The sequence below is a fragment of the Rattus norvegicus genome, chromosome 2, assembly GCF_021556685.1.
Source record: "Rattus norvegicus strain SHRSP/BbbUtx chromosome 2, alternate assembly SHRSP_T2T, whole genome shotgun sequence".
Taxonomy (NCBI): Eukaryota; Metazoa; Chordata; class Mammalia; order Rodentia; family Muridae; genus Rattus; species Rattus norvegicus.
Genome location: NC_141535.1, coordinates 153,430,725 through 153,574,903, shown reverse-complemented (window position 1 = coordinate 153,574,903; position 144,179 = coordinate 153,430,725). Strand labels below are relative to the sequence as shown.

Sequence of the window (144,179 nt, the reverse complement as noted above, 5' to 3'; positions counted from 1 at the left end):
GAGTCATTAATGGGTCCATGGTGGATGGAAGCCCCCTGACCAGGACTGCTTAGTTGTACACAGCAGCCTTTTATTTAAACCTAAAGGTAAATAAGGGAGGAGTTTACTGAACCTCTTTGCCCTCTTCCCAATGTGACCACACAAAATAAATCTCTCTGCTTTGCACCATTCTTTGTCTCTTTAACTGGCTCATTGAAGAAGGTAGGTGAGTTTAGCTTGTTGGGGCTTCCAGGGCCCCAGATCTGACTCTAACAACATTGACAACAGCACAAAGGATAAAGAATAAACATTCATTTGATGTTGTACCCTTCAAAGTTCCAGGTCAAGACAGGCTTAGCGGACAAAACAGCATCCATCCTTCTAGAACGTCCTTTCACCCCCACCTTAAAAACACATAAGAGACTTGAAAAAGCAATGTGTCCTCTAAAAATTCCCCATCCCAAAGTAATAGCCCCCAATAAGAGTGAGTAGATGAAATTTAAGACAAAGAATTCAATAATTATCTTAAATGTGCTCAAAAAAAATCACAGAGGACTCAAACTCTTATTGAATTCCAAGAGAAGGAAAAAAATAAAATAAAGGGAATATAGAATGTGAAAATGGAATTCTATAAAGATATAGAAATACTGAAAAATCTGAAATTCTATAAATGAAGTTTTCAGTAAGTTAAATAAAAAGTTTAGTGGGAAGCCTCATCCATAGAATGGATGATGGAGAGAACAGAATATCGGGGCTGGAGGACAAGATGTGGCAATTAGAACACACAGTCAAGGACAGAGGCAAAGCAATAAAATTGTGCACAGACTCAGGACAGACATTTCCACATGTCTGAGGAGAGAGATGCCCATCCAGATAAAAAGGCATTTAGAACACCCAATATGTAAAACTAGAAAACAAAGTCTCTACATGATTTTGTAAAGACACCGACAAGAGGGTGCTGGAAAAATGCCTCGGCAGACAAAGTGCTAGCAAGAATGAAGATCGGAGTCCTTAGCATCCACACCAAGCTCTGCATCCATAGTCCCAGTGCTGGGGAGGTGAGGACAGGTAGATCAGTAGAGCTCACTCAACGCCAGGCCTCACGGAGACTGTGAGCCCTAGCAATAGAAAGCATTGTGCTGGCACAGACTTATCATGGAGTAGATCAGAGGGCCCCGGAAGAAAACCGCTCTGCCGCAGGCACGGATATGCACCATCTCTGCCACCGCGGCTGGAGAATGTAATCAGATTTATATCTTTCACATACACACACACACACACACACACACACACACACACACACACACTCAAACCTCAAAGTGGATTAAAGTTCTTAAGAACAAGACCTGAAACTTTGTGACTGACAAGACTGGGGAACATTTCAAGGTCCCCACAGAGGCAAGTACTTCCGGTAAAGGTCTGCAGTGGTCCATGAGATCACCCTCAAGAGTTGACAAATGGGACAACATTCATTGAAAAGGCACTAGAAAGAATCACAGGTAAGAGACAGACTACAGATTAGGGGGGAAATCCTTGTCAACTCTGCATCAGGCAGGACAGAACTATATAAAGAACTACAAGAACCCAATCAGCACCCTCACGAACTTTCCAGTTACAAAAAGGGCTGCTGAAATGAACCGATTGCGAAAGAAGCAAAAATTTATTTCAAATAAATATTTGAAAAAGGTTTCAACCCCTTTAGCCATTATGAAAAGACGAATTAAAACTACTTTGAATCTCTCTCTCTCTCTCTCTCTCTCTCTCTCTCTCTCTCTCTCTCTCTCTCTCTCTCGTTAATATCAAAAAAAAAAAAACAAACAAAAAACAAAAACACTCTTCCCCTAGGAGTGGCTGGTGTGTGTGTCCATGTCAGTAGGTGGCAGAGAGAAGAGAGGCTACGTCTCTGTTCTGACCTGTCAACATCTGAGTGATCAGTAGGTAACCTGACATCCCCTGAGAAAAAGCAAGCCTGAGGTGGCCCAGCACCAGGGGTCCTGGACAGGGAGCTACCTTAAGAAGACCACTAATCCAGTGCCTTGGTACTGTGCAGGCAGGGATTGGCTCCCAGGGTGAGGAGTGAGCTGGAGTCTATAAGAAGCCGGGCTGGGACCGTTGGCTCTGGATGAGAAGCAAGCCTGAGACGACCACCAGTCTGGTGCCATGGGGCCTGACAGGGAGTTAGCCTGAGATGACCACCAGTCTGGCACCACGCAGACCTGGGTGTGGTGGTGTAGACCATGCCCAAACTGATCCCTACCATAATGCACAAGCACTCATGAAACCATTTCTGAGACAACCTCAGACACTCAAAGACCCCGGTGCCACTAAGAGGAGCAAGTAAGTGGTGGGAAAGTGGAAGAGAAAGAGAAACAGAAGGACGTAGGCACAATGTGGAGTGAGGCACAGCCTGATGTGAGTGGCTAGTGATGCCATCTGGGACCATGATGGGGTCCTCCTGGTCTATGCTGCCACGGGGGACGGGGCAGGAGGAGGGTGAGGGAGGGAATGGGTGGCCCTACAGTAGCAGGGGTCTGTAACCAAAGGCCTAGGAGATGCCCCTGGTCTGAGGGCTGCGCCCTACCCCTCACCTGAGCACTGTGGAAGAGCTGGCCCTAAGGGCATAAGAGCAGGAGAGCTGACCCTGCCCCTAGCCAGCTGCAATCCTCAAGAGAGCCCCCCCCCCCCGCCACTTCCCCATTGCTGGAGTTTCGGGTGAGCCGGGCCTAGGGATATGAGCGTGGGAGAGTGGGCCCTGCCATGTCCTCTGTGGTGTGGACAAGGAAGAGCTACCCTTCTCCCCTGTGGTGGAATTTTTCCCGAATTAATTAAATAAAGACGATAAGAAGCCAATCACTGGGCAAGAAGGAGGCAGGCCTTTCAGATCAGAGGAAGAGGGAAGGCAGGAGGAGGGGACTTCCTTTTGGAAGGCAATCAAGATGTGGGCTGGGGGTTATTAGTTTGGGTGGAGGAATCCATCCAGATCTGCCACTGGAAGGTTTCTAACATAGAATAGTTGGTGGATTTGGGATGCCAGATTCCGAGCCCAGCGATTGTGTTATCTGTTGATTCTAAACTAAGGTTGTCTGATGTTTTCCATTTTGCAGCAACTCAACCGAGCCCAAAGGAAAGGTAACCGCCACAAACCGCGTGGGTTTGTGAGAGTGCGCCCCAGCTAGCCACGGAAATTTGGGATTACGGAGTGGGTTTGACAGTACCAGCCTCGGGGGTTAGATGACTGGGAATGTGAGCGGGTTCCAAGGCAAGAGAACCTTAAGAAGTTGGGCTGATCATCTGGAACACATGGGCACTGGAAAAAATTTCCTGAACAAAACACCAATGGCTTATGCTCTAAGATCAAGAATTGACAAATGGGATCTCATAAAACTGCAAAGCTTCTGTAAGGCAAAGGACACTGTGGTTAGGACAAAACGGCAACCAACAGATTGGGAAAAGATCTTTACCAATCCTACAACAGATAGAGGCCTTATATCCAAAATATACAAAGAACTCAAGAAGTTAGACTGCAGGGAGACAAATAACCCTATTAAAAAATGGGGTTCAGAGCTAAACAAAGAATTCACAGCTGAGGAATGCCGAATGGCTGAGAAACACCTAAAGAAATGTTCAACATCTTTAGTCATAAGGGAAATGCAAATCAAAACAACCCTGAGATTTCACCTCACACCAGTGAGAATGGCTAAGATCAAAAACTCAGGTGACAGCAGATGCTGGCGAGGATGTGGAGAAAGAGGAACACTCCTCCATTGTTGGTGGGGTTGCAGACTGGTACAACCATTCTGGAAATCAGTCTGGAGGTTCCTCAGAAAATTGGACATTGAACTGCCTGAGGATCCAGCTATACCTCTCTTGGGCATATACCCAAAAGATGCCTCAACATATAAAAAAGACACGTGCTCCACTATGTTCATCGCAGCCTTATTTATAATAGCCAGAAGCTGGAAAGAACCCAGATGCCCTTCAACAGAGGAATGGATACAGAAAATGTGGTACATCTACACAATGGAATATTACTCAGCTATCAAAAACAATGACTTTAGGAAATTCGTGGGCAAATAGTTGGAACTGGAAAATATCATCCTGAGTGAGCTAACCCAATCACAGAAAGACATACATGGTATGCACTCATTGATAAGTGGCTATTAGCCAAAATGCTGGAATTAACCTAGATGCCTAGAACAAATGAAACTCAAGACGGATGATCAAAATGTGGATGCTTCACTCCTTCTTTAAAAGGGGAACAAGAATACCCTTAGCAGGGAATAGAGAGGCAAAGATTAAAACAGAGACTGAAGGAACACCCATTCAGAGCCTGCCCCACATGTGGCCCATACATATACAGCCATCCAATTAGACAAGATGGATGAAGCAAAGAAGTGCAGGCCGACAGGAGCCGGATGTAGATCCCTCCTGAGAGACACAGCCAGAATACAGCAAATACAGAGGCGAATGCCAGCAGCAAACCACTGAACTGAGAATAGGACCCCTGTTGAAGGAATCAGAGAAAGAACTGGAAGAGCTTGAAGGGGCTCGAGACCCCATATGTACAACAATGCCAAGCAACCAGAGCTTCCAGGGACTAAGCCACTACCTAAAGACTATACATGGACTGACCCTGGACTCTGACCTCATAGGTAGCAATGAATATCCTAGTAAGAGCACCAGTGGAAGGGGAAGCCCTGGGTCCTGCTAAGACTGAACCCCCAGTGAACTAGACTGTTGGGGGAGAGCGGCAATGGGGGGAGGGTGGGGAGGGAAACACCCATAAGGAAGGGGAGGGGGGAGGGGGATGTTTGCCCGGAAACCGGGAAAGGGAATAACACTTGAAATGTATATAAGAAATACTCAAGTTAATAAAAAAAAAAAAAAAAGAAGTTGGGCTGACGCCGCATGGCGTTAGCCATGGAGTTGGCGAGACCACCGGTAACCAGCAATAGCGTGAGTTGTGTTTTAGTATTACGGGCTACATCGCCCTTTCCCCTCGCTGCCTGTGGTAGGAGAGTATACTGGTGATGCCGGTGAGGAATAGAACAGTCCTCTGAGGGGAGAGTGAGATGGTTATAGGAAAGACAGAAAAGATTGGATATCTGTACTAATCCAGAGGCCTCCCTATCCCTCCCTGTTCCTCCAAGATTAACAGAACATCCAGCCCTTCACCTTGAGCTTCGAGTATATACCTTATCATTCCATTCATCAGTAGGCCAGGAATCTGCCAGCAGACCCTGGTCTGCCTTGATTCTACTTGACAGAACCAGGTAAAATGGTTCCTGACAGGAGAGCATACCCAGTCAGGAGAGCAGGCCTAGTCACAAGAGCAGGAGAACTGGTCCTGCTCTGCACCAGCTCCAACACTCAGGTCTGGGGGCCCTGCATTTTCCCTGAATGGCACAATAGAACTGACCCTAGTGTCAGGATTATGGGTAAACTGGTCTGAGGGCGTGAGCATGGGAGGGCTCTTCCTGCCTCTTGTCTACTGTGTGGTATCGAAGTTGAAGGAGAGACCCCTTCCCTTCCCTTTTGCCCTTACCACCTATGGCAGGCAGGAGAGCTACCCCAGGATCTTGAGAGTGGAAGAACCAGCCATGTCCCTTCCTGGCTTCAGCAGTCGAGAGAGCTAGTCCTGCATCTTGCCTGGACAGCAGGATAGAACTGGTTTTGGTTGTGGGGGTTACTCCTGAGCCAACCCCAAAGGCTTGAGAGTGAGAGAGCCAGCCTGCTGACCAGCTCAGATGCCTCTCAGACCCAGGCTCAGGGCTTTGAATCTTCCACCCGCAACATCTACCCCATTGATGAACTGCTGGAGTGCATCGATATGGAGACCAATATGGAAATCTTTAAAATAAAACTAGAACTACTCTCTGGTCCAACTACAGCACTCTTAGACACATGTCCAAAGGAATCTAACTCAGCACACCTCAGAGATGCTTGTACATCCGTGTTTTCTGCCGAACTATTCACAATGGCTGCAACATAGGGAAACCCTAGACATCTATCAAAGAGCGAGTGAATGAATAAAATGTGCGCACATCAAATGGCTAAGTATTCAGTCTTAAAGATGAATGGAACTGTGACATTTGCAGGGAAACAGCATGGACATAATTGAGGGAGTGTATACCTGCCCTTGGGAAGTACAGCGAGCCCCAGGCCCCTTTGCTCTCTGCCTGTATCTCCCCTCTTTCTCCCCTTCTCCTCTCCTTCCCTTCCCCACATCCTTCCCCCTCCCATGACTCTTGGCCACCATAAGATGAGCTGCTCTCCTCTACCCCAGCCTCCTACCATGGTGTTCCAGACTCATTACAAATTGCAATGTGACAGCAAATCGGCCATGAAAGACGTCCCAAAGCAAACCGTCCCTCTGTCCAACTGATTCTCTTGCAGCCACAGAGACATGTGTACCACACGTGGGATTAACATGCATGGTGGAATGTGTATTAATAGTGCAGAGACCTCCAGACTGGCAGCACAGCACGGTCCTATTATCTAGTTTGAAATGCTGGGAAGGGGAGGGGGGCTGAGGAGGTGGACCAGTGGTTAAGATCACTTGCTGCTCTTGAACAGGACCTAGGTTCAGTTCCCAGCATGCACATCATGGCTCACAACCATCTGTAACTTCAGTTCTGGGAATTCAGTGCCTTCTTCAGTCCTACCAGCACCAGGCATGCACATGGTACAACACATACATGTAGGCAAAACATTTATGCATAATTAAAAAAAACTCCTTAAGAGGAAGAGAGAGAGAAATTATCTACCCTTGAAGATACGAAAATGGTATGTCCCAAAGAACCTTCATGAAGGGCTGGCATGTTGGAAATAAAACAGGTACCGTGTTTGTTACTTTTTGTGTGACCAAATGTCTGACAAAAAAAAACAGGCTAAGGGAGGATACATTTATTTTGGCTCACAGTTTGAAGGGACACAGTCTGTCACAGCAAGGAAGGCATTGTGTCTGCAATGGGTTAGCCAGGCACTGACAGCTTCTCATAATAAGAACAAAGGAACCCCAAACAGCCACCACCTTCAAAGTTTTCCCCCAGTCACTAACTTCTGCTACGAGGTCCCAAAACCCAAAAATTCTACGAAATGTCACAGAACCAAAACAATGTCAACATCTGAGGATGAAGTCTTCAAACACATGAGCCTGCGGGGGTGGGGGGTGGGAGGGATTTCCCTTTCCCAGTTAACCGTGCTGAGAATAACATAGCACCCTAAATGTCTAACATCAATGGCTAAATTTATATTCTACAGAAATCAGTATTAATAAATCTACCTTTTAAATGTCTTTTATGAGTGTTCTGTGTCCACAGTCCCCTTCCCATCCCCCATCCGCTTGTATTTGTTTTCTCTCCTGTTTTACATGTATCCATCTGTCTACTCATCTTTATGACTATCTGCTGGTCTCCCTACCCAGATTCATGGAAGTCTGTATTAAAGTCAATTGCAAAAACAAACACAGTGTATTTTTCCTCCCCAATAAGGATTGAGAGAATCAGAAAAAAACACAGGTGATCATGAATGACTTTAATTTGAATTTTTACAGTAACTTATGCACTTGTTTATAAACGAGTGTGTGGTAGGGTGACAGCTTGCAGAAGTCGGTTCTCTTCTTCCAGCGTCTATGTTCTGGCGAGGAAACCCAGGTTATCATGCTTTGGCAAGGAAACCCAGGTCATCATGCTTGACAGCAAGTCGCTCTACTCATTAAGCCGTTTTGCCAAACCCTAATTGGAAAGTTTCAAAAGAAACCTTTAGCTTAGTAAAGGAAATGCATCATTATAAGTTAAGCAATAAAAACGGTGCACGTTTATTTGTGAGTTACAAAACTGAAGAGAAAGGCAAAGCTGATTCAGTAACAGCTCTGGGGAGTATCAGTAATCACGCTCTGCTCCACTTGAGTTTTGGATTTACTGTCTGCTCCCAACAACACCCTTTCCCAAGCTGCCTCAAGTGTTTTCCTTTGCCAACGGTACAATGTTCGCCTCTGCCAGTAGATGGCGCAGGAAAGACATCCAGAGGGAGGGGCTCCACCTTCATCGCTGACCAAAAGTTTAGCTTCAACAACACAGGCTTTCAAACCCACACTGTGTCCTCTTCTAAGCAAAGGGTAGGAATCAAGCCATGGAACATGCGAACATACGCGCGCGCGCATACACACACACACACACACACACACACACACACACACACAGAGAGAGAGAGAGAGAGAGAGAGAGAGAGAGAGGGAGAGAGAGAGAGAGAGAGAGAGAGACCTCTGCTCTGGGGATGAGAAGGTTATTTTTAATGCCACTGGGATATCAGCATGAGGAGATAGGTATATTCCTCTACAGAGCAGATTTTAAAACTGGGACTTCCCCCAGGTGGTGCCAACACTCAGCTTGTCCGACCAGAAGGGGACTATTCAGAAATGATGCCCGACTTTCCATTCAACACACCCCCAGCAGCAGATGAGCACAAGGAACTCGCTGGCCCCTGGTGCACTGCTGCCACCCGCTCCAGCAGGACTTGTCTGTAAGAACTGCAACAGGGCGGGGTTGCCTGTGGTTCCACTCCTCCTCCTAACCCCACACACGTGATTATCATGCTCTGACCTGTATTTCAGCATACGTACACATTAAGTGACCTGCTTTGGTGAGCATGTCAGAGAGGCTGGTGACCTCCCGGGCTCGAAAGGCCATCGGTTCAGTACTCAACTCCACCGTTCCTCACTCCGAGCTTCAAATCATGATTGACTCCTGCTTTAGGCATTTTTAAAAAGGGAGGGGGATGGGGACCATCAATTTAAAGCCAGGCAGGGCTGTATATCAGCCCTGTCCGAAAAGCAGCAGTATCAGTTGTCTACTTATTGAGAAATGTTCTATAAGATCTCACATCGATTTCCCTCACTCTTGTCAGTTTATATAATCTTCCTCATTCTCCCACCCCATCATATATCATGAAACACATTTGTCCTGAATTGCAGTGCATCAAGCCCATCTCCAGTATTCTGTTATTACAAAATATGTTTTGCAATAATCTTGGGTACAATAACTTCTGTTATTTGAAGGAATTGTGACTTAGGCTAAGGAGGGAGTCATGCATTAAAGTAAAGATGAACTTTGCTAAGTGTTGCCAAATTTTCTTGATGGAAGTTTTGCAGCATTCTATGTTATAAAAAATATCACCACTTTTGCATGCTACTGGAACAAAAACAGAGAGGTAGACCAATAAGCCAGAAAACCCATAAATCAGCCCACTCTGCTGCAGTCTCCTGAGTCTAAACAAACAGGCCCAGAGCATGCTGGGGAAGAGAGAGTCCAGAAGTAAAGAGAATGTCTGTAATGACTGATATAGATTATGTGCACACATGTAAATGTTTGGGTGTGTGGATACATTTGTGTGCACATGAACATAAAGGCCAGAGACCACTCTGTGTGTCACATTCCTCACAATTTTCCTTTTATTAAAGGAATTCTTTTTTTTAAAGTCTCCTTTTTTAAAAGTAGAGTCTTATTTGTTTGTTTGTTTGTTTGTTTGTTTTATTGGTTGGTTTTGTTTTATTTTGTTTTATTTTGTTTAAGACAGGGTTTCTCTGTGTTTAGCCTTCCTTGGCTGTCCTAGAACTTACTCTGTAGACTAGGCTAGCTTCAAACTCACATAGATTCTCTGCCTCTGCCCCTGCCCTTCCCTCCTCCTCTCCCTCTTTCCCTTCCCCCTCTTTTTCTCCCTCTCCCTAGCCCTCTGCTAGGATCAAGGGCAAGCGACACCGCTACCTGACTTAAATAGAGTCTTTTACTGGTTGGAAATATGCCAAGTAAGCAAGGTTAGCTAACCAGAGAGCCTCAGGGAGCCATCAGCCTCTTCCCAGGGACAATAATAGCTGTGAGTTTTTTGTTCTGTTTTGTTTTAAGTGGAAATCATTCAACTTGGGATGGACGTGCCCATATCTTTGGAGCGGTCCTGGGATGCTCACTGGAGTCCTGACACTGTCACCCAGTCACTAAGGTCCTGTGGCCAGTGGATGTCACTCTAGGACTATTTTCACAGCTACAATCTTCTCAGTTGGCTTATTTTAGGATAACCATTGTCTTTGAAAATCCACGTGTTCAACAAGGGATGGGTGACAAAGGGGAAAGTGTGTAATTATATTCTAGTCTAAAATTCTTTAAATAAGATGCACATTTTCAGTAGACAAATAAGGCAGGACTTCCCGAGGCTTGAGTTTATCTTGAGGAGCCCGGGGCTCCCATGCTTCAGGAGGTCCAGCAAGGTCTCACAAGTTGTATGGTAGCCTTGCCTTGATAAGTCTAATTGTCTAAATCAAGAACAAATTCTGTGGTGGTGTGACTAAAACCATAATCATGGGATTACGATATCATGATTGCTATATCATGATATATAATTGTGATTAGTCTGTAATCCTAACAGCTTGGCATTGCTGGCCTTTGGTGAAAGCTCTATATAGGCACAGAGAGAGATCTCTCTGGGGTCTACCTCCAGAGCACTCCCCACCATCTTAGAGAAGAGTTGTCAGTGATAACAGGCAAACATCTTGGGCCTTGCAATCCTTCTCCTACTGAAAACCTCTAAAAGACAAAAACAAACTAAACTGGTCTTTGACCAAATTTCTAAAGCATTGATTGATTTAAAGGAGAAAAGTTAAAGATGGGGCCCACAGGATGATCAGGGAGAGGGCACTTGCCACCAAACCTGAGTTCCATCCCCAGAAGAAAACCAACTCACACAAATTACACCCCCCTCCCCAATGCACAGCCATAGCTGTCCTGGAACTCACTTTATAAACTAAGCTTACCTCAAACTCACAGAGATCTGCCTGCCTTTGCCTCCTTGGAAATATTAAGGGAACAAGCCACCATACCCAGCCTAAATCATTAATGTGTGTAGGAAGAGAATTTAAACTTAATATTGTGGTACTGTGTGTTCAGTTTACCCATAACAATTGTTCAAAAGGCTATCTTCTCCCACTGGTGTTGTCAAGGTTCCCTTGTCAAAAGCCAGGAAACTATAAATATCACAGTTTATTTCTCATCTGTCAATCATATCTCATCAATAGGTATTTCTACCATTTTAACAATGTTACAGTGTTTTGTAATGAATTTTTGAATAAAGTATTGTGATCCCCCAAGTGTTTTATTTTTGATTTTTGTTTTTATTTACCCAACAGTATCCGGCTATTACAGGGCCCTTGCATTGTCATTCAATTTTTATGATCTAATTGCCAAATTCTGTTTTTTAAAGAAAATTCAACTGGAATTTTTGATAATGACTGACTTGTCTGTTATTTTGGGAGTAATGCCATCTTAACATTCAGCCTTCTGATCTGTGTGCATAGAATACATTTTCATTTATTTGCATTTTATTACATTTAAAAAATTTTTGCTATTAATTGTATAATTGTTAGACTTATTTAATTTTATTTCCAAATATTCTTGTCTTCCATTCAATTTATGAACCAACTATTTTTTAAATTTAATTTTCTGATAGTTCCTTACTATATGTGAAAATACACTTTTTTAAAACAAAAAGTTGATATCATATCCTTCAAAGCTACAGAACTTATTTGTGTATCCTAATAATTTTTCAGTGAATTGCCTAGAATGTTCTACACACAAGATCATACAACTTGAAAACAATTACTGCTTTCTCCTGTTTCTAACTTTGATTTCGAGAGATGTATTTGCTTTCTGTTATATATGAGCACTTTGCTCCCTGTATATATGTGCGCCGTGTGTGTGGACAGAGCCCCAGAGGCAGCAGATCCCCATAACCGGAGTTAGACGGGTGCGAGTCACCATGTGAGGGTGGGGAGCTGACCCCTATTTCTGTACAAGCACAGAGCTGCTCTTTATCGCTGAGCTATCTCTCCGGCTCTGTTTTCTCTCTGACTCTGAGTATCTTTATCCTTTTTGCATGCCTAACTTCTCTGGCTGGAACCCACCCCCACCCCACCCCACCCCACCCCACCCCCCACCCCCGCATAAAGGGACGTCGCTGCATAAAGGGACGTCGCTGTCTCACGTCACCGTACTATGGGATGTCAGCCATGGGGTCTTTGTGACACATGCTTTTTATTGTACTTAGAACTTTTTTTTCTTTTCCTAGTTACTTGGTAGTGGTTTTATTTTGAAAGTACGTCTTGTTGTCGGTAGAGCACATGATTTTCCCCATTATTTTATTCCTTGCAGAGTAGCCTGCTACTTAATTTCATAGGCTAAGCCAATCCCACACTGCTGGGACAAGGCCTACTTGTACACGCTATGCAATTATCGCTCTGCCTTTCTGGGTTTGCCTTGCCGGTGATCCGTTAGCTCTCCCCTCTGTGTTCATGAGAGATACTGGTCCACTGTCTGCTTTTTTGCCAAGTCTTTGTGTGACTCTGCTATTAGATTAATACTGGTGTTTGAGAATGAATATATTCTATATTTGAAAATGGAAGTCTTTGTGCAGTGTTTGATTTCGTATCCCTAAAACATGTATTTATTTAGTTTCAAAATGTACTCTGGAACCTATGTAACTAATCCCTATCATAATGGTGAAGCGCACACACAGAGAAGACAATTTTGTAATTTTAAGCTAAATAAACAACATTTTATATGTCTCGTTGGGGCTCAGCAGTTAAGAGCACAGACTCCTCTTCTGGAGGACCCAGGTTCAATTCCAGGCACCCACATATGACACCCTCACACAGACATACACGCAAGCAAAACACCAATGCACATAAAATAAATTATTAAAAAGTTAAATGTCTTGTCATTATCGATGTCCCATAGCCACAACACAGATCTAGTCAGTAAGTACAGCGGGGGTTTTGGTGTTGGGATTGTGTTTACACACACATGCACACACGCGCACACACGCGCACACACACGCGCACACACACTTGCCTAGCAGCTCTTTCTGTTCACTTATCTCTGTCATATAATTCAGCTGCGGATATCCTCCTGAATCTAAGGCAGAGAGAAAAGCAAAGTGACAGGCTGAATGGCTGTGTGAGAAAGCTTTACACTACAAGCCTGGGTTGCTACTCTGAGTGCTGGTCCTTGCATGGCCTCTGTGAATGCAGACTTTAGGAGAGGTACCACTGCTGACTGGTGAGTCTGACCCCATGTGGCTACACTCTTTGTGAAGTATGGGTTCATACTGAACACCCGTTTTCCTTCTGTCTGGGATCAGGCATATTCAAGGCAGGGGGTGCTATGTGACAGTAAGGACCCTGGGCAGGGGTCTCCAATGAGTGTGGTTGGAGCCATTTTGCACATGTTGTGGGAGTTGGGGGTGTCCTGTGTCCTTCACTAAACAGAACCCCAGGGGATTCTGCCTGCTTCCCTCCAGAAGCCTGTGCTCCTATCTCTGTAACCGACGACCACAATCCTAAGACTGATTTATGCTGGGCCCCACGGGGAATGGATGGCCTTAGGGACCTGTGACACCACCTGCCAGCCCTCCCCAGAAACATATGCCAAACTTCAGACCTTCCTCCCCTGAGGTTTTTTGAAAGAAAGTCTCTTTGTCAACTTTCATTTTATTGAGGAGGAAAAAATTAATCTCATATGCAATATATCAAGAGCAGTAGCACGAAAATCATTCCTATACAACAAAAGGCTACTTAAACGCATGCGCCAGGTCCACGCAGGTTTGTTTCCTCCGTTAGCTTTGGAATTCCTGTGTACGCATGGAGGACGTCAGTAAATGATTATAATATGGAATGTATAGATTTTTCAAATGCAAATGAGAACCATCTTTTTCTAAACCTTTGTCCAATAATTGACCAAAGTATCTCTTAAATCAGTATTAGGAAAATTGCTGTTCTTTAAGCACGCTGCCTACTAGCTCTCAAGCTGGACTAGCTATATACCTGGGAAAACTTGCTGTAATGTTGCTTAAAAATAAATCCTCCTTACTCAACAGAGCGGACTTATGGTTGTAAATAGCATTCTCCTGTTATGAAACCACCTTGACTTGAGGTGCTCTGGGTTGCGTTGAAGTAATTTTAAGTTAGTTCAATTATTCTGTCCTGTTTGTGACTATGATACTGAAACAGGTTATGAGACCAAGCCACAAAAACTAAGCAGACCTCCAGGGAATTAAACTGAGTTCAAAATAATAAGGAGGCCAAGCTCAAAGGCTGCAACCTATATGATTCCATTTTATATATCACTCTGGAAAAAACAAAATTCTAGACATGGAAAACAGATTAGCGGTTTGCCGAGCTTAAAGATTTGGGGGTCAAGGGTGGAGGTAAAGGGAATAAACAGAATATTATTATTAATCGAGGCTTTACAGAGATGAAATCATATATATATCACTTTTTACATATTTTTCATTATACATTAGATCTTTTTCATTTCCAACTACATATGGTTTTCACCTTGGCTGTGACCTTGCTGAGTGGGAAGCATAATATCTTTAATACATGAGTTAAACCTAAGATGGTGTTCAAATGAACTACAGGTAACTGTTTATGTCAATAATAAATACAGTAGATTACTTTTTAAGCCCATTTTTATTACAGATGCAATTGCTGACTTCCCATACATCAATGTGCTTAAAGTGCCATATGATGTCAGATGTTTAGCCTAACAGCATAAAATTGAGCAGAAACTGTAAAAGGTGTTTTATGGGTACCATAAAAGCCTAGGGCTGGAGGTCCTGTCTTTTGCATTACTCTGATCCATCAAGTCCCCCAGAATTTCTAGATAGCCAATGCACTTGAGAATCAAAGTTGGCCTTCAGAATTTTATTGATTTATCTGTGACCTCCAAGACAGAACCTACCAGAAGTACACAGGACAGAGGGCAGGCTCCTGCAGGACCAGACAAGGAAAAGCATTAAGCCTTATATAGTCTTCCTCTGCACCTAGGTCTTCCCAAACCAAATTAGTTCTCCTTTATCGAGTACACTGACTGTCTCCAGTACTGCTCTGCAGTTCTGCAGTGGACAAGACAGGGGAGGGTAGGTTGTGAGGAAGGCGGGTGAGAGCTCTATAGGAGACAGAGGGGCAGAAGGTCGAAAACTGAATAGGAGAGCTGAATTCCTGGGGTCTGTGTGAATGGTGGTGCTTCGTCCTAAGATAAAGAACAGAAAAAAGCCAGGGACAGCACGAAGCAAGAAAGGACACCAACCTTTGTTTGGAAGTCTACATGTCATCCAAGCAAACAGTTCAATGGATCCTAGCGCAAGATGAAAAGACAAAAAGGAGTTAACACACGGACTTTCTCCACAGACCACAATATCCCCAAATACTATTTTCTTGGTGACTGAACCATCTTTCTATGAAGGATCAAAAAAACACATTTATTCCCAAAGCTCCCTTGCAGTTAAGACATGTGACCCACTTCTGGGCAATGGCTCCATAGATAATCAAAAAAGAAGTTTCTAAAATGCTTTCCTTAATCAAAGGAATTACCCTCCCCCAGCCCCCGCTGGCTTTCGATACAATTGGGTAACATGGTTAATGTCTGGTGTTATGCAGCCATCTTGCAATCACAAGAATTGAAGATGTTGGATAAATTGAATACATTGAGAATGAATGGCAGAGCTGAGAGGTGATAAACCCTGAATCATAAACACTGTTGCTGAATACTTCGCCATGCTTAGAGAAACTCTGGGTGTGGACTCTTGGGATGTAGCATTACTTAAACCACTTTAAGTTGGATTTCCTTTTATTTGTAGTTGAAAATCTCATAGCTAGTGCATCAACACGTAAGTGAGGGGAGCTGAGCAAGTCCCTCACCAGTCGAATGTGTGCCTGAGATGTTCAAGGACTTGGACTGAACCTTCAGCATTGAAGGGAAAGGATAAGGGGAAGACATAATAATTTTTAAGCATTCCTTTCCATTTTGAAGTATGTGTGTATGTCCATGTATGTGCATGTGTGTGGGTGTGTGCACATTCACACACATGTGGGTGACAGTGGTTAGACAGGGGTGTTGGAGCCCCAGAACTACATAGTTGTCAGTGGTTATGAGCCGTCTGACAAGGGTGCTGGAAGCCAAACTCTTCTGTAAGAACAGTATACATTCTTAACCACCGAGTCACCTCTCTAGCCTGAGTAATTATATTTTAATTAAGGAAATGGTTAGTCATTTTGCGCTTATGTTCACCAATTCTTGAAATAACCTAGTGAAATTAAACTTATTAAGGAATTTTCCTTTCAAAGGTGTACTGCCTGGTTTTGTGTGTCAACTTGACACAAGCTGGAGTTGTCACAGAGAAAGGAGCCTCCTTTGAGGAAATGCCTCCATGAGATCCAGCTATAAGATATTTTCTCAGTTAGTGATCAATAGGGGAGGACCCAGCCCATTGTGGGTGGTGCTGTCCCTGGGCTGGTAGTCCTGGGTTCTATAAGAGAGCAAGCTGGGCAAGGCAGGGGATGCAAACCAGTAACATCCCTCCATGGCCTCTGCATCAGCTCCTGCTTCCTGCCCTGTATGAGTTCCTGTCCTGACTTCCTTTTGTGATGAGCAGAAATGTGGAAGTATAAGCTGAATAAACCCTTTCCTCCCCAACTTGCTTTTCGGTCTTGATGTTTTGTGCCGGGACGAAAACCCTGACTAAGACAAAAGGATTGACTGAGAATTGAAAGAAGGTACAATGGTCTTTGAAACACAAACCAAGACATCGAACTTAGCTCAAAGGAGTGTGGAGAGCAAGAGTGATCACTCTGAGAAGCCAAAGGGTGAGAGAGATGATGTTAGACTACCTGGAAGTGGTGTGCCAGAGGCACTGGGCAGACTGGGAGCTGTGGGATGGGAATTTGAAGCCTAGTGCTGTACTCTTGGTCAAAAGCCCATGGCTTGGGAGGTCATAGACCCTAGAGTAGAGGCTGAGGCTGTTACTTTTCTAAACTGCCGTCCCGTTCATCTGTGTCTATATCCACATACCCAGGCTGTTCTCAACCATGATCAGAGAAGCCTCTCTTTGCTATGGTCAATGGTCAGTGTGAGATGCTGAACTGTCCAGGTTGCCAAGAGTAAGTGGCTGGGTGCCCAGCTCTTAGTGGGACATCTCTCTCAACCCCTGTGTCCTGCCACCACCACCAGGGCTCTAGGAACATTCATGAAGAGAAAAGACTGTAAAAGACAGACAGACAGCAAGGAGGGCTGTGGGATGCAGACTCCTGGACCTGGCCGTCGTCACACTTATAACTCCCAGCAGCTGTGCTGACCTGTACACGATCAACCCAGCCAAAATTCCAGCACTCGTGGGGTAGATGAGCTCTAAGATCCATCCCTTATTAAAAAGCTATTAGCAGTGGACAGTTGTGGGGGAAGAGCAAATCTTACTTTTATTTTTATTGTGTGGTCACTAGTAGATCTCTCACGCTTCAGAGGATGGCCCTACTCCCATACGTATATAGGCAACAATAATTGGACTTAAATTTAAAAAAAGACATGAAGTTGGGAGGCAGGCATGTAGGGAAGAATTTGGGGGAGGGGGAGCAGACAGTGACGGCTATGGTATTTCCTTGTATAAATGCATGAAATTCTCAAGAATAAAAAAAAAAGTCTTTTTTTTTTTTTAGAATAAACATTTTGCTACTTACCACTCAGGCACCCTCACCAGACAGAACTGTGAAGACCCCAGAATTGAGTGAAAAGGTTCATAAATATGGATAAGATTTTTATAAATACTGCCTTCCTTCCAGCAAGACCATCACTCAGTTCCACGGTGTCATTGGCAATTTGTGCCTTAACAGCTGCTGACTCTGGAGGCTCCTTTAGCACGCCAGTCATGTACGGTGTGAGCCCGTGCCCGCTCCCTAACGCTCACTACCCTCTGTGCCTTACCCTGCAGCACAATCCCCTTCTCCAGGGATGGGAAGTGACTCGTTACACTCACCCAGCTTTCACCTTCCATGACAAGTTCTGGCCTTCCCCTGGCACCACAGTCTGTACAGCCTAATTGGTAGCCCAAGAGGAAATCACCCCTGGGTGAGATTTCTTCATTTGCAATCCATTTGCAATTTCACTTCCTCATTACGGCCAAGAAGGCTGCATGAGGCTGAAGGACGCTGGCATGTAGTGGGATGTTAGCTTACAGTCAGTCACGCACTAGTCGTGAAATGTATATCTGCTTATTTTCCTTTTCTTGAACTATATAAAAAGGGGCGCAAAGTTCGTCAGGTAAGGAAGAGGGTGGATCTGAAACTAATGCAAAAAAAAAAAAAAGACCACATTTAAATGTTTTCTATTGAGTTATAGAGTCAACAAACAACACTTTGTGAGTCTACCCTTTGTGTGTGTGTGTGTGTGTGATATGCACGTATGCATCACGTATGTCCACATGCATGTAAAGACTAGAAGACAACACTGGATGCTGTTCTTTGTACGCAGTCCCCTCTTATTTTATTTACTGAAAATGAAGTTATTTTCATGCAACATACTCTGACTCCAGCTCCCCTTCCACTTCTCCCAGACCCTCCCAACTCAACACCTTGTTTCTTTCTCTCTGAAGAAAACAAAGAGACAAATAAAAAAAAACAGACAAGAATAAAACAAAATTAGCCAGCAAACCAAGAAAGAAACAGACAAAGAACATGAAAAATGCACACGCAGACACACACAGAGATATGCCATAAAAATACAAATTCGGAAACCATAACCTACAAGCAAAGACCAATAAGTTTAAAAAAAAAAAAGACTAGTCAAGGCAATATGAGACAAAAAAAATCTATAAAACACCATTGAGTTCCTTTGGTGCTGGCTGTTTACTGTTGGGCATGGGGCCTGTTCTCAAGTGTGGCTTATATACCCAGTGAGACTCTATTGGATTTTCCTTTGGAGCAGTTGTTAATTGGAGATAGCGTCTTGGTCAGGGATGTGAGACCACTTCTTCTCAGTGCTGGGACCTGGTTTAGAGCTGTGCAGGCCCTGTGCACGATGTCAAGTCTCTGCGAGTTCCTGTGTCGGTCAAGTCTCTGTGAGTTCCTGTGTCGGTCCTGTTGTGTCTGGAAGGCCTTGTTTCCTCGGTGTCCTCCATCCTCTCTAGCTCTTACTCTTTCCACTTCTTCCCTGAGCCCCAAAGGAAGGAGTTTAATGGAGCCCACCAGTTAGGGCTGAATGTCTCAAGGCTCTTTACTCTTTGCACACTGCCCAGTTGTATTTGCTGCCATCCATTACAGAAGGAAGCTTCTCTGATGATGGCTGACTGAGACGTTGACCTATGAGTGCAGCTGAATGTTAAGAGTCATGTTCTTGCTGTGTTCTCTTGACAGAACAATAGTATTTGGTTTTCTCCTAGGTCTGTGGCCTCTCTAATTTTAGGTTCTTGGTCACTAGAGCAGTGTCAACATGGATCCATTTCGTGGTGTGGGCCTTGAAACCAATCAGCTAGTGGTTGGTTTTTCCTTCAACATCTGTGCCTCATACCCGTTTATCCTGCAGGCAGGTCACCATTGTAGACTGTAGGGTTCATAGCAGGGTTAGTGCTTACTGTTCTCTAGTAGTATGCAGAGTACTTTCCAGTACCATGAACGCTAATCCCTAAGGGTGAAGGATCTAGTTAGGGACTAGCTTCTCTGTATTCAATGAGATATTTTCATTTGGCGTTTACCAAGAGAGACTTACCGTCAGTTTGTGGGAGACAACCAGAAGCCCCAGCAATCACTTGAGTTGTTTTCAGGTTTCCACTGGGACCCTTTGGCCAAAAACTTAATCAGACTCAGACGTAACCCATTCCTAACTGGAGGTTTCATTTGGTGTCCAGAGATGTCTAGTTGAGGTTTTTGCCTCCCCCATCTTTTGGCAACTCTATTTGTTTGGAGTAGAGATCCCAAAACCATTCGGCATGACCAAAGTTTACATTGAAAGTCTGTATTGAGCCAGCCAGTGACTGCCTGGAGAGAAAAACAAAAAACCACTTCTCCCAGAGCAGCCCCAAATGCATATTACAGGGAATTACTTTTTTTTTTAAGTCAAAGAGCAGAGAAAAAGAGAAAAATGCCTGGTTGGCATTTGCAAGGGGGAGCAAGCTAGCAGTTTAACAAGAGCTGAGAACACGCAGTCAGCTGGGGCACTTTAACCCGGAGTTTCTAGAACAGGGTTGGGTGCTGTCCTCAGGGACTTTTCATGGAGTGAGAAAGGGGAAGGAGTCAGTTCCAGTTTAAACAAGAGACGGCTCCAGCCACGGCAAGATGAAGAAACCTTTGCCCTGCTACAGATTTAGATTTCTTCCATCTATGTATATATTTAAAGAACCTTCTACTGTAGCAGGTTTCCATATGAGCTCTCAGAGATGGCTTCTAGTGTTGCCTGTCCCTCCCAAAGTTCCTCCCTTACACCTCCCTTCTCCCCCATGGAGATCTGATACTCCTATTCCAGTCTCCATTGACCCCCATTTCTCCAGCTATATATATTCTATTTCCTCTTCCTCGCATGGTCCTTCCCTCCTACCGTGTTCCTTATCCTAACCTCTCTAGTATTCAGGTAGCACCATGCCTTCCGAGACTAAAAGCTAACATCCACACATCAGGGAATGCATATACCACATTTGTCTTTCCCGGTCTGGGTTGTCTCGCTTGGGAGGATTGTGTTCCTAGCTCCATCTATATTCCTGTAAAGTATCCGATTCAACTTTTAATGACTAAATAATATTCCACTGTGTAAATGTACCACACGTTCCTGATTAATAGTCCTCTGTTGATGGGCATCGAGGATGTTTGCGAGTTCCGACTGTTTTGAGTAGAAGAGCATTGAGCACAGTTGAGCGAGTGTCTCTGTAGTAGGCCATAGACTCCTTTGGATATACGTCCAAGAGTGACATAGTTTGATCTTGAGATAGATCCATTCCCGGCTTCCTGGGAACCACCACACTGATTTTCATCGTGGTTGTACAAGTTTGCAGTCCCATCAGCAATGGATGACTGATCCCCTTACCCCACATCCTCAACTGCCCGAACTGCCTTTTTTTGTTTGTTTGTCTGAATCATTCTGCCTGTCTACAAGCTAGGTTGGCTTGCCAGTGAGCTTCACAAACTGACCTGGCCCCACCTCCCCAGCTCTGGATCACAAGGGCAACTCGATGCACTTGGCTTTTGAACTTCATATTTAATGTGATTAGCCAGGTACCTTCAGAAGCAGGTCTAAAAGTAAAATGAGCATCTGAGGGGAACAGCGGGCCTAGACGTGCAATATCTTTCCATTCTTGAATATTAGAAATGAAAGAGATTTAGCCACTGAGTGACTTCTGCAGAATAAACACACACACACACACACACACACACACACACACACACACACACACACACACACACACACACACGGTTTATCTATCAAAGCTTCTGACTCCCAATCAGGTTCCACATCAGCCTGTGTCCCACAGCGTTAATCCAGGATGTCCCATCTTAGTGCCAAAGACTTCGTCTTTTATTAAGTTACTTCTCCAAACGTCTCGGAAATCATGGGTCTCTCACATGATCCACCCTTTCCCAGCTGCCAAAACTGCCCCTCTTGCCTGAATTCTGTAAGTTCTTCCTCTCCTTCCTTCTCCTGCCTCTCTGACTTCCTTCAATGCCCTAGGCCTTTCCTAGTCAGCATTTCTCGGATCAGGCACAGGCTCCACTTACTTACCAGAGAAGATAGCAGAGCTTTCCCAGTCCAGTCACGGAGCAGCCTGGGGCAAGAATGAGCAATAGTGCCCTATATTCCTGCCATATCCTCCCTTATCCTAGTTAGTTTCCTAATAAAAGACTACACTTCCCAGCATCCTTTGCAGCCAGAAGGGCGAGACTATGGAAGGCAGACATCTTTTTCTTAAAGAGGTGGAAAGGAGGGGAAAGAGGCGAGTCTGACCTTAGGCACACACCCAGCGAAAGGCAAAATATTGGCTGTGTAGTTGGTTAAGCCTTGCATCCTACACCATGACAGAGTGTAAGGGAGATCTGGTATAAAGGGTGTTTACTGGGCGAAGGGAGAGGAGTGAGGACCTTGAAATGGGGTAGAGGCCGAGGAGTGGACATGTAGACAGGCAGACAGACAGAAGCAGAGCCATGAGGGCAGAGAAAGAGAGTGCAGCACAGAGTACAGAAAGGGGGGGAAGGGGAAAAAAGAGAGACCGGCTGCGAACCCGTGGGAACATGTGGAGAGAGGGACGGGGAGAAAGTGGGAGAGAGAGAGCCGGAGCAACTGGCAGTCCTTTTTATACGCAGTCCACACCTAGCGCACTTGGCAGCACGGATGGTGACGATGATGTAAACTGTTGCTAGATCCCTGGGAGGAGCCTAATGCAATCGCTTGTAAACTAGCACCCTGTGTTAAACGTATCCCCAAATCTTCCTCTGTAAATTCACCAGATAGGGCAGTCTCTCCATGTAGGTTCTGGGGTAATATGGAGAGGAAAGAAGAAAGCCCAGAAACCTGACACTGAAAACTGGTAGCCATTGTTCTTAATACCTCCTAGGCTGACCCTGCCTTGGGGTCTTCTTGCTGGCAGTCCTGATCTCTGTCCTCTTATAGCACCTACCCCCAAAACCCCATCCCTCACCTGCCTTTCCTACCCTGTCTCAGCTCCCTCCAAATGCTCCAAATGAATCGTTTTTCATTGTGCAGTGACTGGGCTCACTGTGTAGCACTGTTCACCACTTGGCCATATCTTTCCCATTTGAAAACAGAAAACAAAGCTAAACAAAACAAAATACACTTCGTTTGTATGTTTCTTATGTTTGTATGTGGTGTGTACATTATTTGCAAATGTGAGACCCCATTTTGGTGTCTTTGACTCATGTGTCCCACAGGTGTGTTGGAAACGTTTTCAAATGCTCACAGGTTAGCCCCAGCGGGCCCTGACAAGTATAGGAAGGCATTGTGTATTAAAGTCCTGTACTGAACACAGGCGGGTGCTTGTGCTGGGTTTAAACCCCAGCAGCTCCTGGGTGGGGTGTGGTAGAATAGGCCTAAAACCCAAGCACTTGGAAAATAGAGGTAAAAATGTCTGAAAGCCAAAGCCATCCTTGGATTCATAGTGACTTTGAGGCCTGCCTAGGATATGTGGTACTCTATCTCTCAATCTCTGGGTGGGCGGGTGGGTGGATGGATGGATGAATGGATGGACGTATGGACAGACGAACAGATAGATGCATATCAAAAGAAAAAACAAACAAAAAACAACCCTATAGAACACAAGTGCATTTTATGTTGGAAGAAATAGAAGATACATCTCACCAAAATGAGTGGGCCCAAAGCAGAGAATGCTAACACAGGATTCAGCAAAGATAATTCAAGTAAGGAGCCACAGGCCCATGGGTCTCTAAGGAAATATGTTAAACAGTAAAACGCCAGTGGGTTTCCTGATGTGTTTGAACTATGAGGAGAAGAACAAGGGTTGTGTGTAAATTAAATCATAGCCTTAATTTTTAGCTCCAGTGAGAAAAAGAAAATGTTAGATGACAAAGAAACTATCAGCTTTCACTTCAGGACTTGGCTAGGGAAATATTTATAGTAACCCCAATCGTGTCAATTTGGAAGGTTCATTTAAGAAACAAAGGACAAATACTGGAAGAAAGGAGAGAACCAAAGTGTTAAATCTCACCTTTCAGATGAGGAAGCAAAGAGTTCATACTAAATCTGAAGAATCAACACGAGGGTTGGGGAGTTGGGTGGAAGGAGGGGTGAACCCATGGAGCTGCCAAAAGCCAGAGCTGTTGAAACTGGGTTTTGTTTCTCTGAAGTCGATGAAAAGTGGTCATCTTTCAGCCCAGGGGAGTTGTGTTTTTTGTTTTGTTTTGTTTTGTTTTTTGTTCAACAAACCCCACACATCTGATTCTTTCCCTCAGATTCACCTTCATCAGTCAAAGTCCTCCCTTAAGGATCTCCATGTGCAAACTCTGGGGATTTCACAACACAGCACAGTAAACTCCAGATGAACTCTGGTGATCCTTTTTTCCTAATCCAACAGTCAAGACAGACAGGAAGGAGACACTGCAGTGGGGAAGGAGTACAAAGTTCTCTTCCATGAGGCCTTTGTTACCAATCTGATGAACTGTGAGCAGCTTCCCTGCTGACAGAGGACTCCCTAAATTGGAGTAAGTGTAATGAGGATGGATGGACAACCACCTGATCATCTTCCCCGCTCTATGAGTGCTTAGCTGCTGGGAAGCACCACACTCTGGCTCCAGCCATTCTTTCGGAATCTCTCTGAAAAGCTCTAACCAATTGACGGCTCTAGTAGGCCAAGCACAGCAAACATTGTTCTGACAGGCCCCACCCTTCCCCCTTCCCTTTGTCCTGCTAAACTGTTAGATTACATTCCAATAGCCACCAGGATCTATTCCCTCCTTTGGCCACTTCCTCTGTCTGAGGCTGGCCACCAAGGTCCAGCTCTCAAAGTATGAAGCCCAGTCAGAAGCCCCCTATTGGCTCACCTATTTACCATACCCAATCAAAACAAACCAACTTGTCCTTACACAGGGGTTTCCTTTCTCCCTTTATAAACCACAACTCTCTTCTCTTTATCCAGAACAGTCCTTTGTCCCTACAGGGCAAATATCCCTCCCCTACCCTGTCTCCCTTTTTCCTCCCTTATCTTCTAACTCCTGTCTTTGTCTCTTGTTCTCTGCCCTTAGATCTTCTGGGGCAAATGAATCTCCTTGGTGCTGAGAACTTGGTCTTGGTGTCTTGTGCCAATGTAGGGCCTTTTGCCTATTATACAACATGAGATATATATATCATCCCTAATGCTCACTCCTGCTTTCAAAGATGTGAAAACCCAATGACATGTACTGTATAAAATATAAATGAAGTACAATATAAACTTATGACCAAGCAGTTGTGGGTCAACTGTGGGCCTTGACCTTACCCCCTCAGTGAGGATTGGAAAAGGTGTGGATTTCCCACAACCAGCTTCAGAAATCTGTCATCTTTCTCCTGGGTTATGTTCATGCTGAGGGTGGGAACATGGTGTTCCACTAAGGGACACTGTTGTTGACAAGTCAACAAAGCACAAATTTAGTTGGCATCCCGGAAGTTTTCTCATGTTTACTTTTGTGCTTGGATTAAGGCAGAGAAATGACTGTTCTTTCCTTCCCAGCATAAGGACAGCAGGGGAAGCCCCTGCTTGGTACCTGTGTCCTGTCTACTCCTTATTGGCTGCTGATGTTGATTATTTTTGTCCCCACGAAGATAATGCCTACACTCAACTTTCATTTTGTATAGCTCCATTTGGTGATTTCTAGCTTTGGAATGTTGTACATCCATTCTCCCAATCCCTACACACACCCAAGTACCCCACCACCAACAACCCACAAACACCGACATCCCTTTCCCCTGTCTCCAGAAATCTCCAAGACTCCGTACTGGGCCCATCAGGTCATGTTTGTCCAGCTCTTCAGGAGAACTCTTGGTCTTGAAGGCCACTTGTTTGGCCTCTCACGTGTGGACCCTTCACCTCACCCATTTCTTTGCTCTGGTACTTTGCTTTTCGTTTACATTTGTAAGAAGTCAGGAGCAATGACATTCTCACTGTTCTATAAATATTTCTCTTTAGCAAGTATGACCCCAGTAATGAACTCTGGGAAATAATACAATTGCAAGAACAGCACAGTCTCTCCAATGCTCTTAAAGTCTAGAACATGATTCCTTAGGAGTGCGTGTGTGTGTGTGTGTGTGTGTGTGTGTGTGTGTGCTGGCACTTGCACAAGTATATTCTGAAATGCATTGTTCTTTACTACATGCATTCTAAACAAAGATCTTGGCATGCATCAGACTCACCAGTAGACTCACCAGAGGCAATTTAGAATGAAGAAACTTTTTAAAATTTCCCTCTGGTCATCAATAGTTTATCCTATCCCAGTCAGAGAGTGTAGGAATCTTCACATCGAGTTCTGTTCTAAGTGGGTTTGTCCTTTGCTTGCACCTGCCCTGAGAACTGCTAGTGTAGTGTCTCTGAGTCTCAGGTCTGGGGGGTTGTGAAGCTTGTTCTTTCTGATCTCCTTTAGGAGATACCCAACAAGAGGGTGAGGCTCCAGCTTCGATTTTTCACAGTTCTCCCACACTCTATAGTATGATTTGATGTGTAGAAATGTTTTTACGTGGTCTCAACTCACAGCAAAATGGTCTCCATTACCCCTGCTCCAATCAGCCTCCGTATTGAAGCAACTGACATACAGAATTCCTGCATTCAGGAAGAATAGTCCTGTGGAGAAGCTGGGCGTTGCAGGGTTCTATAGAGACACAAAGAGAGGCCAATGGTCCAGACTGCCACAAAGTAACCCATGAGAGCTGAAACCTTAGAGGAGGAGTGTGGTGGTTTGTATATGCTTGGCCTAGGGAGTGGCATTATTAAGAGGTGTGGCCTTGTTGTAGTAGGTATGGCCTTGGAGGAAGTTGTGTCACTAAGGGGGTGGGCTTTGAGACCCTCCTTCTAGCTGTCTGGAAGACAATCTGCTCCTGGTTTCCTTTGGATGAAGACACAGAACTTTCAGCTCCCCCAGCCCCAGGCCTTCCTGGACACTGCCATGCTTCCACCTTGATGATAATGGACTGAACCTCTGAACCTGTAAACCAGTCGCAATTAAATGTTGTCCTTATAAGAGTTGCCTTGGTCATGGCGTCTGGTCATGGCTGTTAGAGTTCTAACTAAGACAAGGAGTCATAGAGCCACAGTGAGCAGAATGCAGCAGGCATCAAGGACCCTCACGGACATAACTGAAGTGAAACTGGAAGAGAGAGCACAAGGGGAGGAAGCTGCTGCCGATAGTGTAAGGCACAAAGACTGAGGGCAGATCACTGCAGGTCGTGTTAAGAGGCTTTGCATCATGCGAGGCAATAAAGCAATCTAAACATAGGAAGCAAGCAAAACAGATTCTCTGAACCCCCTGAGCTGTGCCGACTCAGTGTGGCAGTGCTGAAGAGAAGCATCAGCAGAAGGAGCATTTTTCAGGAGATGGTGGGAAAGGCTATGGGAGGTGACAGCAGGCTCCAGTCGAACCAGACACTTGGAGAAGGAGCAGTCGGAGCACGTGGGTGCTGTTCCCTGAGCAAGAGCTCCCAGAAGAGCAGCTCCAGAGAAAGCTGTGAAGAGGGCTGTAGACTGATCCTGTTGTCTTCACGTTACCTGAGGAGACCCAGTTCTGTTAATGATTATTGAAAACAAAATGAATAAACAAAAAACACCAACTGGGCATTCACTTCACTGCCATGGCCTCAAGCAGCTAGTGACTTAGCATTTTCACCTGATAAATTTCCATTCTGAAGATGGGTCTCACCTCTTCTAGAACCATCGGCTTAAAGAGATCTGATGAAGGACCACTTAGATCAAAGAAGCTCATAGGCGACCCACTGGGGAGGCGAGCAGGTGACCTGGGGACAGACCGTTCCCAGGATCTGAAGAACAGACCAGAAGGAGGAGCTTAGTGTCACGCCCTGACCTTACAGGTCCACTGTCCCTGTTTGTTCTTTTCAACACAGATATCGGATACCTTCCTAGGAAAACAGGGAGTTTACACGTTTGTTTGTTTTTACCATGAATTTGAGACCTCCATGTGTACAGGACGCATGGGTTCTGTGCCCAGTGGCCTTGGCAGGAAGGCAGCGTAGGGGTTTAGCATGAGTCTGTTGTTCTTTCCATCTGTACTCAGAATCTTCTCCACTCACTCTGGTTCAGTTGCCACTGGGAGTCCATGGGTTTTTTTTTTGTTGTTGTTGTTGTTGTTTTTTTTGTTTTTTTTTTGTTTTGTTTTTTGTGACTACACATTTATGTTTTCCCAAGACAGAATTTACTTTCATCTCCATCCCAAAAAGAGACACTTGCTCATGTTTTCCCTCTATTCCCTGCCCTCTCTGTTTCCAGAGCCCCCACTAAAAGCAGAAATAGCCTCAGACTATGGCCTTCAAGATATATTTGCCGTTTCCAAGTCCTACTCCAGGAAGTCTCCATTAGTTGCAAGATGGTGGAAAGAGTAAAAGAGACGTACGTCTTCAATTAGCGAGCAGCAAAGTGCTTTTCAGTATAATTTGTCTCCATGTAAGATGCTTGGTCGCTGAATCCAACACATAGTCATCATAATTTCTTTACATTTAAAAACAAGTTCCTGGGGCTGGAGTAGAGAGATGGCTCCGTGGTTGAGAGCACTGACTGATCTTCCAGAGGTCCTGAGTTCAAATCCCAGCAACCACATGGTGGCTCACAACCATCTGTAATGGGATACGATGCCCTCTTCTGGTGTGTCTGAAGACAGCTACAGTGTACTTATATATAATAAATATTAAATCTTAAAAAAAACAAAACAATTTCCAAGAACAAGCTTTACCGTTGTAGAAGGTTGATACCATACCAATAGTGATTAAAAGATAACACTACAAAAATAATAACTCGACCACTCCATTAGGTAAAATAACTGCATTTTCCACCATTAAAATGTCAAAGACAGATAGAAGTTTTCTTGGAAGTCTCCAGAAAATTCATAATTAATTTCCAAAGATGTAAGAAGTCCTGGAGGTCAACGAGAGAGACATAGGAATGGACTTCATGGGAAGCACTAAGGTTTTTGGACATGTGGTCTTAGGTCAGGCACCTTTAGGCTATAGGTGGAATTCAAGCAAAGTAGAATTAGAGATGCAGAAATCTCAAACAAGCCCCTTCCACAAAAGCACTTGGGCTCTAGCACTTGGTTTTGGAAGGCTCATTTCCACATGTCATTAACAATACTTAGGACTTCTTGGAGCTTTTGAAACCTTGGAAGACCCTCAAAACCTTTCTACAAACCCACAACAAGTTGCTGAGGAAGATGACTTCTCCAAACATCCCGTAGCTTGATGCCATCTACACTGGTGAGCATACGAAGGAGGAAGCCCCCTAGCCCCCCACCCTCCCACCCATGCAACTGAGTGTCCTAAGTGTCACATTCTCACTGAGCCTCAAGCAGCCTCTGCCTTTGGGAGCGTGCTCACTGCAGGCCAACCCACGTGATGCCTTCAAGATATGGGTTGATCTTAGCCCATGTCACATCCTAACAGGATCCTCCAAGCTTCATGTCTGGCCATCCATTCATTCTGCTCTAACAGCATTAGATCACTTACCCATACCGGGCACTTTTACATGCAGCTGTGGATGCTAGAAAGCCCAGTATGGACTGCCAGCAGAACCGCTGTCTGATGAAGGCTTCCTTCTAGATAGAAGCATCTTCATTAATCTCATACAGGCAAATAAGCTCCCTTAGGTCTCTTTCATAGACCACTAATTGCATTCATGAAAGTCCCAGCCTAATCACCCAACTCTATGGAGCAGAGGGAAAAGAGATGTGGTTGACGAACATTCAGCCTGCAGTCAGATGTGACTCTTTTTTTTTTTTTTTTGGTTCTTTTTTTCGGAGCTGGGGACCGAACCCAGGGCCTTGCGCTTCCTAGGTAAGTGCTCTACCACTGAGCTAAATCCCCAGCCCCCAGATGTGACTCTTACTCATTCAATTTACTGGGTCCTTCCATGTCCGGTCCCTGCTACATCAGCCTTCTGTGAGCTCTTCTAGTATTCCAATGGCCACTTGATGTGAAGCCAGACTGCTCCTCTACCTGTAACACTCTCCCTTCCCCACCCCCTTGGCCTAGTCTCAGAAGCACACTTCACTTCTCTTCAGTAAACTCCTTGCCCTAGGTTAGTTTGTCTTTCCTAGAACCAATGGCCTTTCCTTCATGGATTTATCATAGCATAGAATTGTATGTGACTGTTAACATCATCCTCCCCAACTAAGCTGTGATTTCTACCTTATCTGTTTTGACTACTGTCTTATTTCCTAATGCCTGGCCCAAGTACATCAGAATCTCTCAGTAAATGCTTGTTGTGTGGATAAATATTTCTGTGATGAACCACCCTTTATAAATAGAATATCTGAGTTCACTCTCTACCACTCCAGACACGATAGAATCATACAAATCTCTGTCCTAAATACAGTTGGGCTTTTCTCTTGCATCATATTCTCTAAAATATATTAATAAATTTTAATCATCTTAACCCATGCAGACTTACATACAAAAGGGTTATCTCATCTATATAGTTTGCGTATTGGCTAAATGTTAAGCGATCCAGTTAGTGTGGCTGAGCTTTCTCAAGTTTTCTCCTGTTAGAGCCTTGATCGTTGTCTTTACTCAGAGGATGAAATGTCCATCGCCGTCTAGCTGGGAGTAAAAGACAAAAAGGAAGCTTGCTTGAGCTGTGAGCTAGACAGATTTATATCAACGTGACACAAGCTAGTGTCCCTGGAGAGAATGAAGCCTCAATTGAGAAAATGACTCATTAAGATCGGGCTGTAGCAAGCTTGTAGAGAATTTTCTTAACTAGTGATTGATGTGGGAGGGCTCAGACCATTGTAGGTGAGGTCACCCCTGAGCATAGGTCCTGGGTTCTATAAGGGCGCAGGCTAAGCAATCCACGGAAAGCAAGCCGGTAAGCAGCACTCCCCATGGTCTTTGCATCAACTCCTGCCTCCAGGTTTCTGCCCTGTCTGAGTTCCTATCCTGATCTCCTTCAGTGATGAAAAGTGATGTGAAAGTGTAAGCCAAATAAACCTTTTCCTCCCCAACCTGCTTTTTGGTCATGGTGTTTCATCTCGGCGATAGAAAATGGGTTGTCTCTATGTCAGACCAGCATTGATTTAGAGGGAACAGAAGTCTATGGTTTCCCTGTGATAGAGGGTGGGAGTTCACCATGTTCACATCTGATGAGATGCTGTGGTGGGTATTCTTTGTTGTCGACTACATATGGAATTAACTAAAATCCTAGGGGTCTGCTTGCCCTCACGCTTGCTGGCAAGTCCATTCCTTCACTAGCATTAGAGTGTACTTCTTCAGAATTCTGACATTACTGAACAAGGGCTGGCTGCATCATGGACTGAACAACTACTAGATTCTTGGATTTCTGTTGGTAGACAGCCATTGTTGGGATATAAGCCATATATATATATGTATGTATATGTATGTATATATATATGTATATATATATGTATATATATATATGAATGATAGCAGAATACCGGCTTTCAGGAAGCTAGGATGAGAGTCTTAAAGCCCCCACCCACAGTGACACACCTACTCCAACAAGGCCACACCTACTCCAACAAGGCCACACCTACTCCAACAAGGCCACACCTACTCCAACAAGGCCACACCTACTCCAACAAGGCCACACCTACTCCAACAAGGCCACACCTACTCCAACAAGGCCACACCTACTCCAACAGGACCACACCTTCTGATAGTGCCACTCCCTGGGCTGAGCACATACAAACCATAACAAGAACCCTGTCTAATATAGGGTTTTATTTATTTGGTCCTGTTGTTGCTGCTGCTGCTGCTGCTGCTGAAGGCGCCATATGGATGAGAGAGAACAAGAGTGGAGAAGACCGAATACTCAACTGTATACCAAATTCACTTCCTAGTTTATTCATGAAGAGAGTCTTCAGGATGTAACATCTCCCACTAGAATCAACTTTTAACACTGTTGCATTTGAGAATTAAATAATTCTCAATGAGTCTCCCAAACTACAAAACATTCTCAGGTCAAGGTTGTGGAACAGAGCATGATGAGTATGTGAGGAAACTGTTTGTATTGGGTGAACAAGCAAAACAGTTCACAGGATCTTGGGCCTTGCCAAGCTCCAAATGTAGGCTAAAATGCCCTGCTCCCAGCTCACAGAGAAGGCACGAGGAGAACATAGACTCTAGCTGAAAGTTCTTAGTCTGGTGTCTGGCGCAGATGCTTGGAAAATGTTAGCTCTCTCTGGTGAGGTGTCTTCTCTCTGTTCCAGCTGTTGGGGTACTCGCCTCGTGAAGAATATTGTCTGAAGCTACAGGTCAGGATAAGCAAACAATCTTGCCAATCAAGCAGAAAAATTCATTCATTTAAGGATTAATTTGATTGACGGGAATAATGTTGACAAAAATAACAAGGTGCAGTTGCAAGTTAGGGGGAGGAGGAAGAGCTGGCAGCAATAGGAGTGAGGCAGATTAGAGACGGAACACCCTTGACCTACCTTGGGGAGAGCTTCCACCCATCTTTAGAAGGATAAGTGAGTCAACAGGCAAGTGGAGTTCAGGGCTATGGTAGATTTAACTAAAGCAAGTGTAAGGATGAATCAAATGCTTTCGGCTCTCAAAACGATTGTTTTCATCAAGAAGTCAAAGGGAAATCCTGTGTTTCTGTGTTTTCAAAAGAATCACCTAGCTCATCTCCTCTTCCCCCAAATGCAGCACATCATGGCTACTTTGTTTCTTTGTTCAAAGTGATTAGAATCCTGAACTGGGACCTGCGACTGTTCCCATCCACCTAGGAGGATGCCAGGAGGTCAACTAAACTGCGATCTGCTCAGTAGGTTGTAATGTGTAATGGCACCGTAGAGAAAATTGTACAACCCTGTTTCATAGATTATATTGTTTGTGTTGTTTTGTTTGTTTGTTTGTTTGAATCAGGAGGAAAACCTTCAGTCTGCCTAATTCACAACCAGTCTGTCTTAATTAAAGCCGGTATCTGTTTCTGTGACTACAAATCAATGATAAACAGTTCCTTTCAGTTCCTCAAGGACAGAATAAGTTTTCCAGGATAGGGTAGCTCTGGGTGAGTAAGTTAATGACAGAAGCCAATTGGGAGAAGTTTTAAAATATATCATGAATGATTCTGTCAAGTTCAAAAGGAGAAATTGAAATGGACTAGTCGTGCGCTACAGAGAGAACTGAAGCCTGTGGTTGGGTGGAGCGTGATTCTTAGGTCTCCATGACCCAACCAGGTATCCACGGGACATCGGCCAGTCTGATCATCTAATAAATGCAGCATAAGCCCTAGGAACGATACACACGTCTCACACGTCCCTGATGGTGTCAGGGAGTTTGTCACATGTCTGTGGGTCTTGAATAAAGCAGAGTAAATCCTGTGCTTCTTGGCGTTTGTTTTGCAGCACTGGAAAAGGAAGATGGTTTTCTAGGGTTTGATGGTGAACTCAAACCCCAAGCCTATCCTGCTTATGAGGACAGAGCTCACGCTTACAATTTTGCTGGAGCATAGGAATCTTGATCCAAAAATATAAAAGAAGTGCTGGTTTGGGAAAATGGGAGGATATCATGAAGGAATTAAGACTTTTAGACAAGCGAACCATGTAACTAACATTATAGATTATTTTCTGTCACACCTAAAACTTTTAAAAAATGTGCTTCCCAAATCAACCATGAACTAAGCAACAAAAGTTACCTCCTAAACACCTAAATACAAGGCCAGATGCAGTGGAGTACAGCTAAAATTAGAGCACCTAGGAGGGCAGCAGGAAAGTCATGAGTTCAAGACTGTCCTCAGCTACATGAGAGGTTTAAAGCCATCTGAGTTATATGAGACCCAGTCTCACAAAAAAAACAAATTTCAGTATTATTCAGGCCACGGTCTCTAACTGTAACAAAATAAAAAATAAACAAGAAGATCCAATGTACTTGACAATTTTCTAAATATTCATGAGTTAGGGAATAAATAAATTAAAGTTTATAAATATACAAAAAAAACACTGTCATGATTGTGGCTAACGACGATCACAGATGAAAACGGACATTCTCAAAGGGGAAAAAAAACAATTAATGACAGCTTTCAGTTCAAGAAATTATAATGCTAATAAAAAAATCAGAATGAACTAATAAATGGAAAAATGGAGTAAAGGAAGCAAGACAAAACCAAAGAACTAAAAAGAGACTTAATGAAACCCAAGGCTAATAAACCCAAGTTTCTTTTCTGATTGCTGAGATAAAATAGTAGGGCAAAGGCAACCTAGAGGAGAAAGGGTTTGTTCTGGATTCAAGTTCCAGCAAACAGCCCATCTGTGGGCGAGTCACAGAGGCAGGAGCTCCAGACAGACGCTGGTCACAATGCACCGTGAGCAAGAAGCATACAGCAACAAAAGCCTGTGGTCAGCTAGTGTTCTCCTTTTCATTCAGTCCAGGACCCAACCCGTGAAAGAGTCTCACCACAATTAAGGTGTTTCATCCCACTGGGGTTGAGGGATGGCTCAGCAGTGAAGAGTAGCCCGCTACCCTGTCAGAGGATCCAGGTTCCATTCCAAGCACCACCTCACAACCTGACTGCAACTCCAATTTCATGGGATCCATTGCCCTCTTCTGGCTGCTACAGGAACTGCAGGAATGTGTTGCACAGACATACACACTGGCAAAACACCCATACGCACGAAATAAAAATAAAATAAATTTGGTTAAATTCATTTCCAATCCTCTGATGCACATATGTTACCAATGAGCCCGACCTCTGGTTCACTTGGTCCAATCAGGTCTATGTTGTCAATATAGTGAACAAATGTGATGTTTCAGGAAAGAGATAGACTCTCAAAATCCCTTTGAACTAGATTATGACACAGGGCTGGGTAATTAATATATCTTTGAGGTAAAACTGTAAAGGTATACTTCTGGCCTTGCCAACTGAACGCAAATTCCTTACAGACAGGTACCAAGAAAAAGGCATTTGTCAGATCAAGAGTTGTCAGAGGTTGTGAGAGATGCGTGACTTTGCTCAAGTAACGTCACTCCATCTGTCACAGCACCTGCAATTGGAGCTGCTACCTGGTTTAGTTTTCGATAGTCAACTGTCGTTCTCCAGGGTCCACATGGCTTCTGCACTGTCCAGATGGGAGGGTTAAATGGAGATGTGGTGGAAGCACAGTCCCTGCGTCTTCCAAGCCCTCGATGGTGGAACTAATTCCTGCGGTCCCTCCGGGGTGTGGCACTGCTAGTGAGTCACTGTCCTTCTTGGCAGAGACAACTCCAAGGGCTTCCAATTAGCCTTTCCAACCATAATAGCCTTCACTCCACAGTTCGAGAATCCTGACAACTTCCAAGTATAACTATCCCAATTATACATTCTGGGACTGGGGGAAACCAAGGATGTGTTTGGGGAGCTACTGGACCTCCTGTGAGTTTGACCTCAGCTAGAACTCCATTAAGCACCCTGCCTCTATAAGCCCCTACTTTAAGTGGAGAACCACAATGGTTCCTGCAACTTCCTCAGTGTCTCCCATCCTAAGGTTTGGCAAAAGGAGCACAAAGCTCTTCAAAAGTGCTGGTGCCCATCTCACCATTTTGTGTCTTGTAGCATTAGTGAAAGTAAGTGTTCTGGGCCTTCTTACTGTGCAGGATTAGGTCTTCCACAGGGGAGCCACTCTAGCAATTTCCATTAGCCTTAAAATCCCTTCACCGACACTAAGCCAAGGGATATCAGGCATCTCTGATTCTTTTCCAATAGGCCACCCTTTGACAAATGTTTCAACTAAGCATTTAAGCAAAAATGTAATGCCGTTAGCTTTCATATTAAATCAAGAGCCTCTATTCAGTGGCCCATATCCATAAACTCAGCCTGATCCTTTTCGTGTTTCTTACACCGTGACCCCACAACCGTGAAATTCATCCCCACACATACTCCCCAGACCTGTGCTTGAATGAATTAGCAAACTCAGTATGCTCTTGGGTATGCACCTCTGCATGGACTACACTTTGTATCTCCCCTCTGGAAGTGTCTTGGACTTAAATCTAATTATAGGTTTAGAGGCAACTGTTACTGGGCCTGGAGGGACATCCTGGCCTTCAGAAAACGTCAGTTCTGGTTTAGCAGACAATGAAGGATTGTGGAAAAGTCAGTATTTCAGGGGTTGGGGTGGGAGTACACCTTCTGCTGAGGGTAGAGCGATGACTTCCTCAGGTGAGAGAAAGCCTTGAAAATCTGTGGGTTCTCAACTCCTCCCACACATCTCCATCTCAAGATACAGGATCCCATTCTTTACCAACTCATGCCCTTACTTTAAGCACCAACATCTTTGGAGGCTGGGACTTGAATTTTTTATATAATCCTGCCATATAAAATGAGTACTTTAGTTTGATTTTCTGAAACTTGAGTTCTGTGGAGAGCACTCTTAGGAACCTTGAGACTGTCCATGCATATCTGAAGCAGGTCGGTGCTACCACTGAGCTCACCGTCCTTCACTGTGCTCTGGGGTTCTAGAAGCTCTTAATTTTGTCAAGGCCCTCATTCTTCTCCTTTGTCAATTTATCCAGAGATGCTAAAGGCAACCAATTTATACCATCATTTTCCTTATTTTTCAACAAATTTTTAAAAATGTTATTATATACAGTCACCAAATCTTGCCTTCTTTCACATATTTTATTCGTGAATTAGAGTTTTCAATGCATTTATGTAGGTTGATGTCTTTATGCAGGAAGGACAGAATGAGGTCTGTTACTGGACAGAAAGGAAGGATGGGCGGGACAAAAGTTTTAAAAAGAGAAGGCCAGAGCAAGAGGAAGAGGAGCTTGGAGAACACAGCAGCAGAAGATTCTTCTCTGCACATAGACACAGGTCGTTATGACTATTCTTAAGGGATGGGTGTGTACAGGATTTTGTGGTGTCTAGATGGGCAAATTATATCTTACCAGTTGGGTCAGAAGTTATTGTGTGCTGTGTTGTTTCATGTGGCGACTTAACTGAGTCCACAGTAAGAGAGCCTCGAGATAGGGGGTCTCTGTATGAAACTGGCGTGGCAGCAGCCCGCCTTGGGAGCTAGATGGGTAGAGAGATGGCTGCCAGGCTCAGAGAGTAGCTGTCAGCAGTGTGAGATAGGATGGAGCTCAGCGGGTGAAACGCTTTGCTGACTGAGATGAAAATATCCCACAGATGCCACGTGGCTCTACAGTGCTGGCATTAGCGCAGGATAAAAGAAACTGTTATTTTTATATTTACCACAACACATATATCTCACATTTGTAAAATAGCTCACACCATGAGCTCTCTCCAGGCTTCCAGTAGAGGCATCAGTCACTACAGAGGCTTCAGTACCTACAGTTTTTGGCAAATGGAAAACCTACTCTGGATACTTAAAAATTCATCCTTACACTCCTGTTGCTCTAGGCTTACTCCTGGTACCAAATCTGTATTAGTCAAAGACCTTATAGAATCAATCTATGTACACATAGGATATTTATTAGAATTCCTTATAGGCTGTTGTCTAGCTAGTCCAACAATGGTTGACTACCAACAAAATGTTCAAGAATGCAGTAGTTGTTAAGTCCACAAGGTTAGATCTCTCAGCTGGTCTTTAGTATATGCCAGAATCCTGAAGAAATAGGCTCTAATGCCCATGGAGGGGGGGGGGAGAAGATGGGAGAGAGAGAATATAGGGGGGGAAGGGGGAGAGAGAGAGAGAGAGAGAGAGAGAGAGAGAGAGGGAGGGAGAGGGAGAGGGAGAGGGAGAGGGAGAGGGAGAGGGAGAGGGAGAGAGAGAGAGAGATCTTTCTCACTTCTCTTCCTGGGGCTGGAGAGATGGCTCAGTGGTTAAGGGCACTGACTGCTCTTCCAGAGGTCCTGAGTTCAATTCCCAGCAACCACATGGTGGCTCACAACCATCTGTAATGAGATCCAATAGCCTCTTCTGATGTGTCTGAAGACAGCTACAGAGTTCTCATATTTCATTTTATAAATAAATAGTTTAAAAATTATATGATCTTATTTAAAAATGGGTCTTCCTGCTTCATGTGACTAATTAAGCAAAACTTCCTCACAGGCATACTCAGTCATTTGTGTTTTAGTTCATTCCAGATGTGGCAAAGTGACATCCGAGAATAGCCATCGCAGAAAGGAATATTATCTCCAGATCAGCAGTCTCTATTGCAAATATTAACCCTGCTAGAGTTCTTGCTTTTTCGCAGGTGAGAGGATCCAATAAGGCTTGGGCGAGCAGCTGCTTTTCTTGCTCATTCCCCAAATTTGCCTGTCTTCCTATCTTGTCTCATTCCCAGAGTTTTCTTCGCATTACCAGCAGAGTGGTAAACATGGAATGGACATGGAATGGTCCTTACAAGGTGACAGTATGTAGCCTTGTCTTCTGCACACCTGAATGGGCCTGTCCATTTCATTCCCCTCCCCAAGAGCAGCCACACCTATCTGCAAGGCCAGGCCTCAGCAATTTCTCTTATTCCACAAACACAACAGGTGTAGCAGCTATGGCATAGTCAGAGATGTGCTAGCAATGTGGTCTCCCTTAACCGTGGCCAGGACAACCAATCCAACAGGAGGACTCCACAATGTGGTCTCCACGAACTGTGGCCAACACAGCCAATTCAACAGGCGGACTCCACAATGTGGTCTCCACAATCCGTGGACAAGACAGCCAATTCAACAGGCGGACTCCACTCTCGAATCTCTGAAGGCTTCTGTGGCTGGAGGCCTCGTGGAACAAGTTTGCCAGCCCAAGGTTGTGAGCATTGGTTCTACCCACCCAATGGCATCCATGTCCAGGCAGAATGGTCCATTGCAGGCCTATGTTAGTTTTACGATAGTACATGTACAGAATGAGTGTTTCTTCGTGTATGACTGAATAATTCATAGTATCTGCCTTGGGAAGTGTGGGGAAACCAGGTAGTAGTACCGGGTCACCTGTGCCATGTACAAAAGCAGGACAGTTACAATTTTTATTTATTTTTATCTTATGTGTTTTTGCCTGCACACATACCTGTGCACCATGTGCACACCAGCTGTTCACAGAGGTTGTAAGAGGGTATTGCATCCTTTGGAACTGAAGCTACATATGACTGTGCCAGGCCACGTGGGTGCTGGGAACTAAACTCAGGTCCTCTGCAAATGCAGGAAGTGCTGCTCATAACTGCTGAGCCATCTGGCCAACCCCTCAGTGTTGTTCCTGAAATAGCACCAGAGGCCAGTGAAGGACACACAGCTACAGCCAACAGTGTGTGAACACACGTGATAATTTGAATAGTCACAAAAGTTCTGTGTAATGCCATTCTGGGTTTTCCCTTTAGTTGCAGATGATACATGCTAAGAATAACTGACAATACAGACCCTGAGAGGGGCATCCAAATGGTAGATGCAGACACCTTGACTATCTACAAACATTCAGGAGGTCGCATTATTTAGCATGAAAACAAAACGAAAACAAACTGTGATGGTTCATCTATACTTGGCCCAGGGAGTGGCACTATTTGGAGGTGTGGCCTTTATGGAGTATGCTTGGCTTTGTTGGAGTAGGTGTGTCACTGTGGGTGTGGGCTTTAAGACTCTACTCCTAGCTGCCTGGAAGCCAGTCTTCTGTTAGCAGCCTTCAGATGAAGACGTAGAACTCTCAGCATCTCCAGTGCCATGCCTGCCTTGTTCCCGCCTTGATGACAATGGACTGAACCTCTGAACCTGTAGGCTAGCCTCAATTAAATGTCCTTTATAAGACCTGCATTGGTCATGGTGTCTGTTCACAGCAGTAAAACCCTAACTAGGACACAAACCAAAGCAACCAACCAAACAAACAAACAAAAAACTAAACCAGAAAAACAGGTCTCTAACCAATCTTCCTGGTTTGGACTGAGTTTCTGGACTCACTCAGAACTTTCCGTTTAAAACCTAGCCTAGACTCTGGCAAGCCAAGGTGAGCTGCTGTCTGAGGTCAGAGTGAAAGCAGGGTACCGGCTAGCAGGGTCCAAGGCTCCAGGGGCTTTCCTGATCAAGGTGCAGGAAAATGTCTGTGTGAGCATGAGCTCCGGACTCCCTCCATGAGACCTGTAAATACATTCACCTACTAGAAAACTCAATGTGGTCAAAACCTACAAGTTCATTAATGCCTTATAAAAAAAGCCACATGATACTGATCATGGTGTTACAGTCCAGAGGTCTCTTCTTTTCTCTGCCAACTAAAGGATTGGAATGTGGGAAGAATCTAGAGTTCAACAGGCATCAGCAGAGAAATCTCAAACATGGCTAACAGAAGCACGCAGAATCATCAGTTGAAGAAAGGGTTTTATTGCGCATGAGGAAACATAGACACGCAGCAGGCACATAGAACGACCCTCCACAAAGCAGAGGGAACACTTGGGAAGGCAAACATCCTGTCTCTTCTCAAGAGATGTTTGTTTATTTGTTTATTTGTTTAAGTCTCTGAAGGATCTTCTTCCCCTAACTTAGTTTGAAGTTAGTTAGCTGGTCAGTTTGAAGAAACAGGGTGGTTGATCAGCCCACAACTGTTCCATAAATGTGCCCTGATTCCACCTGGCCTTGAACTTGTACAGTCCCTCAGAAGAGGACCTACTGGCAGGGCTTCGTGTCTCTGGCCAGGAGGATGAGGAAGCTCCCCACCTTTGTTACCTAGCTATGGCCCCTTTCCCTATCTTTTTACCTACTGAGAATCTAACTCCTAGTCCCTCAGTGGTTGTGTCTTGATACATTGATGCATTCGGAACATACCTGAGCATGTATGTGTAAGGCATGATTTAGTGCAGGCCCCTTCCCTCACAGCCCTCCTTTAATGCGCAGTTATCAGGGCACAGAGTGACCCTGAGTGTTGTCCAATACCTTTCAACTCCATGGATCTATACTTTATAGATGACACACCTATCTTCCTTTGTAACACACACAGCCTCCATTTGCTGCTTCATTTGACATAACACTCTTGAGAGTTCTGGAAGGTGACATTAAACAGAACAGGGACGGAACGAGTTAAAGATCAAGCATGCTGGTAACACCAAAGAATTACAATTCTAAGGGACTCAGATCTTACCAGGCACTCAGGTCCACAGTACAACGGTCATTTCCCTGAATCCCCAAAGCTACAAGGAAACAGAAATTGGTAAAGAAAGCAGATTTATTTACACTTTAGCCAAACAGAGAGAAAAATCTATTTCCTCTCCAATGTGCAGGTGCCTGTTTTAAAATTGATGGAAAACCATGAGACAAAAGCCAGAAAACTAGTAGCTTTAACTGTGAGGTGGTTGAACCCATCCTGTCCTCTCAGAAGGAGACGGGTCTCCATTGTCTCCTGTCCGGAGCAACCCGGCCTGCTTACGCCTTTCTTTCCCTGAGCTGGGTGCTTTCCACTGCATGGGCCCTTGTTTCCAAGTAGCATACGTGGGGGTTACCACCAGCAAGAATACTGGAGACTTCCTGGTAGCTTGCTTCTATACAAGAATGAGTTTCACTCTATTGTTAGGTAGAGACCAGGAAATTGAAACTTATTGTAGGTAAGAAGTTTTTGGGAAATCAAAACTTATGCCATTGGTTTCTGATGTGACGTATGTTTATTGTTACCCTGACAACCAGTTTATGTTGTGTGATTTTTCTGCTTATAAGCAAGTACTTTTTGCTTGATTAAATGAGACTTGATCAGAATACTGTTTTCTTTTTTTTTTTTTAAGATTTATTTTATATACCCGAGTACACTGTAGCTATCCTCAGACACACCAGAAGAGGGCATCGGATCCCATTACAGATGATTGTGGGTCACCATGTGGTTGCTGGGAATTGAACTCAGGACCTCTGGAAGAGCAGTCAGGACTCTTAACTGCTGCGCCATCTCTCCAGCCCCCCAGAATACTGTCTTGTCTTCATTTCTCGTGCCTCTTGTCCCATCCATCCCACTCCCCTCTTCAGGGTCTCCGTTGATGTTCCCGAGGGCCGGGACAGTCTCCCTTTTGAGGGGACTACTTCCGGTCTCTGAAGCACAGCATCTCCTTTTAGAATTTAGAATATCTTGGTGTCTTGGCTGGGTTCCATGACGTTCTCAGCATGGGAGCTTGGTCCTGAGCTTTACTTGTTCTCGGTCCTAATGGGGAGGTAGGGAAGCAGACAAGGGAAGAGATGGTGAATAGGATCCTCCAGGAATACTCGAAGCGAAAGGGGGACATCATGGACAGACAAACAGATCGCAGGAGCATGGTGGGGCTCTAAGGAGAGTTCAGGCCCCAGAACCTGAGGCAAACAGCATATCCAGGGCTCTGAAGAGAGAAAATCAGGGCCCATGGGGCAGAAGTGGGAGTCTCCTCTCATAGGTTCTGAGATGAGATGGAGATGAGATGGAGATGGTTCTACAGCAAGCCTCTCGGGTACTCAGGAGACAAGCAGGGAAGGAGTGGGTAATGGGATTGCATGGTCACCAATACCCACTTGGGTGTAAATTCACTTCCTCAGTTAAGAACCCTGGCCCCTGGAAGTCTACCAGCTTGAGATTCACAGACAATGTCTTGGAAGACTGCTTGTCAGTACCTGTGAGAGAGAACAGCTGATGCTTGTTGATACTGTGGCTTGAACAGAGCTGGATTCTAACATTACATTCTCAAAGAGAGTATACCCCAGCCCAGCCCTGGAGGAGAGCTGTTATGCTAATGAAGGGGATCAGGAGAGTGTACTGTTATCTGGATGGGGTACACACAATGTGAAAGGCACAGCTGGGCGTCTATGACATAATAGACACCAAAGACAGAGCCCAGGGATTGAACCTGCAAAGTCTGGAGTGCTGATGTATGGGTTAGAGGGATGTCAGAGGGATGCCTACCTTAGCAGCTGTGAGACTCAGAGATCAAAACTCTCAGCCTTAGAATCCCTCTTTGGAGGCTGGCCTGTCAAGGGCTGGGCATCCAGCTCGACCAGAAAGTGTTGGTTAGCATTGCTGTGGCTCTGGTGTTTATCATAGTCATCAGAGGTAGGGACACTTACCTGATACTCCAACCCCTTCTCTTCCTTCTCAGACGTCATGCTGCCAACAGAGCCTGCAAGCAACTTTCTGTGGCCCCTGTAGGAAAGACATTCTAGAGAGAAGTGCTTGGGCTCTTCTCTCTCACTCGCTCACTATTAGAAAAACAATGGACCCTAAAGACTTAAAATCCCCTCTAGGATTCCATGCTGGATTAAAAGAAAGGCTGAGGCCTTCATGCTGAAAAGAGGGGAGACTTATCTCCCAGGGAGGGGTTTCACATTTATGATAAACTAATGTATGAATATTTCCTAGCTTTGGTTCGTTTTTAGTCTACAAAATTAAGCTATAACTAACACACAAGAAGACAGAAAGAACCTAGGGTCCCTCCCTCTGCTTTGGGAAAACTACAAATAAATCTATTTTCCCTTATTAATTCTCCTCCTAGTTCCTTTTAAGATGTGCAGGATTTGTGGCTCTTGAGAACATTTTTGTAATACCACAGTGTTGTGCTTCACAAAAAACTCCAAAACTTCCAAAGAAGGGAGGCCAGCTAACCCTTACCCTGAGGCCCAATTATGAGAAGCTCTGGAACTTCTCATAAAAAAAGAATTAAGTCTTTTTTTTCCCTCAAGACTTTGGTGGAATCTGCATAATGTTTAAAAAGAATGTTCTACCAAAACCCTCTGTCCTGTGTGAAGAACAAAGCAACTGGAGGGAGAGCCGAGAGGAAGCGGCCTTGTGAGGAGGGGTATCACCTGGTCTGTGAAGAGACCAGGGCCCTTTCTAGCTCACAGCTCTGACTCCCTGCTTGCTTTTGTCCCTTTGCCTGTGACATCTCCCATGCACCGAAACACCCAGAGTTGGGGAAACATAGGAAGATGGCTTTCCAGAATTTCCTGCATGTCACTCCTGTAATACTTGTGGCCAGATGGGGACCAACAGCACTACTATGTCCTGACGCCTCACCAGAAATGCAGTATTTTAGCCCATTAGAGACCCACTGACCTGGAGGGCCCAGGAACAGGTCCACCAATTCATATTTTGCTCAACAGAGGATTCTGGTACACACTCACAGAAATTATAATATATTTAATTATAAATATTTAACGAAAATAACCAGACTATGATTTTCTAATATACAACACAAAATAAATATTAAATTCAGTTAAAAAAAAAACTATTGTTGGGTATCCACCCAGTGTAAAATCACCCTGCCACCGGCCTACCCGGTGCGCCAAGACTTGAACATCCCTGTCCCTGTATCTCAGTGTTAAAGGCCAGACACTGTTCCAATTGCCAACCAAGCAATATTTCAGTCCTGCTTTACTTTTCCACAAGTTCACTGCACATGCTCAATAAAAGACAAGAGTACAGCTCCTGACAGGTCTCCTAGAGCATTAGAAAGAGCTCAATGCCTCTGGCCACTGGATCGTTGACAGTCCAGTATGGAATTGGACTTTCTTAACTCCCTTCTCCTTCTCTTCCTAATCCTATGAATTGCACCCTGTCTCCTAAACTTCTTGTCTCTTCAACAGCTGAGCCAAGAGACTTCTAACCAGACATTTAATCTATTGTTATTACAAGATTATCAGCCCCGAACTATAGGACCAGCGGCCTTCAACCCCTGACTGTACCCTGAGGGTGAAGATCAAACATGCCCCAAGGACTTCATTGTCCCATATAACAGAAGTAATCTGACGATGACATTGCCCTCTTTTCTGACCTGATGAGTTATCGACAGTAAACAAAAAGGGAAGGACCATAAGGGAACTCACCAGTGTAAAACCCCCTGTCCCTGGCCTGCCCCCAAGTGTCTTAATGACCAAACTGTTTGAGTTAATGGCCAAGCAATACTTCTGCCCACACTGTACTTTTCTACTATCTCACTGCACATGTTCCAAAAGCCCTATAAAGCCTGCCCCTCTGCCCAGCCCACTGCCATCTCTGTTCCTGGTCAGAAGCAGCTACCATTCTGGTCTTCTCTCAATAAATCTCTTGTGTGAGGTTTGTTGCATGGTGTAACCTAGTGGTATTCCTAGGTTCCCAGCAGCCAGGATGCTCTTGCACTGGAAAAACCTTTATTAGCATACAAGCAATTCCACACCTGCCCCCAGAGACCTAGCTATTGTTTACGTCATCACTAACCGCCATTTGGGCGTGTCAAGTACTTTCAGCTGGACAAAAGGACCCACTGAGCACTCAGAAGCTCTTTCTGTCCTGCCCCCCGCCCCCTCTGCCCCCTTTTCTGGTCCTTCATGGCTCTCCTGTCTGTCTGCCTCTACCCCTTCTCCAGGTCCTCACTCTTCTCCCTGCCCCCAATAAATCTCTTTCACACCAGGTCTGCTGCATGGCATCATTACTAGGGGCACACCTTGGCATGGGCTCGCCAAAAGTATTCACTCTCACAACGTTATATTTAATAATAATTACAGCAATCTTTTGAATTTCTTTTGTGTCTGCTATATTTAGAGATAGTTTCGGGTGTGAGACAATTAGAGAAATCTTCATACCTGCAATTAGATTATGTTTTTTCATTTCAATCATAGCATGTCTTCACAACCACCATGAAGGATGTTGTGGAAAATTGTACAACTCCACCTTACTGTGTTCTGCTCCGTAGATAGCACTGCACACGTGAGAGCCAGGCAGAGGCCCCTGGAGAGTCTGCAGAGCCCCCATGGGGTACGCGGTGTGTCCACATGTATGTGTAACTTGTGCGAGAGGAATCTAAGACTATTTCTGTTCCGTTCTCACAGTTTCTGAAATCTCTGTAAAGAAAAGAAGTGCTCAGAAAGAAGAAAGGCCACGCCAAGTAGAGAAAAGGAAGTTTGAAGACATCATAAGGAGATGTGAAAACCAGTATCTCTTCTAAAGGGTTCCTGGAAGTCAACAATCCCTGTGTACCCAGCAGGCCTCTGTTGACCCCCTTCTTGCTCTATTCTCTTTAGGATTTCTTCCAGGATGCTTATGACAATGTCTAAGTTCTCCCAGAAACCGTTATGTTTTCCAGAGATGAAAAACTAATAGTATTTCAAATAACACAAATGTTTACCTGTGGTGACTGGAGGTGTGGCCAGCCATCTCAAGAGCTGAGCTTTTCCTCACATCAGCCATAGCAACCTATATCTTTGGCATGGGACTATTGATTCAACTGTGTCTGAGAAATCAGAAAGCCCCTTGGAATCTTATGCTGGAGAAGGAAAGGCCAAAGTCTGCTGCCTGCCAGAAAAAAAAAGGTTGTGTCTGGGAAGAGATTTCCCATAGTCTGACAAGTTGTTGGACCCCTCACGGGAGAGACTGGGTATGATATGATGTTAGGTCAGTGATGGGCAGGAGATATATATATATATCTTACCCCTATCTTATGTCTGGACTCCCACAACTGGACATAGGTCGTCATTAGATGTCCTTGTTTGTTCCTCTTCCCAATGTATCTACATTTACTGATTGATTCTGCTTTCCAATATTACTTCTCTATTTAATTGGCTCACTGGAGGCAGGTGACTGTTAGGACTGTGTAAGCCCAGGATCTGACTCCAACAACTTCTGTAACGTGACATGCTTTAAAAAGAAAACTTATTTTTTGTGTTCATGTTGGCAACATGTATACTAAAACATGAGCGATACAGAGGACAGCATGGGGCCTGTGAGAGTGACGTGAAGATTCTTATTCCCTTTTTTCTTTAGAAAGGTCTCAGTAATTAAGATCACTTTCTGCTTTTCCAGAGGACTTGGGTTCAGTTTCCAGCTCCACAATTCCAGTTCCAGGGGATCTAACACCCTCTTCTGGCCTCCTTGGGCACTACATGAATGTCACACACTTCACATATGTGTAGGCAAAGCTCATACATGTAAAATAAAGATAACTTTTAAAATCTTAAACATTTTGCATTATCTGCCAGTCATTTTTTTAAACCTGGTTTTGTACTGTATTTATATTTATTTCGATGTGTTTATGTGCACACATTCATGTGACACAGGACACAGGTGGAAGTCAGAAGACAAGGGAGTTGATTCTCTGCTTCCACCTTGTCGGTCTTGTGGAGTGAACTCAGACTATCACGCTTGGCCGCAAGCACCTTTGCCCACTGAGCCTTATTGCTGACCCTGTGTAATAAAAGGTGAGCTGGAGCGACATTGTCACTACTAGTCAGGAGCACTACGAACCTAACCACGCTTTACTCTGCTTTCCTTGGCATTTGTCAGCGATGCTTGATGCTGCTCCACCAGCCTGGCTCATAAAATTAAAACAATGAAGTCACAGCGAGCCTTAGTAACTAAGCCTTCACATAAGGTGCCATGTTACCGAGGCATAGCCTAGCTTGTCTGGACTGCATGGTCACCATTCCCACAACTTAAAATGAGTTGTATAATTTATCAAATTTCCAACAGTCAATAGCTGTATTTGATTTAAACAACAGATGTTTCAAAACGATTCATCTTTTGGGGTTTGAATTTCTAAAACCTTAAAATGTCTTACACTAAGGCACTTGCATGGTGGACAGAGGATTCTTGCAGAAGGTAGGACATGTTACTTAGTCCAAAGACAAGACAATTTAACTAAGTTCTCTCTCTCTCTCTTTTTTTTTTTTTTTTTTTGGAGCTGGGGACCGAACCCAGGGCCTTGTGCTTCCTAGTTAAGCGCTCTACCACTGAGCTAAATCCCCAGCCCCTAACTAAGTTCTCTTTAGAGAGTAGGTGCAGTTCAACAAAGATGCTTACAGTAGACATTCGCTCCGAATTCACTTAATCCACTCTGCCTCCCTTTTGCACAGGAGAGGCCGAGCAGCCGCTCGGGTCAACTGTGTTGGAGCCCAGACCTCACTCTGCTGTGCTATGCTTCTCAGTACTTTCTTTTCCAAAGAACGTGTTGTCTTGTTGTTCATGTAGGGTAGGTGAGGTGCACATGAGTGCAAGGGGCCTTAGAGACAAAAAGAGGACATCAGATGCCCTGGAACTGGAGGTCACAGTACCCAGAATCAGGCTCACTTTGTGTAAGCCCTTTGCAGCCCAGAAGGTTCTAAGATGTGTGCCAGACAGGCGCTCTCCGTTTCCTCTCCCTCAGGAAGTTACTGGCCCTGTTCCAGCCGAGCTCACTGTTACCCTTCCCGATGTCCCTACAACTAGTTCTCTCGGGCACCTCCCTCATGTCTGGAACAGCTGCCCTGAGCAATTCTGAAAACCTACAAATCCAGATTTTCTCGATTAGCTTCTTAACATGAAGATCCACCCACGGTATCATTGCATTCAAAGGAACTCAGGCAACTGGAGTCTTTGCATCCTAAGTCACCAAGGTGATTGTGTCACATCCCCATTAGCCAGATGGTTTCCTTATCAATTCACACGTGTTCATCTTCACCGTCACCAGCATGCCCTGCAATGCACGCTGTGGAAAGAATGCCAGGGAGGAGAAACACTCACCACACACACTCACCCACTGCTGTTATCTAGGCCATGGCGCGTGCGCAGTTCACGTCCTCAGTGCTATGAAGGACTGGCTCTGGTTTGCCTTAATAACATACTCCATGCAAACTTAGCTTATAAGCATTAATGTCTTGCATACAAATACTCATCAAAGGGAACAAAGGGAAGGGTCCTTTGTATTTATGTGTTTCTCTCTGTGATGAATACATCAGCTTCTTAACCAGGAAATAGTACAATTTACTATTTCAAACTTTATTTCAATGTTCTTTGCTTGGAAAAAAAAAAGTAGTTCCAATGTGTACCATATTTGATATCTCAGTTTATAGATGACAGATATGGTGTCAATTCATTCTTAAAGTGGCAAAATGTCCCTGCCTTAAGTGACTGATGGAAAATAAAACCATGCCAAATTCAGCAGAACCATAGGACTTAGCTTTACAGACACCATCTTCTTAACTAGCACGACACGCCAAAATTGATGGCTCGCTTTGGAAAATTGCAAAATCTAACAGAGGTTAGTAATTGTTTCCATTTCGTTATATTAAAAAACAAAACAAAACCATCTGTTGGCAATTTCATGTCAGAATGGATCTATAAAGTCTCTGCGAGAGAAGCAATTTTCCCGAAATCCGTCTAAATTACCCTTAGCTTCTAACATGAATGCATGAGGCTTTTAAAAGAATTGTCTCCTGACCAGTTAAGTGGAGTTCAACACTGAATAGCAAGTCTATTTATTAATGACCAGAGCAGAGACACATACAGTTTCTTCCACTATAAACTTCCATGGACAGGCAATAGCGAGATCACCAAATAATTTGAGGACAGGAAACTTGATACTTAACCTTCAATAGGAACTGTACGAGTTTCTATAAAGTTTCTGGTTAGCCTAGCTGCTACTCATGGGTCCTAAGCTAGGCTGTGAGCTTCTCCTAGACTGTGTATTAGACTTAAGAAGACCTGATTCCAGGCAGACTTCTTACGAGACACCTGGGTGCATAAACCACCACCTCGGTTTCCCTGTATTTTAAGCAAAACCAGGAAAGATTTTTTTTTAAGTCAAAATAAAGTAAGAAATGGGAATTGGTAAAATGAAATTAATTTATTCATGGTTTTGCCAGAACTGGGGGAGCTCTTCACTTGCACCTCTGCTATAGCAGTGTATAAGTGTGTGTGTGTGTGTGTGTGTGTGTGTGTGTGTGTGTCTGTCTGTCTGTCTGTCTGTGTGTCTGTCTATCTGTCTGCCTGCCTATCTGCCTTTATATATCTTTATATATGCATATTTATATATATATATGTATATCTACAAAACAAATATATATGTGAAACATATATATGAAACACACACACAGGACATGTGCATTTATGAGACCTGCCAGGACTCTAGGGCTCTCCCCAGCCTGCCACACTAGATAGATGAGATTCTTGGGGAAACTTAATTTATGTCCCTTGTAGGACACTTCTTATACCATGTCAAGTGACCCCACATAATGCTTTTCAGCAGTTGGAGACAGGCAGAAAGACATTCTCTTAAAAAACAAAAAACAAAGCCCTGCCTTTCAGTTGAAGGTCTCCACGAGAATTCTTCTTTTGAAATAATATTATCCCAACTTGCCTCAGTTCATTTTGCTTCCACAGTCCAAACACTCCAGCCCTCCCTTGGTCTCCTTCCTGTTTGGGCAAGAGTAAGATGCTCTAAGGAGAGACGCTGTGCCCTACTTTTGTTTTTGAAGGAAAGGCTGGCACCTGGTACCAACTCAAGGAGTTTACCTCTTGAAAATATATGTCACCCAGTTGTGACACTCCAAGACCACCCTTCAGGACAGACTGAGCAGATGGCCTGATGGGAAGTCATGGGCATCGGCATGAAGACAGCTTGGTTGCACACATCTCTTGCCCTCCCTCTCTCAAGCCTAACTCTTGCATCAGGACCGTGAAAGCTCTCTGTCCTCTGCCCAGTGAAACTCTCTGCTTTTCACTATTAACTCTCTGTCAGTGGCCACATCAGCTCAGCAGGACTGTCAGAGCCCAAATTTTGACCCAAACAACCCTGGTAACACTTGAGGCCGTGGAAGAGACAAGAAGCACCTGGAGTGAACCTGGCCTCACTCCCTGTCTTTAGGATGATGGAACCTGAGAGAGCAACTTAACCTCTTTAGTTCCCAGTGCCCTCCACTAGATTGTGGAGACTCAGAAGCTCATCCCGTGAGAAGAAACATCTAGCACCACGTCTAAAGTATGGCTTCCCAAAATATCACCTGCCGTTTCATAAAATGAGTGTCACAGACAAGAGTCAGTCCAAGTATGCTCTCAAATATGTCCCCAGCCACAAATAGCTAAGATAAAGTTAGTTTAAATTAGGCTTTCAGGTCTTCATCTACATGTGGCCTATCTGATGAATACCTGCAGTTACATATGCCTAGGGCAGATAAGACATTTTCATCAGAAAGTTCTACTGGACAGCCCTGTCCACTTGGGTTCTGAAGTGCAAACATCAAGTATTAGTTTCTTTGAAATCTGTCCTTGGCGGCAGAAGAAAAACGAGGACCCTGTTTCCTACAGCATCTCTTTGGGAAGGATTTGCTTCTTCAGGGAAGCCTCAGCTCTTAACCTCCTGGATTTAGAAAATTCTAGCTAGTGGCTCGATAGCAGCCATTCTCCCTTTGCCCTGCAGCCTTTGACTGCCTTGTAGCGTGTGAGATAATGTGGTTAGGTGCTGGAGTCCCTAAACTCGGGGTCTTGCTCCTAAGCAAGGACCCCTAGGGTCTTACTACAGCCACCATGAGCCTCAGGTGGGACAGTGACACCATGAAGTCTCCTGTGAACCCGAAGCAAGTCCCTGGCAGAAACCAGAGAGGCCGTGTCTACTAGGAAAGCAGTTGGCACTATCAAGTGGGGCTCCTGCTTTTCTGTAGACAGCCAAGAGCCCTGCTCCAGGGGTTTTGAGAGATATTACAGGTTAGGGGCACAATATAGCGAATGTGTAAGTTCACAAGGTCCAACCTTAACAAAAGCCAAGGCCTCCCAGAACATAAAATGAAGGCCGAAGGGATCAGATGAGCTACATTTTCTCCCCTAGTGTCACTGATTCCATGGCTCAGGATTAAACATCTTTCCCAGCCTGTCTGGACTTCACTGGACCTCAGCAATATGCCATCAAGGTGGAGTTAGCCCTGTCCATCGGCCAAACCCGTGTAACTTTATCTTTGCCAGGGAGAAGAAATGAACAAAGGAATGTAGATTTATAGACAGCCTGACTGTAATAGTACTTATGAAAATGAGGTTGCAGTGGTTGGAGGAGATATCTAAGCCTTTATTGAAAAGCCCAGCAGGTTGTTGTTTTTTAAGATTTATTATTTATTTATGTATGTGAGTACACTGTCGCTGTCTTCAGACACACCAGAAAAGGGCATTGGATCCCATTACACATGGCTGTGAGCCACCATGTGGTTGCTGGGGATTGAACTCAGAACCTCTGGAAGAGCAGTCAGTGCTCTTAACCTCTGAGCCACCTCTCCAGCCCCAGTTTTATTGTTTTTTTAATCACAACCCCTTTTTCATCTATAAAAAGGAAGTTACAGCTGGATTTATTCTTTGTCAGGATTCTATCCTCCTTTTAATTTGTCATCAAGATTTGTTTTGATTTGTTAGCAGCAACAGCGATGGTGGCTTTACATAGCCATTACTCTGCTCAGCACATACGTGTGGATATTCGCGCACGTGAACCTCACAGTCACCCAGTAAGGCAGGAGGTGCCACCCAAGCACAAACGGGGAACTCAGCTGAACCCAAGCATCCTGGCTGCAAGTGGGGACTCAGCCTCTGGATAACCTGGGAGTGATAGCACAGGTCAAAGGTCAACATTGTAAGCCCACCCACCTCCATTATCCAAAAGCGACCACTGTAGCTGTTTCTGGTTGGTTCTTCCAGAGGTATTCTGTACATACATGACTACCATGCAGGCACTGGGAAGTCTTGGCAGGGGATAGAAGTGAATTTTGAATGTCGAAAAGAATCTGCATGTATATGTTAACAGCTTAGCACATACATAGTGTGAATTAGCGTCCTTGTTCTGAGTTGAGCCCTGGACAAAGGCAGGGTAAGACATCAACTAGATTTCACATCCCAGGATACCTCCTGAGCCCAGATGTTTAAAGAATGAAGGAAGCTTTCAGAGAAGATGCTGAGAGGAACACACCATCTCCAATTGCCCGTCTTTCTGCATGAAGTGCAACATCAGACTCAATCCATATCTGCGCATTGGCATTTGTAGTAGGAGGAGCAACAGGTGTCCTGGCCACTCACATACACTGGGAGATACATGTTCTCTGACAGGGGATGTCCACTTTACTCTCCAAGTGACTATGTGGGTAGTGACCATGGTTAGTCTAGGGACAGGCTGTGAGAGAGGAAAAGAAAAGGGAAACTAACAGGCCCAAGCCACAAGCCCATGGGCCTTTTTGCAATACTCCATCAACCCCAATAATTCTGCTGTCCCCTCTGGATTTGCCCACCAGCTCCGAGCTGGGTTAAGTAACTATCTTACGGCTTCCTGCTCCCTCCTCAATTGTCTGCAGAGCATGCTATTGCAAACAGCACAGGACACATTCCCTGGCCTCGTCGACTGTAGGTGTGCTCCAGATGTTTAGCTGGTTGCTCATCCCCATCTCTCCATGAGCCCGGTGTTTGATAAACCCACAGAAGGAGCAGCAGTCCGCAGATGAGCAAAGGGCACAGCATTGTTTGGACAGGTGCCCTCTATCCACAGGCTGGTGGCTTGGCGATCACAGGATGGCTCCTTCCAGAATCCCATCTTCCAGTGCTGGAGTCTAAAGCAATGGCAGGCAGTGGGCTGCAGGTTGGAATGACAGGGAAGATACCCAACCGACTGCTCCCTTTCTTCTTCAGGCATCTCCCAGCATCACAGACAGTATTTAACAAACTGGGTCTCAACCATTCTTTGGTCCTTCAGTATGGTGACGGCTGATGATGAGGTGGGCTAGACCCCTGAGTAACTCCGGTTGTTCTGTGGATTCTCATTTTCTGACTCTCTTACATTTCATTTCGTTTCGTTTCGTTTACTATTTAATTTTTGTGTCGTAGGTGGGTGGGTGGTGGTCAAGGGATTTGGTAGCAAGCACCTTTATTCGCTGAGCCATCTCGCAGGTCTCCCAAGGGTTTTCTCTCTTACCAGTGGTTTAAAAAACAGCAGCCACCTACTGCCTTCAAGGACGCCTTGATTCCACACCTCACTCCGCTGGAATCTGGCTTCAACCCAAGTCCCCTCTCTAGTATTAATTAATTTACTTGATTCTCAAAACTTCTGTCCTGTCGCCCACCGCCCTTCCTCCCTGCCTCACCCGCAGGTGCTCACTCCCTGCTCCCGCACACTTTCCCTGTTCCCAGCGTCTCTTCTGAAATTCCCCATCAAGGCCCGAGGCCGCCGGTCCCTTTCACCACCTGCCTCCTCTCTCACCCGCAGGTAACCTTTGGAGTGGGTTCACTCTAAAACTCGAGGGTTGCGAAATCGGCCCAGCCGCAGGCGACAAGGCAAGTTCCCAGAGCGGGAGTCGGGGTGTGCCCTCAAGGAGGCGCCCCACTGTCCCAAGTCCCCCTCTCACTGCGTCATCGGGGACTCGCTCTCTGACCAGCTCTCCCTGAGGCGCCTTCTGGTCCTTCTGCTTGGACAGGGGAGGCGAGGAAGGGCGGCGACCCGGGGAGGCAACGAAGGGCGGCGACCCGGGGGGCGGAGAGGAGTGGCCGCCGTGGCCTATTTCCGCGAGCATCGCGAACCGGGTTCAGGGAGCTCCGCGTCAGCTTTCCGCATCCACGCAGCCCCGTGGGCCCCCGGTCGCCCGCGTCCATGCCGCCCAGTCGACCCCCGCCGCCGGCGCTGCTACTGAGCCTCTGGCTACTGCCAAGCCTCGCACTGGCCGCTGCTGCCGCAGCGCCGGTGAAGCCGGAGTACACCGTCGTCTCCGGGCAGCCCCCGGCCGTGGGGCTGCCACGCGGGATCCTGCAGCTGGCGGCGCGCGCTGCGCTGCACTTCCTCAACTTCCGCGCCGGCTCGCCCAGCGCGCTACGGGTGCTGGCCGCCGTGCAGGAGGGCCGCGCGTGGGTGAGTGAGTAAGCCGCGATGCGACGGGACACGCTCGGGGATCACAGCGCTCCTGGCCCGAGCTTGTGTTGCCCGAGAGGCACGGAGTCCTCCAACGCTGCCTCAGCCTTTCTGGTATTGCGGAGGCCAGAAATACTTAGCATGTTTGGGAACATGAGGAAAGAAAGGGTCCCACGAATAACAGCTCGTGGTCCGGGTACCCAGCGTGGGTTGCCGTTGGCATGAGCACTGTGTAACCCAATCGACCCATGGCTTAGACTCTATGGCTCCTACCAAAGTAGGGGAGGTGTGTCCAAGAGCTAAGCCAGCTCTCTGCTTCGCAGACAAGTTTCAGAGTTAGGTCTGTTCCGTTGTTCATGACAGGCCACCGTCATGAACAAGGCAAGGCTTCGGGAAAAAGTGGTAAAGGTTACTCAGGGGTCTGTGGCGGGACCATTTAGCTTTGGCGTTCTCCTGATCTAACCAGGGAGTGACAGGACAGCAGTCTTCTGCACAACTGAAAGCGTGATCGAAAACTTGAAAACTTTTCAGCTCATGGATTGCTTGCTGGTTTCCAGGCAGTGGCTGTAGATGTCGAGTTGTATGAATGAAGTCACGTTGTTCTCTTCATCAAACATTTTTAAAGTTACACAACAGAGTCCCGGAGCAACGAGGCTCCCCAGATGTTCCACAAAGCCACAGCCCCACAGCCTAGGTGGAGTCAAGCACAGGCTTTAAATCATCGGTAGGATGATAAAGACTATCCTCCGTCTAGCATCAGATGATGGGAATCACCTTTTCGACTCTTAGCCTTCTTTCCTTATTTCTAGAAAAAGGCAAACTATCTGATTGTTAAAAAAACAAACAGCAACAACAAAACAATCTTTACTGCCTCGGGGACATTCCCCATTCCAAGCTCCAGTCTTCATTAGTTCACCAGAGAAACGAAGTCACAACTTAAGAACGTGTCTTCTTAGAGGAAAGAGGAGCCCTGAAGACAGCTCGATATTTGGGGGAGAATTACCCTATCAGAACAAAAACAAAGAAACAGAAGGCCCAGACTGACCAAGTATACCAATTTTCAAATGCCAGAGATTATTTTCCTTCAATCCAATATGATTTTTAAGAATTATAAAATAGGACTAGTGAGACAGTCATTGGGTAAAGGTGCCTGCTGGCGAGCCTGAAGGTGGAAGAACCCAGGTTGTCCCCTGACTCCCCAGGCCTGCTATGGCATGCATATACACACGTGATAAATAAGTATAATTTAAAAACCCTCCCTATAATACCTTGTATTTCTGTGCCTTTTAGCTGCCCCTTGCAAAAGGAGTCCTTGGCATCCTTACAAAAGAAGCTGGCTCTCAAATCCTGTTCATCATCTGTAGGGTGTGATGCTCCTGAACTCCAAGGTGGCGCTACCTCATCCTAAGGGGTGTGTGCGTGAACGCAGATAAACGTGGGATTCAAGGCCCTGAGAAACAATGTTACACTTCCCCTTAACCTCCCTGACAATTGAACACTTATGTGATTGTGGGGCCAAGGAAAAGAGGCCAGCGTGCCGGGAATCAGTTTCTTCCACAAATCGAGTGAAATTGTTTTCCTTCAAAGGTTACTAAAGGCCTACCCTTAAAGATGATGAAGCAGGCAGGTGACAGTCATCTGGCAAGGGCATGCAAGGCTCTGTGAGAGTGGCAGAAACCAGGAGGACTGACTTCCTAGGATCTGTAGCAGGTGCTGTTTACTTTGGGGGTGGGGAGGATGGCAGCCTTAGGAACGGCTTTTGGTTTTGTTTGTTTGTTTTGTATTCTTGTGGTTTTGAGGTGTTTAGCCAGCCGAGTGAGAACACAAACTCAGCCTGGTGGGGACAGGTTCCAGAAAGATGGTTGTAGGAACTTCTGCTCCAATGACAAGAGCAGCCACACAGCATTTGCTACAAAAAGGAAGGGTTGGTAGACCGCCACCCTTCGTTTTCAGTCTTTATCCCATGGGCACTTTGGTAGAACAAAGTACTAGGTTGCCACACTGCATCTGTCCTTCACCTGGGCCTGGGCCAGGGGGAGCAAGTGGATGCCTGAGAGAGAAAAGTACAAGGGGTAGGGGGTGAGTACTTCTTATCAGCATGAGGGGCTGGGATTAGCTGAGGTTTTTCAGCAGCAACTTATTAAATCAATTTAAGTGAGTTCAGTTGTTTTAATTTTGGGTTCTATGAATTAAGTCTACAGCCCCATACAGGCCAGGCATATGTTCTACCACTGAGCTATACATATCCCAAGTTCTATGTAATGAAATGATGTGGGCTACAGACCATGAGAAAACACGATAAAACCAAGAGTGGTGTTTCAAATACATGTGAATAAACTAGGTCCTGATGAGGGATGCAATTCTTGCTGTATAGCGTATCCCGTCTTAAAACAAAACAAAAGCATGAAAGCCAGGTCCCCAAATAATTCCAGCTCTAAGATTTTCTCCATTCTCCTTTTAGTATTTCGAGTCCTCATTCTAGAAACACTGTTGCCCTCTGCTGGTCAGATGGAGTAGTCACTGCAGATTATGGTTTTAAAAAGACCAAGGAAGCGTCTCCAGTTTCCTAACTGCAGAGTAGACCTTACAGCGGCCTGTGTTGTTCCTGGTCCTACACTACCTTTTCATGACCAAATTTTCCAACCTTCCTGCTACTGAATGGTATAGCCTCAGGAGCACAGATTCCAGGCGGTAGTGGAAGTTCTTAGGTACTGGTGGTCCTGAATCAGGCCCAGGGGTTTCTCTGTTACTGGCTACATTGCTTTCACTGAGTTTTTGGGATTTGAGGACAGTTTCCTAGGCATATACTTCCTAAAAAAAAAAAAAAAGCCAACTCATTCTGGAATCAGCTGTTGTCTGGGAATTGATAAACGTCCCATTTCTTATCCCAGACCAGACACAATGCAAACAGCCAGGCAAGGTGCAGTGGGAGAAGGGGATGGCTCATGCTCTATTCCAATGAAATAGTAAGTATACATAGATCCCTCTAAGTGGAACTCCACGGGTTTTCTCTAGCAAGAAAACATGCCCATAACACATCATTTCAGTTCCTGTTTGGGTCACTGCCAGCAGGGTGTGTGCTTGCACAGTCCTCCAGTGTGTAAAGTGAATAGCGCACAGTCCTCCAGTGTGTAAAGTGCATAATGCACAGTCCTCCAGTGTGTAAAGTGAATAGCGCACGGTCCTCCAGTGTGTAAAGCGAATAGCGCACGGTCCTCCAGTGTGTAAAGCGAATAGCGCACGGTCCTCCAGTGTGTAAAGCGAATAGCGCACGGTCCTCCAGTGTGTAAAGCGAATAGCGCACGGTCCTCCAGTGTGTAAAGCGAATAGCGCACGGTCCTCCAGTGTGCAAAGCGAATAGCGCACGGTCCTCCAGTGTGCAAAGCGAATAGCGCACGGTCCTCCAGTGTGTAAAGCGAATAGCGCACGGTCCTCCAGTGTGTAAAGCGAATAGCGCACGGTCCTCCAGTGTGTAAAGCGAATAGCGCACGGTCCTCCAGTGTGTAAAGCGAATAGCGCACGGTCCTCCAGTGTGTAAAGCGAATAGCGCACGGTCCTCCAGTGTGTAAAGCGAATAGCGCACGGTCCTCCAGTGTGTAAAGCAAATAGCGCATGGTCCTCCAGTGTGTAAAGCGAATAGTGCCCGGTCCTCCAGTGTGTAAAGTGAATAGTGCACGGTCCTCCAGTGTGTAAAGTGTATAGTGCACGGTCCTCCAGTGTGTAAAGTGAATAGTGCACAGTCCTCCAGTGTGTAAAGTGAATAGCGCACAGTCCTCCAGTGTGTAAAGTGAATAGTGCACAGTCCTCCAGTGTGTAAAGTGTACTCCAACCTTACTTCCCTTTCTTCCACAATCCTGGCTCACTCAAAACAGCAAGAGTTGAAGAGACAACCGCATGGATTCTTTCTGGGGCATTTAACTTGGATTTTGTGAGTGTGCTTGCTGGTTTGTTGGTGGTGGTGGTGATGGTGGTTTTGGTTTGTTTGTTTGCTATTCTTGTCATCTTGACAAAAACAAAGTAAGAAGTAACCTCAACTGAGAAAAATGTCTTCATCAGATTGGCCTAGCTAAGTCTATGGGGTGTTTTGTTGGTTAATGATGGATGTGAAAAGGTCCGGCCCACTGTGAGCAGCACCACCTTGGCCTTACCTTGGTCTCAGGTTAGAGTCCTTTTTTAGAGCAACCCATAGGAAGACAGTGAAGCTGCGTGGCCTTGGCTGGAGTTCCTGCCTCAGCTTCCCTCAATGATAGACTGTGCTGGGAAAGTGTAAACCGAAGAAACCCTTTCCTCCCCAAGTTGCGTCTGGCCATGGTCTCTATCGTAGGAAGCAAATACGGTCAGTGGCCTTGACACAACTTTAAGCCTATTCCTCACCCAACATAAGTGAATCTCCAGTAGCCAGCCCATAGGCAAATCCTCTGGTTCTCAGTAAGCATCAGGCCACCCTGGTCAGGCCAGAAGGTAGAGAGAGCAGTGGCTTTTCTTCCAGGATTCAAATACCGTGGGTCTGAAGCAAGAGCAAAAGTTGTCCCCTGGGCCATACAGATCCAAGTGCACATACTCCACTAAGAAAGAACCTCGTCTCTTCCGATCTACGGAGCACTTTAGTCCAACATTAGACACCTAATTACGGCTCGTCTTGAAGGCGTGCCTCCATTAATGTCAATAATTCAGAGTCTGTCTTGAGAGTAGGGAAGCAGTGCATTATGCAGCCCACATTGCACGGAAGCGAACAGTGGCGACCTCAAGAGGCTGCAGTGCAGACGCAGGAGGAAAGACAATAAAAGAGGAAAGTGAAGGCGTGTTTTCTTTCACGGAAAGAAAGCTCTTAACTGTTTTGGGGGCCTTCGCAAGACAACAGCCTAATCAGAGACACCCCTCTGTGGACCATGCTATCTCTAGACCAGCACCCTGCCTAATGGGGGAGACACCACAGCACAAAGCAGAGAGGTGGAGCGCTCCTGCCTGGCATGAAACTGCCCAGGCACACTTCAGGCTTCGCCCCATCATTCCAGCTCCCAGAGGGCAGAGTCTGGGTCTGCATCTTGGCAACTTGCACCAGATCGCCTAAGCTAACTGTACCCTGATGAGCTAGTAAGCAGGCACCCCCTCCACCATTCTGTAGCAAATTGGCTTTGTCATATTCCCCACTCCCAAACCCTGTTCAAAACACTTTAATTTGGTTTTCTACATGTAAGACCAGGACGTTTGCAACCACGGGGTATTGGATGTGCTCCAAATCAAGACTACTGGTGGTGGGGTAATTGCTCTGCGCAGGATTCTGCCCTAGAGTCTTCCTTTAAGGTTCATCATGGTGCTCCTGGAAACCGAATGCAAATGCTCAATACCCCAAAGAGTAATTGTTAATATTAAATAACACACAGTTCCAATGACTGCTAAGCAGTGAGTCACTCCGTGCTTAGCTATGCACACGTGCCGCCAGGGCAGTGGTAACTCATCTGCAGGATGTTTTATTAAGTGAGAGAGCCAAGGGCACGCTGGTTAAGGATAGTAGGCAGAACAAGTGTCCAGCTCGGGTTACTTGTTGTGACTGTTCAAGGTATCACCTGCCCCTAAAATCCAGGTATAAAAGAGAAGCTGCGTGCACTTGCAAAGAAGATGTGTGTGAATCCACAGGCTTACCCAAGGCACGCGCCCACAGCAGAGATCACACTGGGGATTACAGCTGGTTCTCTCTATCCCTTCTTATCACCATATAGCAAGTGCAATAATGCTAGTGGGTTCAAAACATGGCATATATTTGCTTGCAGTTCTGGAAGTCAGAGGTTGGACTGAAAGCAAAGTGTCCCGGGGCCTCATTACCCCGGGGGCCTAGGGGATGCCCCTTGCCTTGCCTCTTCTGGGTGCCAGCTGTGCTCTTGGTTCATGGTTCTGTCTCTTATCCTCAAAGTCATCTGTGTCACATCTTGTGTCTTGAAAATAAACTAGGATAGTCCGATAGGTCCATATGATTAATGAGTGACCCTGGGGAGATCCCATTTTGTAACACAACATCTGTAGAGTCACCGTTTGCCCAACCACACCAGTCCTGAGGCCCTTGAAAATACTTCCCACATTATCAGGCATATGGAAATGGCTACCCTTGCTCCCGTTGCTTCACTCTTGAAACCGTGGCTGTATTTTATTGGAACCGTCTGTCATCTACCCTACTTCCTGGGAGGGACCAGGTGCCGCTCTGACCAGACTTTTGAACAGTCAGCCTTGTTTGCTCTTTGTGCTCCTGTCTCCCTCTTGGATTATACTGTAAGCTTCTACAGGTCAGGAGGTGTCACATGACTTGTCCTGCCCTATACTCGAACCTGGCCTTGCTGGAAACAAGGTTCAGATAACTGTTAAATGACATCACAATAACAGCGAGGGTGCTGGGACCACTGGGAAACTTCCGGTCCCTCCTCACTGGAGAGAGGAGACTTGGAATCTGTGCACCTCTTATACCTAGTCTTTCTTTCCACCATGGGCCCAGAGATGAACCAAGCTGCGGACAGGTCCTGGCAATTCCCTTCTAGTTTTCTACCCCAGGTCAAGAACTCATGTCCAGATTTTGACAAATGGAAGTGACAAACCTTCTATCTTGGCTGGCTGAGCTGGGCTGCTAATGCATGGTGTCCACAGGAAAAGCTTTCCTTGTGCTCCACTGGCTACGGCTGACAGTAACCGACCTTTGTAATATAAACTCAGTTTGTTTTATCAACCCTTGCCTGGAAGGAGAAAATGAAATAATATAATTCCGGGGTATAATGTAATATGCAGTCTGTCCAGAACCTAAGAATGGTACAGCAATTTTTTGTCACAAATGAGTTATTTTCCTCCAACTGAGCCTGACTCATATAAGCAACCTTATAAGGTGGGGAGGTTTGCCTTTCTTGGAACAGCGTGGCATTTGTGTTTTCTCACCAAAGATGAAGCCAGGGGGGACATTTAGAAGCAGAATGTTAGACCAGTGGGTCCCAGTGTGTTGCGGGGGAAGACTAGAAGCCTCTGAGCTCTTGACAGTGCAACCGGTTTCTTCCCATTTGCCCACATTCCCATCTCGAAAACACAGAAAGTCCCCAGATGTGGCCCTAAGGTAAAAGGAGCAGTGGATAGATAGTAGTGGCAGGGAGGAGAACGGGCACAGGAATTCCTTTCATGTGAGCTTCAGGTGTCTCATTACTCAAGTCCTTGTGTTGTAAATGAGCTTAAAGGGTTAAATTTGTGACTGCTCCTAAGATGGGTACACACCTTCAGTCTATCTTTCGGTCCCTCGGTTTCTAGACTCTCTTACTTTTATACTCACTCCTCACATACCAATGATTTATAAATAGAAACATAGCAAAAATGGAGAAGCCAGTACCATTGGTTAGAGCCTAGAAGATTCTCTCCAGATTCAGACAGAACCATCTTTGATCCATTAGTATGGAAAAAAACTTTGTGGTTGATGATGAACAGCTTTTACTGAAAATAAGACCTGAATCAGTAGAACCTTAGAGCCCGTGCTCTTTGCTTCTTGGAGCCTACACAAACGCCATATATAGCAGCTGACACTGCCATAATGGTTTTTGCTTTCTGTGGTTTGTTACTGATGGTCAATAGCAGAAATACTAAGTGGGAGTTTTCAGAAATAAATAATTGCTAAGTTTTAAATTCCTTTTCACCCTGACAGTGTGAAATCTCATGCTAGCCCACTCTGTCCCACCCTGTATGTGAATCACCCAATTTTCTACTGTGCCCACACTGTAAATGCTACCCACCTGCCAGTCACTGGGTGGCTACCCTAGTTATTACATCACCTGGCACAGCATCATGGCGCTTCATTTGTTGAAGCAATTTTATCTGCTAAGGACCCTAGAGCTAACATTAACAAAATGTTAAATGTTATTATTGAATATTATAATGTTCTATTTTATTATTGTTTATCTCGCTGTATTAGTCAGGTTTCTCTCATGGAACAGAACCAATACAATGTACATATAATTTAAGTATGGATTTACTAGCTTGGCTTACAGAGTGAGAGGCAGATAGTCCCAAGGCAGCCATCTGCAGAATGGAAAGCCAGTGAAACCAGTGGCTGCTCATTTCCAGAACTTGTAATTCTAAGAAGAAAGCAAGCCAATGACTTGGTCCTAATGTGAGGCCCAGAGAGTAACTGTGCAGTGTATATCAAAGGCTGACCAATCTCGAGTCCTCAGATAATGGCCACAGTAAGAATGCCTGCCCGGGATGTCGAATGCACCAGAACACAGTGTGCACGTGTGGAATTATGAGAGAATACAATTTACTCTTAACAGTAGTCACTCAGCTTCTTTCGATTTTTAAAATAAATTCTGAAGTGCTGCAGAGGTCGGAGGAAGAGAAGTCCTGAGCGTGTAAGCTTCCTCCTCCTTCCATCTCTCTGCTCCGTCTGCACCCCAGCTTGTGTGTCCGCCCTTCTCCGTCCCACTCAGCGTCTGGCAATCATCTCCAGAAACTCTCAGACACACCCAGAAGTGTGCTCTACTAATTTTCTAGGCATTTCTCAATCCAGTAAAAGTTAACAACTGGGATTAACCTGCTAATCCCTTACTGTGCCTAAGTTATTGACGGCGTCATACACGTGCATTTATAGGACAAACACCACATATTGGACTAGTTATTGCCTGTGTTTCCGGCTATCCACTGTGTCTTAGGACACAGCCCTGCTGTGAGGTCCAATATCGGTTGTCAACTTGACTGCATCTGGAATTAACTAAAACCCAAGCAGCTGGGTACCCCTGTGAGAGACTTTTCTTGATTGACTCATTGAGGTGGGAAGTCAGAAGACTCCCCTTAAATCTGGGCCACACCTTCTGGTGGCAGCTCACCCGAAAGGACATGGGTGGACAGAGCTTTATCTGCCTGTTTCCCTCACTCTCACTGACAAGGTTATCTACCCCGATGCCGAGGTATCTCTTCACTGGTGTTAGAACGAGTCCTTTGGGACTCTAACACAGATGGAAGACTGGCCAAGATATCCAGCCCCAAGGACTGAATATCCACTGGACTTTTGGCCTTTCTGTTAGGAGACAGCCATTGTTGGACTAGCTGGACCACAGCCTGTAAGCCATTCTAAGAACCCCAAACTTCTTTTGGAGACAGTGTGTCCTCATAGTCCAGTTTCCCTGGAACTAGCCTGTGTACACCAGGCTGGCTTCAAGCTCACAGGGATCACCTGCCTCTGTCACTGAAACCGTACACCACCATGTCTGACCTAAATCTCATTCTTAAGGATCTGGTACAGGCTGATGTCTACAGTTCTTGAAGCCTTTCTGGAAAGCATGGAAAACACCAAGAACCCAGGTGTGAATCGTTTAACAAACTGTGATAAATGTATTTGATTATCTGGATCCGCTTATTGTGAGAAGCAAAGAATTTAGTGACTCCATACAAAAAACTTGAAAACTGAAGAAAATGATGGTTCTGGCTCGTTGCTCCTAGTATCTCTGGATAAACTAACAAAGGAAAAAGAATGAACTCAGTAATACAATTGCCCTGCCCCAGATGTGTGTAAACAGTCTAAAGTTTTTCTCAGTGTCCTGTGGAAAAGTATTTCCAGCAACCACAGAGTTGTAGAAAACCAAACCAAAGCCCTAACTATGAGATTGGCTGAATTATAACAAAAATGCAAATCCCAGCCTCAGAGGGTGGTCAGAGTTTAACTACTAATTAGTAAGGCATGGGAAAATGTAACTTGGGATAGAGATGGGTGGGAGGACCCTACTGAGCAGGGAACTTTGACCCCTAAGATTCTTAAGGGTTTATGAATGTGGATCAGATGGAAGTTGCTCAGCACCATGCCTGCCTGCCCACTCGCTTGCCTGCTTACCTGCCTGCTACCTGCCTGCTGCCTGCTGCCTGCTGCCTGCTGACTGCCTGCTTACCTGCCTGCTTACCTGCCTGCTGCCTGCCTGCTGCCTGCTGCCTGCTGACTGCTGCCTGCTGCCTGCTGCCTGCTGACTGCTGACTGCTGCCTGCTGACTGCTGACTGCTGCCTGCCTGCTTACCTGCCTGCTGCCTGCTGCCTGCTGCCTGCTGCCTGCTGCCTGCTGCCTGCCTGCTTACCTGCCTGCTGCCTGCTGCCTGCTGCCTGCTGCCTGCTGCCTGCTGCCTGCTGCCTGCTGCCTGCCTGCTTACCTGCCTGCTTACCTGCCTGCTTACCTGCCTGCTTACCTGCCTGCTGCCTGCCTGCTGCCTGCTGCCTGCTGACTGCTGCCTGCTGCCTGCTGCCTGCTGACTGCTGCCTGCTGACTGCTGCCTGCTGACTGCTGCCTGCCTGCCCACTCGCTTGCCTGCTTACCTGCCTGCTACCTGCCTGCTGCCTGCTGCCTGCTGCCTGCTGCCTGCCTGCTTACCTGCCTGCTTACCTGCCTGCTGCCTGCCTGCTGCCTGCTGCCTGCTGCCTGCTGACTGCTGACTGCTGCCTGCCTGCTTACCTGCCTGCTGCCTGCTGCCTGCTGCCTGCTTACCTGCCTGCTGCCTGCCTGCTGCCTGCTGCCTGCTGCCTGCTGCCTGCTGACTGCTGCCTGCTGCCTGCTGACTGCTGACTGCTGCCTGCTGACTGCTGCCTGCTGACTGCTGACTGCTGCCTGCTGCCTGCTGCCTGCCTGCTTACCTGCCTGCTGCCTGCTGCCTGCTGCCTGCTGCCTGCTGCCTGCTGACTGCTGACTGCTGCCTGCTGCCTGCCTGCTTACCTGCCTGCTGCCTGCTGCCTGCTGCCTGCTGCCTGCCTGCTTACCTGCCTGCTGCCTGCTGCCTGCCTGCCTGCTGACTGCTGACTGCTGACTGCTGACTGCTGACTGCCTGCTTCAATGCTCCCCAACATGATGGCCATGGACTCTAACCCTCTGGAACCATGAGCCTGAAATAAAATGCTTTCCTTTATAAACTGCCTTGGTCGCACTGTTTAAGACACCTGCCCTTGAGAGGGAATACTATACAGCAAAGTACTTATTCATGTAACAGGAGGTGATGAGTGAATTTTCTTCAAAAATTGGAAATCTGCCCAGACTGGATTGATAGTGTGTCAGTTGCTGCAGAAGCAGGTGGACTTGCCACCTCGATTTCTGAAGTGTCATAGCTTGATTCTCCAGAGACTCCAGGTGTTCACACTGACCACGCTTTGAAGGAACTCCCCTATTTCCCTGACTCTAATGATGTCATCACTTTACTACTGAATGTGAACACTGCTTGCTGGACTTACTGGTCACTCCCTGTCCCTCAGAACTTCAGCAGTCCCACCCCACAACTAGAAAGAACTTCTCCTAGTGTGGTCCTGAGATCTGTGATTTGTTGAAATGCAAATTCTCAGACTCCACCCCAGACTAACTGAATTAATCCTTGGTGGGTGGGCCCATTATGCAGGGTTTAGCAGGCCCCCTGGGGCATTTTGGTGAACACCCACAACAAAAGGATAAAGTCACTAGAAGAGACCTCCTCTAACCTGGCCCCAGCTCCGTACTGTCCTCAACCCCAAGTCTACCCCATGTCAATGTGTTAACTCCCCAGCTGGGCTGCTCCCGAGTACTGGGTCACACTCCTGTCTGGAGCAGTCTTTCTTTCACTTGCTTCTGTTGGTCCTAATCTTCTCTAGTACTTTCCACAGCTATCCTGAGCCAGGATTCCATTCACAATTTGTCCAAAAGGGTCTATCCTTAGGGCTCCTACAATCTTGGATCATCTTTATTGTCCAAGCTGTTAAGGGTTGTATCACATCTTCCCAAAGGGATCTGTGGAAGTCCAAACCCAGCTGGTGAGCGCTCCCTTACTGTAAAGAGTCTCCTGAGATGTAAACAAGGGACAGTGAGGTCATACTGTGTTACTGAGCCTTAAATCCGGTGACTTCTGTCCTTATAAAAGGGCCACGAGAGGATACAGACAGGCAGAGGGAAGAAGAGTCTGGATGATGCAGTTGTGAGCCAGGGAAGCCAGGGAGTGGAGCCCACTCCCTAGAGCCAGGAAGAGGGAAGGTGGATTCCACCCGCAGTCTCAGATGGAGCTAGTCCTGCTGACACCTTGACACTGGACTTCTAGTCTTCAGAACTGTGAGAGGAAACTGTTGTTTTTAGCCACCCAGTGTGTGGTCCTTTGCTATGAAACTCTAGCAGTCAAGCACACAGACCCTTCCTGGCCACGCCCTCCCAGAGAAAGGTTCTCATCTACAGGAGGTGCTTTGCAGGCACAACACAAGGTCCACCTCCATCCAGCCAAGCCTTCATCCCAGCACTTCCTCACACACACACAGCAGCAGCCAGCTTGCAGGCTCCCTTTCCTTAGAAGGGACTGCTGAGACCTGCTTCTGTAACCTCTGTGCTTGCAGTCTGGGGATAGGCCACATGTGACAACTGACAGCTCTTGAACTAGGCAATGCCTTGTTCCTGGGACAAGCTGCCTTGTCTGTTCATGTATACAATGGCAATAGTGAGAATACCCTACCTCAAGGCATGATGATGTGAGTTCCTGCCCAGGAGCCATGTGAAGTCAGGGAGGGCAGACAGTGAGAGTGGCAGATGTACATGGATGGATGGGTGGCAAGATAGACTGATGGATGGATGGACGGACGGACAGACAGACAGACCAATGGATGGGCTTGACTGATGGTAATAGGTACAGACACAGAAATAAACCATCCATTCCCTGTAACTTGCAGGGCAGTTTTATATATAAACACTAAATAAAGACATGATATGGATTTGATAAGGATCTGAGGAGCGTTTCTCTTAACAAAAAAGAAAGGTCGATGGACAGTGAATCTAGGTCTTTGAAGGCACCTCATCATATGCTTCTCAAACAGGACTTTGAGAGTAGCCTCCACGCTGCCAAACAACTACAAGTCAAGCACAAGAAGCCAGAAGGACAGTACAGCCAGGAGAGGCAGACACAGCTCTTCCCATGGCCATGGGAGCAGGCACTAAGGAACCCGCAAACAAGAGCACAAAGCCCAGGTTCAGAGCTAACCTACACACCGCTGATGGGCGAGGTTGTAAGGCGCTATGTTATAGGCTGGAGCACGGAAGCTTTGTGCCCACCCAGAATTAAAAAGCAGTCTGCAGTAAGGAACTGCTAATCCCACTGTGGTAGTCACGTGGGCAGTTGCTTTGTTTGCTTTTTCTTAGCAAAGAACCTTCCTTATTCTGGAAAACATGACAATGGTGCACTCTGCCTCTGGCTAGGTTTAAGAAAAGTGGGGTGGCCTCATCTGTTTTGCAGATGGTCAGTTTGGGTGGCATGAGATGCCGGGCATTGGAGACTCTGATCTTCAGTGCAGCCTGCTCCCTGTGGTGGAAAAGCTAGGGCTGGCTCCCCTCTGCAGTGTGGATTCAGCTCCTTTAAAACGAACTGCATGGTCCCGCTTTTCACAGCACAGACTGCTCGAGATGCAGACAGAGATCGTGTGGTGGGCAAGAGGAGCTCACTGATCATGAGTCGCTGTCACAGGAACTAGATTTAAAACCTTGTATTGTGTTTCCCACATCCTTGGACCTAATCGCTCTAACAGTGAGAAAGCTATGAAAACATTAGGCTAAGCTATGAGGTGGGGCACCTAAGCCAAGTCACTTTGGGTTGGACTAGTGCTTTTAAGTGCTTTGTGGTGTTTTTGTTTTAAGATTTATTTATTAATCTTATGTATATGAGTATGCTGTCTTGATGCACACCAGAAGAGGGCATCAGATCCTATTACAGATGGCTGTGAACCACCATATAATTACTGGGATTTGAACTCAAACCTCTTGAAGAGCCATCTCTCCAGCCTAGCTTTTATTTTTGTTTTTTTTTTTAAAGGCCTGTTTGTTAATTTGATTTTAGAAAGGTACAGGGCTGGGGTGGGGGTCTGGGGTGCTGAGGAAGCAACTTCCGGTTCAAGGTCCGTACTTAACTTTCCTTAGTGGCGAGGGGAGCGGGGAGATCATTTTTATGCTTGTCCCCACACCCAGCACCCTCCCAGTGACAAACATTTCCAAATGTCAGCTGCATATTTTATTTGCAACCATTTTACGAAAGATATGATGAAATCAAGGTTTTTAGGATTTGTCCTTGTTGCTGGACACAAGCCTGCTTTGTTCCCTAGGTTTGCTGTATACTCTTCCATGCAGGTACTGCCGTGTTAGCTCTAGAAGTCAGCCTCTAACAGTGGCATACCTCAGTGAACACCAGTGTGAATCAGCCCATCACCAGTCTGCTCACAGCTTCTCTGAAGCAGGCTCTCCAGGTTGGAGAATGCTCATACAGATTTGTTTGGTCACTTATGAAGATTGCTGACCACCAGGCTGTACCAGGCTAACCTCCCAGCAACCAGGGAAGGCATTTGCAACCCCAAGGCACGACCTACAGCAGATCCCATGGCTAGTGTCTAGGAGCTGCACAGTGACAACCCAGTTTCTTTACTTTGACTTTCCTTCTGGTGAGCTCAGAGCCTTCAGTGCTTGCTGTCTTAGAATTCATAGCTCATGGAGAGGTTCGGGAAGAACCCAGCGCTGGCCCCGTCTGATATCTGCTGTTGTTTTGCAAACAGGGGCATTTCAAATGACCCTTGATGCTAGCATGTTGTCTCAACATAAAATGTGTTTCAGGCATTGAATCATGGTCACTTGTCACTAAACAGTGGGGATAGAACTGAGAATTGCAGTTAGGCCGTTTGTCCTTGTATGACCATCATAGTGTGTCATCACCCGAAGGTAGACGGAGTAGGTCACTCAGAGAGGCTCATTAAGGTGACCAAGAGACAGATAAAGACAAACTGTGTGCAGCTGCTGCCAACGTAGCACGTCACAAACTTTTCTTTTGTATGTAGGTTCTATCCCAAATGTTAAAAGCACACCACAGTAAGCACGTGACCAAGTGTTGTACATTATATGTAATTCGAGAGGCCACACTTTTAAGATTATTTTAGTGTGTCTGTGTGTTACTTGTGCGTATGTCTATGCACATTGCCTGAGGCACACGCATCATAAGAGATCAGAGCCCCTGGAACTAGAGTTAAGGATGAACCACCCACTTCTCCAGCCTCTCCCTTGTACCTCTGGAAGGGCAGTCAGTGCTCTTAACCACTGAGCCATCTCTCCAGCCCTCTTTTGTACCGTCTAAGGGACTTGTGTCAGCACACCATGCACTTCTGACCACATGCACTTCATAGTCCCCACCTTGGCTCAAGCCCCTCTGTACTGCTTCCTGTTCCTACCTGCTCGCTGTGGGTATCCCTTTTCTGCTCTCACTCTTTTCTTAAAGCCCCACTCTGTAAGTTGTGCTCACTATAACCTGCTAGGCAACCCTTGCCCACCTAGTCAGCTGCTTCCTGCACTGATTTTAGCCTGTTTGTCCTTCAGTTCCCCAGGCTGCTCCTCGGGCCCTTCAACACTCCCTTCTCCTTGTGTGAGATGACTCACCTGCTCCCCTCACCCCTTTCCCCAAGCCAGCTCCTCCCTAGTCTTCAGAGTTGAACTCAAATGTCACCTCTAGACCCTTAGATTGGATCAGTCATCTTTTCAAAGCTCATAAGTCAACTCTAATCAGATCACCATTGTCCACAGTGGCAGCATATAAATGAGTCCTTTCTGCTCTAGGCTGCCCAGGGGCAGGCAATGGTATTGTTTTGCCTCCTTTCCCCTCACTTAGCCTAGGGTTGGGTAAGGCAGACACTCTGTCATCCTAAAGTGAGTACTGCTGGATGAGAAGGCTGCCAATCAAGGAGAGTGAGAGTCAAAGCTCGGGCCCCACCCCAGATGAAGGGGGACCCCCACCTTGTGCTGACTGCAGTGACTTATCTCAACAGACCAGCTAAGTAACTTGTGACTCCATAAGGAAGAGGGGAGAGGGAGGCTTTGGGGAGATTAGATAAAGAATGAGTCTTGATGCACGATAAAGGACAACTGAAAATACTAAAATCCTATTAAGGATCCTGTGTCAAAGCTTTCAAGGGTGTCCAGTTAAAATAAGCAAATCAAATAGCAAAGAAAGTAACACTTCAGAGAGGCTGACTCAGCTGGGAGCCTTGATGAACATGGCCCCATTCTCTGCTTCCCCCTCCTACCAAAGAATAGTCTATTGGGACCTCACTTAGCTTCATGTGTTTCTAAAAACCTGGTCATCAAAATACTCTTAAGCTCCCTACTTCCTTTAATTCCAGTGCTCCAAGGCAGAAACAGGTGAATCTCTCTGAGTTTTAAACAGTGATTTTCAGACTAGCCAAGGCTACAAGGGAGACCCTATCTCAAACAAACAACAACAAGAGTAAATAAATATGCGGAATTATTTTAAGAATAAGGAAGCGCCCCCACCCTGGGGAGTGCGAATCAGCACTGTCTGGCAAATCAGCAGCCCTGATCTATTATTGTCATGGAGGTTGATGCTCCTCTTGACTCTTCTTTCTCTCTTATCCCTGGAGGATCATGTCCACTTCTCTGCTTTGGCCACCTCTGCTAATTCCTTCTGCACACCTCAGATGCTTCCCATCTGGCTTGGCTCCTTCCTCCCTCTCTTCTCTTACAGTGCTCCCCTCCACCCCTGCCCTTCTCATCTGAAAATCTGAGGGCCGGTCTGGCTCCTACAGAGAAGACAGCACTTGGGGGTTATGACACCCTAGAGAACGTGCCAGCCAGGTCCTCAGAGTCACATGTAGAGGACTGGGGTCCAGAGCCAGGGTAGCAAACCTTTAAAAGCCTAGAACCTGTGGGCAAGGAAAGTTGCCTTCTTTGGGCTCTGACCATTGCCCCTGATATGCCAACTTCTACCCTTCATTTCTTCATTTTTGTCGTGCTAACAATGGCTTAAGAGTTAGTGCAGGGGGTTGGGGATTTAGCTCAGTGGTAGAGCGCTTGCCTAACAAGCGCAAGGCCCTGGGTTCGATGCCCAGCTCCGAAAAATAAATAAATAAATAAATAAATAAATAAATAAATAAATAAATAGTGCAGGAACCGGTAAGATGGTTTAGTGGGGATAAATGCTTGCACTGTTAATCCCACCAGGCAAGAATGCGATCACTACCACAATTTTTTTGAGCCAAATTCAAGAATCTCCAGATTTACTGAGGTATACAGATGGCAACCGCACTGACACACCACAGTGCCCGTGAACATAATGCTTTTACTATTTTTATAAAGTGTATATGTATGAATATGTATCTACATGTATGTAAGTGCATTATATGTATGTCTGGTGTCCTTGATGTCCAGAAGAGGACACTGACTCCCTTGGTCCTGGAGTTACACACAGCTGTGAGACACGATTCGGGTGCTGGGAATTGAACCTGGGTTGCCTGGAAGGGGAGAAAGTGCTCTTAACCACCACCGAGTCACCTCTCCAACCCCAAGGACATGATTTGCTTTATTTGTGCCCCTAGATGTCCTAGAACTCACTATGTAGAGTGGGTTGGCCTCAAACTCACAGAAATCTGCCAGCTTCCCACGTGTTAGGGTTAAAGGCACCAGCATAACCCATCAGGAATACTCTTGATAGTGAAAACACTTGTATTGCTCCCACTGTGTTAAGACGAAGTTTCTGTATTCCAGGTTGACCCTCAGGAGGGCTGCGAGGTGGACCTGGTGTTTAGCACAGAGCACTACAACCCCGAGCAGGTAAGCCTCCCCACCTAGCGGTGCAGTCTGTTGGCAACTGTCTTGTCTTTAGAGGAAGAGGTGAGAATCTGAACAAAGAAAGCCTGGAGATTCTCTCTTTTCATCCTATTTGTTCTCAAGAATGAAAGAACACAGCATAGGAGACTGCGTGCTCACCGCAGCAGTGGGGCGGACTGGCAGGTGGCAAGTGTACTTACCCTTCACAGTGACAGGGAGATAGCGTATTGAGCGTGCGCAAGAGGGCAGCGGGATGGGCAGTAACTAGAAAGGAGACTGCAGGCAAGGTAGGACTTCTGGGGAGACTCCACTGAGTTTTACAATTATTTAAGTAAATTCTTAAATCCATATGCTCAATTTTCATTTAAAAATATTTTAATTTATTCTTTGAAAAGTTCATACACATATACAATGTATTTGAACTTCTCCACCTCCTGGTGCCCTTCTCCAATCCCCTGCCATACCCACCAACCTACCTTCTTCCTTCAAGCCAATTATTATTGTGATTATTAGGAGTTGAGGCTAATTAGTATTGACCACATTCGGATGTATTGGGGTCTATCCACTGAGGCACAGGCAACCTATGAGTGGCCACATCACCAAGGAAAAGCAAGCCTTCCTTCCCCAGCAGTCATCAATTGCCAATAGTTCCTCTTTCTGCACACTTTTCGTTGACGTTCCCCGAGCCTTGGATGGGTGAAGTCGCTGTAGATATTCCGTCTGCTCATCTATGGCTGAGAACTCATTTATCCTCAGCATTGACCAGTCATGAGTCTTAGCATTGACTGCTACTCACTGCGAAAAGAAACTTCTCTGACCAAGGTCCAAACGTAAACCTATGGGAATAAACATAAATACTTACGGCAGAGTAACAATGTGACCATTTATTGAAACAGCACCTCTGGGACATATGATTTCCCAAGATCAGGCTTTTGCAGTACCAGACGTGAAGTCGCTCCTTCACGTTCAGAGACTGACTGGTTACCTCCATAAGCCTCTTGTCAATGGCGCTTCCCTGGCAGGCCGTGCTGAGCTGAGACAGACTCTAGATCACCTCTCTCCTCCAGCGGCCTGCAAAGCACTAACCAGCTCTAGGAGAACCAGTCAGCAGGGAGCCTTTCTTGGTCAGTTTGAGACTGCAAACATGGTTACTGGTAACTCTTTAGTTGTGATGTTCTGAGCACCTCCAGGGCTCCCCTGACCAAATGACTTGTAGCGAGGTCTCCTGTGCCCAGCACTTGTATTTCTTTGAGTGTCATCTCATGATGTACAAGTCCTGTCCCATGAAAGCAGACTGTTGTGATTGGCGGGTGCGCTGTTCTAGAAGTTAGCACGAGTCACTTCCCACATAATTTCCAGGTGTGCAGTCTCAGCCACGAAAGCAGGGGCCATGCAAATGAGAGGCATTCCGGACGATCACATATCTGTCCTGGCCAAAGGCTCGGATTCCAGACGTTAGGCTGCAGTTCTGTGGGTAGAGCACTCTGTGGCCGCAGCACGAATTCCTGGACTAGCTCCTTTTCTGATCTTTTCTGATCTCTTATGATGCTTCAATACATACATCTTCATACATCTGCATTTAAAATGTCCACATACCTGTCGTTTACCCCTTCCTTGCCGCCCCTGGGAGAGGATTTCACAGCTTTCCTGGGTGTCCCTCCTCACACTTCATAGTCCTTAAAAGTGACTCACTCTGAAATGCCCATATGTTCTTTTTCCTGTCAGATGGTGACATTTCTAGTTGGCAGGCTGGCATAGCACGAGGCCAATCCAATCTCGGGTTAAAGAATCACATACGTAGAAGCTTGCGTAGGACACCAAGCAGGGCCCATGCTGCAGGCATTACCTGCCTCACTGCGGTCCCCACCACACAGCCCATGATTTGCTAAGTTGCTGTCACCCCATTCTCAGGAGAGAGAAAGCGGAAAACCGGTGTGGAAATCGGAGGCCGATGAACATCCCTGGGAGGATCTGAGAGGCCAGCCCAGATTGTCACAGCGGTGGTCTGAGTCTAGGCCCGGGAATTGCAGGCCGTGCCGCACATCAAAGGATCACAGGGAGGCAGAGCGTCAGGGGGATGGGGCGCACCACCCCTAACCCGGTGGCTCTGGAAGGAGGCTCACCAGAATCCACAAACAATAAACCCAGACTTGGCGCATTAACTTTAGAGTTATTTTTTTCCCCTAAGGATTAGGAAGATGGCTTTGATTTCTAGTTTTGCAAACTGAAAGCATGAGAGTAAAGCTAAAGGGATAATAATTTCAGGCGTTTTTCTGATCAACCATGGGTTCCTCTGGACTTGGAACAGAGTAAGTACACTAAGAGTGCTAATGCCTGGCAGGAGTGGAGGTCACAGCACTGCTTCAGTGGAGATGTCTGTGGATTAGACAGAGGACACATTGTACTCCTTTCCTCATCCTTGGGGATGGCAGACACCAAAGGAGCAGAAAGACTGCTCGGATGGGAGCCTTTCAGTTCTACGCTGCACCAGCGATTAGCATGCTAATGTGCCCCAGAAGCCCCTCCTCCCACCCAGAGCAGGCACTGTAAGAGAAAAAGAAGCAAGCTTATTTCGTCCTTTGAACTAGTTCTAGAAGCAGGCTTATGTTGAAGACCCAACTTGATTATAATTTCCTTCACTGTGGGCCTTTCAAGTTTATTTCTGGTTCTTGCCTTAACCGCGATGCTGTTTGAATAACACAGAAAAGAAATGAAGGTTGCTGCTTCGGCTGTTCCAGCACTCACATTTGGATAGGACACCCAGACACCCAGACGCCCAAAGCGTGGCTTGGCCGGGGTGGGGCCGAGGCTAGTGACAGTGAACCCCTCATCCCAAGGCTAATGTTGATGGCATGAACACGTACATTTTCCCGGGGATAGGTCCTCGGCTTTAATGGTCAAGTTAAAGAACCTTGACCAAAATGAGCAGACAGCCTAGGAGAATCTCAGATGTTTTTGGATTTGAAATAAGAGAAGGTGTTTGTTGCAGTAATTATTTTAAAAAATGGAATCTTTTATCCCACCCGAACTGGAGGGCCACATGGCATCTGCCGGATATTTCCATCTCAGTCAGCAAAGCATCTCACCTATGCTCTATCCCATGTCGCACTGCTCTCTGAGCCCGGCAGAGATCTCTCTCTATCCATCTAGTTCCCAAGGCTGGTCGCTGCCATGGCAGTTACTCGCAGAGACGGCCTATCGCGTGGCTCCCCTACTGTGGACTCTGCTCACATTCCCAGCATCCACCCCCTAATAGTTATGGTATAAAATCCCGGCAACCCAGTAAAATCAAGACTCAATAAGCTATAATTTAGTAATCAGATTTATATGTTAAATTCTCAATCCACAAAACTCCACACAATAAACTTATAACCAATTGATAATGATATAAACCGCTCACCAAGATAAGATAAATTGACCTATAGCGATCCATCCCTTAAGAAATATTCTTAATTACCTATGGCCATTTAAGGCCACATGGATCTGGGTCGTCTTTCTCTGCCTCCATCTTGTTTCTCCTTTCATCTTTTCCTCTTCCCTCCCACCTTACAAAAACTTTGCCTTGTCTTACTTTTACTGTCCAATCATGAGCCTTGACCTCACTTGTGCCAGCCCTCACCTGCACATAGTCAGCAACCTACGGGTGCTCACAGAACCCACAGTGTGAGGATGGTTGGGGTGCCTGACTTGGACTAGATGTCAGATGAGGTAGGCAGACAGCAGGGGTTAGCAGCTGAGCTCAGATAGGAACCAATTCAAGTACCGAGAGCTTAAGATACAGAGTGGGTTCCTTTTTAAACTTTAGCAATTTGGTCTTTAAACATGGAGTGAAAGCAGTAAATCCATGCAAAGTAATGCTGGTGTCTTCATTAGTAACCAGCTTTGTCTTCCAATTCAAGTTAGCACACTTAATACCCAAGGACCCAAGGCACCAACCAATGGTTGGTTCTAGATAGCACAAAGGAGCCCCTATCCTAGACGTTTGAGCCAAGAAGGGTTATTTCTCTCCAAGATGCCGGGCACTGTTATGTCCAAAGCAATCAGTAAGTGAATGCTAAAAGGACAGCAAACATCAAAGAGTACCATTCTGCCACTGGTGTCTCGGTGCCCTTTCTGTTGCTGTGATAAAATCCTAAGAAAGCAGCAGAGAAAAGAGGATTTGTCTGGCTCTTAGTCCACCACAGCAGGGAAGCGACTGCACCTCCCACGGGAGAGCAGGAAGTCATGGATCTAAGGTGGCTCAGCCCATTGTCTCCATGTAAGAATCCAGGATCACAGACACCCACAGCGGACAGGCTGATTAACACAACCAACATAATCCCTCAGCCATTCCTATAGGCCCATCTCCCAGGTGATTCTGGTTCAAGCCAGTTTACAGCTCACATTAACCACAAGCCACGAGCATGAAAAGCCACCTTCCATAAAGTGAAGCTCCACTTGTTGCCCAAGGCCTGCCAAATTCACTGACTCCTTGGTCTGTGTTTGCATGAATTGCAGTGAGCACAGTTGGTAAGGAACCATCCCGGGTAACTTTGAAACCTTTCTTTCAGGAAGGAGAGGAACGTTTGGGCAAATGTTCTGCGAGGGTGTTTTTCAAGAATGAAAAGCCCAGACCGGCCGTTAACGTAACCTGCACACGGCTCTTTGAGAAATCGAAGAGACAAGAAAAGGATTATCTGCTTTACAAGCAGATGAAGCAACTGAAGACCCGTCTGGACGTCGTCAGCATACCTGGTACGAACCATTAACTGGGTTTCCTGTATCGGGGAATACATATATATCACTGAATCTTAAAGAGAATGATTATTTACATTTGCACGTCCAGAGACATGCTCACTTTCAGCTATAGATTGCGACATGTCTCATTATTTAAGCAAGGCACATGTTCTGTTCATCTCTACAATATCCTAAAGCTACCCAAAGCTGAGTGAGTCCCTTTAGCCGACCGTTTTGCATCTCAGAATGAGGACCCAAGAGCTGACTCTACAAATAAGAGACAGAAACTTTTGAAAAATAAAAAAAGTGTGCAGATTTCGGGGGAGTGTAGAACCTGAGGTGACATTTCTAGTGTTTCGTTGTTAGCCTCCAGGGGGTTTAGCTGACGAGATACTCCCAGCCTGTGCTCAGCCCCTCTTCCCAGGGCTGGCGGAGTGGCTGTCTGGGCTGTTCTGGGCTGCTGCCACGGGGGCCAGATTTATCTTGCTTCAGGTCAGCGGCTAATGGACAGTGGAGCCGGCTCCTAGAGATGTGTCCTGCCCTCTGCAGTGACTCAGCTGGAGTGTGGCACAGATCATTTATCTTGGCACTCAGCTGAGTCTGTGGGCAGCAGGAGACATTCAGCACTTACTGGCAAATCCAATTTCCCAAACCGCAAAAGTTATCTCTGGACTTGCATTTGGATAGGAGCTTGACCTCTGACCACTGCGGCACTCCCCATCCCACACTCTCTGCTCCTCTGCCCAGGCCCCCCCTCAATTCCTCATCAACACCCTGAGAGCCTCAGGCTCCCTTCCTGACTGCATCTGCCCCCCACTCACTGACACTGACTAAACACCAGCCATAAAGCCTGCTGCCTGCGTTTCTAATATCAGCCTCTAATGAGTCTCACCCAACACTTCATTGACAGCAAGGACCAAATCTTGAGCCAAAGAACTATGAGGGTTCAGAATATATTGCTGAAGACATTCGTGCTGCTTGGAATAAGTGAACTAATGACCAATATTTAGAAATCAATAGTTACATGGGGGCCTTATTTCCCCTTTTAGTTTGGGAAATTGGGCTCATTTGCTCTTTTAAAGGACTTTTAATTACGCATATATATGTGAGTGCATGTGTGGGAATGTGCACACACATGTGCGTGAACATGCCCATGGGGCTCAGAAGAGGACAGCAGATCCCCAGAGCTGAGTTACAGGTGGGCGTGGGCTGTTTGATGTGGGTCTTTCTTCTGCAAGAGCAGTACAGGCTCTTAACCGCCGACATGGTACAAGACTTTTTCTAGAAATATTCGCCACCCTCCCATTAGCTTTGGGATACTTTTCAGCAGAACCATTCATTTTGACCTTGTTCACTTACTGAGTCCTGTGTCCTCAGAGGGGCCATTCTACAGTCTACCTAGATTTGGCTACTATAAAATGTCAAAAAAAAAAAAAATCGTGGGGCTGGAAAGATAGTTCAGTGAAGAAGAACATTTTCTGCACAAGCAGGGGAACAGAGTTTGGATTCGGTCAACCATGAGGAAGCCAGATATCCCACAGACACCCTCTTCTGACCTCCATGCATGGACCAGGACACACACATATACAAGCACAGATACACGTGTTCACATGCAAAAATACATAGTTCAGTCATAGCTGAGGGTACTTCTCATCAACAAAATGCGAGTTCTGTGACTGTAAATGTAGTTGCTGCATGCTGCTGAGTGTCCGTGCATGAAAATTATCTACTGAGGATCAAGGGTTGGTTTACTAAATGGATATACCCAAGTCGGTGTGAAGGCTGAACAGACCAGGGGCACTGTGCTGAAAGTTCATGGATCTAAGGTGAGCTGTGTACCACAGACTCATAGTCCTGTGTCACTGAGTGAGTGCAGGATAAACCTTATTGAGGCAATGACCCTAGATTCTTAGAAGATACAAATTATCAATATCTTGTTTAAAAGACAGGAACTTTCATTTAATGTTATCATTTAACAAATCACACATTATATTCCTACTTTGAGCTCCTAAAATTTATTTCTATTATTCGTTGAAAAAAATACTTTTGTTCAGTGTTATTACTCCTTTAATCTACTCATCCGGTTTTAAATGGAAAATGATTTTTTTTTTATATATACTCAGTAGCTGCAACCAAGTAACAGCAGATGCTTGTAATCAATTGAATTTATAATCATTTCTAGGAAAAAAAAAACCAAAAAGGTTGGTTTTAGATTGAATCCGACTATGGAGACAAGCCTGGGGTAACCAGTTCAAGTCTTAATTCAAGCAATTAATGAGCAGGATGACGGAATGCTGGCTCCACACTGTTTCCCCTTCTGCTCTTAGGATAGTTTCACTTTCTCTAGTCCATTCCCCAGCTTCCCACACATGAACACAATCTGTGAGCAGAAGAGACCTGAGGAGGACTCTGAGCCACACAGACCCTCCTGCCTCTGTCTGGAGCACTCACCCCATCATGTGTCCTCGCTGCTGACAGCATTTAGTTAGTGTCGATCTCTCGTCTCCCAGGGTAACACATTTGCCTATCACAGATCTAAAGCCACAGCAAGATAGAGTAAGTGTTGGTGGGCCCCATGAAGAAAGTTTCAGTTACTAGAAAAGACAGGGAAAAGGTTGCCAAGGCCCTGAGAGAGTGAACCACGACAGAGGTGTTCTGTCACTCCACTGGCTTTGCACTCCTGCAGGACATATCCTGGAACCCTAACGGTTCAACGCCAAGGAGAAAATACTAGTAATTCTGCTAGACAGCAGAGGGCTGAGGCATCTCTACGGTAACAGCTTCAAGCTCGCAGCTCCCTGTTGACTAGCATGTCCTGGCAGGGTGACTGGTTAGTCACCTCGAGGAGTTGACAGAGCACAGCAGTGCACAAGGCTGAGTGTGGGGCACTCAGGTGTTCACGGAAGAGCGTGATGAGACCAAGCCCTTAAAGCAATCGTGTAACAGTGGAAAATGCCCGAGGAAGAAACCAAGGCTTTCAACTTTGCTCTCAACAGGCTTTCTTCTAAAAGCACTCACCAAGTGCCAGGCCCCCAGAGCACTCGTTACCTTTGTCTTCATGCTCTCTTCCAAACAGCTATGTGCGAGCTTTTGCCTTTCTACGGGCAGAGCAATGCCTGCCTCTTGCACAGACAATTTCCTGTCTGCTCCACTGAGCATGAGACTGTCGCTTCATCAAATTCTAGTTTTTACTTATTCTGAGTTCTGTGGGTGGTGAGGGGGTATAGGGTGGAGGCTAGATTTATGGAGTCGGTTCTCTCGTTCGGCCTTCTGGCTTGTGTGGCAATTTCTTTCCCTGACCCCCACACCCAACCCACTCCTTCCACAACTTTATACCCCACCAACTCTTGGCTTCCCAAGCTCTCTCATCCAAGAATCTTTAAGTTTTTATTGTTATGGGTGTGGGTGTTTTTGCCTGAATGCATGTCTGTCTATTCACCACACATGTAGAACGCCCATGGAGGCCAGACGGCACCGGATCCCAGAGGACACAGAGTTGTAAAGCTAGCATGTGGGTGCTGGGAAGTGAACCCAGGACCTCTGGAAGGACAGACAATCCCTTAACTGCTGAGCCATTTCTCCAGCCCAGGATCTTTCCCCTTATATCCTGGATTCTGATTTCTCTAGCTTCTGCCATGGTTTTGACCATCGGTATCCTTCTCATCTCTGAAGTCCTGCCTGAGATGGTTCTGTTGACGGAGTGCTTCACAGAGCCACTGTCCCTTTTCTTCCTCTCTCTGTTCACTCTTCAGAAGGAAGCTCTCCTCACATTGCTCAGCGTCAGCCATTCCTGAAGCTATTCCATCATCCACTTCTGTAGTTTTTCTTAACCTCGGACTTCATACATCTAATACCAACCTCTACACTCCCTCCCCCCACAGGTCTGCATATGCTGGGGTTTAACTGTATTACTGTTCAAGGGTTTACTAGAGAATTTGGTCACTGCCACCCCCATCTCTTAACATTTAACAATTTGCCACTTCCTGTGAAGCTGTCCTCCAGAAAACATCTGGGACCCAGACTGCTGTCTTCAAACTCAGTCAGCCTCTCTTTCCATGGCACTACTCCAACAGTTCTCTCAGGCCTTAGATTTCAGTCTCCTCCTGTCTGTCCTGTACAAACTTAATATGGACAGAGTCCGTGCACACGAGACCATTCATAGTGTGATGCCAGGATGTTCCCTCAAGACCAGATCGAGCAGCCTCCTCAGTTCACCCATCCCTCACTGAACCCCCGCTTACAAGACCAGGATCAAAACTCATTCCTTTGGAGCCTTTCTCCAGACTCTTCAGCCCAAAGAAACCTTGCCCTGCCTGTTTGTCCTTCTGCTGCCTCTAAGACTGCATCTGCTGTGCCTCTGTGCCACTCAGAGGCACCAAAGGCATCAGGGAATAACCTGACTGGTGTGTCAGCACAGACCAGGCAGCTCTGTTTTACCAACCGATAGGCTTTAGGCTAAGATTACTTCACCTCGGTTTCTGATTGTGGACTGAGCTGCTGACAGGCCATACCAGGGGCTGTCTCCACCAGCCTGTGACAGTGTCCTAGAAATTAATCACTCAAGTTTGACTTCCTACAACTAATCGTTCATTGTATCCTTACCTCTTGAAGCCTGATATTGAGTGGATTTTTAGTGTTTGCTGAATTAGAAAAAAAAGGTTCAAAGACAAACGGCACAGGAAAAATCCATCTAATTTTTTCATGCGTTCAAAAGGTGACTGGAAAGCTGCTGATTCATCGGTTAGCTTTAAAGCCAGGAAGTAAAGGACACGACGGCACCCACTTTCAGACCAAGCCAGCAAGGAACAAGATGGCGGTGGGCTTTTTCACCAAGTTAAAGTCGTCTCAACTAGCATATGTCTAGATTAATGTTTAATGTCACTGAAGTATTGGTTTGTATGTGCACAGGGCTACAAATTGCCATCAATTAAGTTTATACTATTGGCCTAGCAAACTGAGCATGGGAGTCATCTTTTAATATTATTTTTTCTTTTATTGGATATCTTTTTATTTACATTTTAAATGTTATCTCCTTTCCCAGTTTCCTCTCCAGGAATCTGCTATCCCATTCCTCCTCCCCCTGATTCTATGAGCCCCCAACTCCCTCCCACCTTCCTGCCCTGACATTCCCCTACCCTGGGGCATGGAGCCTTCACAGGACCAAGGCTTCTCCTCCCATTGATGCCCTACAAGGCCATCCTCTGCTACATGTGCAGCTAAAGCCATAGGTCCATCTCTGTGTACTCTTGGGATGGTGGTTGAGTCCCTGGGAGCTCTGGGGGCTCTTGTTGGTTGATATTGTTGTTCTTCCTATGGGGTTGCAAACCCCTTCAGCTCCTTTAGTTCTTTAACTCCTCCACTAGGGATCCTGTGCTCAGTTCAATGATTGGCTGCAAGCATCTCTCAGGAGACAGCTGTATCAGGCTCCTGTGAGCATGCACTTCTTGGCATCTGCAATAGTGTCTGAGTTTGGTGTCTGTATATGGGATGGATCCCCAGGTGGGGCAGTCTCTGGATGGCCTTTCCTTCAGTCTCTGCTCAAACCTTTGTCGCTGTATTTCCTCCTGTGAGTATCTTTGTTCCCCCTTCTAAGAAGGACTGAAGCATCCTCTCTTTGGTCTTCCTTCTACTTGAGCTTCATGTGGTTTGTGAATTGTCTCTGGTATTCTAGCTTTTGGGCTAATATCCGCTCATTAGTGAGTGCATACCATGTGTGCTCTTTTGTGATTGGGTTACTTCACTCGGCAGCCCCCTTGACCACATGTCTCCATCAGGACACTGCTGTGATGATCCAATGCCACGCCCTGACTTCATTCTTCAGGTCCCTGAGATTTTTGTCTTCAAAGTGTCTTAGTACAAATGTGCTTCTTCTCTCAGATAATCAAGGTCACATTGACCCTTCACTGAGACCCCTGTGGGACTTGGCTTTCCTCGGCAGCTCGTACGTGATGTGGGAGAAGACAAGCCAGTTTCTGCACTACTACCTGATCCAGCTCAGCAGCGTGAAGCAGTTGGTAAGAGCCTGCCATTAGCGGGGCCAGCAGAGCCACCGTGCAGACGGCGCCCTGCACGGAACCCATGGGAATGGTGACCTTCGTGGCGAGAGTTTTAATTACATTTCATTCAGCAGATGTCTGAGTGAATGCAGTGGCCCAGGTACTTACTGTTTTAGGGACTGAGGAGGCAGCGTGAACAAAACCACATTTGCTGACTTGAAGAAGACCATTCTAGGAAAAGGCCAAAGAAAGAGTTAATAGGCCAATGAATATGTATCAAATGGTGATCGGAAGTGCTGTGGCAAAAAAAGAAGTGGGGAGAAGGAAACACAGGATCTTGAAAGGCAACTTATATAGTAAAGTAAGGCTAATGGAACCAGAGCTGGCACTGGGGCAGAAGCCAAAGACACAAAGAGCAGGAGAAGGAAACCTCGGCAGCAGGGTGGCTGATGGGTTGAAGGAGCGGTGAAGCTTGTGTGGCTATACAGAGTGAGCAGAGAGCCTGCAGGAAATGAAATGGGATGACAGGAAGGGGGCAGCAGGGGTATCTGTCCTTGTGAGTCTGGGGACATCATTGGTCCGGGCTTGCCTTTGTCCTATTAGCAGACATGATTTCCCCAGGATCTTTCTGGCTCCATTCTGAAAACAGACTACCATGAAACAAGGGAGGAAGCAGGAAGGCTTGGTGGTGGCCTGGACGAGGGGCAGCAATGGGGGCCGTGGAGGATCTGGATTCAGGCAGACTAGCAATCTTGGTTCTAGGCTATATAAGAACATCAGAGTGGCAAGAGGTAAAGGATGAGTCTTAGGCTTGAACCTGGAAGGAGGGTTTCTAGTCATTGACTGGAAAAGACATCAAGAACAGTTTTAGAGGAAGCTGTCTTGATTTGTGACAAGAAGACAACCTGTACAGTCATCTAACCATAGAGGTTTGTGTCTAAGAGACAGGGATGGAAGGCCGTCATCATGCCCATGTAGATGGTGTTTAAAACCACTGACTGGGAGAGATCACAAGTGGTGGTATACATAGAGTTACTTCAGATTGAGTCTGGACCACCTGAGATCCGGCAGCACAGAATCCACCTGGAGGGAAAGTAGACAGAGGAGGCCAAACACTAGTCACAGATGACACTAACACAGGTGGGAGCCAGTCTCAGTTCTCTGGTGTCCATGATGTCCTCTCAGAGAAGGAAGAGTCCTGAGCTGAGGGTGAGGAAGGGAGGAATGCTGGGACCCCGCAGGTTAATGTGGTGATCTGGCAAGGGTTTGCTCTTAGCAGGGGTAAGTAGGCAAACAGTTGCCTTTAACCAGGGTTGGGAATTTTCTCAAGTAAATGTGATATAGGGAGAGAGGTTTTTTCCCAGAGTAAAAGCCAAATTGGTTCTAAGAAGTACTTACAGGGAACATTTTCAGGATTTAGCCATGGATGATGGGTCATCAGAATTTTCTGAGGAACTTGCCAAACATTTGGCATTTTTAATATTAATAATAATTTTGTCTACTTTCCAAAGACCACTGTAAAACAGGCATCAAATAGAAGTTAAGTTTTTTCTTCTTTACTGATCTTTCCCAAGAGTGCTTTTTAATAGCAATTATTCTCTAATTGATTATTGCTAGGTAACAAGGCAGGGTATGGCCTTACTCATGTTAAGTCTGTCTCCCTCCCTCCCTCCCTCCCTCTCTGACAGGGAGATGGAGCTGATAACGCCAAGACAGCTCAGGGGCAGGAAGCGTGTATGTGTGTGTGTGTGTGTGTGTGTGTGTGTGTGTGTGTGAGGTGGGGTGGCTATCACTTTCCCTAAAGCTTTCTGGGTGAGAATTATTACCGGAATTCTCAGGGTTAAACTTATAGGCTAGTGCAATGGTATAAAGGAAGACAAACTTCTAAACTTACAGCCGTATATGAACAGGACCACCATTATTTCCTTAGTTCTGAAGGACGGATGGCATTCCCAATACCAGGGACTTTGCCTAGGATAAGGGAGTATATCAGCGAAGAGAAAATGGGGATAAGACTTTCACTCCACTCCCAGCCTTCATTATGACTTGATGAAAGGAAAACTACATTATTCTGATTCCAACCCACCAGTTCCAAATCTTGTAACTTTAGTCTTTCCAAAACCTATTTTTAATGATGGCAGTGGGGAAGAAAGGAAAGGGGGAAGTGGACCTGTTTAGAAAGGTTCTTTGGAGCAACTCCCGTCTGTGTTGTCTGGAAATCGGCAGTGAACTGTTAGCCGCAGCAGCTCGATCCACTCGCAAACACTCCAGGGATGCACAAGCAGTCCAGTTCGGTAGAGTCAGGATAGCAAACACAAGTCAGCAGTGGTGGCACTGCCTAACAGAGACAGGCAGGCCTCCATCTTGGCCAGAGTCATCAGGAAGGACCCAGAGGGATGCCAGGCGAAGTTCTTGGCTGTGCCTTTCTCAGTGAAGTGACGATCAGCAAAGATTCGAGACCCACAAGCACTGTACAGCTAGGTCTATAAGCAAGCCCAGCTCAGCCTTGTCACTGCCCATCGAGTCCTACTTATACCCTCCAGACATCACGTGTCCTCCACGGGCCTTGCCTCAGCATGCACGTTTGTCTCAGCTGACGTCACTCTGCCAATCAGCCAAGTCCTCAGAAGCAGCAAGCAGCTGCAGCACAGCACCAGGAGCTTTTTGGTGTGTTTCTCTCCACAGAACACACCAATGACAATTGCAGCTCAACTACGCAATGTAAGGCAGACCAGTACACGTGTGTCATTGGCGAAGAATTTTTCATCACGTGTTCTTTCCCGTGCTTGTTATAGCAGAACTTCCTTTTACCTGTGTCCGCTTTAAAGAAACGTTCCTTCACATGTTTGTCCTAGCAAAACACCATCAGACCGATTTTCCAAAGAACCTAAGTTTCTACTTCACACCCAAAAATATCTAACCCTAATCCTAAACACCTACCACGTCGCCACTCACCGTAGTCAGTTGCAGACTTCATTCCAGCTATGGCCTCCCTCCACTAGCCCAAGATACATAACAGAAATTACCTCACCAGCCATAACTGTTCTGCTGAGAAATCTCTTTTCGATAACGGATATTAATAGCATAAGCCTACTTACTCTACTAAAACCACATTGATTCTATTAGGGCTTAGTCTCTCCCTTTGGTGGACATGGAAGGGGGCTGCAAAAATGGGGTCAAAAGAGTCTTCATCATGGTTTCCAGGAAGACAAAAGTGCTAAGTTACAGAAACAAAAAATAATAAATCACTGTCAATCTGGAATATAAGCACTTGGCATTGTGATAATTTGAATAAAAGCCAAAGCTGTTATTTCTGAATAATATTAAAAATAATGACTTCTTGGCAGGGCTTGATGTGGTGAGGGCAGACTGTGAGGTATACGGTTTACCTCTGCAGGTCTGTAACAAGCTGTGCTTCAGGCTTGGTTTCAAGGGTCCTTCCTTCTGAAAGAAGGGTGCAGACAGGCATGCAGTGCAAGAGTTGCTTTAAGAGCTTTAGTGAGGAGCTTTAGTCAGGAGCTTTAGTAGGCACAGCGGACTATAACCTTACACATTTTACCTGGGTAACACCTTTTTTTTTCTCATTGCTGGGGAATGAGCCTATAGCTTCACCCATGTCAGGCAGGCTCCCTGATTTCCACAGTCTAGGCAGTACTCCATGGTAAGGGCAAAACAGATTACTAAGTAAAACTGGAGTTGCTATGTTTTAACCTAAAACTTGAAGACTACCATAATTTCATTTAAAAATACTGCTTTTAAAGCCAGGCATGGTAGCACTTGCCTTGAATCTCAGTATTTCGGAGGCAGAAGCAGGAAGGTTAGGAGTTCAAGACCTGTCTCAGCTACAGAGTGCCAGGCCAGATAAGACTGTATCTCAAAGAAACCCACATTAAAAAAAAATGTCATTTTCAAAAGCAGAATAAGAATGCACTGCCTTGAAAAGGTGTCTGTAAGTAAAGGATCTGTTTTAAAGGCTTAAGAACACCCGGGAAAGCCGAGCCTTGAGAAACTACAGGAAGCAGCTGTCTGTGGCAGGGGCCCACTGATGGACAACTTGAGAAAGATCAGCTTTGTCTTCCAAAGAAAAGATAGTCATCAAATGAGGGCCAGGCAAGGCCAAGTGCACACCTCCAAGTGATGCAAACTGATGCTGTTAGCCCGTTGCATCTGCGGGCCTGGCTCAGGCCCGCCACAGTATTCGTTCATAAGCCTCACGCGTCCTCTGACGCGCTTTATCTTTAGTGTGCCCAAGTAAAGGCTCTATCAATTGTTATTTCATTCTATTTAGGGAACAGCAACAAAAACATGCCTGCACATGTTTAGAATTCAGATTTTCTATTCTTGGTTGCACAGCTGACAGATACAGAAGGGTAACTGTAAGAAGTGCTGGTAACTTACTCTCTAATGAAAGACGTTTTCCCTGGTGAATTCTGATTGTGTGGCTTGTGCCTTGGTGTTTGAACACCCCTGTGTATACTATACTTCCAGGCCAGAGAGAAACCTACCCAATAATACAAGAAAAGTCACTATACAGTATCCGGCTCTGAAGCATTCCCCCCTCTTGCATCAAACTCTATAGCTCTCTCCTCCCCTAGTACAGAGGCTTGTGAAAATCTCCACCGATAAGAAAAACAAAGACAGAGCCCAACATCGAGTCCTTTTCCATCGTCACCCCTCCATATTCTTTAGCTGTTTCATTAAAAACCCGGTAGAAGACTGAAGCTCTATTCTAAAGACTGAAGGTTTTTAAAATAATCCTATCTTCACTAGTAAAGAGAAATACCCTTGATCTATAAAAGTAAGGAGTACAAAACCATAACTAGGAAATTGACTATTAAACTTTATAAAAAACCAAAATACCTAACATTTCGGTTTTAACAACAATATGGGAGGGCTTCAGGCAGCACATCTGAAGGACATGGAGGCTGCAGTCAGACCTAGATTGGAATTCTGTGAGGGCATCTGGCCTGTGGCAGGCACAGTAGAAAGTGTGCTTTTCTCCAGTCTTTCAGAGGAGAGCACGGCCAACAAACACATCAGAGGTTCACATACAGTACCTAGATCACTAAGATTGCCAGAGATTCTCCTTATTCTCAGAGTTCAGCCAAACCCATAAATACCAGAGAGAAAAAGCTTTAAGGACTTTTAACTAGACTTCCATGGGACTGAGTGACAAAACCTGAACAGAACCTGTGACTTCTAGAACTTGACTGGGAGTACCACCTCTGTTTCAGCAGAAGCTCGAAGACACCGCCCACAGGAGTCACATGACACAGCCTCACAAATCCTGAGCTTACAGAATCCCACGGTGTGGGTTATACTAATTCTGTTTTCCTTTCTCTAGAAAACAGATGATGACAGCATTGATTTTGACTTCACTGTTCTACTTCATGAATTCTCAACACAGGTAAGATGCAAAGTTTGTGTACTGAATTGTTTTTATAAGTTTATAATAAAGTTTTTCAAGTTTATAATATTTACTTTGTAGGAAATCATTCCCTGCCGTATTCATATGGTCTGGTACCCTGGCAAGCCCCTAAAAGTCAATTACCATTGTCAAGAGCTACAGAACCCAGAAGAAACCTCTGGAACTGCGGAAGCATCAGCTATGGAGCCAGCCGAGTTCAGTACTTTCTAAAAAGAAGAAATGGTCTGCTTCTACTATACTCTAAAAAAACCCCACTCCACTAGCCCACGTCCACTCCTGTGTAAACGCGAAGGTCCAGGTATTCTAGCACCCAGGCAAGCCTGCAGTTCGAAGTAGGTGCTCGGAGCGCTGCCTTGCTTTTCACCTGTGCGAGCTTGTGCGCGCCCACCTGACTGGGCGTGGCAGTCGCAGCTCATCCACCACACAGCAGGTGGATCAGCATTGCCTTGGGGAAAGGTTTCATCTCTATGTTTTCATTACTCTGGGCATAGTGTAGTTATTTTATGTTGCTAAATTGTTCTTATTATGTCAACTTTTTTTTTTCAGGGAAATACTGCTAATCTCAGGCAAATATTCCCTTTTAACGTGATGCCCACTTTCAATAAATGTTTCTATTTCTAAATAATAAAATGTGCTTGTAAACTTTGGTATGTGTGGAAAATTTAGGCTAACCTGGAATTAAATCAAATCCCAATGCTGATTCAAATTTTACAAATCTTTAGAACAACACACTATCTCACACGATAAAAGCTGCAAACACACAAAAGAAACACTGATGTAGTTCAGAAAGTGCCAGATAATTATGTTTTTATTCATCAGGACAACCAGGACCCAGGGTTGGTGTAAATAATCTATGAAAGCCAACATAATATGAAATGGACACACTCAGTGATGCACCTCCTCAGGGCGAGAAGACTCACCCAGGTGACACTGCCACTGCTTGCCTCTCGAAATTATTAAAATTTAATGGGACACTTATGTCACTGTCTAAAACCCTTAAGCCAGGTTCCTGGGCCACTGACTGACTGGGAAACATCAGTCTCAAAATAAAAAAGCACTCAGAAGCAGCCTTACAATGGATGAGGTCATATCCCAGTCAGCCCACCCAGAGTTGAAAATACCAGAGGCTTGAGATGCAGTTAACACACCTGATGTAAACAGCCCAGTTTAGCAACATCATGGACTGTTAACCCTAATGCTCATGTGGCTGTCAGAGCTGTGGCCTGCTGCTACTGTCCCAAATCCCCAGAGTCGCAAACAACATAAGCCTTAAACAGACTAATTTTTGTAGAGTGTGGAGAGGAACCGTATGCAAAGCCCACAAAGTGGAAGCTGCTAGAACTCTCCGCCATTGCCAGCACATCTTTCCTAACAGACCGATGAGGTTGTGAGCTTGAGTTCATTAACATTGATTCACTGGCTAACAACAGAGCAAGTACTTCATTTGCATTGGATAAAGTAAAAACTGAACTCCCCAAGCCCTCTTCAAGTTAGAAGAGTGAATTCTGAGTCACCGAGCCAGCCACAGTTGCATTTAGCACCACGTTTATTGAACGCCTCCAGAACTTTCAGAATCTCAAGATAGATCAAAAGCAGTACCAGGGTTTTGTCGACAACTCCATTTTATTCTACTCAGTTTCAATTTTTCCTACTTGAATGATAATTTTTTAGATAGTACACGGGGTAGTTTGAATGAGAATGGCCCCTATAGGCTCACAGATTTGAATGTTGGGTCACCAGGGAGTGGCACTAGTTGAAAGGATTAGGAGGTGTGGCCTTGTTATAGGAAGTATGTCACTAGGGTGGGCTTTGGGCTTTCAAAGGCCTGAGCCAAGCCCAGTGTCCCTCTCTTCCTGCTGCCCGTTGATCCGGATGTAGAACTCTCAGCTACTTCTCTAGTACCTTGTCTGCCTGCATGCTGCCATGCTTCTACCATGATGATAATGGATCAAACCTCTGAAACAATGCCAGCCCCAATTAAATGCCTTCTCATATAGGAGCTGCCATGGTCTTAGTGTCTGTTCACAGCACTAGAACACTTAAGTTCATTTGAAGATCAGTTTTAAATGTCTGTACTTGGACTTTGAATGTTAGTCCTTCAAGACACCATACTTTATTACACTGATTTTGCTCAGTTTAGAAATTTCTGGTCAGTTCTGTGACCTCTCCTAACTTTTAACAAGACTCAACCACCACACTCCCTAATCTATGCATGAATTTCTGGGAGCACAAGTTGCTTATTGAAGTGAAACGCTGAAAATTTAGCCGAAGACTTAAAATTCAGATTCAACAATGTATCATTTCAGCAATGAAAGAGCTATCATTTGCAGTGGGATAATTCCAACATGTCACAATTCACTCCTTTCTGGTGGCTGCGCCGAATTTAAGATTCCATATGGTAAAATACTAAAATGCAAAAATTCCTAATTTTCAAAACTGATTACATTTTGTTGATTCACAAGCTACTGTTACTCAGGAAGACAAAGAATAAGAGAAAACTCAACTGTATTTCTTTAATGTCAGTTATCAGCTGAAGGGACAATAGTCCAAATGTGGTATCACACAAAAGAATATTGATTGATATTATACATTAGAATTGCAAAAAAAAACCCCAAAAAACAAAACAAGAAAAAACCCCAAAAAACAAAACCTAACTCCATGTCTTGGGTCTATGTGCAAATGACACTGCAGTGGTCTTTAACACCAAATGCATGTTGGAATCAACTGGAAATGTTCTAGGGAGCCTGGATATCTAGAGATGGAACTGGGTCCTCACTTAAACCTCCAGAGAATTTTTAAGTAGGTCAGGAGAGTGCCGCTACACAGCAGTGGCAAGTGCAGCCTCTACTGTGGCCTCTCCCCAACACAAGCTAACACTCTCTTTAAATTAGCTAAAACTATCCTTCATAACTACCACAAAAATTATCATTTATTAACACCCATTTATTACTCATTTATTAATCTTTTCCGTGCTATAGACTTTGGTCTTTACCATCCGTCCATACTAAACTAAGGAGCTAGCAACAGATGTGGGCTCTGTTACTGGAACTGTTCCTCTGGGATCCTGTTCTATTCACACTCCCATGTGGGTCCATGCGGTTGCCTATGAAATGTCACTAATGGATTAGATACCCAGGATACTTATTATAACTTAACTTCTCTTCCCACCACCTCTCTCTCTCCAAGATCTCATCCTATAGCCTTGGCTGGCTTGGAACTCACCTTGTCGACCAGGTTGGCCTTGAACTCACAGAAATCTGCCTGTCTCTACCTTCAGAATATTTAGCAAATTAAAAACATACTCAGTTTTACTCACTTTTCTGATTATTCTCAATATCCAAAGACTGCATTACATTCGGTGAGACCGTTTCCTTACTGAGAGCATACGAGAACATACTCCTAGCACCTAAAGCAAACCACTCCCCAGACCCGATACCCTGGTAGAGCCACACGTTCACAAGGACACGAAGCCACTGAACGACTGGAAGCACAGTGTCTACTTGAGAACGTCATGACTGCACGGCCTTCAGAGAAGCTGCCATCTCCTCATGTTTGCTTGTCACAAAGACACAGCACGTATAGGGCTATACGAATTAAAACCGGTAATGCTTCTAGCTTAAGAGGAGGCCATCAAATTTATCCTAAAATTACAATGTCTACAAACCAAAAACCCTGTAAAAGGTGGTGCAGACCCATGACACAGCACATCACAGGGGGGCAGAGGAAGATGAGAGTGCAAGGCCATAGGAGTCTGTCAATACCCCACATTTCTCTTATCTAGTTTTATCTATGTTTTAAGTATAACAAACTAGTGTATATTTGTGGCATCAGTGGTTTGGAGGTGAAAAAAATTCTTAAAAGGATACAGAACAGCCTGAGAAAAACCAACTTATTCTGGAAACAAAAGCATAACGTCCTTTCCTTCTCAATCTTAATAAGTACAATACAGACCAAACTCTGATGACTCAGACTGAACTACAATATATCATGGTGTTGAAGCAGCAACTCCTCAAATTCTATTTTATCGGAATCTATGAATACAAATGAAGAGAGCATATGTAAATACCTTGTTCTTGTCTAAACAAGACTACAACCATACTGTAACCCTAACAGAGGTGGTTATACATTTGGAGAAGCACAAACTGAAGCCACTCGCCATCTTTAGTATTTCACAGCCCAATGAGGGCTCTGAAAGAGCTCTAGGAAGAGCGTAATGATTCTCTTTAAACAGGAAGCCGCATTAAACGGTACCCATAAAGTGTCACAACGTACATTTACTTTCATCGCCTTAGGAGAGCAACTTTTAAAATATCAATGCATGCCACAGAGACAATGGATAACTTATTTGAAAAGCAAACCATTGAAAACTGTTGACTCTTGAATAGAGTCAGCAGCTACATGGCTATTCTGTACTGTTTCCCCCACTTTTCTGTATGCTACATCAGATGATTAAAAAAAAAGTTAGGGAGCTGGAGAGTTGTCTCAGTAAAACGCTGCACAGGCAAGCATGAGGACCTGAGTTCAATCCCCCAAGACCCATGTGGAAATAGCTGGGCATGCATGGCACACACCTGTAATCCTAGCACTGGGGAAGTAGAGGCTGGAGGATCCCTGAGGCTTTCTGCTTGGCTTAGTGAGAGACTTTACCTAAAACAACTGAATTGGAGGACAGCTACCAAAGACAACTCTGGCACGCACATTCACACATAGAGCCACAGACGTACAAACATGTGCACAGTGGTGCATGCTCACAATCCTACCACTTGGTGAGAAGACTAAAGTTTCGAGGCCAGCCTGGGCTAAACACATAGCCCTTTTATTAAAAAAAAAAAAAAAAAAAGGGAAGTAAATTTATATATATTCTAAGCTGAAAATTATTCTTTTCTTCCTTTAAATAATATTAAGTATACTTTAGTAATAATATAATTTTATTTAAGATCTTTTACTAAATAATAAAAATACAGTTTAAATACACATAGTTATCTAGTTATCTTGCACGTATATAGAAGCTCCTGAACACGAGATGGCAGGGGCTCCTAAATCTGTTTCAGCCGTCTAAATTCATTCTACCGGCATCCATCATCCTTACGTCTTGTAGTCAAACTGTCAGTACGTTCAAAGTACCACTGAGAGTCAGTTCTTGGCTTTTCCTTTTTTTACGGGAAGTTGACCTGTAGCTTCCAAATACTTATTGACGAGCTCTTCTTGTGTGGATGGGGAACATGGTTGGTATCTGTTGTACTCCATTGTGTACTCTCCTTTTCCCTATGAGGGAGAGAGAGAGAGAGAGAGAGAGAGAGAGAGAGAGAGAGAGAGAGAGAGAGAGAGAGAGAGAGTTGCTGATGCAAGTCAGGATGGGATCAATGTGCACAGCACTCTTCTGAAGAGCACTGCAGTGAAGTTCAGCTCACTTTAAAGTTGCTTACCTCTGTGCAAGACCTAAGCTCAGTGGAATAACCAAACATATTATTTAGGGGAACCTAAAAACAAACATAAAAAATATTTTAGCACCACTTACTGAAAAATGTTTGAGGAAAATACAGGGATATATCAGTCAATTTAATGCCTAACAATTAGCTTTATATTAACAATTTTAAGTTTAAAAGACTCAAAAGCCAGAGTGACTTTTGTCTTATCCCAGACAGGAAACCCTACTTAAAAATTATTTTGACAGGTATAATTATACCAAATCTTTCCATCCAGACTGTACATCACTGACGGCATTCCCTTCTTATCCTCATGCTACCTCCAGCATTTACATGCGTTTTTTCTGGGAAAATGTTAATGAGTTCCCACTGCCTATGTGTGCGTGCACGTGCACGTGCACGTGCGTGTGCCAACGTTGGGCACGTAACCCAGAGGCTCGTGAAGCCTGAGCGCGCATTTACCACCGAGAGACACCCAGCCCTCCTCTGGGCACTTGAGGACACACTGACAACAACATCTTTCTAGAGGCTATCTATAAAGTGACCCATACTTTCTCCTCTGTGAGAGTTAAGTTAAGACAGGTTCAGATCAGGAAATTAAATACTAGCCTTATAATACAATAAAGCAGTTATACAAGTAAGGTTAAAAGGGGGAAAATAACTATATACCTATGAAACAAATTTACCAAAATATATATAGCCAAGATATAAAGAATCCTATGTTCTTTATAATCCACGTAAGAGTTGCTCTCACAGAAAACTACACAAATTGCCACAAAGTAGAAGCCACAAACTCAAAAGCAAATGTTCCAGTTTGCTCCACAATTTCCAAAACCGAAACTAATTGATTACCTTCTATGGCTAATTAAAGTAAGACATATCTGTAACCCAGAGGGGTTGTTAGCTCACGAGGCTGAGGCACCGGGTCACTGTGAGTTCCAGGCTAGCCTGGGCTACAGTGTGAAAGAAACCTGTGAGACTATCAGTGATGCACTTACATCAGCGTAGAGCGTGAAATAGTCCTCAATTCCGTCTTGCCCTGTAATCACTCCATGGCGCCGGTTAATTCCTGCAAACACTGCTCCCTGAAACTCATTTGGGGCGATGACTTCCACGGACATGATAGGTTCAATAATACACAATGTGGCACTGGCCAAGGCTAGGTTTAAAAAGAAAAGTATATTAGCTATAAAAGTGAAATTCTCCTGTCCAGCTTTACATGAGACAGATGGCATGTCCCTAAAGGCACAGAATGATGATAAGCTTAAATTTCCCCCGGACTCACTTTTCTTTTTATGGTAATAGTTGGCTAGGTGAAAATTCCAGAGATAACATTTCACTCAGGTGTATTTCCATTACCGTGCTTTTGGAAAATTCCTTAAATCTCATTAAACTACAGAGCAACATCAATTATCGAGCCCCACACTATGTAAACTATATGGCTGTGCTAATTCTTCTCTCTGGAGTCATCACGTGTGAAACCAACATAAACCCATTCTTTCTTACTTGTCCTTGCGTGCACGCGCGCGTACACACACACACACACACACACACACACACACACACACACACACACCCCAACAACTCATCACAGTGCAGGAGAGGGTGCTTAGAAGACTCATGTCACTTCTGAGAAGCCTTTTTCTAGGCTGACGAATTCTACTGCCTGACTGAGACTCAGGCTTTTAGTTTCCTCTAACAAGTTGCTTGACTCTTGTGAAAACAGTCTGCCCAGGTCTTAAATTTCTTCACCAATAATTAAAAGATATCAGACTAGATGTTAACAACTACTTTAACGTAAAGGTCATTGTGGGTTTTTTTTGTCCCATCTAATACACTACTACTACACTCTAGAGTTACAAATACTGACTAATATTTACGGAAAAAGTAAAATAAACTTCAAATATTTACACTTCAAATATTTACAGAAATTCAGTAGTGGGGGCTAGAGCAGAATACTTAGTTTCTGACTGGCTGCACTGTCCCCAAATAGAAGGTTTGAACAAGTACAGGAAAGACAGCACAGAAGCTACTGTGTTCTGAAATAACCAGTTTCTCCAGAGGCATCGGTTTGTCCATCAGAGATCAATTAGCAACCATTCCTGTACGATCATATAAGCACCTCTAAAGACACTCAGACTCAAGTGCAGCCACTGTCACAGTAACAATGTCAGCCAGCCTCAGCACCACTGGGATCGGCACCAGGACCCCAACTGGGTACCAAACTCCAGAGATGCTCAGCTTCCTATGCATTTATACTGTCTCTGTATTCGAATACAGCACTCCTAAACTCACCTCCAGAGTCATACCTAATTCACAGTAAGCCTATGCTATGGAAACACTGGTGACTCTCCATTTCAATCCACTAGTAAAGACAGCAGTATCAGAAGGCCGGGTGATAAGCAGCTGAATGAGGTAGTCAAGGGCTAAAACTAGTCTAGGTTTAACTTTAAGTTCCACCAAACCAGTGTGTCAGCCTGAGTTATAAAACTAATTGCTCTGAATCTCAATTCTCTCGGCTCCAAGCTCACTCGCTGTGGTGGCTTGAATAGGTATGGCTCCCACAGACGCTGTGTTTGAATGCTTGGCTCACAGGGAATGGCACCATTAGGAGGTGTGGCCTTGTTGGAGTGTGATCTTATTAGAGAAAGTGTGTCACTGTGGGGGCAGGCTTTGAGGTCTCCTATGCCCAAGCTCCACCCAGTGTGGAATTCAGTCTCTACCAATCAAGATGTAGAACTCTCAGATCCTCCAGCCCCATGCCTGCCTGCACACTGCCATGCTCCTGCCATGATGATAATGGACTAAACCTCTGAACTGTAAGCCAGCCCCAGTAAAATGTTTTCTTTGTACGAGTCACCATGGTCATTATGTCTCTTCACAGAGCTGAAACCCTACAGACACTCACATACTCAACATAATGCAGCATACAAGGAATTGATAAATTTGGCAAGCAATAGCTGAAGCAAGCATGTTGGGAAAGAAGTGGCATGACACTACTCTAGGTCAAAGGCAATACAACAGGAAGAACTGTACTCACTGTCCCTGAAGGCAGGTATACGCGTGTGCCCACGCATGCACGCACGCATGCACGCACGCACGCACGCATGTGGAACATTTCCAAGGAATATTCCCAGGTGGTCTGGGGACATTCAAGCAAATGACAGGCCTATTTCTTCATAGTAAGGGGAAGACAAAGCCCAAAACCTGGCATGGAATGGCCAGAGCCCCCAGAGAACAGACTGCTGGGTTAGTGAAGTAAAGACAGTCCTGGCTCTGCTTAGCATGTTTGCAAGCCCAGTGTTTGGGAGAATAAGCAAAGTGTTCTCTCTGGAAGTGATGGCAACATTCACATCCACAGAGCCAAGCCAGACATGTAGTTTCACATTTCAGTGTCAAGTTACATCACTGACTGGTATTTGAGGCAAGTTCAAATTTTGGTTTTAATTTATAATACATAAAAATCTAAAGTATCTCCTAATTTTGATGCCACATATTTTAGTATATTTTACTATATATAAGAGACACAATAATCTATGTATAAGCCACTGTTATAGGGAGCTTGGTTAGTAGGAACGTTCTTATCCAGAAGCCCTCAGCTGGCATTCAGTGATACACACAACTCCTTACTGCTTGGGAGGACTTCCTGTACGTGATTACATCAATTACATAAATTAATTAGCATTTATTTGTTTTGTTGTTTTTGAAACAGGGTTTCTCTATGTAGCCCTAGCTTTCCCACTTGCTTTGTAGACCAGGTTGGCCATGAACTTAGACATCTGCCTATCTCTGGTGGGATGAAAGGCACCCACTTTTAACATTTTTAAAACTCCCTCTTTTTTAGGACTTTAAAAATCAATCTTCATTTTTATTTCAATTCTAATGCCTTTTCTTCTTAAAATCACATTCTATTTTTGGCAAATATTTATATTTATTTATGGATAAAAATGTGGTCCCATATATTTTTGCCTTTAAACATAAAGAAATAGCTAGACAAAGAACCCAAATTAGCTGTTTTTCATGCTAATACCTGGCTTGTCTGCACTGCCTGTTACCTCAGCTGCAACCCAGACTTCCCTTTGCAGATCCACTGTGCAGTTATGCTTATCTCACTGAGGTTATATAGAGAGGTTTCCACTAGCATATGTGTGTACTAGGGGCATATACATCTATATTTATTTATATTTAAATATAGGAAGAGTTAGAATGGATGAAGTCATATGTCAATTGATGACCAGATAATCTTATATTTATCTAACCTCTACTCCCATCAAAGTTACAAACTCCTAGTCAAGAACCAGCATAAAACAAATGGTGCTTTCTAATTCAATTGCATTTCTAAAAAGTGTTAACCTATTTGATAATTTTTTTATCTTAAGATGTATTAAAGTAATGAACATTTTAAGGTCAAAAGGTGGGTATTCTAATCTGAGTTATTCTCAATTAATATCATATCAGACCGACCAAATATCTACATCATGACTACAGTGCCTGTTTAATACACAGCTGACATAAAGAAAATGGAGGTCACTCTTTCTTTTTACAACAGAAAACTAGATTATAACTACTAAGCTTAAATAAGACAAGGAGTTGGGCTGGAGAGATGGCTCAGTGGTTAAGAGCACTGGCTGCTCTTCCAGAGGTCCTGAGTTCAAATCCCAGCACCCACATGGTGGCTCACAACCATCTGTAATGGGATCTGACGCCCTCTTCTGGTGTGCCCAAGACAGCTACAGTGTGCTCATATATAATAAATACATCTTTAAAAAACAAAAAAGGAGCTATCAACCTAGGGTAGAGAACAGCAGTCCTCCCAGGCACTGCCTACCAGTAACCAGACATGCAGACCCAAGAGTTCGAAGAGCTCAGAGTTCATAGAGAATCAATAGAATTCTGATGTACAGAGTGCTTACGAAATAATGATCAAGAAGGTAGTTCTCTCCCTGTCTAGTTTGACTCCGGTGGAAACACTGTTGGACTGCTATATGACTCAATTTTATTATGTACAGACACTTTGACAGACTCCTAAGGAGCTGACAAGTGCCTGACATGGATGAGGCGGCAAAGGAAATGAAGTCTCTGCCTGCAGGGTAACGGGAAGCTCGCTTCTGGGTAATTCTCATGTCAAATGGCTGTGCTGGCACTTGTTTCCCCCAAATTAAAAGCCAAGAATCAGATAGGCCTGCCCACAACATCTCAGAGTTCTGGTTCACAGTTTTAATAAATGTATGATGTGTGATCAGATATAAGGTTGACAGATTTAGCAGTTTAGCAGGAAGTCTCTATTATGGATAAAGTTTACTCAAGTCTTTCAAAATACTTCCACTCTCATAATAATCCCTAACCGTTTAAAATGTGAGGTGTAAAGAAAAAATTACTTACAAATGTATGAGCTCCTTGACATTTAAATAATTCAGCTAAAATAACATGACTAATTTATCTTTAAAATACTTCTTAAAGTTCTGAGCATTTGTCTTCTCTATTAAAACTAGAACCTTAGGTTATATATGAACTTAAAACACATTAAAAATAAATACCTAGATAATTTAGAACAGGGCAGGCTCTGATTTTTGCAAGAAAGAGAACACAGCCATCTCCTCTCACAATCACATACTACAAGTATTCATCCCCTACCTCCCATGCTCTCCCCAAGCCCTGGAGGGAGGGGAGACAAACAGTACTGCTTTTGAGACTATGATGGTCTCCCAAGGAAGGCAGGTAGAGAGTTCATCGGCACATGACATACCTTGTTTAAGAGCACCTTCTCCAGCTCGGATGAAAGAGATCTCGTTAGAATCCACCATGTGGTGTGCTCCATCTTGCAGAACAAACCGGAGCCCAGAAAGCTTGTGACCAGAAAGAGGCCCTTTTTCGCAGGCATCCAAAAACCCCTAACAATGAATGAATAAAACAGCAGTGAGATCCCACTTGCAGAGTATTACCCAAAATGCCAAGAGAGGTTACTGCTCAGAAGTGTAATGCTCTTAGGATACATGCTGTCTTTCACCTCTTAAATACTTCTAAGTGAGCCTGGCGTTTAGATGGGTGATTCTGTAGAGAAGTACGGAATCTAAAGGTGTGAGCTGGCTGGAACGCGAAGGTTAGGGCACTCAGCATAAGCTCAACCTTGGACGGACCTAATGCTCACACTCCCTTACAGAGGCAGAGGCAGCAGGCCCCTGATTTCAGGATGAGAGAATGGAGGGAAGGCATCCAAGGTCAATGGCCTTACCAAAATCTATGTGTGAGCACTGGCTGTGCTGGGTCCCTACCACTTGTCCATTACGGCTTTGCCTTACTGGCAGACCGCATCATAAAAATCACACCATAGGGGTTGGGGACTTAGGTCAGTGGTAGAGCGCTTGCCTAGGAAGCGCAAGGCCCTGGGTTCGGTCCCCAGCTCCAAAAAAAAGAACAAAAAAAAAAAAAAAAAAAAAAAAAAACCACACCATAAAACACTGTTGTTTTAACAACTGTTAGGATTGTTGTTAGAATTAAAGAGAATTTCATTTCCCAAATGCAATCCACCTTTTAAAAGACAGCTTCATTGAGGTATAACTCATATACAAAAAAAAAAAAAAATCACATAGATTTAAAGAGTACAGTTAACAAGTTTGCAACTCATTTTCAGTCACTTAAATACTTACAGGACTCCCCCAGTTCAGTCACACAGCTACATACACAGTGAACTGCATTTCTGACATTTCAAAATTATACATTATGTATGCTGAAAACTATGTAAATTCTTCTCTTGTGTGAATTTGAGTCGTCTGATATTTAGAAGTGTGTGAATGGCAAAGTATTATCTTAAAATAAAAGTATACCAAATAAAATACATTACCAAAAAATGCTCTTATCACTGAAAACAAAATTATAACCTGCTGTTGACAAAATAAACAAGTGCTCAGAGTGTGCAGCAGCCTTAAACGGGTAAGAGGGAGGGCAGAGTGAGCACTGGCCCTTGGTGTGCGCCACTCCTGCGATTCCACCTTGTCTCAGTATATGTGAAGGTAACTAGTTTACTCCCAATTTACAAAGTTAAAAAGGAAGCAGAGACAGATCTCTAAATACGAGGCCATTCAGAGATACATATGGACTTCCTGTCTCAAAGAAACAAACCAGGTCTATGCTCATTTACAAGGAGCCCGCCCAGCCTCAGTAAAGGTGCTGTAGGAACAGGACCGGGGGCTGGGACTCTTAGGAAGGCGCATTCCTGCAGCAGCACGAGCGTCTGTAACCCCTAAGACCACTGCGAGTGGAATGCGTGACTGGAACCAGTGTGGCAGTGTCACGTTATGGAGAGTGTGAATCTGACTGACTGAGCACCTGAGTGAGCTGGAGGTCTACGATGGAAACCCTGGCAGTCAGTCAAGATGGTTAGCTAAAGGAAGCATGGGGGACACGAACATGACAGAACACAGGTGCAATTTAATACAAACAACCTGCTTTCAAACAGACAACGCCAGAGCCTCGCCCAACACTACCTTCTCAACGGCGGGAACAAACTGCTTTGGAACATTGGCCCCAAAGGTCTCATCGGAAAACTCCAACTTCGTGTAGTCCTCCGGGGCCAGGGGCTCCAGCACCCCTATCACTTTTCCATACTGGCCGGCACCACCCGACTGCTTTTTATGTGTAAAATCAAATCTGCAAAAGAACAGGAGAAAATAAATAGCATTAGTAATTAGCACAATGAGATAAACTCCCAGCAATGTATACAAAGATCCACATTGATTGGCTGTTTTTGTTTTTGTTTCTTTATTTTTTCCTTTGTGATGGCCACACTATGAAATTTTATTATAAAAGTTATTTAGAAGAAATTCTTTTCTATTCTTACTCAGAGGTGAGAGTGGACATACCGCCTAAGTAAGTTGTTTTTCTTCTAATAGAAGGCTCAGTCTAGGGTTTCTAATAACCTACATTCCGAAGAGCTCAACCAGTTCTGGAACACTGCCTTTGCACGGTGCACTGTGTAGTAATCAAGGACTGTTTCTTAGAAATAAGAACTGTGGTGGCTATAATTAATCATTTAGGCAGTTCCTATTTGATTTTAATATTTGGTATTGCTGACTCGAGTGATTTAAATTGTGAGCCAGATGCGATAATTAATACCTGAAAATGATTAATGATGAAATCACAGTGATGAACATAAAAACAGACTTTCAAGAAGAAATGAGCATGACTTAGTGTTTACTTCAAGCCATTGCACAGAGTACTTTACATGAGTATTGCACATCAGAGATCCAGTCACAGGAGGCTATTTCCTAGGTAACATGAGGACACAAGCCTGCTGCTTCTTCTAACCTGAACCTTTCAGAGGACAACCACTCTATGTACAAGATCTGCAGGAGAAGAGAGTGGACATTAATGGTGAGTCTGTAAGCGACTTGGGAAAAGGTGATGAAAAGAATGGTAGGAGATGTAAGCTTGGAAGGGGCAGATTTCCTAAACAGCCCGAGTGTAGATGTGTCTAACTGCCTTTGAAAGTCTTCCGGTGGCCATGAGCTTCAGGACGGGCTGGGCAACCCCACACAGTGAGGGTGGAATTTTCCTGGGAGGGAAAAACCTGTATCCGCCAGAAGCAAGAGAGTAAAGCAGAGGGTGAAAGAAGCACCAGGATCGGATCGGATCGGGTCGGGTCGGGTCGGTCAGAAGCACTGAGGAGGGGTCCGAGTACCGCACCCAGGCTCCAGCAGCGTTCCCTGAGGTACTGGGTAGTCAGTCTCAGTCTAACAACAACATAGCGTCCTTATAAAACAGCCTTGGCTGAAGAGAGAGCTCAAAAGGGACAGCAGCTTGCTGCAAGTCTGACGGCTTGAGTTCAATCCCTGGGACTACATGGTAGAAACAGAACCGGGTCCCTCAAGTTTCCCTTTACCTTCACACTCCTGCCTCAGCACACACATACCTCTGTACACAAAATAAAGCATGACAAATTTTAATGATATAGTCTACATCTGTACTATATAGATTAACTAACTATGTGGTTAAAACTAATCACAGCTACTTAAACTTAATTGAAAATTCAACAACATAACAACTCAAATATAGGGCACCTGAGGCAGTGCCCACGGTGCTGGATGGGGCGGGGCAGGGCACTCCAGCACTGCTAATTCTTCAGGCAGCAATGTCCCAAGGACCAGTCCACAGACAATGTCATTTATGAATGAGAGGAAGGCAAGAGAGAGAACACATCAGTGCCAGGGTGTGTTAAAACATTTTGCATAGACTAAACCAAGAAAGCGACTCTGTTTCTAGTCATCATTTTATAGGTCTGGGACCTGAGAAAGGCTAAGTAACCAGAGGACGAGACTGCTACCCACCTCCAAAGCCAGGGTTTGCATCGACAGCAATACCCTTAACCAAACGTTTTCCCAGACTACTAACAGGGAAACAGAAACCGATCAAACCCGACTGACACATCACTGCGGTGTCACTGACAGGGCCACTGCAGTAGCACTGGTGGCTACTGCGTGAGAACAGGTTGAAAGAGGAGACTGGCAGGCAGGCGGGCATGCTGAAGGGCAAAGACCTAGCCTAGCATCACACTGCTGGCAACCTGAAAGACAACTAGTCTGTCAAAATACCAAGTCATATCAAATCTAGGGTTCATGAGAATTGTGTTTTTTTCCTTCTCTTTTTTTTTTTTTCTTTTTCTTTTTTTCAGAGCTGGGAACTGAACCCAGGGCCTTGCGTTTGCTAGGCAAGCGCTCTACCACTGAGCTAAATCCCCAACCCCCGAGACTTGTGTTTTTTTAAATGAATTTGTAGATTAATTTTTACTATTTATTTATTTGTTTGGAGACAGGGTCTCACTATTTCGCTCTGGGTCATCTGAAACTCTCAAAAGACCCCCCCCTCCCACCCTGCCTCTGCCTTCAAGGTTCTCTGATTAAAAGCATGAGCCACCATGACTGGCCATTTTGATTTTATATTCATACTTGTTACAAGCTACAGTATTTTTAACTTGTTTAATGCTCATGTTATAATATAAAATCAGTAGAATAAGTCATCTGATCCTGGGACTTCATTATCTTGAAGACAATCTACATTACTCAAGCCTGAGGATAATGGACTGAGTATCTACCATTGGTGAGATTACGGTGGGTAACTTTAAAGACCCAAGTGGGGCTGGGCAGATGGCTCAGTGGTTGACAACACTTTCTGCTCTTGCACACTGGGGTTTGTTTCCCTGCAACAACATGGTGCCTTACAACCATCCCTAACTCCAGTTCTAGGGGATTTGACATCTGACATCTCCTTGGGCAATGGGCACTCATATATTAACACGCAGGCAAAACACTGTAAAAAACATTTTAAAAGAAGGCGCAAGACTGGGAATGATATTCTTGCAATTCAGCTTATTTAACATCTAAATGAAAAGGTAGGTTTCCCTTTTGAGTAATAATTGCAAATTTAAGAAACCCAAGTGCCATCGTGCCAGTCTATACTAATTATTACATGCAGAACCTTTGTCTACTACACTTTAAAATGCTGACTTGGGAAGCCCATACAAGCACACACTCTCACTCTTGCTATGTCTATCTGTCTGTCTGTCTGTCTCCCCCAAAGGGCTGGTTTACAGATACATGACTTACTTATTGAAAAGACAAACATATTCAATTTCAAGAAAAATCTAAGCTTGTTATCCCCTAGCTGCTCATAGCTCATGGTAACTTAACTAGAAAGGAGGGAAATGCTGTATGGCTTATTGTTTCTTAGTGACCCACCTGCTCCAAAGGAAGTCGTTATTTATAGGAAACTTCAGTAGCGCCTGAGGAAAGGAATGCCTAGCGCACACAGCACCTTCCCCTTCTTTGTAGAGTGTCACTGCATATATAGTCTACCCAAAAAGCCTCCAACAATCTACCTTTTAGGAAAAACACAGTTGGAGTTGGAGAGTTGGCTCGGCAGTGGTCTTGAGTTTGGTTCCCAGCATTTATACTGTGTGGCTCACAAGTGCCCAGAACTCCAACTCCCGGGGAATCCGATGTGCCTGCACACACGTATGCACATACACATAAAAAAAAATCATAAAAATGAGATTTAAATAAGATGGGAGTGGTGGTTCACGCCCATTAAGCCTTATACTTCTAAGATCAATGAGATAGGGGAAGCAGGCAGGTCCGTTTCAATTTTTTTCCTCTAATTTTCCCCCCAACGTTTTAATATGGTTGTTCTGCTCCCCCACTCTAGATCTGCCTCTGAAGGAACCTAGGTGAGTAAGCCTGTTCCTGGAGTCTCATAATGGGAAGAGGAAAGGGTGAATCATTCGTGAAGCACTTTGCCCCTTGCCCTATGAGGCCCATTTGAAAAAGGAAAGGTGTACTCTAATCTGAAGCAGACAAGAGGCAGCTGAAGCCCTCCAGAGGTTCATGGAGGGAGGCGAGGCCAGAAGCCCTTCCCTTTCCTCTTGAATGCCCCCTCCCCCTCCCACACCTGCTCAGAGCCGGAGGGAGCCTGAGGGAATGCCCGGGCTTTTCTCCAGGAGGTGCCCGCCTACCCCAGGGCGGGGCGAGGCTCCCGGCGGAGCCACTGCCCAAACAGTTTCCTGAGCGAAGGAGGAAGAGGGAAGAAGGCGCTGAGGACCGCGCACGCCCAGCCCAGCTGCTGACTTCACCACCACACCGAGACCCACTCCGCTGGCCAGCACGCTACACTGACAGGATCCTGGCTGCACCCACTGTGATCTCTTTGAACTAGGATAGCCCGCGCTCACTGTTTCCCTGAAGATGGAAGAAATCCCACCCACCCACTACGCTGCGTCCAGGGCTGCCTCGGTGGCAGAGAACTGTATAAACTATCAGCAAGGGACCCCCAACAAGGTATTCAAGGTGCAGACTGTCCAGCAGGCAAGCAAGGAGGTGAGTCTGCGAGATGGGGAAGCCCAGAGGCTCGGCTTGCCCTGCTACTCTCACCCCGATCCGGGCTGGGCTGGGCTGGGCTGGGCCGGGCTGGGGGGGGGGGGGGCTGCTCCGCCTCCGAATAGCATTCCTTCTCGGTCCTCTATATGGTACTCACCCCAGAACTGTTTGCTTTCACAGTAAGGCAGAGAACCTATGCAGGCAGATTTTGTGCATATTAGCTTAAGGAATTGGGAAATCCATGGGGTGGGAGTCTCACCTTTTCCTGTGGTGAGAAGAGGTCTAAAGAAAACACATCGGAACAATCTGGAAACTGTTAACTGTGTCTCAATCTGCTGGTAGCATTGGCCAACAAAAGCTCATGGCCTCCAGACAACTCCATAAACTTTTAAGAGTAACTCTTAAGCCCTTTGCCTAAAACGATGGGAAACCGTGAGAAATTAACCCCGAATAAGAAGACAAAAGCAGTGTGGGCTGCTGCCAGACTCTAGCCGCCCACATCCTGCCTTAGATGATGCCTTTCTCTCTGCTGAAGCTAGGTTAGGCTTTAAGGGCCTCACCTACTGAGTGTCCCTTATTTTCTTTTTCCTTACAGCTCAAGTTTTTTTGACTGACAAAGGAATAATTTTTATTTTTGAAACTGTACCAGATATTATACTTAGATATACACTTCAAAGTTGTCTTAAATTTAAAAGGGAAATATCTAAATTATCTATCTATTCATAAGGTTTTTAAAAGTATTGTTTGACAGGACAGAGTATAAACGGCACTTACACACAGCGTCTCTGAGCACTTGGCAGTGATCCACCTCAAATCCTTTACTCACTGACACTCTGGTACCCTTGGCTTTAAGGCAAAGATGTTTCCTACTGTCACTGCATCTGTGTACTCTGTATGATTCAATCCCTCTTCTACACTAACCTAAATAAACTTGCTAGACACTGCCAAGATTGATGCTACACTCTGATGACGGCCTCCTTGAGAGGCCAGGCTTGGGGAAGGGATGGTGAAGGATAGTTAAGTCATACATTCGTGAGGAATGTCTGAACGAAACCCCTTGCCTGTTTAAAAAGATGCAAAGTTTTAGTGTACTTCTTCCCACCAGCCACCCTCCCAGGCATGTAATAAGAACGTTCTAACTAAAAAGATTTGATAGATTACAATATTCTTTTCTCCAGCGTATTTTTCTTAATTTTAGGATATCCCAGGAAGAGGCCACAAGTACCATCTGAAGTTTTCTGTGGAAGAAATTATCCAAAAAGTAAGTGAGATGTCTTTTCTAGAACACACTGATTCTCAGTGTCCTGGCGCACTCTTGCTGAGGGTTTGGCCCTGGGCTTCCGCTGCTGCTGCTGGGAGATTCTAAGCGTGAGCAGCCACAGCTCGGCAGAGCCCCATGAGCCTCGGACTGCCTGAGCTTTCTGTTCATGATTTAGAAAAGTCTGTACTTCAGGTCAAATAAATTACCATTAAGTAAATTCCGAACAGTCTGAACTCACGCCTTATATGATTGAAAGAAGTAATTTACTCTCCGATCACGACTGCTTCTCATGCCTGCCTCTTATTTTGTTTTTTAATTGGGTATTCAAATTAAGTACATTTAGAAATTCAGGAACAATAGATTCCACTCATCTTCCAATAATGGGACAGGAAAGTTTTAAAATTTTGCATGTGTGTCAAATTATTAATGAAATAAATGTAAAAGAAGGAACTGTAATTTACACTGCAGTCATCTTGAAGCTGTGGGAAGGTCGCCCTCTCCCTGAGGAGATAACCAGAGGAAATCCCCTAAAAGGCACTGAGTTGCTAGACAACCGCTGCGATCCCACACTTTTACATTAGGGAGAGACTGCTATGTCTACATTTGGAAGAAACAGTGGTTTCACGAGCAGGGAGAAAGAGCAAAGAGCAAACTTAGAAGGAACCAGTCCTCCTTTGGTAGGCAATCTGACTAAAATTTGACATTGTAAACCAACATCCCACTAGCAGGGTTGAAATCCTAAGAGTTTCTAGTTCTGGCACCTAGACACATATTCTAACGAACGGCCCTCTGTGAGGCTGACCTTTGCATGACTTTTGTAAAAATCTCCAAACAGCAAGTTACAGTGAGCTGCACGGCTGAAGTTCTTTACCCTCGAATGGGACAAGGCTCTGCACCGGAAGTCAACTTCACATTTGAAGGAGAAATCGGCAAGAACCCAGATGAGGAAGACAACACGTTTTATCAAAGACTCATGTCCATGAAGGAACCACTACAAGCACAAAATATTCCAGGTACATACATAAAGCATGGAAAAGTATGTTCTGAAAACTTGAGATGTATTTCTATTACCCACCCTTAAAACTGATGTTACTTACATTGGAAATAACTTGACTTTTGCAAAAATACTTATTTCTAATAATACAGCAATAAAGAGGCTTTGGAATTTTATACATTCATGGCTTAATTTAGTGTTTACCCATGTTAGATTGAACACTAGAAAGCATAACTATGGCTTTTGATTTTTAATCTAAAACAGTTAATAATTAAATTTAACATATAAGTGTTTCCTCTACCAGACAATTTTGGAAATGTGTCTCCACAAATGAAGCCGGTCCACCACTTAGCCTGGGTCGCCTGTGGTTATGTAATGTGGCAGAACTCGACTGAAGACACATGGTATAAAATGGCAAAGATTCAAACGGTCAAGCAAGTGGTACGTAGTCTCCACACAGTACGCTATTAATACTGACAAGAACTGGAACTCACGGTTGGATATGTTCCTCTTGCCATTCAGTACTGAATCAGTGCGGCTGTAGTCTGAAGGCACTGAAGTCAGTCAGGTTAGACGAGGCACAGAAAGCAACAGCACTGGCCCCAAGGTCACGTGGCTTTTAGAGAGCGCAGACGTGGACATCTGCCTTCTCAAGCGATACGGGAAGTGAGTGCGGGCAAGGCTAAGGACTTTCTCTGAACATCTAATAATCAGCTCTAGCTGCATTTTCACCGCTTATGATTCGTCGTCTTTCATGCCAGGCTATTCAGACTTAGTTCTCTGTGATGCTTTACTTAGATCCGCTTGCAGAGCAAAACAGCTGTAGCTTTATTACTGTGTGTAACATAATCACTCAGGTACACTATACACTTTCAATGAATCATCTGGTCCTGAACTTGGTTCCCAAAGCTCCTGAGGGCCACTATTTATAGCACTCACAAGTAAAGCTGCAGTTCTAAAACTATGAAGTTGTGACAGAATCTGACAGGTTTTTATATGTATATACTTTACTCAGTCTAAAACAGAGGAGTTTCCTCAGCAGCCGGCAGCGTATCTGAGTTGCTGTTGCCAAGTGCTGCAGACTAACTGCATTTTTCTCCACTGAATGATGGTTCCACGGCTGCCCAGAGACAGGACTGGCATTTCCCCTAGAGAGAATCGTGGCACTGTGGTCTCTGGAAGCTTGGAGTAGTTCTAGCCATTCCTTGGCTTATTTGGGATTCTTTTCTTTACTCCCTTTAGTCAGTTTATGACCTCACATTTTGTTACTAGCCTTATGATTTCTTAAGCCTGACACCATGGTTATGGAGAAATGCATTTTCATAGGACAGAAACATACAGGAATACATGCTTTAGTTTTTATCTTTTTGAGGTTAAAGGGAAATTCAACTAGTAGCTATTAGAAAACAAGAATGAGTTTTGGGAAGCGTAAAAGATAGTTTCTAAACTCTGAGAGAAAAGGGCTTCCTGCTGCCCCCTTCAGCTTCCAGACAACCAACTGCCCCCCAGCACACTCGGGCCTCTGCACATTCACCAGACACAGCCGTTACAGCCCCTGGAGACAGAGGCCACACCACTGCAGCATTTTGAGAAATGAGTGAGTCTACTTTCTAAATGCATTCAGAGAGCAACATGGCCACAGCACTCCTTTAAAGGTCCTGAACTATCAACCTGGACCAGGTACACCCAACACAACCATAACCAAGAATTCTTAAGCTATATCCACCAGCATACAAGCCAGTGGTTTTACGCTTATAAAAATAAACCTATGAATATTCACTGAATTTGAACAGTAGTAATGAAAGCCCCAGCAGAGGGCTGAAGTACTGCTTAGTTCCTAATTCATATAAATTGTATATCTCTACCTATTAAAATCCAACACGTAGGATGTCATCCCTGTAGACAATGACGTTAAGGGGACTCTCTGCTGATATAGTCAAGGGAGAGCTTACTTCGAGATGGGGTAGAGAACGGTGGTGGTGGGCTACACTTAGAAGCACTGTTAGCTGGAGGGGCCCAGGTGCTTGTGCTGCCTGCCCATTGGAGTCTCAGCACAGCAAGGAGACGCCTTCAGAAAGCCTCAGCCTCACGGCGCACAGTAATTTCTGATGATGTCTATAGCTGCACAGATGCAGGAGCTCTGTGGAGCTCACTGCATGAATGCTTTTTATTCCCGAGTGACAATCAGTGTAAAATCAGATAACTCAGTCATTACATTTTACCATTGTCAGTTTCCTAAAGAATGTTACATAATTGGTTTCTTTACTATCAGTTCCCATTGCCATTATTGACACTAGGCTTCATAAATAAAAACTACATATAGTAATGCTTTTAAATAGCTGCCACAAATTGGAGGGTGAAAACCACCTAAGCGATTTTTAGAGCAACAAATGCAAAGTAATGATTTTTAAAAAATGGTTTGAAAGAATATCTGTTTATTCTAATATAAGAAAATAGTTTTCTGTCAGGCTAAATTGAAGTGAATAGAGCAATATTAATGCAAAAAACTTAAGATGTCATCTTTGCCATGATATTGCTTAAACATTTTTGTTGTTGTTGTTGTAGCAAAGAAACGATGACTTCATTGAGTTAGACTACACCGTCCTACTCCACGACGTTGCATCGCAGGTAACATATACGACTTTATTTGATGCCACTTTCAAAGGCAAGAATTGTTTTCTAGCCACACAGTCACTTTATTCCCTTTGACACTAAGTAAAAGTCAATGGCACTTAAGACAGGCAAGAGGTTGAAGTGTGTCCACTTTGTAGCAAGTGAATTTGTATGGTGCTATTTGGGCTGAAGACACTTTAAATAGTGCCGTCCACAAAATATAAACTCAATTATGCTTTCTAGTTCCATAACGACATTCTCTACTTGCAGGAGATTATCCCCTGGCAAATGCAAGTTCTGTGGCACCCACAATACGGCACAAAAGTAAAGCACAACAGCCGCCTCCCAAAGGAAGCACCAGCGGAGTAAACAAGACCCCAACTCGGAGACAGCCGTCAACATGCCCCTTAACCATGAGTATGACTGTCCTCACTGGCACCTAGCTAACAGGCCAAGTGAATCCCACAGTGTCGCTCTGTATGTCTTGGCTACAGGACCGAGCTGCATAGATTCCACAATAAAGAGTAGACTACATGAAAGTGTCTTTCCAATAGTAATGGTACTATGGCTATCCACTAATAAAGTCAACTTCAGCCTCACAGAGTCGGATTGCAGTGTATACTTACGGCACAGGGGCAGTAACGGTTTCTCTAAACGCCACTTTGGGCTTTCCTGTGATACAAGGACAGCCATATTCTCTCTCCATTCTCTAAAATGAAAGAAAAAAAATACCATAGTAACATTCAGTGAAATATAAGGAATAACTGAACGGTAAATTTTAAATTATTTTAATAAGTAGCAAAAATCAGATGTGATATTCTGATAACACAAACTACCTTTACATATCTTATATAAGTGAATTCTAATTTTGATTCATTAATTTATACTTAGTACCAATTGCTCTATCTGCTAGCACTTACAAAGTTTCATATTTGTACACAGTCATTAAAATAACATAAGATCTGTCGTCTGGACTTGTAATACATAACAATCTTGTATCTTTTGTATACAGTTGGTCACATTTACATTTGCTCTTGGGAGACTTTTTCCTTTTTAAATCTATATTGAACTGGCTTCCATGTTTTAAATTTAATTAATACATTATTTTCTGAGATAGGGCTTCTCTGTGTAACTGTTTGGAACTCATTATATATACCAGCCTCTCCCTCCTGAATTCCCGGACTAAAGGCCACCTTACACTGCCCTTAATTTTTAAGTGCTCAATTGTGTCTGTGTATGTATGTGGGCAGAGGGACTGATCCACTGGAGTTACAGGAGTTGTGAACTGTTCAACCTGAATACTAGCAAAGGAATTTAAGTCCCTGGAAGAGTGGAAGGTGAATTTAGCCACTGAACCATCTGTCCAGTCCTCATGATACAATGTCCTGGGAGATAGGTAAAAAACATGCTACCTCCTTAAGGCTCACTTTACTTGATCCAACTATGGACTGGGAACGAATAGGGGTCTTGTTACAAGCCCCAGAGTTTTGGTTCCTAGAGTCTACAATGTTTAACAAATAAGCACCTAGATAACAAAACAAAACAAAACTGATCTGTAGCACAACGGGGAGGCAGTGCAGTAAGCCATGCCGGGACGTGAAGCAGAGTCGAGCCTGCAGAGGCCCTATCAGTGCACAGTCACTGAGAATTAGGGCTTTCTGCCTTTTCTTTCCGCTAGCTATGCACCTGAGGATGACCTTGTATTCCTATTAATCCTCCTGCCTCCTCTCCCAGAGTAGTTTTACAGATGTAAGTCACCTTGCCAGGGCCCATGACTGACTTTTAACGAAGCACCCGCAGTAACAAATGCAGCTGCAGGAGCTCCTTTGTGACCCATACCTGAGCATAGATCTCCAGGTGCAATTCTCCCATTCCAGACACAATCGTCTCCTTGCTCTCTGTGTCAAAGTGGACTTTAAATGTTGGGTCTTCCCGTGTAAACCTGGCAATACCTTTGGAAAATTTTTCCAGATCATTCTTTAAAGAGGAAGAAAAGTAGAAGAAGATTGATTAAGCATGAAAAACAGCTGCATTTGAGCTGTTACTGAATCCACCCATGTACACTGGCAAGTCAGAAATGAAGAGGATCCATATCTAGTTCTACTTACACCCTCCTTGAAAAAATGCAAGCTTGGCCACCACAGCCAAGAGACCAGGGCCCAGGCAGCTGAACAGGATTTTCTCTCCAGATGAAGAAAGAAAACAAGGGTCTAGGACTTAACCCTGTCCCCTCCTACCACAATAACCAAACTATCCATTTGTGGATGAGGAAACTGCCTTTGTGGAAGGAAGAGCCTGGAATTTTCAGAAGTCCTCAAATAATACAGTCCGCATGCTCACCAAGAGCCTTCTGCAAACTCAAGAGGATAAACCACTCTGTTAAGACCAACAGCAAAGGAAAATATGACATCAAGACGTTTCTGTTTGGAATCAATCTCCTTGGTTGTCGTCTGATCTACCTTTGATCGCTGCTGTAATCTCACACAGCAAGCAACAGGATGATATAGGTCCACGTCTCGTGGTGGGTGGCAGTGAGGAAGGAAAGGCAGGAGAGAAGGAGGAAGGCCTACCCCATTGCTGCCCAGATTAAACATGTCGGGGAGGGGAGGGAGAACTGGAGAGATGTCTCAGTGGTTAAGAGAATATTCATACTTTCCCTAGAACTTCCAGAAAAGAATCCAACCTGAGCTGGGGAGATGGCTCAGTTGGTAAAGCGTTTGCATCACCAGTCTGAGGAGTTGAGTGGGAATTCCCGACCCCATGTAGCACTGGCTACAGTAGCACACGTCTAATCTCAGAGCTCCTATAACCTGATGAGTGTCAGGGACACACACGGGCCGCTGTGGGGAGCAGGTAAGCAAACCTGGCACACAGCAGTGAGGACAAAGGAGACCCTATCTCAAACTCAGTGGAAGATGCTGGTGAACAGATGAGGTTGCCCTCAGACCGCCATGAACACACGTGCACTCACACTAAAAGCGATGGACACATCCACGCTCACACAAATACAGCCCTTCGTGATTAGACTGTAGTGAGTCATCCGTCCTTGGCCTACAGAACTAGAAAGGAACACTTTTGTGTTGTTTTAAGGTACTATGTTTTTGGTAATTTCTTATGGTAGCAACAGAAAATGAGCACATCCTGTATGATTAATATTAGCAGCCCCATTAACCACATGCTTGGAGCTGTAATGCCTAGTGTGCACGTTATCTCAGATTTAACAGTAGTGTAAATATGTAGACTGAAGTTAGGGCAGGAGCTCAAGGCCACACAGCTAACACACGAGGACAGTCAGTCCCGAGGCTCAGGGCACTCTTGGCTTTTCTCTGCACTACCTGCACTCAGAAGCATCAACCCCTCCACTACCAAAGCTCAAGTCCTTCTGGTGAGGAAGCTTCATCAGCTGATTGAAATTAACATACTTAGGAGAAGACATGTTTTAATGTTCGCATGTATAAGAAGGCAAGGATATCCCCAAACCTTCCTGGTTCACCTTGACTTCTTTCTGTTATCTCAAGTTATTAACTATTACACATCTCCCATAAACTCTGTAGGAGTTAAAGGTATGAAGACAGGGTTCGTGTCTAACCTTGCTAGCAAGCCTTAGCAAAGAGCTTGAAACAAACAAAGGTATCTTTCGGGGGTACAATGGACGGCATCCCCACAAGACTGAAAAGATGGGCTGCTTTCTTGTCTTTTGCTTCCTTGGCTTTCCTTTCTATATTGGAAAATGATCTGAAAAAATCCCAAGGTTCATCAAAACAAAGCAGTAGCTGTTAATAATGTGTGTTACCGGACAGGTTATCCAGATACACTCTGTAAATGATAGTCTTCAGATGGCAATACGTTTTAAAATGTTCACTCAATACACTAATGAATTAACTTCAACAAGGCAACTTAGGAACTACATAATTATGGCTCAAGACTGAACTAATCCAAACAGAGAGCAATAGGAATGCAAGGCACTCCAGCAATTTTGGCTCTGTCCAACGGCAAATGATATCACACCTAATTATGAAGTTAAAGACAAGTCTTCTAATTGACTTGTGATTTATAATCAGACACTTTGTAACAACCACAAATCTAGGAATGCATTATAATCCACAAGCTTTTAATTGATCAACTCTGTAAGGTACTGACAGGGAAGTTTTACTATGACTTCAGACAAACCCCGTCCCCTCCCCTTCTTTTTTAATAATTTAAGGCTCCAAGAAGGCAGACTTACCATTTAGAAGCCAGTGCTATGATAAAGCTATAAAGTACTCCCTACTATTAAATGCTAACTATTTCTTGAACAATAGTGAAGACTGATTATAATTTACTACTAAATTAAAAGAGCAATCTCAATACCAACAGAAGAAGCAGAAGCCAGCCAAAGGCAGCTTTCCACACGATACCCTATACAATACAGAGAATGAAGAGAGAGAGCTCAGTTTAGAGAAATCTGTTGAAGCTTAAACTCCTACCTTGTTAGAAGGCTTCATTGCTACTGAAATGACAGGATCAGGAACATGAATCGATTCCTAGAAAATATTTTTTTAAAAAAAGTAAAATATGTCAAAGGCAGTATCATGAGTCAGTGACAGATTAATGCAGTACATCAACAAGACAGCCAACATCTGAGGCTGGACCATGTGACTCTTAATATGCTTTGTATTAAGTAAAATATGAACATAACATTAATAAACACAGGTGCGTACTTACATGAACTCTTACCTCCCTAAATAAAATGCTTTATCTAATTTATCTACTTAACTGTTTAACATAATCACCATAGTGAAGTTAATTAAATGTGGGCATATGGAATTCTTTTTGTGGGCATATCCTTGTTGCTTGTTCTACATTTCCTGTTGCAATCTTCTAATAAGTTATTGCGTTTTATTTAAAGATTTATTTATTTTATTTATGAGTACACTGTTGCTGTCTTCAGATACACCAGAAGAGGGCATCAGATCCCATTACAGATGGTTGTGAGCCACCGTGTGGGTGCTGGGAATTGAACTCAGGACCTCTGGAAGAGCAGCCAGTGCTCTTATCTACTGAGCCATCTCTCCAGTGCCATGTGTTTTATTTACAATAAACAGAAGGGCACCAGAGTCTTTATACGCACATCTTATTTGATCAATGACAGTTCTAAGAAGCGGAAAGTATCCTCATGTCACAAAGTTACTAAAAAGAACAAAATGTCACCTGGCCAAGGCCCAGGCAGTAGTACTGGGCAGAAGTGAGACTAACCAAGACCAACTGCCTTCACTGTCTAAGTGAGCAATTCCCACAACAACCAACCACTTCATAACGCAATGGCACGTGTTAAGTAAACATGGGTATGAATGTTTTGCCTGCAAGTGCTTTTCTGTGCACCCACTGTGTTCAGCAGCCTGTGAGCACAGTAGGGTGGAGATCCCCTGAAACTGGAGTGAGGTAGCTGGGCCATCATATACAGCTGCTGGGAACTCATGCATCCTCTTCAAGAGTAGCAAGAGCTCTTAACCACTGAGCTCACTCTCTAGCCCGGGGCAAGCACTTACATAAGGTCTAATATAAAGTGAGGTCTCAAGACTGTAGACTTATGGGTTTTGTGCAGTCTTATAATAACTTATAAAACCCAGAGATAAAAAAGGCTATAAAATTATGAAATCATCACATGCTAGAGGAAACTATTAAATAGAGTGGTTCTGATATAAGTGAACCACTGTGAGTGACTCCTGTGTACTCCTACTCTTCACTGAACTTCCCCATTGTGCATAAGGTAAAAGACCTTGTTCTGCTATGGAAGAAGTAAGGTAAATGAGTGGTGTGGAAAGAGGCAGGAACTGCTTGAACATGCTTTTCTCTCGTGGCCCTTCAGAAACCTCTGAATTCCAAAGAGCCAGCTGTCTACAGTGTACTACATCTGACTGTCTTCGAGCCCTGTGTTCTGTGGTGGTTTGAATGAGAATGGTCCTCATAGGCTCACAAGTTTGACTGTTTGGTTTGCAGTTACTGGAACTGTTTGGAAGGGATTAGAAGGCATGGCTGTGTTGAATGAGGTAAGCACTAGAAGTAGGCTTTGAGGTTTCAAAAGCCCCACCCCCACAGCCTATAGATCTTGATGTAAAGCTCTCAGCTACTGTTTCAACACCATGTCTATCTGATTCCCTCACCATGGTGATCATGAACTAACCCTCTAAAACCAGAAGTAACTCCTAAATTAAATGCTTTCTTTTATAAGAGTTACCTTTTCATGGTGTTTCTCCACAGCAAGAGAACAGTGACTAAAATACCTTCTAAGGTAGACACATTGTTATCCCCCAAGTCTTTCTAAATATTATAGTCTGGCCTTATATTGGAAGAGATCTCCCAAGCTAGTAAGCAGCACTCCACTAAGATAGCAGCAAGACAGTGACAATATTTACAGGGACACCCACAGGGGGCAGCACATCTCAGGGGAGAAGGGCTGGAGCCACAGTTTCCAAGTGTTATCTAGTAGAGAGTCCCTCCGCATTAAAACTTTGGAGGACTGTGGAATGGTTTGGTAAGCCAAGCCAGGCAAGTAAGCCCACACGAAGTACTTCTGCAGCTGATATTCAAAGAGCTCTAACCAGTGAGGGCTTGACGAACTTGCCGGGCACTCAATGCTGTTTTGCTGCAGTGTGAAATACAGTAAATACAAGTCGACCTCTGAAAATCAAGTGATGAATGGCTTTGCAGTCCACGGCTTACCATAGAAAGGTCACTGTTGTCTTTGTTTGTGAATGTGTCTCCACTTGCACAGTCAATGCCAAACAACGCACAGATGTCTCCGGCATATACTTCTTCAACATCCTAAAGAGAAGCACAGTGCAGTTCATACCCGAACATAAAAATACCCAAGATGCAGTGTGAAGCAACTGCACTGTAAATACACTGCACATAAGCAATGCAGACATTCTAAGGGAATTTTACAGACAAAGAGCAAGTCCAACACCAACAGTCATGCCAAGACATTTCCGTCTTCAACAGGTCTTTACGGCACTGCGTATCTCAACTGATAAATTCCAGGGCTACGGCTTCTTCAATGGTCTGTTTTAAAAGCAGGGCTTACACTGAACTGCATCGGGACAGTGAGAGCATACAGGGCAGGCATACAAGGAAAACTGCAAAGGAAGTTCAATAAACAAAGGTGAATGGGCCATTGTAATAAAGTATTTTTAATTCCTCACAGAGGCAAGGAATACGAAAACACAGGAAAGCCAGAACAAAGCACTGCAGCCTCCAGACTTCCGAGTTATTGTCCTCCCCACTCAGGCTTCATTCATGACTGCGGCAGTGTGAGTGTCTCTCTGGTGACACATATTTGCTTGAGTCTGGCATGAAATATCTGTGTATCTAGTAACTCTCTAGCCTGCTCCGGGCTGCTTACTTTGCAAAGCTGGCAAGTTGTCAGACTACCTATTCATCTTCCAAGAGACAAAGGTACGTCTTCCAAAATCCCCCTATTATTCACTTCAACTAATAGGTCTCCCTGGGTACACAGAGGTAGGCCAGATAGAGGCGTGGCTTCATGCCCTTGGCATTTTTACCAGGGCCTATCTACAAGGACTTCAAAAGGCTACGGCATATTCATATCAAAGACCCAGACTACCTCAACAAGTTCCAGATGCTCAGGTGGATCTGCAAGCTGCATGGCTGAGAGTTTGTATTATGTATTCTGGGCTGGCCCTGTGAGTCTGATTCACATCCTGAACACACGTACCTTCTCTGCCAGCATCTCTGTGCCTCTTGAGAAAAGTACGAAATCTCGTATTGTACAGGAATAAAAGCTCTAATGCTAAACACGAGTTTCTCAGAAAACAAATCCATCAAATCATGTAAAAAACTGTAAATTCATTACTCATTTATCTTTAAGAATTACAGTTCTAAATGCTTCTAAAATTCAACCTCTCTCTCTCTCCCAGACAGGGTGCCCCTATGTATTCCAGGCACGTCTGAGTCTGCCTTCGCTTCCTGAATTCATGTCCCTTCACGGCCAGCATTTTTATAGCTCTTGAGGAAAATACTATATCTTGTGCCAAGTCTCTTCCTGAACCATGGCCTTTGAGGAAGCATAGCTACCTTCTAATGGCATAAACCAAGCTCTTAACAACTTGTTTAACCTCCACAAGGTGCTGGACCAGTTGCAGCACAGCTGAGTGCAAAGGGAGCCAGGAAACTGCATGTTCACAGAGATGCTGCAGTGTAGCGCAGACAGCAGGAAAGCACGGCTGCTCCCTGCCCGGGAAAAGCCTGCCACATCATCGTCTGTGAAATACTCGCCTCCATCATGTCGGCATGCATGCGCACCAGCCGCTGCACGCGCACTTTCTTTCCTGTCCTCGTGTTGTAGATGGTGCTTCCCTTCTTCAGTTCGCCTTGATAATTGCGGACGTAAGTTAACTGTCCGAAACGGCCTGCCTGCAAATCAAGATTGGGTTTTTAGAAGGACAAAAGAAACAAATCGAAAGGAGAGCTTTTCAGCTACCTTCAAACATTCTTTCAGTTTTAGAAATTATCTTCATACATTTCAGTTTACTGTCATACTACAGCCACTGGAATATCAATAGGGTCAGGGGATGATTGTTGCCAATCCACATTTTTGGTACCAGAATACTATTGTACTTCTAATATTATTACATTTTTTATTATTTACATTAAGTTATCTTTTGCTTTCTAATATTTCAAAAATTCAGTTTAATACAATATGGTATGAAAAACATGGTGCAATTATGAAGACAATTCACTCTTATCTGTCTTACCTGTCTAAGGCCACCTCTAACAATTATTTGGAAAGTACACAAGGGTTGTATGAAGAGACCAAATGTTCCATGCTGGATTATTGGATACATACTGAAGAGCCACCATTTATTATCATGTTAACTTACATAGTTAGGACAACAATAAAATCCCAATGGAAGCTCTTGAGATGTATTTCTTACAAGTACAGGTATCAACGTACATTTTGGGGGTAGGGCAGGGGCAGGTTAGGTACCACAATGCATGAGTGGATGTTAGAGAACAGCGTTACAGAATCAGCTCTCCCCTCCCACCACGTGGGTTCTGGGATCAAACTCAGGCTGTCAGGTTTGGTGCTAACAGCCTTAGCTCACATCTCACAGTTCCCAACAGAAATTTTAATTAAGTGATCTTAAGGTTCACTCAGAAGAATGTGTAAAAAGAGATATTTCTCAAAAAATGAGAAAAAAATGATATAAAACATTAAATGCTCATATGTAAAAGTTGACCACTTTAGCCATAAAGAGCAAAGCCCATGCCATTTTCAGAAAAGTAAACAGAACTAGAGACTATATTAAGCAAAAAAAGCACACATTGATCATGAAAGTATTCGGACTATATTGGGGAAGAAAAAGGGGCCAACGGGGAAGCAGGAGCAATAACAGTGTAATGAGAATGGTAGAGAACCAGACACATTATATTTAACAATTTATAAGAATATAATTTGAATATCAAGGGTATAAAATATACTTGCTAATGGATGATAAAGTTAAATAGAAAGAAGAGAATTATTTTCAGAAGGTAACTGACAACTGGGTTTCTATGGAGGTAGCATATACACATCACGGTTCTCCACTAACTCTGACCCAGAAAGACAAACATCTCAGTCTCTCTCCGGTGGACCCTCGCTTCGGCTTTCACATTCTCAGCATTTGATGTGGAGCATTTGTAGAAACATGGGCATAGCAACCAGTAGCTGCCCACACCCACACCTATGCACATGTGGCTAAGCACTAACTACTCTGTGGGCTATTTAAAAGCAAAACAAAACAAAAAATAAATAAAACAAAGAAAGGAGGCTAGAGGGATGGCTCAGTAGTTAGCACTGCTCTTCCTGAGGTAGGTCCTGAGTTTAATTCCAGCACCCACATACCAGATCATAGCCTCTATAGCTGCAGTCCCATGGGATCTGGTGCCCTCTTCTGGTGTGCAAATGTACATACAGACAGAATACCCATAAGCATAGGAAAAAAATAAATAAATAATTGGTTTTTAAAAAGGATATTAGCGTACAAGAGGAAAGTACTGAAAGGTTCCAGGGGAACAGGAGGGGGATCTGGGTTATATATACTCAAAATACATCGCAGGCACGAATAAAATTATCAAATAAAAGTGTTCTTTAGAAGTCTATGTTTAAACATATAAAAAGGAACTATCAGGAAATGAAAAGAGTCAAGCTCATAATACACATGCAAACACATTCCAGGTGTATTAACAATGCAAAGACAAAGCCAGGAAAGGAAAAGAACATGTCCACAAAAATATACAGAGTCCCAAGTTACCCGTGAAAAGAAAAATGAAGACTGAGATATTTTACTACAAAGTTTAAGTTGCTAGTTTTTTTAAACATCCAGCTTGTTGTCAAGTTTGTATAAATTAAGTAAAACACCTTGAATTTAATAATAAAAGAATGAAAGTTATTATTTACATTTATAAAAAAAAAAGAAATGCGGGGGGAGGGCGGTAATGGGGGAGGATGGGGAGGGGAACACCCATAGAGAAGGGGAGGGGGAGGGGCTTGGGGGATATTGGCCCAGAAACCAGGAAAGGGGATAACAATCAAAATGTAAATAAGAAATACCCAAGTTAGTAAAGATGAAAAAATAAATAAAAAAGAAATGCAGACAGAGAAGTGGTTCCATGGTAAACAGCATGTGTTGCTTCTCCAGGACCCAAGTTTAAGTCCCAATACCCACAGTGGGCAGCTCACACTGCCTGTAACGCTGGGATCTGGTGCCCTCTTCTGGCCTCTGTGGGCTCCTGACCCATGTGCCTACACCCTCACACACAAACATCATTGAAAAATAAAGCTTAAATACAGCTGCTCTATAAACACACAGACAGCGGCGACTTCCTCCAAACGGAGCCATTTCCTCCCCATCCCCACCTGGAGAGAAGAGCCTGGTTCAGGACACTCAGGAAACTAAGAAACCTTCCAGGGCTCAGGGAGCTCAGAAGGTTAAGATTCAAGAGCCCTCATTGTGGGGAGAAGCAGAAAGGTTCTGGGGAAGAGCAGATGCTGGGTGCAGCGGCCTGCCAACTGGGAGAGGTCTCCATAGACACAGAGCTCTCCGGAGACCTGGACCATGAAGGGCTGGGCTGCTGGGTGCTGGGTGCATGGGTGCCCACCATGCTCCTGTAGGCTGCCCCAGCGAACTCACTGGTGCACCAAACTCAATGGACTCGGGGTGAATCACTCTGTCACTGGTGCCCTATCTGGGTGGTAGATGCTTGTTTCGTTCCTGAGAAGGCACTTAATAGGCAACCATAATGACTTCTCTTTCAGGAGTGCAGTAAGAAGGGGAGAGAAAACGAAGGGCACGTCTACTACTAGTACTTCTCAAAGAGGTCAAGGATATGAGAAGCAAGGGAGAAAATAAAACCTAAGAAGCAGTCACAGGAGCTGTGGTCGGGTCTCCATTGCAGTAATAAACGCCATGTCAGCGTGACCGAGGAGGAGGCTCCAGCTTCAGGTTCCAGCAACACTGGGGAAGTCAGGACAGGAACTCAAGCAGGGCAGGAACCTGGAGGCAGGAGCTGACACAGTGGCCATGGAGGGGGCCGGTACTGGCCTGCTCCTTCTGGTTTGCTCAGCCTGCCTTCTTCTAGAACCCAGAACCACCAGCCCCGGATGGTGCCGGCCACACCATTATCCAGGAACAAGCATAGCAGGCTAGTCTGGTGGGAGCGATTTCTCAGTGAAGTCCCCTTTACCGGAATGATGCTAGCTTATGTCAAGTGCCATAAAACCAGCTGTGACAGAAGCCGAAGAGGACACGATAACGGAATCTAATGTGTTCGCTGGATGCCATTCAATCACGAAGGGGATATAAGCAATAGCCACGAATACTTGAATAAGTGTGGGTTTTATTAATAATAAATTAATATTGTTCATTCTTGCCATTAGTTGCTACTTACTAAGAGGAAATGGAATGAATTCTCTGTACAATCTTTATAATTTTTCTGCAAATCTAAAAAATGTGTTTTTTTGTTTTTTTTTTTTTAAATTATAACTTCCCATGTCAAAAGAAAGAAAGAAAGAAAAGAAAGTAGGTAAGGTGTTTTGGCTGGTGCGATGGCTCAGCAGTTAAGAACATCTGTTGCTCTTGAGGAAAATCCAAGTTTAGCTCCCAGCACCATATGGTGACTAACAACAGTTTGTAACTCCAGGTCCAGAGGATCAAAACCCTCTTTGGCATCCATGGGCCAAAACAAATACATCATTAAAATAAGTAAGCATCTTAACTGTTGAAGTCTAAATAATACTACATTGTAAAGTTACACCCCATCCACGTACACAAACTATACATTTCCAACTATCTGATTACAGGTTTTAAAAATAGAGCTAGTTTGAGTTCCTTCCTAAGTGACTCAGGACAACTTCTCTCCTAAAAGTAGACCCACTGTTATTTATAATAATAAATATTATTCAATATTAGATAATATGAAGTCAATTTACTTAATACTCTGTTTGTTTTTGGTTTTTTGCTTATTTGTTTTATTTTTCTGAGACAGGGTCTCTCTCTGTAGCCCTGGCTGTCCTGTAACTCTATGTAAATCAGGCTGGCCTCAAATTTAGAGATCCGCCTGTCTCTACCTCCCAAGTGCTTGGATTATAAGTGTTTTATCACCCCCCCACCCCCCCACAAGCTATTTAATACAATACTAAACTACCATTTAAGATGTTTAAAGTAAGCTGGCCATGGAAGGACATACTTGTAATCCCAGCTCTCAGAGGCTGTAGCAAGAGAATTGCCAATTTGGGCCAGCCTGGGCTACATACAAAACCTGTCCCAGAACACAGAATGAGAAAGTAAATGTTCATGCAGTTTACAGAAACATGGATTATGTCTATATCTATATTAAATTAAAATACCCAGGTCAAATTATGTAGAGTATGATTTCTGAAAACCTTACATTTTAAAACTGCAAAGAGTTATTGCATCCAAAACCAAGGAACAATTCTTCTCTCTCATATGGGCACACGGTCATCTTCTAACAGGGCTAACAGTTCAGCTTATAAAGAAACACACATCTACAGAGAGCAGTAAACAAGTTAGACAGCATCTTACCTCCAATTTAAAAGCCAGGCCTACAAACGGGTGCGAGTCGTCTCTTTTGGGGTTCATTAGGATTTTGTTCTTCTCTTTTGAGTCACTTAAAATAAAAAAAATGTAAAACTATAAAATATAACACTGAATCTTTCTGTGTGTAGTGTCTGTGTAGTGGTGAGCACATGTGTTTGCATGCATGTATGTGTGCATGTGTGAATGGAGACCAGGGGTGTGCTGCAGTCACTTTCTGCCCTACTCCTCTCAGTCAGGGCCTCTCACTGAACCTGCAGCTAGGCTGGCAACCAGCACATCCCAGCAGACATCCTCCTGTCTCCACACAGGCCCTCCCACACCCCCAGAGCACTAGTATCACAAGCACACAGAAGGACCAAGGCTCCTACTTGAGTCCTCACGCTTCCTCGGCCAGCACGCTTCCCCACTGGGCCGTCTGCGAGCCCTTAATGCTTCTTCCACATCAATTTGTTCTTACAGGGAGAAGAGGGTACGTTTGCTGACAACTGCTGGTTTACACACAAATGAGGCTCACTGAGTCCCAAGGCCTTGGTAACTAAACAGACAGCACCACAGCAGATTAGAACACCTGATAATGCAGGGAAATGATCCACGAGAGCCTTTAAAAGGTCTGTTTCCCTACTGCTGCTTTATGATATCTTGTGTTATTTTGTTTTACGCATGTGCGGGGACACGTGTGCGGGGGCACATGTGGGGACGCGTGTGTCGGGACATGTATGAAGAGTCTGAGGACGTTTGTGAGTTGGTCCTCTCCTACGGTCATGTGGGTCCTAGGAGTCAAACTGAGGGCACGAAGGCTTGGAAGCCGACACCTTTGATATGCTATCTCACTGGCCTGATTGCATTTTTTTTAAATTAAAAAGACCCTATAACTGAAAATGAATAATACCAAATTTAAAAAATTAATACTTTAAACCTTGAGAGATAATAAAATAAATCATACTTCTATGTCACAAATGATATGGGAACCTACCTGTACAGTAAGTATTTTCCTGTACACCCAAGCTGATATCCACTAAAAGGTGATTTTTGTGAACGAGGAAGGAAAATCATAAATAAATGAAAGAATAATCCTTAAACGTTTTCATAGTGTGTTAGTATTACAGGACCTTTTCATAAACCAAGATTCAGGTGGTAACACTTACTTCTGATTGAGTAGAGCGTAATTCTGGACTTCAGATGGATTGGGGAGGAATTCTAAGACAGCATCCAGAAGAGGCTGAACTCCTTTGTTCTTCAGAGCACTTCCCAAGAACACAGGAGTAAAGGATCTACTCAGAGTAGCTCTCCGGATCGCTAACTACAGAATAAGAGAAAGTGATTCATGCTATCAATTTATGCTCCAAGTCAATTATGAACAAACGAACAAACTGAACTGATGCTCCGGAGTGCTGGTACCAGGGAAGGGACAAAAACAACATTCCAATAACTCAGTCAGCATATTGACAAGCGGGAAGAATTGTTTCTCTTATAAAAGGGCCAATAGCTGATTTATGGGACAATTACTTGATACTCTGAAAATCATTTTTTTATTTGGTATCAAAAGAGGTACATACATATATAATAGACACATTGAATATTGTAAACTGTATGCCAGTAATTTTATAAGGGGGAGAACACACACACACACACACACACACACACGCACACACAGGCTGGGTGTGGAAGCACATACCATCAACCCCAGCACTCGGAGGCAGAGGCAGTTGAATCTCTAGGAGTACAGGGCCAGCCAGTTACGGTTGCATAGTAAGACCTTGTCTCAAAAATAAAACAAAAACCAGAACCAAATCTCTGGGAAAATTTATCAGAAATTAACATGGTTTAGAATGGGCAGAGAAATGGTTTTATGGGATAGGAGCAGTTTTCCTGTAAGCTTTTGTGAAGATTCGTTTTAATGCACAGTTCGGAACCCCAGGGGAGGGTGGGCTGGGGTGTTGTGAACCTCCGCAAATGTCTTGGTGGATAACATCTGTTAAGGTGAAAGTACCAGTCGCACTGCCCTGCCCGTGGGAGGCACCGCTTCACGGCTGGGCGCCGGACTGAAGGGAAGACTCGGACAACTGAGCACTAGCGAACACTGACTGATCCCTGTGGCTGCCTAGAATTACCTCAGAACACTTGTGCTATTTTGAGGACTCAGAAATGGCGGTGGGAAAAGAAATGAGGCGATCACAAGGCATTTCACCATAATGGCTTCCCACTGCTCCCTAATATACAGATAGGGAAGCACTGTACCATTACCAAACTTAGTCTACATTTATAAAACACAGAACCATAGAAGGGCAGAAGGCAGGATAAATTAAAACCATCCTTAAAATAGTCCAACAAAGTCTCCACTTTCCAAAACGTTCCTTTTCGTAACATACATTTTCACACTTAAGTTACTATTTTCCACATGTCAATAAGCATCCAACCGCAGCACAGGCGCTAACACACACCCACCCAACCTGCAGAGACCAAGGCCTGTGCTCTCCACGAAGGCCTGTACAGAGTCCTGGGTATCCAGGAAGACCTTCATCTTCTGAACTGGCAACAACAGTTTGCTCTGCTGACGCTCCATACCATGTAGTGTATGTTAGACCTTCTGTGCCACATTCTAGGTAGACCCTAACAATCTTGTACACTGAGTTTTGCTTGGTTTTGCTTTGTTCAGTTTGGTTTGGATTTTTTGAGACATGGTCTCCCTATGTAGCCCAGGCTGACCTCAAACTCAGCATCCACACCACAGATAGCCTAGGCTCCACAGTGGTGCTTCTGCTGAAGGAATTGGGCCTGTGAGGCTCCTCTGGAGACACAATGACGCCCTCAGACTGTGTCATGTGCTTTGTTCTGTGAATTCCAGCGACTTACTAAACCTTTGGGAGTAATCTTAAAATGACACATTTTAATAACAGACACACCCCTATCTACCATGGTTTCTAATATGTACTTGTCTTTATTTAGGGTTAGCCCAACTCACCAAGGCTAAGGCGCTAGCTCCTTTCAGGATGTCAAAGAACGCACATTACAAGACAGGGCTCCAGTGAAGAACCAACAAGGACCCTCAGCTGCAGCAGGGTTCTTTCTTGTGTCTGAGTGCGATTGAATTTACACTTACATGTAACATCTTATGTACGATAATTACCTATCTGATCTCTGCTTCACATAACAAGTGACTTAAAAAGTTTAATGTCTTTATAAAAATACATAAAATTACCATTTTTACCATTTTGAAGCATATACCTCAATAACATTCTGTACATTCCTAATGCTACACAGCTCTCTTTATTCGTATTTAAAACTTTCATTTCCTCCAATTAAAACAGTCGTTCCCTGAAATGAAGGCTAACAACTCATGTAATCACCACTTTACTTATTTTTGTCTTTGTGAGAAAAAAATATTCACTCCACAGACCAGGCTACCCACTATGTAGCCCAGGATGACCCTGAATTAGTGGGAACTGTCCATCTCAGTCTTCCAGGTACTGGGATTATAGGTCTGCTGCTTAGATCACTCTATTTTCTATGAATTTGACAAATCTTAGTATATCACATAAACAAAATCATAAAATGACTATCTTAGAGGCTTAGCATTTTCACCAGAATGTCTTCATAGTTCATTTACAGCGTCACATTCCTCAGAATTTTGCTTTATTTTTTAGGGACAAAAAAATCTTTATATGTACAGACTGCATAATGTTAATACATTCATTCATTCATTCAAACAGACACTCATTAAAGTGCTTCTAGACTTGATGGGGTACAAGTAAACTATCAGGGACCGTTCTTCCTCGGGGTGTGTCGCCAGGGAGAGGCTTACTGCCAGACTGGCCCCACAGTGTTTGTTACATTTCCTTGGACCAGGAAGGCCCAAGGGTTCCCACTTCCCCAGATCTTCATCAATACAAGCTCTGGGCTTTGTTTCTTTGGCTAGTTGGTTGGGTTAGTCTTAGATAACATTCATCTTAATGGCATGAATGAGATCTCGCTATGACTCTGATTTGCATTTTTCTAGTGATTATTACTGAAACTTGAATATCTTATTTAGGGGAAATGTTTATTCAAAAGTCTCCTGCAAGAATCTTCACTTTTTGTAGCCGTGAATTGTATTAAATATTTTTACTCAGATTTCATTAATAAAGCCCATTAACAAAGAATCTATGTTCTCCACTCCAAAATTAACCCATTTTTAAACTATATTAAGATTCATTTCGAGGAACTGGAGAGAGCTGATCAGTTAAGAGCACTGGTTGCTCTTCTAGAGGACAGTGGTTCAATGCAAGCACCCACATTGCCGATCACAATCATCTGCAACTCCAGTTCTAGGGAACACAATGCTTTCTTCTGGCCCCCAAAAGCACTGCATGCAGGCAAAACACCAAATACATTAAAAAAAATTTTTTTAAGAAGACCTGTTTTTGAGAGCACTTGCCTTTAAATCAGACACTGAGGGGATTTTTTCTTCCAGAAACAGCTCACCAAGCTGCTCATCTGAATTAGCCACACATTCAATCAGCTCCTGCCGGTGGTCAGCTGCTGCGGCCCTCAGATCAGCCGGAATCTCATCATATCGAACAATCTGACTAAGACAAAGAATGCTTTACTTCTGCAACTCTAGGAATGTTCAGTTAAACATACAAACATCGAAGGTATGGCTAAGTACTAAGGTGATTCACTGATGGTCTGGTGAGCTCTGAGGTATCTGCACTCAAACAGCAAATGAGACAACATGCATGGTTATCATGCAGACAGGACAGTAGCAAAACCACTTCCACGGACCAAGTCATTTGCTCAAGACTGGACTACCAGTGGACAGAAGTGCCTAAACTCAACACTATCCACTAGGAGGGAAACAGCGGTACCCTTGATGTTATACTAGGCATCATAGTCCGTTTTTTACATATCAAGAAAACACCATGCATTCAGTGCCTGAATTACAGCAGCATGAAACTGGAGATCTGCCAACACTTACACATAAGTCTCTACTCCCCGCATTTTTAGATGAGAAAGCTAGTTTAAACAAACTAAGTAAACATCAGCTAATTTACAAGCTGACCTGTCTGAAGCCTGACTAAGCTTTAGAAAAGTCTGTCTGAAGGCTTTAAAACATGACAGCCTTTTGTCCATTCTGAAGCAGGTCACCTATCTTGAAGTGGGTGAGGTAAGCTTTGAGACAGAGTCCTGCCGTGTAGCTAGTGCTGGTTTAAGCTTGCTCTTGACTCAACCCCTAAGTGCTAGCAGGGTAAGCTTGTACCACCAGGTCTGGCTTTCCATTTTAATGTGAGTGGCTTACAGTACATTCGGACTGACATTGTTAACTATCAATTCTATTACAGTTGGTATATTTTATTTCCTGGCCAGCCCCTAGAGCAGTGGTTCTTAACCTGTGGGTCTTGACCCCTTTGCAGGTCACAAATCAGATTTCCAGCATATCAGACATTTACATTACAATTCAGTCATTAAAGTCACCTGAAAGAACAGCATTCAGGTACATTTCAAAAAGATAATTAATCTATGTTTAACTTATGTCTTCCTTTTCTTTGATGTTTTTCAAAATATAAGATTTAGTACTTTAGGACTTACCCAAAGTCTCCATCAAAGTAAATGGCTCGTTCTTCAATGAGGTCTATAATTCCCTTAAAATCCCCCTCTAAACCAATGGGTATTTGCACAAATGCAGCATTGTGATTTAGTTTGGATCTGAAAAACAAAAAACATTTATTTGCTTCTTCTCTCAAAATTATTTTGAAATGACAGAAGGCAACAAGGAAACAAAAGAACAATGGCAGACATTGGGGCTGAGAGGTCTAGCAGAAGAGGAGACCATATACAGCAAATGAAACAGACACCCAAACTCCAGGAGCTAAAAAAGCCAGTCCGTCTGAACACAGAACACAGAGTCATCTTTCACACCACACTCCCTGAACATGCTCATCCAGAAGCAGAAGGGAAAGACAGAAAAACGAACTGCAGATGACCAAGACATTAAAAGACAATGGGGCAGCAGAGCCTAGCTCTTATTCTTAAACCAAGCGACAGAGAGACCACCATTCAGTGAGAGTTCTCAAAGGAGAACTCACATCAGCCTACACCCGGCCTCACTGAACAGACGGCAGTTACCTTGAGAAGACATATGCTCTAGTTGGCACCATTTAGCACATACTAGGACTCCCTGTGTAACTATGGACAGTGAGCTAAGAACTACTAGGATTTGAAGAAAGCCAAGAACTTACAAAATACTAATATCTGGAGCTGGAAGGGTAGCTTGGTGGTTAAGAGCACTTGCTGCTCTTCTAGGGGACCTGTTAGGGAGTTCACAAATGCTTGTAACTCCAACTCCAGGAGACCTAATGCCTTCTTCCCTTCCTGTATAGCCATACATACAGGTATGCTATACACTTACAGAGACCCACATACACATAAATAGAAGTGTTTCCAGGATATTTAGTTACACAATGAATCCTGAGGTGCTGTTATTTGCTGAAAAGAAAAAAAAAAAAAACAAATCTGTTTCTAGTTGTGGTATGGTTTAAACCTTAGCACACATTTTTATTCCCTCTAGCTGGAATACAGACATGCCCTTAGCACACACTTTAATCCCAAACAATGAAGGTAAAGTTAGTTTGTAACAGGAAGCAGCCATGTTTGAAAGTAATGTCTAATTGAGTGGCAGACAAAGTGACAAATCAGAGAAAGATTTGATAGAATAGGATATGTCCAACTCTTGCAAGAAGAGAGGAAAAGAAAGCTACTTAAAAGAGCAGTGCAGAGAAGAGGAAGCAGTTTTACTAGGACAGTTGTAGAGACAGGTTGAAGAGAGAACAAGCCAGACACAGATGAAGACAGAATAAGCCAGAGAATGAGTAAAGCCAGATCAGAACAGATTGCCAAAGTTAGTATGAAGTCAAGCACAGCAATTCAGTCAGAAGACAAGAGTGAAGGCAGTTGAATCAGTCAGCTTGGAGGGGAGTTTGAGGCAGAACAGCTGAGTGAACCAGTCAGAGTTCAGAGACAATAGAAGGGTGAGCTTATTCTGCAGTAAGTCTCGGAGGATGAGACATTCCAGGACTGGGTTGGACTGTATGGAGGCTAGAAGCTTCCGGGGCTAGGCCTAGGTTAGCAGACTGAGGCAGTGAGCCTTGGAGACAAGTCTAAAAAAATGTGTGTGTGTGTTTTTTTAAATGTATTAATCTAAGGATAGTTACCTAAGGAAAGAAAATGAAATTTAAATTAAGATTCTGTAGTGCTAGGGATTAAACCAAGGCCAGGCATATACTAGGCAAGTGCTCTACCACTGAGCTATATCCCCAGACCAAACTCAGAGATTTGAAAAGTACCTCTATGAAAAATGATATTACAGTAAATGAAAAATTTATGGAATTAGCTATACAACTGCTGAATATTTTTAAAAGACAAAAATAACAAAAAAAGACACAGAAGACTATCAAATTCATGAGCTTTTAAAAACCTCAAGAATTCTGTTTGAGCCAATATAATTGCTCAATTGCTAGTGATATAAAATCTTGATAAAAAGTTTAAAAATTTCAATTACTGGAACCCATGTAAACAAGGAAGATCCAAACCACAAAACCATCCTTTGATTCTCACCTGTGAGTGATATGGTAGCGCTCTTTCTCTCTCTCTCTCTCTCTCTCTCTCTCTCTCTCTCTCACACACACACACACACACACACACACACACACACACACACACACACACACACAGAGACAATGCATAAATAGGAGCTTTCGGTTGGGGATTTAGCTCAGTGGTAGAGCGTTTGCCTAGCAAGCACAAGGCCCTGGGTTCGGTTCTCAGCTTGGGGGGTGGGGGGAGCTCTCTCATGAGCCACTGCCTAAGAGGAAGATGCAGCATGACAGAAGACGATACACAAAGGATAGATCCAAACGTCCCAAAATCTGCTTCACGAGAGCTCCAAAATGAGAAAAGATACACAAAGAGCCAAAGTAATCAAGTCACAAAGAGAGGTCTCTCGAAATCAGAACAAGAACTCGTAGAAAGAGTTCATCTAGAGAGTGCCACCAATAAGAAGCAAACACGGTGTACTTTTACCAAAAGATATTTTAAACACCCAAAGAAGATAAACATCGCTTTTCAAATACATCCTCCGCCAGATATTCTGTTATCAGATGTGCCACTCTCAGCCACTCACCACCGCAAGGGCTTCAGCCTGTGCCCCTCAGCTCTGGTGGGTAAAATCTGCTAGGGCCACGATGCGACATTTGCTACATCTGTTCAGAACCCCACCTTCCTGCAGTTTAAAGAGGGCACAAGAACGTCCAGCACCTACAGCTTCCCTAAAGCAGCACAGTGCAGTGTTTTTCTGGAATGAACTCTAGTAGAAATAAGAGACACATTTTCTCCATTCCACAGAGAAGGAAGCTAATGAACCACAGGGCAAACTGAACCACTGAGATTGTACCCCATTTACTAAGACTCACAGAAACACAGTTTTGAATCAAGAAAGACACTTTAGAATACAACATAATAATGGGATTAATCGTCCTGAATGTGGAGGCTCAGTACCTCATTTGCTGAAGGGCCCTGGCTGGGTTGGAGCCCATTCGGTCCAGTTTGTTAATGAAGGTTAAAAAGGGAACGTTGTAGCGCTTCATCTGGCGACTGACAGTCATGGTCTGGCACTGCACTCCACCGACTGCACAGAGGACAAGGACCGCACCATCCAGGACTCGCAGGGCCCTTTCCACTTCTATTGTGAAGTCCACGTGGCCTAAAGGAGACAAAGCCTCTTTAATATTCAGTCAGTTTGTATTAGGCCAGGTGAGGCTTCCCGCTGCTGTGATAGAACTCCGACGAAAACAACATGGGGCACAAAGGGTGTATCTGGCAAACCCATTACAGTCCATCCTCAGAAGCCAAGGTCCGCTCACTCACTGGCTCCTAATGACTACCTTAGCACACTCTCTTATGTGATGGACGACCACTTGTCTTGGGGAGGCCTGGGAGGCCCAGCGGCCTGGGCCCTCCTATGCCCCCACAGACTTTCCTACAGGTAATATGGTGTAGGTATGCTCACAAGGCAATATGGTGTGGGTATGTTTACAAGTTGAGCTTTCTGTTCCCACTTGTCTCTAGCTTGTGTCAAGGTGACAAAAAACTAACCAAGACACTTGATCCCCTGTCCACCCCACATACCAATACAACAATCTTAAACAATAATCTCTTCTTTCCTGTTTATCCTCAAGACCTCATGTTAATACTAATATCCCAATATAAAACACAGCGTTGACAGTCGTAGTCTTTAAAAACCCAGTGTCTCTTTTAAAGTCCCAAGTCTCCCTTAAATATCTCATAACTATTGGTTGCTGAAAAATCAAATAACAAGTTAAATACTTTCTTACTCCAGGAGGAGAGAATCAGGGCAGTCACAAAGCAAAGCAAATTCGAATTTCAACAATGGAAAAGTTCCAAACGGCTTGAGCGGCTCCAGCTCTCTGGCTCCCCCACCCACCGCACATACATCTTCTCTCCGAGGTTCAGGCCAGCTCCACTCCACAGCTGCCAACTATCCTTGGTGGTCATCCCACTGTACTGTCACCTCCAAAATGCTGGGGTCTACACTGAACCTGGGCTGCGCCTTTACCCACAGCCTCTCCTTGGATCGCTTCAAAGCTAATCTTATTACGCGATGCCAAGACTCAACTGCTCTCCATGAACCTGTCAATCCTGGGCCTTCTACTTCAACTGAGGCTGCACTCACACCAATGGCCTCCTCTCACGGTGCCAAGCCTCGGCGGATCTCCAAGACCCCTTCAAGCCTTTAGACCCAGTGCTACCTAGGTGACTTACACATTACTGTGTTCAGCTGCCAGCAGGACATGAAATCTTGGCCTCCCCTGAACAGCATAGCATCTCTGTGCTGGCCCTGGGGAAATAATCCCAGAAGACTCATTTCAGTGATGCTGATTTCTTCTTAGTTACAGCTAACTTCTCACCTCCAGCTGCCAAGCATCGATGGTACCAGCAAAGCCAGTGCTTTCTCTGTGGTGCTTACTACCACTGCTGACTCTAGCCTAGCTGGCGAGACACTGTCTATTCTTAGTTCAAACTATCACGGTGGCTCTGGTACAGCCTTTGCTTCTCTCTGAAACTTCAGGAGCCAGGCCTCGCCTGTCCGGCATGTCTACTGTCTAAGCCCACAATAGCCTATTGAGTTCTAAGCACTCACTGACTTTCTCAGTTCAAAATTCCAAAGTCCGTTCACAACCCTCTCCAAAACCAACACAGTCAGCTCTGTCACAGCAGAATCCACAACCTGTACCAAGTTCTGCATTTAGTTTCCTATTTCTTTGATAAAACATCGTGACCAAAAGCCATCTGGAAAGAAAAGGCTTCATTTGGTTCAAAGGTTACAGTCCACCGTGAGGGAAACCACTGAAGGAACTGGAGCAGAGACCACGGGGGCTGCTCGCTGGCTCGCTCAGCGCCACGTTTCATTTCTCTCAGGACCACCTGCATGGAGGCATGGGGGGGGGGTGAGGGTGTGCACCCAGTGGCTTGGCCCTCTATCAATTAGCAATCAATAAAATGCCCCACAAACTCACCTGCAGACAATTTATGATGAGAGCATGTCAGGTTGGCAAAACCTAGCAAACCAGGACACTGTGGGAAGTCCTTCACCCCAGCTCACTGCACACATCTTTACACTGGGACGTGCATTCCTCATGCCATCAATCTTACCCACCCAGCATTGGGTTCGAGGCTCAACAGGATGACTCCCAAAGGACATTAGGGAGAGCTAGACCATGGTAAAGGGAGAGCCCTTCTAACTTTCTTGTGATATTTTTCAAAGAAGCAACAGACAGATGAAGTGCTGTAAGTCCCAAATCTGGTAGGAATTCAGTGTTGCACTTTTAAAATTTGATCCTCAAAGATGAATTGGGTCATACTAGAGAAAAGAATTACATAGAGTTTTTTTCTCCAAGAACATACAAAGTAAGGGGCAGCTTACCTGGAGTGTCTATGATGTTGATATTGACATCTCTCCACATGGTGTAGGTAGCTGCTGACTGAATAGTGATCCCTCGCTGTCTCTCTAGCTCCATGGAGTCCATGACAGCACCGACTCCATCTTTACCTTTCACCTAAACATGAGCACAAAATTCACATTTTCCTGACTTTCATCCCAAGAAAGAAATCTTGACTGAAATGGAACCAGAAAACAAAGCTAACGTACACATCTGTGAGCTAAGCCTAATCCTGTAACCGTGTCATTTCACAAGACTGTTATCTGACGACGCGTTTCCTGTCTCAGCTACCAAGACTGCTTTTCTTTGTTGGCAGCTGACAAGCATTTGGGGCCACCATCTGTTTCCCCTGAACTGCTGGCTGCTGGCTTTGCAGAGTCTACGAACTACTGATATTCAGGCAGCAGACCTCTCTGCTCTGTTCTGCTCAGCCTATGAGGCAGAGAAGGACAGTGGTTAGCTTTAAAAGGATCTGCTTTAGCGGGTGCTTTTCACCTGAAGAACAGTCTGGGCTAGAGTTCAGGTACCCAGGGCTTGGCGGTATCTTCGAGTGCCAATATTTCACATAGTGCTTCCCTGTTGGGTTTTTGGTAGAGCTTATAATCGGTGTTGCGAATGAAAGTTCCTGAAAAGATGCCGTGCCTGGCTGTGAACGCAGAACTCCTGGAAGGAGTCCATCTGCAGAGACTGCTGGACCCATCAGAATTTCCTCCTGTGGAGAAACTGGAATGGTGCAGGTTCAGGGGTTACTTACCTTGTGCTGGGCCATGCCTACTCTGCATCTGACAAACACCTCTCGAGAATAAGCCAAAACCTCTTAGAAGCTATTAACCTAGCAGGACACTAGCTGCTGCCAACCCTAAAGCTAAGAATGTCACCTTGGGCCTGTAGACCAGTTCCCCAACTCACTGTGTTTCCCTCTCTGGTGTACCCACAAATGCATGTCAAACTCATCTTGATTTCTGACTTCCTTTGTTCTATAAAATTAAAACATCCTGAAATTGCTTGCACATTAGAACATGAAATTTGGGACAACCTAAATCTGTGTTCCTGAGCCATGGTCACTCAAAATGGCTCCAGATAAAAACTCTTATTTCCTTTAAGATGAGAGCTGTGATTTTTTTTTTTTAACATCAACAGCACCTTTTGAGACTCACTTTCCATTTGACATTATAAACATGGATCCTTCATAAAATGCTTGAGTATTGTAACAGCTGTGTAAGGTCTGGGATGCCGTATCAACATCTACTCAGGATACTCACAGTGATCACTTCTAGAGAGATCATTCATGGCAACATCTCAAACCCGCTTGACCTCTCCTCTTCGTTCATCTGACTTTAGCTAAGGAGCCTCTGTGACAGTGGTTCTCAACCTGTGGGCTGCGACCCCTCTGAGGTGGAACGACCCTTTCACAAGGGTTGTCTAAGAGCATTGGAAAACACAGGTCTGTATATTATGACTCAGTTATGAAGTAGCAACAAATATAATTCTATGGCTGGGGTGGGGGTCACTGCGACATGAGGAGCTATATTCAATGCATATAGGAAGCATTAGGAAGGTAGAAAACCACTGCCCTGGTGACCGCTGTTTTCATCCTAAAACAAGGTTTTGTGAAGCCCATGAAACTGTAACTACAGAACAGTTGAAATCAAGTTCCGAATCGCTCTGGAATGGTTCTAGAATCAACCACTAAGTGCACACCTCGTGCATCGTGGCAATCCTGCCAGTGTAGTACAGCACCCGTTCTGTTAACGTCGTCTTCCCAGAATCAATGTGAGCCGAGATTCCAATGTTCCGGATTTTCTCATTGGGAATTGGTCCTGACGAACACCATCGGTAGGTCTTCCAATTAGCCTGAGAAACAGTTGTAAAAGCTCAGTTCGATACACCTATTATAAGAGATCACAATTAAATGTGAACTGTGAGGGTTTTTTCCCCTCAACCACAACTCACGGGTCCTCAACCTCTGTGTTACTTAAGGAGCCCTGGATTTAATTCTGAATAACACTGAAAACTAAAAGTAGTATACACACTATGGCTAAATGTTAGTTTTAAACTTAAAACTTTTAAAATTATGTGTACATGTGTTTTGCTTGCATGTTTATCTCTGCACCATATGCGTGCTTGGTGCTTGAACAGATCAGAAAAGGCCTTTAGGTCCCCTAGAGCTGGAGTTAGAGATGGTTCTGAGCAAAGGCGAGAGTTTTGGGGACTCAACTCTTCCTCAGGAAGTGCAGTCACAGGGTGGTCAAAAGGACAATTTGAAGGACCCTGTTCTCATTCTGCTGTGTGGGTCCCAAGACTGATACTCAGGCTGTCATATTTGACAACTCCCCTATGGCTCAGCCTTGCTGCTAACTTTTAAACACACACTGTCATAACATCAGAACGATACCTCTCGACGACGACCACTTTAACAAGAAATACAAGTTTTAGATTGAATTTTACCATAGGTTTTCAGTTTTCCCTGTCCTAATTTACAGCTAGCAAGAGTATGTAAGGACACACAGGTCTACCCAACTAAGAGCCTACACACACACACACACACACACACACACACACACACACACACACACCCTCCCCGAAAAGGTTTCCAATTTCAACTGCACGGAAACAATGAAGTGCCTTTTGGGGTGGTAGTTGTTCCTGTGAGCTTTACAATGGGGAGAGGGAATGTATTTACTGAATCAAAACAAAACTGCACACCCAAACACTTGGCAAACACTGCTCGGAAGAGGGAAAGTGACAACATGTCAAAGCAGACAGTTGGCAAGTGCTTGGGTGGCAAAACAAACCAGGGCCCCATGACAGGTAGGGGGCCACATCTACCAATAGCTTCCCTGCTCTGAGTATATCACTCCAAAGACTTACAAAGTTTAATCTATACACCTTACTAGGAAACATGACCTGTGACGAGCACCAGGAAGTTGAATAGAACCCATTCGTTCAGAGAGCATCCAACCATACCCAGTAGTAAGAGGAGCACTGGATAACGAGTCAGAAATCCGGGGCTTGAGTCCCGGAGCCGCTAACTTTCATCTGACCTTCACTCGGGGCACTCCTCTTTAAGGTAGATCATACCCATCAGGAGGTGGGGGACCCCAGCGCAGAGCTGGCATACGGATAACCAGGAGGTTACAGGGCTCGGGAAGACGCCGCTCAAGACCCAGGGTAAAGAAGGGGTGTCGCCACCTGCTCGGCTCTGGAAGGCTCGCTGGCACCAGTTACCTGCTTCCCCTGCCAACCCAGGATGGCAGGGACCCGAGGGAGCGGCCCACGCCCCAGGCCTGCAGTGATCCGCAGCAGCCGCATGACAAGTCTGGAACAGCCACTTCCAGGGTTCCTGCTCCGCTGTGCTCTGCTGTGCTCAGCGCCGGCAGCAGAGCGGGAAGCGCTCAAAGTCACGCCGGCAACTCCAGCCACAGGAGCACTTCCGGGAGGAAGGTCAGGAGGTCGGCCAGAGGAAAGCAAAGGAGAGGCACCTCTGTCTGAGTTCTATATAGCGTGCGTCCTCTGCTGGTCAGGAGGAGAAAGTGCAGTTTATGCAGAGGGTTGTCATAGGGAGGTGGCTCTACTACTGAGGCAGGTAGTCTGGTCCCTTTGTCTTTAAAGGAAAAAATAAAAAATAAAAACCATCGCTGTATAAAAAAATGTTCTGGGCATGGCGGCACACTCCTCTAATACGAACATTTCGGAGTTAGAGCTAGGTGGATGTCTTGTAAGTTCTAAGACAGCCTGGTCTACACAGAATTCCAGGCCAGTCAAGTCTAGACAGAGAGAACCTTTTCAACAAAACGAAACAAAAGCAGCAAATTTTAAACATAGTTGTTTTACCTATATGACAATGAGAAAATGTTTATAATAATTTAAATGGAAGGAGTACACAAAATTCTTCATGAGTACAGCATCATCAAATATGGGGGAAATTGAGAATATATAAATGTTGAATTACAAAAAAATTTTCTTCTTTATTGTTCATCAGTAATGCTAGCTATGCATCCTCACATCTGCAAAACCGCATCCGTGAAACTCACTTCTACTTGGACATCTTAAAGGCATCTAAAACTTTGACTTCTGGTCTTCCTCAAACCTCCTCGTGTAGTCTCCGTCTTGGGAAAAGAGTCTCGGTTCTTTGAGTTGACCTAGCCAAAGATGGCAGTCGCTTTGGGACCACTTGTTGACTCCTGTAATCTAAATCTCTCAGCATATGCAAACCTCCCACTTCCTTCCTCCTCTTCTCGGGGCTATTTCTTCCTGGAGTTACTGTGATGTGACCTGGGTTGATTTCACTGCTTTTGTCTCTGCTGTTTTTCAGTGAACTCTCAACACACAGACGGAAAGGATCCTTTCAAGCCAGACCATATCCCCTCTGCTGAAAATGGTACTGTGAGTCAATATCTCTCTACTTTGGTGCTATTAGGCTGGAACCATTGCTCATCACACACACACCACCCCACAGCTACAGGACCCTCCCCTCTTTTGCATCTGCCCTCCTTCCCCCAACCCCTACTACACAGAACATGCTCTCCCACACCTCAAACAAAACTACTGCCTAACAGGTCATTACTCTTCATCTCCCTGTTTCCGGCTGCCCACCCATGAGTGCTTGCCTGGGGTCTCAGCTCTTTTACCTTATATGGGCATAATCCCAGCTCTGAGCTCATGCACCACCACCATTTGACTCAAAACCATAAAACCTCCTTGCTTTAGCCTGGGCCAGTGACTTTACTGACCTCCACCTGTGAGATTGGTGAACTCGCCAGACTGCTGCCTTTTAATAGACCTGCCTTTATGCTGTTTCATAAACCCGCAGCAGTGATGTGGCGGAAGAGGGGACCTCAGCAGGCCCATGGTGAGCTCCCCCTCCTCCAAGCAATCAACTTATTAAAAAAGGAAGTTTGTTGGGGGAAGGGTAGGGGACCTGGAAAAGAGGCATAGGCAGAAAAAATAGGGGACAAAGAAGAACAGAAAAAGGAGCAAGCAAGGAAGAAAGAGTCCAGCTGGCCAGCAGGGGACAAGTGGGAAAGAGAGGTGAGAGGGGAGAGGTCTTATATGCCTAGCTCCTGGTATGTCTCGTGGGCATAGATTGCAAGCTAATAATTTGTACTTTTGATTTGGCTTGGAGTGGTCCATTTTGTTGGCAAAGAAATCTTTTATGTGTAAGTTCAATGTTTCTCATAATGCTCTTTGGGAAGGAAGTTTAGCTCTCCTTCCAGGATACTTCAGCCCTGTGCAGGTAGAGGCATTGTTGGAAGAGAACAGAGCTTGGGGGTCACTGCACAGTGACACTTCTTTCTGTACTTTCTTGTAGAGGAGGAACATGAGAGGGCTGTGTGTCTGCAGTGTCCTTCTATCTTCAACTGGAAACCCAGATAGAGAAGAACATCTGAAGACTGAACACTGGTTCCAAATTCTCAAGTCACCAATGTCTACCCAACGTTCTTGTTCCTTTTCATTTTTCCTCAAAGTCATTTGTCTTCTCAATTTGTACACCTCTGCCAGGCAAGTTTCAAAGTTCCCTGATCCCTTTCTACATCTGCTCATATCCTACACTTTCTCCTGTAGTTCCTCATATTTTATATCTTTCATGATACTGCATGATACATCACTGCGATGTCTTTCATAACTCCATTCTTGTTTTTTTTTAATGTCAGAACCATTCTTTAATAACATCAGCCCAACTCACAGATTTAGCATTGGAAATGCTCTGTACACTTGCTGGCTAGTATTACCTAGATTGGGAACAGGCAATGGTAACCTTTGATTATACCTGTGAATTGTACAAGTGCACAGACTTGCACAGCCATTTTGGAAAGCAGTATGGTAGTTCCTCAAGAAGATGGGAATTGATGTACCTCACGATCCAGCCGTATCACTCTTGGGCATATACCCAAAGGATGCTTCATTCTACCATAGAGACACTTGCTCAACCATGTTCACAATAGCCAGAAACTGGAAAGAACCTTAGATGTGCCTCACCAGAAGAATGGATAACAAAATGTACATTTACACCATGAAATCATGGATGCTAAATGATGGAACTAGGTAAAATCATCCTGAGTGAAGTAACCCAGAAAGAGAAATATGGTACGTATTCAGATACATGGAAAGTAGCTGTCAAATCAATGACAATAAAGCTACAATCTATATAATATCACAGAAGTTGGATGTAGAGTAAGGAACTAGAGGGAAAAAATAGATCTCAGAGTAGAAGGAGAAAGCTACAAATGGATGGGGGCAGGAATGGGAATGCCAAGTATGGAGGGAAAGGAGAGAGGGAGATGAGGGACTATGGAGAGAGACAGCTAAACTTAAGTGCCATTTGATGGGTATTCTGGAAACCTAATACAATAGAACCCTAATATAGAAGTATGTAAGAAAGTGAGCTAAATAAAAGCTCCAAATAATGGGGAAGACAGGGCCCCAAACTGGCTATTTGTTGATATCAAATAAAATTTCCAGTTCATCTAATTGAGTTATTGGCCAAAGGGTTTCCTTGGAAGTCACCAAATAACCCAAGCTTGTGGTCAAGGTTATAGACTGTTCTTCACACATCGACAGCAAGGCCCATTGCCAAAGACAACACAAACTCACTGACCACGGACAGAGTAAGCTGGTGCCTACAGAGCCTTCACCCCTGTGTTCTAGTCTCTTTGTCCAGGAGGGCCCTCTGCATGCTACCAAAAGAAAGGTAAACACCAACCCAGCCACCAAGCCCTTTGACTTACAATGGTGGCCTGCCTGGCAGACATGCTTGTGTCGTGGTGCACAGAACTTATGGGAATAACTAACCAATGGCAGATTGACTTACGGCCCACTCCACAAGATAGAACCATACCCCACACTGCTAGGGTGACCAAGAGCCTGACACTACACAGTCCAGGGACCTAGAGTAAAACCAATTAATTATCCTTTCATTTTACTGAAAGGATGTGGCAGTCAAATGACTCCTAATGACATTCTACTATAATCAAAGATTAGAGCACTGCTCTTCCATAGGCAGAGAAGCTTCTTCCTACTGGAGAGGGGAACAGAGAGCCACAGACGGGCATCGTGCAGAGAGAGATGTAGGATGTCATACAGACGAGGGCGGGTGCAGGATAGAACCAGGCCTGTCTGGACAAGGAAGGAAGGATGGGCAGGAGAAAAGTTTGAGGGCAGAGGAGAAGACTGGAGGAGACGGCAGAGTGGCCACGGAGAGAACATGGAGGCTGACATTAAGATTCTACTCTGAGTATTTACAGGTTGTTATGGGTGTTTTTTTTTTTTTTGAGGATAAGCATATTTGTTTATTTATATTTATTTTTAATTCACTTTGCATCCCGATAACAGCCCTCCCCTTCCAAGTCCCATTCTTCCAAATTCCTTCACCCATTGTCCTCGCCCCTTCTCCTCAGAGATCCAACCTGAGACATCTAGTTCCAGTAGGACTAGGCACATCCGCTCCCACTGAGGACCAACCAAGCAGTCCAGGTAGGGTGAAGGGGATCCAACAGCAGGCCACAGAGACTGAGATAGACCCTGCTCCACTTGTTAGGGAACCCACATGAAAACCAAGCTGCACATTTGCTCCTGCATGCCCCACGGTTGTAGGCCTAGGTTCTGTGAGCTCCCATGGTCCCTCAGCTCCATGGGTCTTTTTGCGGTGTCCTTGACATCCCTGGCTTGCTCGTTTCTATCCCTCTACTCTTCTATAAGACTCCCCAGGCTACACCTGATGTTTGGCTGCGGGTCTCTGCATCTGCCTTCATCCCATGCTAGATGAAGCCTCTCAGGAGACAGTTATGCTAGCTTCCTGTCTGCAAGCACAGCAGAGTATCATTAATAATGTCCAGGGTTCATTCTCTCACATGGGATGAGTCTCAAGTTGGGGCAGTCATTGGTTGGCTGTTCCCTCAGCTTGTTATGGATGTTCTTAAGGGATGGGTGTGCACAGGACTTTGTATGTTTAGGTGGACAATTATATCTTATCTATTGGATCAGAGGTTATTGTGTTGTGTGTTTTTTCTTGTGGAGAATTTGAGTGTGTGGTGGCAGAGACACTGGGCTGACACAGAGTTGGGATGTGTGTTTCTGGTAAGATATCTAACAGATATCTTGAAGCACTACAGTGCTAGATCTAGTGCGGGATTAAAAATACTCAATCATTTATATAAATTTACAACAACAGAGAGATACCTTGGAACACTAAGCCCTAAATGGGATATCTGTTACTGGATATTTGATCACACTATGAACTCTAAGATTGTGTCATTTACTAAACAAAACAAAACAAAACAAAACACCCCAAAACCTTTCTAGTTGTAGTGTGGTCTCTGATTCTTGTACCTTCTCTTGGGTTCTTTTCCTTCTGTTTGTTTGGTCCAATTCTGATGTGTTGTTTCTTGTTTTATATTGTATTTTATATTTTATTATTATCCCTTAGAAGCCTGTTTATTTTGTATTGAAAGACAGAAGATGTAGGTTCAGAGGGAAGGGAGGTGAAGAAGAACTGGGAATAAAGGGGAAACTAATCAGGATATATGAGAAAAGTATTTTCGATAAAAGCGGGGAAAAGCTAGCTACTCCATATGAAGTTCTAATAATGGAATCAAACTAGCAAAGAGATAACAAAAGCTAAAAGATATTAAATACTCCTAACATGAAATATTTTATGGAGAACAAGGCACTTAGATGGGAAACACTAGTTAAAAAAACAGATTTTAGCTAGTTAAAATGTACTTTCCTCACCTAATACCTTTATGTTTTAGGTCATTGTTACTGCTTCTTTTAACTTGTGGTATAATAGTCCTATTAGATATCAGAAATGTTAGATATAGAAGACAGGGGAAAATCAGACTCAGTTCACAATGGCTGGATTTGATGTGACCTAGGAATTTCTTCTTTAATTTTTTTTAATTTTTTTATAAGATTTATTTATTTATTATTTATAAGTACACTGTAGCTGTCTTCAGATACACCAGAAGAGGGCATTGGAACTCTTTACAGATGGTTGTGAGCCACCATGTGGTTGCTGGGAATTGAACTCATAACCTCTGGAAGAGCAGTCGGGTGCTCTTAACCGCTGAGCCATCTCTCCAGCCCCGGAATTTCTTCTTTAATGGCTTCACCAATTCTTTGTCCTTACTCTTCCTGGTTTCTTTATAAAAACTAGAGAGAATGAGCCTTCCTGGTGCCATGGGACACACCATATGGTATCTTGTAAGCTATTTAGTAGGTTCTAAGGGGAAAAACTGCTGTGTTTAAGATTTTACATGTCTATTAAAGCTTCTGTGATCGTGTTACAGGTCTGGAGCTAAATAGCCATTCATCACCCACCTTTGTGGTTTATGTATATATAGTACAACAATTTCATAGATGTATATTGTGAGCATAAGTTCTCAGAAAGAAACTATTGTCAAATTTGAAGGTGGCTGTGTGTCACTATCAAGTCCCAAAGAAAGTAGGGACAAGTCTCATTTAAAACCTGTGGCTTCTCCCAGCACTTCTCACCCTGCTCTCTACCCCAAACCTCTCCAGCCCAAGGGCTGGGCTTTGCTTCCTCCCCAGCTTCTGTTTCCTTTATAATTCAGCTGTTTCCCATATGTTTTCTTGGTCTGTTCTCTCCCTCTCTTCTTCTCCCTCTCTCCTCCAATGACCTGGTCTATTCTGCTGGCCATGTTCAGTCTGGACCCTTCCAGATGTCTCTGACTGTGCTCTCCTTCATATTGACAATTAAAACTCTTTTCAACTATATGTAGTATCAGCCATGTCTTCAAAGTCCTCACAAACCTAGTCCTATGCCTAGTCATCTGTCCTCAACAAGCAAATTACAGGAGCCAAATTAAATGTGAAATGCAGAAAAAACGTTTTATTCAACGTGGCCACATTGGGAGGAGGAACAGAGAAACCCAGTGTCTTAAGGTTTTAATGCTTTAAATTGAGACACTATGGCCAAGGCAACTCTTATAAAGGACAACATTTAATTGGGGCTGGCTTACACTTTCAGAGGTTCAGTTCATTATCATCCAGGCAGACACAGGGCTGGAGGAACTGAGAGTTCTACCTCTTCATCCAAAGGCAGACAGGAGAGGACTTACCCTCAAGCAGTTAGGAGGAGGGTCTCATTGCACACCCCACAGTGACACACTTCCTCGAACAAGGCCACACCTACTCCAAAAAGGCCACACCTCCTAATAGGGTTGTCCCCTGAGTCAAGCAGATTCAAACCACCACATCCAGTGAACTCCCTCCCCCCAAGTTCACGTTCAAGGTACTGGA

At 44.7% G+C, this 144,179-nt stretch overlaps 3 protein-coding genes, 1 long non-coding RNA gene and 1 pseudogene across 4 annotated transcripts; 3 read left to right on the top strand and 2 right to left on the bottom strand.

Moving 5' to 3' along the window:
* The first annotated feature begins 1,813 nt into the window (after nt 1-1,813).
* Nucleotides 1,814-1,930, top strand: LOC120101350 (small nucleolar RNA SNORA17; annotated as a pseudogene).
* Nucleotides 1,931-7,502: 5,572 nt separating this feature from the next.
* LOC102550008 (uncharacterized) lies at nt 7,503-21,710 on the bottom strand. Its single transcript, XR_015678057.1, has 3 exons — nt 21,561-21,710; nt 15,114-15,161; nt 7,503-7,715 (listed from the first exon to the last, which is right to left on the bottom strand). It is a non-coding gene; the product is annotated as an uncharacterized LOC102550008 (long non-coding RNA).
* Nucleotides 21,711-53,659: 31,949 nt separating this feature from the next.
* Rarres1 (retinoic acid receptor responder 1) lies at nt 53,660-88,319 on the top strand. Its single transcript, NM_001014790.2, is given in 6 exon segments — nt 53,660-53,954; nt 71,471-71,536; nt 76,084-76,267; nt 82,127-82,263; nt 87,590-87,652; nt 87,734-88,319. Coding segments are annotated over 6 exon segments (855 nt in total). The 5' UTR covers nt 53,660-53,699; the 3' UTR covers nt 87,884-88,319.
* A 4,264-nt stretch (nt 88,320-92,583) lies between these two features.
* On the bottom strand, nt 92,584-137,359 carry Gfm1 (G elongation factor, mitochondrial 1). Its single transcript, NM_053625.2, is given in 18 exon segments — nt 92,584-92,938; nt 93,100-93,153; nt 94,098-94,258; nt 98,846-98,990; nt 100,584-100,746; nt 110,458-110,540; nt 111,671-111,808; nt 114,298-114,354; nt 116,534-116,635; nt 118,106-118,243; nt 122,914-122,998; nt 124,074-124,228; nt 127,343-127,493; nt 128,494-128,610; nt 131,458-131,662; nt 133,904-134,036; nt 135,621-135,773; nt 137,148-137,359. Coding segments are annotated over 18 exon segments (2,256 nt in total). The 5' UTR covers nt 137,232-137,359; the 3' UTR covers nt 92,584-92,806.
* On the top strand, nt 104,663-110,432 carry Lxn (latexin). Its single transcript, NM_031655.1, is given in 6 exon segments — nt 104,663-104,963; nt 106,162-106,224; nt 107,060-107,237; nt 107,523-107,659; nt 109,784-109,846; nt 110,102-110,432. Coding segments are annotated over 6 exon segments (672 nt in total). The 5' UTR covers nt 104,663-104,831; the 3' UTR covers nt 110,201-110,432.
* Nucleotides 137,360-144,179: the final 6,820 nt, after the last annotated feature.